This window comes from Bombyx mori, chromosome 28, assembly GCF_030269925.1.
Source record: "Bombyx mori chromosome 28, ASM3026992v2".
NCBI lineage: Eukaryota > Metazoa > Arthropoda > Insecta > Lepidoptera > Bombycidae > Bombyx > Bombyx mori.
Genome location: NC_085134.1, coordinates 6645887 through 6767782, shown reverse-complemented (window position 1 = coordinate 6767782; position 121896 = coordinate 6645887). Strand labels below are relative to the sequence as shown.

At 38.6% G+C, this 121896-nt stretch overlaps 5 protein-coding genes and 3 long non-coding RNA genes across 11 annotated transcripts; 4 read left to right on the top strand and 4 right to left on the bottom strand.

Moving 5' to 3' along the window:
* Window positions 1-15497: 15497 nt before the first annotated feature.
* Jheh-lp4 (juvenile hormone epoxide hydrolase-like protein 4) lies at window positions 15498-28425 on the bottom strand. Its single transcript, NM_001166148.1, is given in 7 exon segments — window positions 15498-15726; window positions 16440-16671; window positions 17105-17453; window positions 18789-18935; window positions 25089-25343; window positions 26213-26404; window positions 28204-28425. Coding segments are annotated over 7 exon segments (1485 nt in total). The 5' UTR covers window positions 28309-28425; the 3' UTR covers window positions 15498-15521.
* Window positions 28426-28506: 81 nt separating this feature from the next.
* On the top strand, window positions 28507-29150 carry LOC134201609 (uncharacterized). The gene is made up of 2 exons (XR_009976973.1): window positions 28507-28925; window positions 29007-29150. It is a non-coding gene; the product is annotated as an uncharacterized LOC134201609 (long non-coding RNA).
* A 1281-nt stretch (window positions 29151-30431) lies between these two features.
* RpS11 (ribosomal protein S11) lies at window positions 30432-35393 on the bottom strand. Of its 2 annotated transcripts, none has more exon segments than NM_001043646.1 (4): window positions 30432-30576; window positions 31313-31518; window positions 33922-34038; window positions 35360-35393. In NM_001043646.1, coding segments are annotated over 4 exon segments (459 nt in total). In that variant the 5' UTR covers window positions 35372-35393; the 3' UTR covers window positions 30432-30452.
* A 2733-nt stretch (window positions 35394-38126) lies between these two features.
* Window positions 38127-48561, bottom strand: LOC101736306 (nuclear pore glycoprotein p62). The gene is made up of 13 exons (XM_004923403.5): window positions 48318-48561; window positions 48074-48130; window positions 47691-47792; window positions 47076-47203; window positions 46409-46487; window positions 45910-46034; window positions 45111-45243; window positions 43506-44339; window positions 42548-42632; window positions 41798-41969; window positions 41260-41435; window positions 40301-40412; window positions 38127-39407 (listed from the first exon to the last, which is right to left on the bottom strand). Exons 1-13 carry the CDS (start codon window positions 48382-48384, stop codon window positions 39249-39251), a joined length of 2229 nt encoding a protein of 742 aa, XP_004923460.1. The 5' UTR covers window positions 48385-48561; the 3' UTR covers window positions 38127-39248.
* Window positions 48562-51566: 3005 nt separating this feature from the next.
* LOC134201612 (uncharacterized) lies at window positions 51567-53556 on the top strand. Its single transcript, XR_009976976.1, has 2 exons — window positions 51567-53247; window positions 53331-53556. It is a non-coding gene; the product is annotated as an uncharacterized LOC134201612 (long non-coding RNA).
* Window positions 53557-53848: 292 nt separating this feature from the next.
* On the top strand, window positions 53849-60203 carry LOC101736169 (uncharacterized). Of its 3 annotated transcripts, none has more exons than XM_012697728.4 (4): window positions 53876-54105; window positions 54961-55053; window positions 55493-55582; window positions 56225-60203. In XM_012697728.4, exons 1-4 carry the CDS (start codon window positions 54084-54086, stop codon window positions 56809-56811), a joined length of 792 nt encoding a protein of 263 aa, XP_012553182.2. In that variant the 5' UTR covers window positions 53876-54083; the 3' UTR covers window positions 56812-60203. The 3 variants fall into 3 exon arrangements, with proteins under 3 accessions (XP_004923459.2, XP_012553182.2, XP_062532821.1); XM_062676837.1 differs by having other exon boundaries at window positions 53879-54255; window positions 54930-55053; XM_004923402.5 differs by lacking the exon at window positions 54961-55053 and having other exon boundaries at window positions 53849-54105.
* Window positions 60204-61880: 1677 nt separating this feature from the next.
* Window positions 61881-90652, bottom strand: LOC101736032 (E3 ubiquitin-protein ligase MARCHF8). The gene is made up of 5 exons (XM_004923401.4): window positions 89915-90652; window positions 89051-89161; window positions 76742-76829; window positions 62880-63012; window positions 61881-62143 (listed from the first exon to the last, which is right to left on the bottom strand). Exons 1-5 carry the CDS (start codon window positions 90556-90558, stop codon window positions 61938-61940), a joined length of 1182 nt encoding a protein of 393 aa, XP_004923458.1. The 5' UTR covers window positions 90559-90652; the 3' UTR covers window positions 61881-61937.
* On the top strand, window positions 66892-68051 carry LOC110386940 (uncharacterized). Its single transcript, XR_002431943.3, has 2 exons — window positions 66892-66957; window positions 67203-68051. It is a non-coding gene; the product is annotated as an uncharacterized LOC110386940 (long non-coding RNA).
* Window positions 90653-121896: the final 31244 nt, after the last annotated feature.

Here is a 121896-nt window from a genome sequence, read left to right as displayed (position 1 = left end):
CGTGTAGATGATCTCATGGGGCTCAAACCGGGAGTGTTGCTAACACTGACCCTACGAAGAGCAGTGCTTCACCAACTGAGAAGATCCGGTGAGAAACTCAGTGGGCTGCGTCTATAGGTTGATTTCTTCTTCGAGTTCTTCATCGCAAGCGACGGGTTCGGCGAGGATGGTAACCGGTTCTTGAGGTACCTAAAAGCACCGTTAATGGATCGGGAAGATCCGTAATGACGTGCTTAGGGCGACGTCGACTGTTTACCATTCGGTCCACAAGATCGGGTAGGCCTTCGCATCGCTGCCGACCGTTGCCACCGATGTCTGAATTGAGCCGAAAACTTCACTTACCTTAAGTTTACCATTAAGTTTAAGTTTAAAAAACCTTAGTTACTCCTTATATCATCAGCTATCTATTAGTGAAAGTCTCGTCAAAATCGGTCCAGTCGTTCCAGAGATTAGCCGGAACAAACAGACAGACAGACAATCAGACAGACAATTTTTACAATTGACAACAATTGTAAAAAATGTTATTTTGGTGTATGTACAGTATATATATTTATATGCATGTGGTAAAAAGCGGTTATTTCAATAATACAAACAGACACTCCAATTTTATTTATGTGTATACATTCGAAATTCCCTAGAATTCTCATGTTAAAATACAATCCAAATCACTTTTAAACGCGGTAAAAATGTACTCTTCTTTCCGAGCAGACCTGTGTGAATGCACGGTTATACTACATTTGTATTATAAATTTCATTAAAAGTGGTCAATTAATGCAAAACTTACAATTTAAGTTCTTCACATTTATATTATTTACTTAATAAATATTATATGTTCGGAACTTAATAAATATAATTTCTGACCCTCTGTATTAGGAACCGTCTACCGCAGTAATAGGCTCTGACCTCAATCATACCTCCGTATTAGGGAAAATCGACCCAGCTATTTAAAACATTTTTTAAAATAAGTAATTTCTAGAAAAGAAACATAGACTCAACAGTAATACGAAATTTAAATTCCATTTTTGACGATTAAAAATTTTTCCACCTTTAAAAATACTTACAAATGCCTATTTTTCTTTCTTACTTTCAAATTTTGCGAAATACCTCCGTAATAGGTGCTTTTACCTTAGTTAGTACGAATCCACGCCGAATCCTGGTCACAGTACACTCCCAGTGGAGTGAATACACGTCATTAATTAGTCGGTTTATTTGCTACTCAAGTGTGCGTCGCGGCAACAAATACGTTCGTATTATTTTTTTCAGACCTAACATTTTAGTTTTGTTTTGTTTTCGTTTTGAGAATGCTTCCAGACAAATGACAGTTTGACTAAAACATACTTAAGATGATAGACGAAAATATATCTACATTGAATACTGGTCATTGTCAACGAGACATTTGAAGAAGGCCGCTAGTTATCGTCATAGTCCTAATTTACTGTTTAATATTAAATAAATAAATAACTGGGAACAAATTACGCATGGTCTCTGTGGCGGTAGCCATCACACAATGCAAGATATTAGACAGATGCCTGAATCTCGCTTACGACATTTTCAAGATAAGCTTGCATATATACAAGTTCCGAACAACAACATTTGGACCGTCGGTCTACCGAGCAATGTCACTCGCTCGGTGGAAGATCCATTCTCATTGTCGTTTAAGTCTCCCAAAGTCTCAATGTAGGATTTCCTATGTTATGGGTACAAGAGAATAATAAACATACTCATATATATTTAAATATATAATGTAACACTAACGCCATCTGTCGCCAAATAGTCGAACGAATATTGAAGGATCTAGTAGCATCTAGAACGCTCGAGAAAAACAACGCCATCTATTGTCACATAGCGGAAACACACAATACTCGACTTTTGTGGAATATTCTCGACGATTCTAGCGATTTCATCTCGACTATAAAAGCGTTGCAGAGATGGCACGCAGTCAGTCAGTAATCGGAACTACTCGAAGCGAAACAGCGAACGGATCACCTGAAGCGAAGCGGAAGAAGCGAATTGAGAATTTTAGAACTGAGTGTTTGTAAACTGTTTTAAGTGTTCTAAGTGTTAATACAGATTTTAATTTGTACTTCTGTAGAATTTTATTTATCCCGAACCCCAACGCGTAACAATAATACATATATATATATAGATAAAATGGAAATTCTATTTCGCAAACTATGGAAAACATCTGTCAAGGCTTTAACAAGCAAGAATTCCACATGACCACGACTGCTCTGCCAAGAGCAACCGATTATGATGATGATGATATAGATAATAAGTACCCAGACACACAATAAGCAAACCTGTTCATCACACAATGTTTTCCCGATGTGGGAATCGAACCCACGATTCTCAGTACAACAGTCGGGGCCGCTAACTACTGCACCACTGAGTCAGCTTAATATGGTTGATTGATAGTAGAACGTATGATCAACCCGCACTGGAATCACCACTCTGCCTATTTCTACAGCAAAACAGTAATGCGTCCTGGTTCGAAGAATGGAATAGGGTGGGTTTTATAATCCAATTGACAGTTCGACTTGGATCGTAAGTTTGGGTGGCGACTTATAGAAATGTTTTAGGTATTAATTTATTTTATTTATTTCATTTACATCAGATTTTGCATCCATATTACACTCATTAACGTTTCATTTATACTAGAATTAAATAAAAATAATAACTACAATCTCGAACTAAAACAAAATCAACAATAATAATGACAAAAAAAACAAATAATAATAATAATAAAACAAAAACTCAAATTAACATCAAAACAACCTTAACCTAAAGGCTGGTTTGGATCTAGAGTGCTCAACATGCACACGTGTCCAGTGTTGCATTATTGGGCTGTCCAGATCCATTCGTGAGTCCATCGGGCTTTTTACCTTATATCAACAAGATGAAAAGCTTTACCGTGATATTACCTACAAATCTTCGATGGATCTAGCCGGATCCAATCTAAAGTTTTGAATGTTTGAACTTCACTTGCCAGTTCGGAATAAGCTTCGGAATCCAAACTAGGAATCGAACGCAAATTGCTTTCAGTCCATATTGAGTGTAATTATTGAATTTAGTTTGGCTTTTGGAACAAGCGTACTAGTGGATAGGTATATTGTCGATTAACGATTTTCTCTTCGAACCGGGCACCTGGCTTCATAGTCATTATTTTGTGAATAGATAATCGAATACCAACAACAAAGCAATGTAGAAAAGTTTACAAGGAGTTTTAACTTTTATTGAAAACTAGTTGATCCGGCAGACTTCGAAAAACTTCAATCGATCAATAAAAGACCTAAACTTTTGTATAAAATAAACTTAAAACAAACAAAAGGAATCCGTCCGAGACACAAAAAGGAAAAACAAAGTTGTTATTTTTATTTAATTCCGAGCATTTTCATATTTATCTACCTTTTAAACCTCTTCTGGACCTCCACAAATAATTTAAAACTAAAATTAACCAAATCGGTCCAGCCGTTCTCGAGTTTTAGCGAGACTAACGTACAGCAATTCACTTGTGGTAGGACTTCTTTTGAGTCCGCACGGGTAGGAACCACCATCCCGCCTATTACTGCCGTGAAGCAGTAATGCGTTTCGGTTTGAAGGGTGGGGCAGCCGTTGTAACTATACTTGAGACGCTGTGAGTCCACCCATAGAAGCAATAATTTTTTTTTACATCTAAGCATTTACCTAAATACAATTTACTTAAGACACCAAAATAGTAATATTATGCAGAGAGTTCTCCGAAAAATGTCTCGCCTATATTCTATGAAGCCATATACGAACCGATGCTCAGATTCGAAACCTTTTATCTGGATTGAACGACCATGTGTTCTGCGAGTCGTGCACGTTTTTTGACTATCATTGCATTGTCGAAATTGGGTATTCGTTTTACACAACCGTCTTTTGTAAAGGACAGTATGCCGTTCTAGTATTTCATTTGGTTTTCACGAGTCCTCGTCGATGTCGCCTGAAACACGTCATTAAGGATCTTCCCGCTCCATTAACGGCGCTTTTAGGTACCTCGTCGAACCCGTCGCTTGCGACGAAGGGCTCGATGAGAACGACGTCCACTGCTTTCCATTCTGTCCGCAGGATCGGGAATAAGTCGTCTGGTTCGTGTCCGTCTTTTAGGAAGTCAAAAAAAGTACTGCCTGCCGCTAGTCAAGTCGTAGATCTTATGTCCGGTCAAAGAGGTTGCACGCCACGACACCCTTCGGGACCACCCCTTACTACCTTTCCGGAACGAAATGCTCGGGACAGACATCGCATCAACCGCCCATAGTACAATCACCATTATGACCGCACCCAAACGTAATAGTATATTTCTTCTTCTTATCAGCCCACAGACGTCCGTCCACTGCTGGACATAGGTCTCCCTCAAGCCTCGTCACAAATAGCGGTCTTGCACTGCCTGCATCCAGCGGTTTCCCCGCGAACCTTGATGGATCGTCGGTCCATTTTGTGGGAGGCCTACCCACGCTACGTCTTCCGGTACGCGGTGGCCACTCAAGAACTTTCTGGCCCCAACGGCCATCCGTTCTATGACCAATGTGTCCTGCCCACTGCCACTCCAACGTTGCAATCCTTTGGGCTATATCGGCTACCATGGTTTTCCTGCGAAACTCCTCATTTCTGATTTGATCGTATATTTACGCTATTCAAATTATTCCAATTGTGTCGGACAATGCAAAGTTTCAGTTGTGTTTTAATCAATTCACTTGCCGCAACAATAACATTAATATTGAACGCTTTCGAATGCGTAATGTAACTTTCGCGGTAATTAACAAAGCTTTTACAGCGCGACAAATTAACTGGTGCTTTGTTGAAATTAATAAAAAATTCATTCTTTAGGTAGATTTTGCATGAATTTTCTGACATTTTCTGTATGAACTAAAACTTTCTACGTGTTACAAGTACAGGCATAGCTAAGTTTTTCTCGAAATTCTAAATAAGCACTAAAGCTATCATCTTTTTTTTTTCCTACCTTAGCTGATAGCCTCTCAAGGCTATATCAGCGTAAACTAACAAGTAAGTGAGCTCACCGGGTTCAAACCTGACGACGTTTGTAGCGGTAGGACCTCTTGTTAGTCCGCATGGGTAGATACCGCCACTCTGCCTATTTCTGCCGTAAAACAGTTATGCGTTTCGGTTTGAAGGGTGGGGCAGTCGTTGTAAATATAATGAGACCTTCGAACTCGTATCTCAAGGTGGGTGGTGGTATTTACGTTATAGATGTCTATGGGCTCCGATAACCACTTTACACCAGGTAGGCTGTAAGCTCGTCCACACATCTACTCAAAAAAATCGTGATCAAATATATTTAAGGCGTGTAGTCTTTGGCCGATTGTGGCTTATCTCAATTAAATCACTGGAAGACCTATCTTCCCAATAAATGCCGATTGGTCCATTAAAAAGCAATGTCTGATACAAACCCAAGCGAAATTCTTTTAAGCCGAATTCCGAATTTCCGTGAAACTGTAATAGGGGTAGACTTTCGCAAGAGACGTACTTCGTAGCATCTGCGTTCTCAACTTCCGAGATGAAATATAGATAAAAAGTCACATTAATTACAAAGACAGGAACGTCAAAGAATAAATCCCTGAAAGGAGCGGTCTGTTAAAGAATTTTAATTTTCCCGAATTAATTCGTTTTCATTTTTCAGTAAACCGTCTTTGAGCGATGATGAGACTGTAACACGGATTGCAGTTTTTTAGATGTGGTAAGTTTATAATCTCTTTTTTTTTACTATTCAATTTCTACCGTCTTGTGAAAGTGAACAGATGGATAGAGAGAGAAAGAGAGTATTCTTGGTGTACAATAACCAAAAAAAAAAAAACAATGCAAAACATTAAATACAAAAAAGTGCAATTTGCGGTTTTATCACTAAGAGCGACCTCTTCCAGACAATCATCATTTGGACAAGAATCATTTGGATACCAACTCTGTAAGTATTTGTGTCTTAGAGCTGTCATAAGTTCCAGTTTGGAAGTAATTTTATTTCACATTCTCAAGAACAGTTCTCTTCGGTCCATTCATTAAATTGTTGAGTTGTTACCGGGGTCAACGAAGACCATAGCGTGAATTCTGATGTCCAATATGAGGCTTGAAAGAAACTAGAAACCAGAGCTATTTAAAAAGAAACAGTGTTTTTTTGCGGACAAAAAAATTTTGTAATAGTTTTTAAACATGTTGTCAGTTTGCCGACCCTTGTCTAAATGTACTTGACATATAAACTGATCGCCTTTAGTTTTATTTTTATAGGCATTTATCTTTTTAGCAATATAGTAGGTGTGCTCGAAGGAGCAAGTTTACAAGCAAAGTGTTTTTTTATGGCCAGGTCCCTATTTTTTTTCTCATTTGGAAAGGCATCACTGATCAGAGATTCAACACACTCTGTTATTTTGTTTCTGAGTTATGGCGTATGTCAAAAATACGTGCACCATCTGTCGTTGTTCATTGATGATGCTACGCTGGAAATTTTCCTTGATCTGATCTGTAATAACGGTACAGAATTTCAATTCAATCGGAAGCACCATTCCAAAAAACGCGGTAAGCCTATATCTCTCTCTCTCTCTCTCTCTCTCTCTCTCACACACTTTCTCTCTGTCTGTCTCTCTCTCTCGCGCTCTCTCGCGCTCTCTCTCTCTCTCTACTCATGAATTGAAACAAAAATGTCATATCAAATACATTTCTGAATCTTTTACAAATTAGAAGTGTAACGAAACGCCGCCGGTAGATGGATTATGGTCATAATTTATGTACCGGACTTACTTACTGAATAACTGCTGTTCCAAGAAATTTACTGAGATTATATTTTTTTAATATTCTCCTTTTTGGGTCTTCTCAAACTAAATTCTGGAGTCGATCTTATTCAATTTTAATCCCTACATTCACCTGATAATCGAAATTCGATCATAATCATTGACTCTTCAAGATTTAGAATCGTCTTTATTGTATTAGACTTTCTCTTTTCATATGGGCCTTGTGAAAACTTCATTTTATTGATAAATTTCATTTATATCTAATTAACTTTAATAGTAATAATAACTAAGACTAAATCACGCACGTTCAGCTGGCCTCAATTTAGGATTCCCTGTGTTATGGGTACCAAAGACTGATAAACACATTAAATATATATGCTTATATAGAAAAAACACCCAGACAAAGAGCAAACAAACCTGTACAACACACAATGTTTGCCCTATGAGGGGAATCGAACCTGCGACCCTCGATACAATAGTCAGAGGTGCTAACTACAGCACCACAGAGAGGGCAAAATTTAAAAAAATATCCGTCGACAAACAAAAGAGAAACTGGTACTGAATTTTCAAACTATTGCACAGCTTTTATCGCGGGCTTTGAGCGCGGCGACCGAATCAAGAAATTCCGTAACGAAAATAAAACCTAAAACCCCCCACTCCGCCTACCATGTAGCTCGCGTTCAACACATTTACACGTTGCGCTTGTGTAGTGTTTGCCCATCTCTCTCTCGCGCGGTCTAGCTTATGAGTGTGAAGGGGACAGTTAATGTTTTGCTTTTATTAATTTTTTTTTTGGTCTTTGCCAATTTGAAACGTCTGCCTAAGCAAAATTTAATAGACTTTACTGGTGGTGGTACTCTTGTGAGTCCGCACGCGTGGTTACCACCACCCTGCCTATTTTCTGCCGTGAAGCAGTAGGTAATGCGTTTCGGTTTGAAGGGTAGGGCGGCCGTTGTAACTATACTGAGGCCCTAGAACTCATACCTCAAGGTGAGTGGCGGCATTTTCGTTTGTAGATGTCTACGGGATCCAGTAACCACTTAACACCAGGTGGGCTGTGAGCTCCTCCACCCATCTAAGCAACCAAAAAAAAGTTCTTATAACATAAGGAGCACACAGTAAGAGTTCTTTTGATAAAAACAAAATTTAATTTCGATAAAAGTAAAATCCCCGGTACACGAACAGACTGGAGTTTAGAATATTGAGAGGATCGACTAGGAAACTTCTTTCTGAGTCCTTCCGTTCTCTTGCCGAGGAATTTGTTACGCAAATGAGCCGTACAACTGTTTCGCCGGTTCGCATTTGCAAGCGAAGTCGCGCAGAGCCGGACTTCGGTGCTTCAATTTTATTACCACCTACTTCGACGAGGCGCAGAAGCAGAACTTGTGTCTTCACTAGATGATACGGTACAATGTAAGTTACGCAAATCGTAATCAAATCGGCCAATTGTAAAACTATCTATATATTATATACGTGAAGCAAAAACTTTGTACCTCTTTTTACGTAAATTGCGCGGACGGAGGAGTACGAAATTTCCCACACTTACAGAGAATATAGAAAAGGAGTGCAGAATACTAATATTTGTTTTAAAATTATGCATTAAAAATACATTAAATCAATAAAGAAAACATTTTTTTTTTGCTTAGATGTATGGACGAGCTCACAGCCCACCTGGTGCTAAGTGGTTACTGGAGCCCATAGACATCTACAACGTAAATGCGCCACCCACCTCGAGATATAAGTTCTAAGGTCTCAGTATAGTTACAACGGCTACCCCACCCTTCGAACCGAAACGCATTACTGCTTCACGGCGGAAATAGGCGGGGTGGTGGTACCTACCCGTGCGGATTCCCAAGAGGTCCTATCACCAGTGATTACGCAAATTATAATTTTGCGGGTTTGGTTTTTATTACACGATGTTATTCCTTCACCGTGGAAGTCAATCGTGAACATTTGTTGAGTACGTATTTCATTAGAAAAATTGGTACCCGCCTTACACACATTACACACACTACCATGTATTTAACACACACACACATAGTCTTTGTTTATTGTCAAACTTTTGTTATTGCCTATAGTCTGTAGTCAAATTGAGAATAAGTTAATATTGTTTATCTTCCTTGGCGAAATCTGTCACTATAGAAATATAATTGTCTTTGACAATAGAACTATAATAATGTTCAAACTTATGATTTCAATTAATTGTAGTCGAACTTCGTCTACTGCGGGACCACTAGTTTTTATAAACTGATCACTGGCAATAATGGCAGAATGCAATGCTGGAAATAAAGAAGAACCATAATCGGTTTTTTACTTACAAGTTTTTTGGCAATATGTTAAACTTGAGATCAGCCTGCTTGGGAGTTTTATCCTTTGGATCAACATTTCAGAACATATAGTAATACCATAAATGATGATATTGCAATAATTAACCTATTCTGAAATTAACAATTTTTTTTTTCGCCGTTCTTTTCTGAAAATACGAGATGTCTGATCCATTAGTTTTTGGATTCTAACTTCGCTAAATTCGAAAAATTAACATCATCCAAATTTGAATTTCCGAACGTAGTAAAATATAAAAACTTTAATATTTTTTCCGGATTCTGAGTACGATCCTGTTGGAAGCATTTAAATTGCAAATTATTTTCCACGACGAGAATCTGATGTGCCCAGATTTGTCGTAATGCAATTTCTCTCCTGTTTTCAATACAAATTATTATTGAACCGCCACATTTACATGTACTTTGTGGAGAATACAAGAATTAATTCAAGGCCGGCTAGTCTTAAATATTGTGAAGTCTCTCCAGTTCTTACCGCGTCCGTCTCTCGCTGCTTTCGATTCGACTATAGTCGTATTATTAATGGCATCCAGACTCAATTTAGCTACTTAAGGTAGTTCTACTTAGGTAACTATTAGCTACTTCCTATTTTTCTATTCCCCCTATTTTGAACACCGTGCCGGTCGAAAGCACCATTTCCTTTTCTCTTTCTGGCCACCCAACGCACTGTGTTTAAAAGGACTAATTTTCTATAATTCACAAAAAAAAGGCGTATGGTGCCGTGGGACACCGGATAGGAACGAAGATCCCTATTGTAAAAATATTAATTTTAAGTTCTATTCGAGGTATAAAGAAAATAATTATTCGGGTATAAAAATTTTTTTATTTTTTTTTTATTGCTTAGATGGATGGACAAGCTCACAGGCCACCTGGTATTAAGTGGTTACTGGAGCCCATAGACATCTACAACGTAGATGCGCCACCCACCTCGAGATATAAGTTCTAAGATCTCAGTATAGTTACAACGGCTGCCCCACCCTTCGAACCGAAACGCATTACTGCTTCACGGCAGAAATAGGGAGGGTGGTGGTACCTACCCGTGCGGACTCCCAAGAGGTCCTACCACCAGTAAACATACATTTTTTATTATGATTTCTTTATTGATAAAAAAAACTACTTTACTAAGTTACCAACTTTATTTTATTCACAATGATTTATAAAAAAAAATATAATAATAATATACAAAGAAACAGCTATTTATATAAATAATAATAATCGTCATCACGTAGACTATACATTAGACACTGTATAGTCATCATACTAAGACTATACCTAAATAATAAAAATCTTACGTTACAGACGTTTTTTCCCGGTTAGGGTACCCCTCCGCATCGTCCCATAAGGAACTTCGTTCCAAAAATACGGTGATTATTCAGAAACATATTTTCATAAGGATCGAAATTGTTTCAAAATACATCAATATATCAAATAAACAGGGCAATTTACCAATTAGGCTACAAGTTAATTCTTTGTATTTCGTGGAAAGAGCAACTTCAGAATTCTACTAAATTATAATACCAAAAGCTTCCATTAATTCTCAGAACTTTATTATACAGAATTATTTTAGAGGCATCAAATTATTTCTTTGATACCGATAGCTTCCAAAATGGTGGCGTTACTGGTGAAAACTTATTTTGCACTTTTGTCCATATATGCAAATAAATGAAGATTTTCAATTCTTAAATGCATTCGATGTTCCCACATGCAACATGAATGGCTACCAAATATGTCATATTGTACAGTAAGGAACGAAATATGTCTGAAGACTTACCGGTTCACCTTCCTTCCACTGCCTCGCGCTCCCTGGGCTCAGCGTCGTTTCCGGAGGTGGGACCGTCTGTCCCTTGACTGGGACACGATGAACAATTGTCGCTGGTTCTAATGGTTACGCGTGACTTGCGTTGGATAATTTTTGTTGTTTGTAATAAAGAATGTCTGCCGCGGAACGCGTGTGCTAAGTTACTATCCGACGGCGATCTCTCCCGTAGGCTTGGAGGGGTTACTCGGCAAGCTTCTGGTTGGCTAGTCGGCCGTCTACAGGCGAGATCGAACCTTACTGCACCTAGGTTAAGACTTGTGTTGTCTTGAAGATGTATTGCCTAATACTCGATATTACTAAAAATATAGAAACACAAAAAAATCTGTTTCAGTACGAAACACATATAAATAATCATTATCATTCTCCTGCCCTTCTCCCAGTTACCTGGGGTCGGCGCAACATGTTTTCTCCTTCCATACTCTTCTATCATATACCATTTCTTCGCTCACTCCCCTCTTACCCATATCGTCTTTCACGCAATCAATCCATTTCTTCTTAGGTCTACCTCTACCTCTATATCCTTCTTCTCTATAAATCTTCTATAAATAATATGAGTTAAAAAATGTTCGGCTTCTTTTTTCAAGGAAATAATTATGTTATTTTAGACAAGAAAATAGCAGTTAAGATCTTCATTAGACATTTTCCATCTATCCAATATCCAACTTAGGGTATTATTGTAAATTAAACAAATAAGTTTCAGCTCTAAATGAGTTTTAATGAGTGTTCTATAAATTCCGTGTAAATACTTCGCAAAAAGATTTCTAGATCCAAAGAAGAACTAAGCTCAGTTGAGGAAACTGAACACGTGCTCCTAATCATAGTTGAACAAACTGAGCCTTTATGAGCGACATGATTTGTTCAGCAGTGTCACCCTCCGATCCTGTAGACCGAATGGTAAATGGTCGACGTCGCCCAAAACACGTCATTACGGATCCTCCCGATCCATTAACGGTGCTTTTAGGTACCACCGGACCACTTTAGGTCACCGTCCTCGTCGAACCCGTCACTTGCGACGAAGGGCTCGACGAGCGAATTAACCCGCAGACACAGCCCACTGAGTTTCTCGCCGGATCTTCTCAGTGGGTCACGTTTCCGATCCGGTAGTAAATTCTGCGAAGCACTGCTCTTGCTAGGGCCAGTGTTAGCATCACTCCGGTTTCAGCTCCGTTAGCTCACCTACATGTTAGGGCGAAGCTGATATAGCCTCTCAAGGCTATCAGCACAGGTAGGAAAAAAAAGTGTCACCCGCTTTCAATGGAGGCGACGATAATTTACAGAATAGTATTTCTTTTAATTTTAAAGTTTACCTATTTTGTAGTGGCGGAAATACCCAACGAAAATTTCCTGCAAATTTCACGTTTCTTTAAGGCTATCGAATGATCTAAATGATGACCGTTAATCATTCATTTTAATGATAATGACACAGCCGGTGCCTACCAGTGGCGCATGTTACGGCGCTCAAGTAACACAAGTCATAATAATCTATTTTAGAGGCAGATGATAAGACTCCAGTGTTTTTAATACGCTTTTATTAGCTTCAAACGTATGTATACTAGTATGTAACGGAATCTTTGAACATAATTTTGACCCCCTTCAAAATGTCAAAAACTTCAAAAAAAAATTAAAAATAAATAATAATAGTTTTAAAAAACAAAAAAAATACGCTTTTTTAGAAAATCCAACTAAAAAATTGTAAATTTATTTTAATAATTTTTTTCCCTTGTATGCAGACGTGCATACGGCCCACCATCAGGTGTGTGCAGGCTGTGCATAGTATCGGTAATTATAATTTTTTATGAACAGATATGAGTAGAAAGGTTATTTTTTTTTAATATCCTGAAAAGCACCCCACGCTTTTTTACATTCAAATCATTTTTTCTTACACTATTTTAATTCAAATTTATTTCCTATTTATTAGTTACATTTTCTAGAAAAGCGTATTTTGTTAGTTTTTTAAACTATCTTATACCTTTAAACGAGCAATTCTTGCATATAATCTGAATCTCGAAAACGGCTCCAACGATTTTCATAAAATTTTGTGTACAAGGGATTTCGGGGGCGATTAATCGATCTAGCTACGATTTATTTTCAGAAAATGTTGTTTTATTCGTGTTTTCAATAATCAACTCTTCCCGACATCTATTGGCGAATAATAATACTATTTTTCTTAATTGAGGGCAACTAACCGCTTTCAAGACATAACAAGATGGCGTTATCAAAAAAAAACGAGCGAAGCTCGGTCATCATCTAGTAATTTATTATCTATATATTAATACGTGAAGCAAAAACTTTGTATCCCTTTTTACAAAAATTGCGCGGACGGAGGAGTATGAAATTTTCCACATTTATAGAGAATATAGAGAAGAAGTGCACAATGCTAATATTTTTTTAAAATAATGCATCAAAGATACAGTAAATCAATAAAGAAAACATTACACACACTACATACCATGTATTTGATGCACACACGCATGCATACTATTTATTGTCAAACTCTTGTTCTTGACGTCTGTTGTCAAATTGAGATTAAATATTGTTTGTATTTGTTAATATTTTATTTGTGATTATAGAAGTATAAAATACAATCATAATAGTGTACAAACTTACAATTTCAATTAATTATAGTCGAATTTCGACTACTACGGGACCTCTAGTTTATATAAACATTCCTCAATTAACACCGCCAAACTGAGAATGCCTAGTGTGTTGTGTAAACCAGAATTATATGTTGTTTGCAAGGATAATTACGCGCAGAGATTTAAAACGATTATATTTAAACAGAACGCAGAACTCGACGAAAGCAAAATCGAATAAAAACGGTTACAAAGTTAAGTCGATCGGGTATTCTGCAATCGAGTCAACGCCGACAGATTGAATTATCTCCAGTCTCCTCCGATAATCGAATGTTTTGTAAGTTGCTCTCTTGTGTCTGTATTCGTAGGAAATTCTTAGGGTCTTAGCGAATCGAAGACATAATTAAAACCACATTAACGTTGTAGATGCGGTTGTAGTAGTGCTGCATCTAACTGTATTGGGAAGGCGCTGACATGATGGATGGTTTACGCAGTGAGTATGAATATGTATTGCTTTGAATAGTTTATTGAAGATAAAAATATACCCAATCAAACTATAACACAAATGGTATGAAAAAGAACGAACATGTAGGAGTAGTAAAGGCACTGACACGAACGATGAGTAACACAGCGAATATCAATATGTGCTGCCTTCAGTTTTTCGAGATTGCCGAAATGTTGAACAACAATAATGGATGATTGCCTAAATTTATAAGCGACAGCGATTTTGTCGAATTATAAGGCGGTTGCCCAAATAGTGGCGGGTAAGTGAGTCGCCACAACGTGTTTGTTTTTTGTGTGTGTTCAGCTTCAGACACGAACATGAAAGACTTAAAACGCATTGGAACCTTTACAACAACAACTTATAGACATCACATTGGTATCAAAGAACTACGCTTCTACTTTCCAAATTAGACCATTGCGCTTACAAAATATCTAATTCATAGTTTCCATACGCAGTTTGTAAGCTAAATTATATCAATCGACAGACTACTTTATGACAAAATATAGACTATTTAAATTCTATCAAACACAGAATACTTCGTGTACCTACTGGACAGTATCTAATAACTTGTATTGAAATGAATCAATTTGACATCAGCGGGATAAAGTCGCTTAATCCAATTCCTACCACTTCGATAAAGCGGCACGACACGAGAACCCTCTCATCGTGGCCGCCGGTAACTACATTCCCGATCCTGCGGACCGAATGGAAAGCAGTCGACGTCGCCCAAAACACGTCATCTCGGATCCTGCCGATCCACTAACGGTGCTTTTAGGTACTTCAAGCACCGGTCACCGTTCTCGTCGAACCCGTCGCTGGCGACGAAGGGCTCGACGAGTAAATTAACTCTCAGACACAGCCCACTGAGTTTCTCGCCGGATCTTCTCAGTGGGTCGCGTTTCCGATCCGGTGGTAGATTCTGCGAAGCACGGCTCTTGCTAGGGTTCGTGTTAGCAACGTCATCAGGTTTGAGCCCCGTGAGCTCACCTACTAAAGTTAGGGTTACGCTGAAATAGCCAAGAGGGCTATCAGCTTAGGTAGGATAAAAAAAAAAAAAAACCAATTCCTAGCCACATCGATTTGTAATTCGGAATAAAGGAAAGACGTTGATTTAATTTTAAATATTGTTCTTATGTCTCTCTCGGCCCATGAATTACTAGTACATTCAAAGATCCGTTGGAACGGAATATCAGGATCAAGTATATTATTATAGCAGATATATATTGGGTATTACTAATCTCTTGTCATTTTATAGGGATTTATATGTGTATACTGAATTACCCCTAAGCGAAATTGCATCCAAATCTGCTTAGTCAGTTCTGTGTGACCGAAAAACAAAAATAAATAATTTGACATAATATAGATACATTCATTAGAGATTACCACTTTCCTGATACTTCCTCTTATTATCTGTATCGGTATATTAAATGGGCTAATCAATACTAAAATAGACAAGTAGAAAAGCGGGTAAGAAAAAAAAAAGATTACAATGAAAAATGCATACCAAATTAATAATTTATTTACCGATCACTTAAAATTTCTAAAAGCTTTTACAGCTTTAAACACGTCATCGCTGAAGTCCTTCGGTCGTTCGAAAGCGGCAAAATGACCTCCGTAGTCCAAATTGGTAGAGCCCAAGAGGTTAGTGTACTTCCAACGAAGCATATAGTCTGGGTGTTGGAAAAGCTCGTATTTCAAACGAAGCGCCCATGTTGGAACTGAAGTTGGGACCCTGAAAACACCGTGAATAGAAAATACATGTCTGAAGTGAGAATTCAATGGTAAGAATGCAATCTGCTTTATATGAATCAGCAGATTAAGGCGCTCTTACCAGTCATTCGGGAAATTGGTACTTACAATCAACACTTTTGTACAAATTGTTCAAAAATCCATTCAGAAACAGTAAATTTTTTTTTTTTTTATTTTTCTGATGTATTTCACAAAAAATAGTGTACAAAATAATATAGCTCATAACGTCACCGCCATTAGAGCCTAACTTTACAACAAATTTTGATTCCACTTAATTCAACATTAAACTTGTAATCTAATGACTAATACGACGTAACTACTGAGATTCTCCATATTCAACATCCCGCCTCGAAAGACAATTCGGTATTTTCGCAATCAAAATCAGAGGTAACTTCGCCTTATATAGAGCCGTGGGGTCATTGACTCGGCGCATCATTTCAAATTTATGGGTGTTACATTGCGTGCGATATTTATTTTTCGTTTGATATTTTAAGAACCGATGTTAGGAGTATCAGAATAGTCTTCGTTTTAGTTAACTTTATTTTATTACGAAGCAGCGGTTTATCTATGCCAGTAACAGAGCTAAACCGCTGCTTACCGCTAACGGAGACCATATCGTAGCACCCAAGCTGATTGATACGTGTGTATAGATATGATATTTATAAATACCTGTTACTCTTTCAACTAGTTACTTACTGAGCCAGATTATTCAACCTCGAACCTGCGAAGGTCTCCTTGTAAATCCTCAGTGACGTGGTTATACTCCCGGAGGCCCAATATAACATTATGTTGTCCAGTAACTTGTCAAAATCGTAATACTTGTCAATGCCGCCTTCATCTTCAAACTTATTGGTATGGTTCGTAAAGATCATGAACCTATCCAAGATATATGATCCTAAGGCTACCGGTGAATCAGTTAGGACAATACCTGAAGACGTAATTCAATATTTACATTATTTATTATTAGACAGTCAATACGAGCATATAAACAAACGGCTTAGCTTATTGTGAACGATTAATTGAGTCTATATACGCCACAATGTGAATCCAATTGTGCACTTTAAACAAGATAGAAGTTACAATCGCTTCTGATTTGAGCCCATATAGGTTGATATATCGCGAAGAATGGCAACGTCTTGTGAAGGGCCCACCCGAAATGATGACCACGACCACTCTACCAAGAATGCAAACGCCTCACAAGAAGGTTGACCTATGCAAGATGTATTTATCTCCGCGACAATGCAACCGGTTTCACTTGAATATTCGACTGCAAGTCTCAAAGTAGTGGTACTTAGAGCTTAAACAAGGTAGTCCCGGATTTCCAAATTGTTTTAAACAAAAATTAGACGATACCAACTCACCAATTGTATCTGGTTTCGTTGATTGCAGATGCGAATACCCGGTCTCCTCCAAATAAAACTCCAATTTGTCTTTCAGAGGATACATTCTGTCCTCAATGCCGTTACCGAAATACGAAGGCCACAACAATCCGCCCAGGAGCCAAGTCAATAAAGACAATTTGGATGTGTTAGCTGGGAAATTCGTGTGGAAGCCAAGTACTTCTGAGGGGAAGATCGTGGCGATATGGGATCCGATCATGTGCCCGAAATCGCCGCCTTGAATGTAGTATTGGGTGTAGCCGAGTCTACGCATCAAGTTTCGCATTATTATGGCCATTTCGTACGTGTCTAATCCGGGTCGTGTTGGCGCCTTAAAAATGATACACCATCAAAAGAAATAATTCAAAATGACTACCTATATCACTGTTTTATGTTCACTGTCGTCAATAGGTTGATGATGTATGTTATAAAACTTAATGATCTGGTCCAAAGATGATATTCGTAGCCTGGAATTATTTCAGCCACTATTTCCCTGTAACTCCCTAATTGCGGCAGGGCTTATTGAAAACCTATACCAGTACCACCAACCTGATTATGTTTGCCACGAAGCAGCTATGCGTTTCTGTTTCAATGGTACGACTCTCGTTGTATACAATTGAGAATTAGACCTCACTTATCAAGTATGGTGGCGTCCACGTTTTGTTGTCTATGGACTCCGGAAACCACTTAATATTAGATGAGTCGTGAGCTTGACCATTCTAGAAGGCGATTTAAAAAAAATTTTAGAAATTTCAAGTGTTTCGCATCGATTTCAATTATATATTTACCGGAAAGATTTGTATGTTTTCAGGACAGTTTTATTAATAACTCTCATCACCAACACACATCGCTGTGACTATCACTCATTATAAAGTAAAGTCAGAAAATGAGTTCAGTTTAATTTGTATAAAAATAAATATAAAGTTATTTTAAATTTCAAATAAATACTTAATATAAATTATATAGGATTAAAATTATTAAAATTTATTATAACATTAAAAGGGGCGCGATAAACAGGCCCTAAGGTGGCATCAAACCTAAATCCATCACTGATGATATATGGAAATCGATCTGAAGTTATACTAAATTTAATAGGTACTACATTCGGATTAGCAACTCCCGAGCTCTTAAAAGATGAATACACAAAAGCTCTTGATCATATTCTAGAAACATTGCTAATTCCAAATCGATCGTTCAAGAAGGTTTCACAACACACAAGGCTGTTGGCTAAGTTTTGATACGATTTGCTTAAACGCACACTGAATTAAAATGACATGGAAACATTTTTTGTTAAATAATAATTTAATAATAATAATTTATTTATTTCTCTCTTTAAGGTACATATATAGTACAAATACAAATGGAAATTAACCTTTTAATTTATTTTATAAGCCTTTGAAAGAGCCGAAGTCTGTACTAGGTTCAAAGACCTGTATTACTGATCTCCAGGCTCCCTCCTTCTTAAGATAGATTAGGTTAGGTTAAGTCGTGAATATATGCTGCGGACTAGTGTTGAGAAATAATTAGGTGTTATCATTTAAGGTCATTATGCGCGTGTGTGTGTGTGTGTGTGTTCATGTGAATATGTGTATATGTGGGCGTGTGCGCGCATATAGATATAAATAGGAGAGTAGTTTTAAAAAACCTTTCGAACTGGGTCACTCACCTCAGAAAACACGAAGCCCGGTAAACTTGGAGCTATTACTTCGAACACAAAATCGTAATCTGGTCTCGGAGTAGTTAGAAGTGGAATTGCTTCGTAAAATTCTCTAACAGAACCTGGCCAGCCGTGCAGAAGTAGAAGGGGTACCACCTGAAATCGTTTCATGCTAAAAGTATTCGCCTCAATATTATAATTAGTTTTTTTTTTTAAACTGCTTGTTTAACCCAAGCGATATATTTACACCAAATCCTAAATCGATTTTCACCTTTGTTATTTATAAATGAAAACTTTATTATGAAAACTTTTAACGGCCGTCTGGTGTAGTGGTAAGTGACATGGTCACTACACAAGGGGGTCGCGGGTTCGAATCCCACCAAGGGAAGATATTTGTATGATAAATATAAATTTCTTTTCCAGGGTTATGGATGTATATTAAATATATGTATATGTATAATAAAAATCTTACATTTATTTCCGTTATCTGGTACCTGTAACACAAGTTCTTTACGAACTTATCACGGGACCAGTTTTTTTTTTTTTTTTTTTTTATGATTGAAAGTTTACTGGTGGCCCGAAGGCCTTTCCAGTTTCACCAGGACAGGTGGGCGAGCAAAGGCTCAGCCAAGAGGGGTGGGATTTGCTAACAACTGCCCGAGCGCCTCCGAAGGAGACCTAACAACTCAAGAGCAATTGTTTCGCGAATGAATCTACTACCGGATCGGAATCGCGACCCGCTGAGAAGATCCGGCGAGAAACTCAGCGGGCTGATGCATGGGTTAGGTTGCACGTCGACCTCTTTGTCGAGTTCGACGAGTACGGTTACCGGGGTCCCTAAGCCTGCCCCTAGTATTAGAGCTGAAGGCATCTAATGCAAAGGTTATTGGATCTGATGGATCCGTAAGGACGTGTCTAGGGCGTCGACGGTGACTGGCTCCTGCATGATCAGGATTCGGGGAGTAGTCAGCGGCGGCAACGATAAGGCGATTATCATGACGCATAGCCTTATCGAAGTATCGTTCCGACGCTGACTTCATGTATTTCCGAATTGATTCGAGGCCCAGGTCGTCGTGTAGGTCAACGTTCCTCACGAACCACGGAGCCCCGACAGCTAACCTGCAAAAGCGGGATTGTAGGGATTGGAGGGTGTCTATGTGTGTGCGGGCCGCGTGAGCGAACACCACACTCGCGTAAGTCATGACGGGCCTTATGCAAGTTTTGTAAAGTGTCACCTTGTTCCGAAGGGACATTTTACTCCGCTTACAGATCATGGGGTAGAGTCTACCGAGAATAAACGCGGCACGGTCACGGACTGATTTTATATGCGGGCGGAATGTCATCGATGCATCCAGGGTAACGCCCAGGTACTTGACCTTCCTGGCCCAGGGTATGGGTTGTCTAAAGAGAGTAATCGGGGGTGTGAGATTCCTCCTCCTAATCCGGGAGGAAATCCGTGTGGAGCTTCCCCTCTGAAATAGCACCGCAGTACTTTTCGCTGGGTTGATGTCTATGCGCCATTTTCGGAACCACTGTCCTAGGGCTAGGGCTGCGCTCTGAAGCTTCTTCGCGATTAGGGACTTATTTCTACTAGAATAGTAAACAGTCGTGTCGTCGGCGAATAAAGCTAAATGGGTCGGCGGCGACCGGGGAATATCGTTGACGAATAAGCTAAATAGGAGGGGTGAGAGGACAGAGCCTTGCGGGACTCCAGCTGTGAGAGGTCGTGGGGAGGAGCGGGTTCCCTCGACTCGATATCGAAAAGAGCGGTTCGACAAGAAGTCCCGTATGATGAGCACGAGACTATCCGGCACGCCCATGTTGAATAGTTTGAAAATCAAACCATTGTGCCAGACTTTGTCGAACGCTTTTGCAACGTCGAAGAAGAGAGCTCCCGTGTATAACGGTTTTGGTCGATTAAGCCCCACAAGAATGTGCTCCGTGAGGCGGTGCACCTGTTGAACGCATGAGTGATTTGTACGGAATCCGAATTGTTCATCGATAAGAATGCCCTTGGATGAGACGAAGTCTCTGAGGCGTTTGTAGAGCAGACGCTCATACAGTTTGCCTAGAGACATGAGGAGGCTAATCGGGCGGTAGCTCGTCGGATGATTTTTTGGTTTACCGGGTTTATGTATGCCGATAACGTCCGCTTGTTTCCACACCGCAGGAAAGATACAGTTCGCCATAGCGGCATTGAAAATAGATGCCAACATCACGATGAGTTGGACGGGTAGAAGTTTAATAACGCGGTTGGATATACCGTCGGAACCGGGAGCCTTGCGAGGACGTAGGTCTTTGATCAAGTCTTTAACTTCCATCGGGGTGACGGGTGGTAACGCATCAGAGGGTGGCAAGGAGGCTCTGCGTTCTACCTCACTGTCTACTAATTCTACATGAACAGGGTCCACGGATTGAGTGCTGGGCGTGCACTGGGTTTGCAATGTATCGGCCAGCAGCTCTGCTTTTTCGTCATCATCGAACGCCGCGAGTCGGCCTGAGGGGCCTACGAGGGGGGGCATAGTTACTACCGTATCCGATTTGAGAGTACGAGCTAAGCGGTAGTAAGACCTTTGGGAGGGCGCGAGTCCTTCTAAGAAATCAGACCATCTGGCATCTCGGACTTCGGCGATGCGAGACTTTACGTCGCGTTGTAGGGCACGCATTCGAATACGATTTTCCGCGGTAGGATACCTGTCGTAGGCGCGTATCGAGGCGTTCTTAGCTCTAAGGAGTTCCCTAATATCGTCGGACAATTTGAAGCGGTGAAGGAAGTCCTCCGCTACAACTTGTTTCGATGACCTATCTAATGTCGAGGTGATGTGTGACGTTAAGATGTCTATGGCTTCAGCGGTATCCTGAGGAGACGGGATAGAGTCCGGGTTAAACGGGAGCGATGGTGGATCAGATTCAGCCAGGCTGATGCCCAGCGTGTGCCAATCCACCACAGTCCTCGTGACGGGAACGGAATCGGGAGCGCAACCGAGCTTCATAACGACGGGACGGTGGTCTGAATCTAACTCTGAAACTACTTCGATCGAGTGTAAGCGCAGAGTTACGTTTTTTAATAACGCTATGTCGAGTATATCCGGGCGATGCGCGATATTTAGCGGGTAGTGAGTCGGGGTTAGCGGAGCGACGATATCGAAGGCGAGATCATCGACTAACGCGTCAAGCCGCCTGCCATTCGGGGTTGTGGTGTGTGAGTTCCACCTGATGTGTTTACAATTTAGGTCACCCGCCAGAATGACAGAGCTCCCCATACCGAGCAGCGCCTCGATATCACTGCTTAGAACGATCTTATCCGGTGGAAGATAAACGGACGCGATAACGATCGGCGCGTGTCCCGTCAGTGAGATTCGGCACACTGATGCTTCGATATTAGCGAGCGCGGGAGGATCGAGCGGGACGCAATGCAGGGCTCTTCTATAGTAAATGACGGTACCACCACCACGGGCAGAGAGCCTGTCGTTCCTGACCATGTTATAGTTCGCGATTTTAGGGTCACGGCGCGCGGGCTTAAGTAGGGTCTCCTGCACTAAAAAGATATCAATTTGGTGGTCACGCAAAAAGTCAGAAACCTGATCACGTTGATTTGCGAGACCGTAAGCGTTAAAAAATCCTATCGTTACGGATAGGGGCTTTATTCTACTTATATACGCCATTGATTACCGGCGGAGTGAGGGGAGGACGTACGTATTTAATGACGCGTATACGTCGGCGTATTCCTGCACAACGGCGATAAAGTGTTGTGCAGTGGAGGCAGCGCGAATGGCGTCGCCCAAAGCGTTAACGCGCTCAAAGTTGATCGACTGAAAGAAGTCGATCGCTAAAGCGAGATTGTCGGACGCGGTCGGAGGGCAAGTCGCGGGAGAGGGACGAGTCGCGGGGGCGGGACGAATCGCGGAGGAGGGAGTTGTAGCCGTGTTCGTGTACGGCAGCGGTTTTGCCCAGGCCGAGACACTGGGCACCGCCGCCGGAACGAACGCTGGCTTAGCCTGCGACGCAGAGGGTGCCGAGGCTTTGATGTCTGGGCCGGAAGCTCGGAGGCGGTTTTGGCGGGCGACGCGGCGATTTATTTTAGGGGCTCGGGGGCAACCACGGTAATTCGCGGGGTGACCCTGTGTTCGACACAGGACGCAGCTAGGCGGTTCCGTCGCGGTTTTTTGGTCGCGAGCGCAGAGGGCCGTGGCGTGATCGCCCAAACACTTAACACATCGGGGGCGCGCGTGACAGTTACGGGAAGAGTGCCCGTACAATTGACAGTTATGGCACTGGCTAGGAGTGCCTTTTTTATGGGGGGCTTCGACAGCGATACCAGAGAGCCTACAGACGGTCTGTGTGTTAAAGATTTTCTTACACTCGGGGGTAGGCTGGAGAGCGACTAGAACCATATTATATGGCTCCCTACCGCGACCGGTGTGCATACGGTGCACAGAATTCACTGGTAGGCCTTGTTCTAACAGGTCGGCTTTTACGAGCTCTACATCTAACTCTTTAGGGATTCCGCGTATTACAACGCGGAGTTCGCGCTCCTCCTGGAGCGTATACGTATGGAAACTTATACGCTCCTTACGGAGGTAAGAAGAGAGGGCCCTATGGTCGTCGGGTGTTTGAACCTTAATTTGAATGCCGTTCGCGAGGTTACGGGCATTCGTGAAATTTATATTTTTGGCCTTAAGGGCCAGGCAAACTCGATCCCAAGCTGCCTTCTCCTGAAGGATAACCGGGGGAGGGGTCTGGGTTTTATTTTGTGCCACCGGAGGCGGCGACGGAGTGGCACGGGCGGGGGGCGCAACGGGAGTCTGAGGGCGGGGGCGCGACGCGTTCACGGCTTTGCTAATTTTAGCGGCCGCGGGAGCTCGAGACTCCGCGGCACGCTTCTTACCCTTCTGTACCAGGGTGAATCCATCCGTCGATGAGGCGGGGGCGAGGTCGACCTCCATGTCCGAGTCAGAGTCGGAGCACGAGGAGGCGGGTGCAGGCGACCTACGAGCAAGTGTAGGTGTTTTAGAGGGCGCGACGGAGGCCGCGGATGATCGCTCAGCTGAAACGATGGTCACGGCGGACGACGCAGCAGCTTTTCTCGCCAGTATAGGCGACACGGGAGCGGCAGGCACGACAGAGGCTGCGGTGCTCAATGCAGAAGCTCTGCACGCAGGTACAGGCGACGCAGGAGCAGCGAGCGCGGCGGAGTCCTCGAGAGGGCTCGCAGTGTGATTGGCCTTGAAGGCCAAAAACTCCGAGGCGAGCTGTGGGTGGCGAAGTCGGAGGAATTCCGCGAATACAGCGTCCATGATCGCTGAGTACCCAGGTGGGGCGGCCCCGGGTCTTGAAAACACTCGCCTTGCGGCGAGGCCCCAACTTCTCGGACCTGAGCGGTTCTATTGAACACAGGTGGCAATGCGGCGCGATTACTACAGGACAAAGAAAAAGCACAACAAAACAGAAATTACGAAAAGAAACAAAACAAATAAATACTTGCAGGAAACCACTTTGTCGGCAGATGTACCACGAACACAGAAACAACAAAAGGAAACAAAACAAATAAAAACTTCCAGAAAGAGCACTTAGTCGGCAGATGTACCACAAACACAGGCCGCGCGAACAATGGCCGGGCTAACAAAAGCCGGGCGAACAAAGACCGGGCGATCGAGTGGACGATGAGCACGTCCGCACGTGACGGGTGCCTCTATCGGAATGGGGACCAGTTAAGGTGGCGTGATTGTTAGTAAATATTTATTTATTTATTTATTTTATGAAAGATTAGGATTTAAAGTATCGTGATTCATATCCACGACAAAAAAAAAAAATACCGATTTTTTTTGCTTTCACTAAACACGCAATGTAACCCAAACTAAGGGGCGGGGTCAAAGTATCTTTGTATTACTAGTTCACTGAATTTAAAATCACTAAAGCAAGTGTTTATGCTTAGTCTTATGTTAGTCTATGTTTATGTTTTTTACTGGACGTAGGACCTCTTGTGAGTCAGCGCGGGTGGGTTCCACCACCCTGCCTATTTCTGTCGTGAAGCAATACCCAATGCATTTTGGTTTGAAGGGTGGGGCAGCCGTTGTAACTGTACTTGAGACCTTAGAACTTATATCTCAAGGTGGGTGGCGCATTTACGTTGTGGATGTCTATGGGCTCCAGTAACCACTTAAGGCCAGGTGGGCTGTGAGTTCGGCCATCCATCTAAGCATCAAAAAAAAAAGTCTAGCAAATACTTTTAACGGTACCGACAAATAATGAAGAAATTCAGTTTTGAGAGCTTACGAACCCCAGAATCCTGCTCCCAACACATCTTACCTTAACATTTTTATCAGCTTTCGGCTTAACACGAACAAAATGTATATCCAAACCCTGAATATTAGTCAAGAAATGATCGTATTTATTTAAAAACTTCACACGTTCCCTGAACTTGTATTTGAATATCCAATGTGAGAAGAACTGTGCAAACGCATCTGAATGAACGCCATAGGTCCAAGCCGTGTTTTTGAAGCTCTTTATCTTCCTCTCCATGAGACGGTAGTCTTCAAAAAGCGCCCTGATTTCAGATTCCATCTGTAATCATGTTTATAATAGACTAGCGACCCGCCCTCGCTTCGCTTCGGAAACATTAAATTTTATTATTTATAGCTGAGTCTCGCGATGTTACCCGCAGTTATTGTCGTACCGCGGCGACGCCGCGGGGCGAATCTAGTCTAAAGATACTAGCCTAAGTTACTCCTTATATCATCGGCTAACTATCAGGGAAAATCTCGTCAAAATCGGTCCAGCCGTTCCAGAGATTAGCCGGAACAAACAGACAGACAGACAGACCGACAAAAATTTTAAAAAATGTTATTATGGTGTATGTACCGTATATATATTCATATGCGTGTAGTAAAAAGCGGTTATTTCAATATTACAAACAGACACTCCAATTTTATTTATATTTATAGATAGAGGAGTGCAGAATGCTTATATTTTTTTAAAATTATGCATTAATAATACATTAAATCAATAAAAAAAAACGTGCTCTTGTATGCAGACGAGCATACGGCCCGCCTGATGGTGAGTGGTTAGCATCGCTCAAGGACGTCAGCAATGTCAGGGGCAGAGCTAAGCCGCTGCCTAAATTAAAACTTAGAATTAAGTTTAATTACTGATGGTAGGACTTCTTGTGAGTCCACATGGGTAGGTATCACCACCCCGCCTATTTCTGCCGTGAAGCAGTAATGCGTTTCGGTTTGAAGGGTGGGGCAGCTGTTGTAACTGTACTTGAGACCTTAGAACTTATATCTCAAGGTGGGTGGCGCATTTACGTTGTATATATCTGTGGGCTCCGGTAACCACTTAACACCAGGTGGGCTGTGAGCTCGTCCACCCATTTAAGCAATAAATAAATAAACTAGAATTAAAACTTCTAGATATTTCATGATAATACTTACCGCGTCACTAAATATCACCCTGTAGGGCCTTATTCTGGTGTCGTGCGTGTTATTATCGACGCCCCATCGTAGATTGACGTCGACTTTGGGCAAATCAGGAACGTTCGTCAGCGACACGTACACCAGATAAATACCGTAAATCGTAAATAATGCTTTAACCACAAATAAATACGAGATTATTTTTGAAAATACCTAAAAAATTAAAAAAATAATTTAATATTCTATATTCTTTAGTTTCCGGGAGGCGTAGACTCAGTGGCGGATTTGCAGTCTCGGCCGCCCTATGCCCCAAGCCATCAGCCGCCCCTTTCTTAGCATCCACCATATAGAATACATAATGAAAATTGCCAACTTTTATCTGAATAGATTTAGAAATTTAGGAAAAAAAAATTGTTTTATGCGGTATAGATTGCACCATGCACTGCAGTCCGCCCGCCATTAATAAGTTTTTTGACAAGACTTTTAAGGTTTAATCCTGCCTTTTGAACTGTAATTATTCCTTTATTAAATGTAGGTAATTATTATTTTATTATTGCTTAGATGGGTGGATGAGCTCACAGCCCACTGGTGTTAAGTGGTTACTGGAGCCCATAGACATCTACAACGTAAATAAGCCACCCACCTTGAGATATAAGTTCTAAGGTCTCAGTATAGTTTATGTTACACAATTTACACATTACATTCAATTTATTTATCATATTATTTCAGATGTTTCGAATATTTTACAGTTTTACAGTATGATTAACAGTTACAGAGTCGTGATAATAATAATAATAACCGGGAATAAATAACGCACGGTCATCCGGTTCCAGTTTAGAATTAGAATGTTCCCTGTTTTATGGGTACCAGAGGGGACAAACATACTTATATATGTTAAAATACCCAGAAATAGAGCAAACAGATCTGTTCATCACACAAAGTTTTGCCCGACGTGGGAATCGAACCCACGAGCCTTGGCGCAACAGTCACGAGCGCTATCTACACCACCACCGAGTCAGTCAGAGATTAAACGGTAAAATGATTTTATTGTAAAAAAAAACGTGGGTTGCTTTTCAGGATATTATCAAAATAACCCTTCTACTCATATCTGTTCACAAAATATTTATAACTACTGATACCATGCACCCCACGCTTTTTTTATTTTAAATTTAATTTCTAATTTTTTAGTTGGATTTAAATTTTTTCAATTTTTTTTTAATATTGAATTGTCATCGCTCCTTAATAAGTATACCAAATTTTGAGTTAATCCAACGTTTTGAAGGGGGTCAAAATCATGTTCAAAGATTCCGTTACATACTAACCTACTGAAGCTAATAAAAGCGCATTAAAAAGTAGTTTAACTAATTAAATTAAACTTTGTAATTAAATGAACGGTTTGATTCAAGCGCTCGGGATATTTTGAGATCTATCCAAGAAGTTGTGGACACGAAACAAGTTTGTTTAGAGATCGACGTGTTTATTTAGGCAGTACGTTAGCCATTTACCATAACTGGTGGTACAACCTCTTGTGAGTCCGCACGGGTAGGTACCACCGCCCTAGCTATTTCAGCCGTGAAGCAGTAATGTGTTTCGGTTTGAAGGGTTGGGCAGCCGTTGTAATTATACTGAGACCTTAGAACTTATATCTCAAGGTGGGTGTCGCATTTACATTATAGATGTCTATGGGCTCCGGTAAACACTTAACATCAGGGGGGATGTGAGATCGTCCAAACATGTAAAGAATAAGAAAAAAAAACGAGTTTTTTAACTGCAATCTGTTAGCATTGGATTTAAAAAATATAATTATTAATAGCCTAGTTTATACATATGTGTGCACATATTCCAAACCTACACAGGTGAGTATCCATGGCGTCGTCTACATACCCAGCTAGCTAAGTAAGGAGTGCAGTACCATTTTGTAATCTGTTTAATACATAAATCAAGCATTTTCCCAATTTTTAGGAAGAAGCAAATCTCTTATTCGAACCATATTAATAAAATTTAGAACTTACCCCGAATACGAGCTTGAATTTCGAAGAATCTTTAGTTGTTTTAGATTTTTCATTTTTATCTAAATTATTAACATTAACACTTTTATTTTTAGTTTTTTTACTCATTTTTACGTAAACCTAACCGGATAACAGAGTAAATAATTAAAAAAATGCTGAAGTTAGATAAATTTATCTTATCCCCCCGTTCATTAGTGTTAATCTTATCATATTATTTAAACCAATAAAAAACATCAACGTAGTGTAAATATAGGCACTTATGCAATGGGATTAGCACGCGTACCGACCTAAGCAAGTAGCTAAAATGCATTTTCGTCTTTATAAATTCCATTGCAGGAGCACACTTATCGCATGGCATATATGGGCCCTTAACGTCTATGACGGACGGCGTATCAGATGAAATTCTAAGCGTAATTTCATAACAGATAATTTTTTTGTCAGGAGGAGATCGCCGAACTTCCGGCCCTCCACTGGGAATGGCAGGCGGAGCATGTCAGAGTCGAACCAACTAAAACCTCCTGTTGGCTCAACAACCAACGTCCAAGCCTCGCATGAGACAGAACTCATGAAAAGGCAAAGGGGGGAAAGTGATGCGTTTAGTGCGGAGCACATCTCTCTCATCACACTCCCCCTCGGGACGCCGGACCGGCTGTCGTCGGCGCCACGACCACCAGCCCTTTCGGTCGGCAGGCCATCCGAAGCCCGCCTAGATGGCGCCGGTTAGAGTGAGTGTAAGATACCTAACGACAATCTTGTTATTTATTTTCTATACTTTAAACGATTCTGATTTTTTGTTCGGGTTTCAGGAGTCTCAAACGTGAACTAAAATTACTCTTAGGCCGGTCATTCGCCTGACAACGAAAACTGTGCCTCGGAAACAATGTAAGGACAATAGAAAAGAAGAGATTAAACAGTAAAAGTAGATTTTATTAAACAATTTTTGCTCCAAATAGCATTTTTTAAATCCTTAAAATATATTTCTTTAGTTCCTTTAGACGTTCATTCGACGTCCGTAATAATATAATTAGACAAAGTAAATCGGTTCTTCCCAATAAGCATCGGTTCTTCCCGACATAAGCAAGCCTACGGGCGACGGATCGTGGAGGCGATCCACCCGGTTCCCTCGGACTGGGTGAATCGCGACCGTGGACGTCTCACCTTAAGAGCGACGCAGGTGCTCACGGGACACGACTGTTTCGGTCGCTACCTGCACCTCGTCGCCCGGAGGGAGCCGACACCGAAGTGCCACCACTGCAGTGGCTGCAATGAGGACACGGCGGAGCACACGCTCGCGTACTGCCACGCTTTCGCGGAACAGCGCCGCGTCCTCATTGCAAAAATAAGAACGGACTTGTCGCTTCCGAGTGTCGTGGCTACGATACTCGGCAGCGACGAGACCTGACAGGCAATGCTCGACTTCTGCGAGTCCACCATCTCGCAGGAGGCGGTGGAACGGGAAAGGAAGAGCTCTTCTTCCCTCTGTGACAAGAGTCCTCCTGGTGATGGTCACGGGCGACCTGAGGGGTATGAGGCTGCGCCGCACGCTACCACGCCTCTAGCGCGCTAGCACCGTCGGCAGACGCGGACTGCGATGCGGTTCGCATTTTCGAAAAGAACATAAACACGTTTACTTACTAAATCAATAGAAATGGTAGCCTACAAAGGGTTAAACTGTTTTCGAAACAGAAATTACTACCCAATATCAAATTATGTACATTTATTGAGCTGAGCATAAACATTTGTAGACATAGAACGCCAATTTGAAATGGCGGCCGCCTCCGTTTTCTAGGGATCGTTGAACTTGCGCAGACGCATTCAGCTCTAACACTAGGAGCAGGCTTAGGGACCCCGGTAACCGTACTCATCGAACTCGACAGAGGTCGACGTGCAACCTAATCCATGCATCAGCCCGCAGTTTCTCGCCGGATCTTCTCAACGGGTCGCGATTTCGATCCGGTAGTAGGTTCATTCGCGAAGCAATTGCTCTTAAGTTGTTAGGCCTCCTTCGGAGGCGCTCGGGAAGCTGTTAGCAAATCCCACCCCTCCTGTCTCCTATCCTAGTGAAATCCGGTCCACTAGTAAATCCTCCAATCATAAAAAAAAACCTAGCGCATTTAAATAATAATTCCTATGGTACAATTATATTTTTTTCTGCAGTAACTACGTATTTTCCTTCTTTAGAGTCGATTTTATTACAACCTTTATTTTAATGGGAAAACTAAAACAAGCCGTTTACTTAAGACATAAGTTTATTAAAATTTTTTGAAAGACTTCTTCGAGCCCTTGCCCTTTGAAACTTTCAAAACATTGAATCTAACTGTTTTGGACAAAGGTCTGCATTCGCCGATCGTTACAATATCACCAATCTCCACGTCCCTGAAAAAAATATAGAAAACTTTCATTTTAGTTGTGTAATGATATGTCACAAAAGGATCTTTTGTAAAATTATTTAATCAGTTTTTGGGTTTGAAACACGATTTTCGTCAAATTGTCTTCGGAAGACCGTCGTGTGAGTTTCATCATATTAATATATTTGCCGTATAATTTATTATTCTTGCAAGTAGAAACTACTCCGATTTTAAAAAGACCACTCCCCACGTTTTACTTGTGGATTTCGCTCATGCTGCAAATCACCGCATTCCAGATCAGAGGATAGTCATGACTATTTTAAACGCACTTATTATGGTTAATTACTAACAATGAACAAGAAAGGCAATCCGATGTTCGTGGATTTTCTATAAATTTCGCAAGTTTCTGAGAAAACGGGCCAAAGTGGTACTACAAAATTTGTTTAATCTTTTTGCATACTAACAAACTTTACATATTAGTTTTAGCTAAATATTAATTTTAATAATGTAAGCTTGATATTTTAAAGTTTACTTTACACAGAACAGATGCTTTCACTTAGCATCTTATTGTTACTATGTCCGTTACATTAGGTCCATGATATTTACAATATCTAACCGTCATGTTTCATTTAAAAATTATATTTAATACATGCCAATATAGTCTCTTGGATAAAATTGGCCCCACATTCTAAATTAAGCTTTATGAATTAGTTGATCCTACGTTCATATTGTGAAAAATGTTTGACATCAAAAGTTTGTCTCACCTGAAGCAAGGCGACAAATGTACGGACATGTTCCTGTGCCGTTTCTCGAACCTATTGTATTTGGGTAGGTAGTGAAGGTAATCGCGGCGGATCACGATAGTTCTCTGCATCTTCATCTTCTGAACGACGCCGGTGAGGATGCGGCCGCGGATCGAAACGTTGCCAGTGAAGGGACACTTCTTGTCAATGTAGGTACCCTCAATCGCCTGGAATGAGTAGCGAAGTACATGTCATTATGAGGTCGAGGATTGAGGGGCAATTTCGATGCCTCCAATGAACACTACTCTAACTCAAAATTTTCGTTTTTCACGCAAATCCCTTTACTATTTTAAAAGTATTCCAAATCATTATTGATGGGGTTCGAAGCAAGAGTAAATCAGATAGTTACACAAGAAAAAAGCATAAATATATCTGCAATAATAAAAAATTTATCAACTTTTTTTCGTTTAAACGCTCCTCCTGTAAACCTACGAATTTGGAGTTAGCGTAGTGTTCATTGGAGGCATCGATTTGGTATAAGCGACATTTTTACATGAGAGCCATTCAAAGTCTCAAATTTTGGAAAAAATATATGGAACAGAATCAACTTAAATTAAGTTCAATTAGAAACATCGAAATGTTGATGCTAATGCCAAATAAAACGAACCTTTAATTACAAATATAAATGGTCTTCTCTTGCATTAAAACTGTATAATCTCAAAACTTACTAATTTTACTGGAGAATGTTTTAAAGGTTTAACATATTGTGATATTTTTAATATTAATCATCTTTGCAACGTTTATTTTTTACAGTTTACCAGTTACATTATCTGTCTTTTAAAGTAAGATAAAATTATGTATTAATTTTGTTAATAGTAGACAAAACATAGCTAAACTAAAAAAAAAAAAACTAAACTACGTTCTTTTGTGAGTATGTATTTATGAGAAAAATACTGGTGATACCAAATGATTCCGCATATTAACTCAATTTCGAATATTTTTGGAAATTATACAATTTTAATGCGAAAAAACGAAATGTCGCGTATTAATAGAAATGTCGCTTAAACCAAATAGCCTTTACCTCACGACGTATGAACCTTTCTTTGGTTTAATATTTCAATGCATGAAGACATATGTAATATATAATATGTTACAATGAATAAACGTATCTAGGATCAATTACTACCAATCTCAGCTGATTATTATAACAGGATCAATCATTCTTCAAGCTTACAATTTCCTGGATCTAGCACCAGAGTGTATGGGCAAACTGCCATGTTGAACAATTCGAACCTAAGCTAATATATAGGGAGACTACAGATAGACAATGTTGAACAATTCGAACCTAAGCTAATAGAGGACGACTGTGATCTACTCATTAATTATATTAGATTTACAATATATGTATAAAGAAAAATCAAAGAAGATATAGGTGTGTGAATAAACTTTTGCATTAATGGTATGGAATGAAGATTTTGCTTTAGCTTAGATACAGAGATGGGTTTTAGGAAACCGATTACATTTCACTCTCCTAAAACTGACGTAACAACGATATTTTCTCTTGGACATTGGGATTCCACGAAAAAACTGCAAGCCAATCACTAGGAAACTATTTTTTGGGTAATAATCTCTAATGATTTCGGGAGAATTTTTCTACATTCTTGAGTGTACTGCATCAGATAGTTTGAAACACAGCTTTTCGTCAATTGGTCATTCAGAAGACCGTCGTGTGGTTATCATCATATACAGTCACTCAATTATTATTTTTCTCTACAGACTCTTAGTAATCAACAGGTTAATTATATTACTTTCAGTCTCTCAAGTTATTCAATGGTGAATTGCTTTAATTAATAGCATATTTAACTGCAGTGTCTATCGATCTTCTGGATAAAACAACAAAATTTTCCATGAATTGAGTTGATTTTCAAAAAACTAATATTTAATCAGGGCCTATTTTCACATTATTTTTTTTAAATCAGTTTTATAGTTACATTAGTATGTTAGTATTATTTGAATGAAATTAAAGATTAGAAAAAATGTTGCAATTCTTTCATTTGAATTATAAAAATATTTTATTGTACTGGTTTAGTATCCCATTATTTCTCCCCTCTATTATTAGATTAATTATGAAATTGCAATTGCAGTTAGAAATGTTAGGTGAGCATTAATTAGTAGAAATGAATAAAATGAAATTTAAAAAGCGACATATTTGCATGATTATATTGTACAATATGATTGTAATGAAATGCATCATAATGTTGTTTGAATGTCTTTTTTATTAATTACAAAATTATGAGTTTTATTAAAAGAACATTCAACAAACATTTTGAGGGAACATATTGTAGTTATAGAAACTTGTCAGTAACAATATTTACCACTAAAATATTTACATTACTTTAGTAGTCAAGTTTACTACAATAATTACAATTTCCTGTATCTGACACATCGAATATCAATGAAAACAGACATTTGGCAAACTATGGTCATTTTGTTTCTCAATAACTGTACTAGACATTGTAGCAAGACAAATGCACATAAAAATGAACCCAGATGAATATTTGAAGCCGACACCAAAAGCCACCGATGACCAACTCCGGACCACCACTGGAAATAAACCAAAAACTACAGACCTCTCTGGGAGTTTTGAAGCCTAAACCAACATTCTTATGGTGACGCATGTCCTTCCTCTTCATGCCACCTTTCCTGTTCAGGAAAACGGTGGCCTGTTTCTGAAACGCTTTCTCTGTCTACGGAAAGATAAAAACACACGTTAGTGGGCACACTGCATGCGTTACCTCACGGGGAGTCTTGAAACCGAGGCCCACATCCTTGTGGTATCTCAACGGTTTTCTGCTCCGCTTCACACCAATACCTTTCTTGCGGTTCAGAAAGACTGTAGGTTGTTTTTGGAATGAGCGTTCCGTCTGCAAGTTTTAACATGTTTAGTGTTACATGTAACTACTACTCTACTATCAAAGCTACACACTGAAATTAAATACATTTATTCAATATCAGTCTAATTTGTCTCATTTATGGTAAACAAAGGGCATCAGCAGCTATTATTTATTCAAATTCTGAAACAAAATGCATTAGTAGCATAATCGATGCATGTATTGTAATTGAAGACATGAGCGGATGAAGGGGATATGATACAGTTTGTCAATTTTGAAAAACGGGCAACAAACTATTTTTACTTGTATTTTTCTTCGTACATAACTGCTTCATCACATACAATTTCTAAAAATAGCCTTTCAACCCGAAGCTTTAAGGTCTAATATGGTTTATAGGCAATTAACCCTTTTATCCACTCACGTCTTCAATTATTAAAGACATTTCAGTTTTTATCATTAATGTCTCCATTCATATTGAGTTTCAACTAAAGCGATCCCGAAATATGTAGAGGACATAATAGAAAATGTATTTTTTATAATGGCACATGGCTCAACAAATCTCAATTCAATGTAAATTTAACGGAAGGTAGGGTGTTTCTAATTCAAAAAGTTAAGGCACACCGCCTGTGATTTATTGAAACGACTATTGAGTTTGATGTTGGGCCACTTCAAAACTATGGAGAATAGGTAAATTGGGATTTGATTGACCAGCAAAAGTTCATCGATTTTTTATTTTTATGTGAGATATTGAGTGAGCTGAAAATTAATAATTTTATGTATTTTCAACACATTTTCATCAAACCTTTTCTGTAACTGATTGTACTAGGTTATTTAGTTTACTTAGCAAAAACTAACCTAACAACATTGTGACGGCCACTGTTTAGAAGTGAAATTTGAAATCTGCGCTCAAAATCTAAATCTATACAGCATTAACAAAGGGTTCACTGTTGAAATTTATCTTTTCAAACACGATTTGTATTCTATTTAAATACGAAACACATTTCCACGTGCCCGACGCAAAATTTGTTTTCGATCACATTTTTTACAGATTTCACACGAGGAACACTTAACACTTTTGTTACACCACACATATATGCTTTTAATCTACATTTTATAAGCAAAAGCCAGTTAATTTTAATTATTTTAAGACATATTTTCATTTAAATTCAGCACATACCTGATCCGCCATTTTGCTTGACAATGAAAAGAAGTTGGTGTAGGGATGAAGGCCTAAAATCGAAAAATCAGTGACCCACTTTTTTATTCGGTAGAAAATATCGATTTCACTCACTGAATCGATCTGAGACTAAAAAATCAAGATTCGCTTTTTTTGTTTTTTTTTTATTGCTTAGGTCAGTGGACGAGCTCACGACCAACCTGGTGTTAAGTTATTACCATTTAGGACCAGATTCGCGTCGCGGTTTAGAGAACCTGATCGAAAGATAGCCTGTAATTCGCCGCACGCCGCCGCTAGTGATGAACAGTTTAGTAACTAGGGATGCCGCCACATGTTTTATGAAGGTGTGGCGTTCAAGAACGCACCTTTTTATGATGCGTAAGCCGGAACGCACGAGATGTGGGAAAAAGAATGTAGTCTGTGACACGGGACCTTTTTACCGCCAAATATTTTAAATATAAAAATAATTTATAATGTGTTTAATAACTAATGTAATATAATTACTTAGAATTGTTTATGCCGCTACAACAATAAAATTTATATTGTTTCAACTGTGGTGTTAATTATATAAAACACGACTTTACGGCGAAATAAAGCAGGGACTCTATATGAACTCCCTCAAAAGGTATCGTAACATGAATCGTAGTAAAAAAGGAGGCTGCTATTTTAACAATAGTTGAATTTTTTTGTCGGGAATAAACATAATTTAACTATTGGTTGTATGGATTGAATGTAAAAACTAAATATGTATGCAAATGGGCACTATCTCTGTTTCTGCTGCACCTGATGAACAATGTATCTTGTACGTAAGTGCTCACTTGAACCACTTTCATTTCACAAAAGATTTATGTACCACGTCCTTGCGGATCCATCAGATCCGTTAACCTTTGCATTAGACGCCTTCATCTCTAACACTAGGATTAGGCATAGGGAAATGCAACCTAACCCATGCATCAGCCCGCTGAGTTTCTCGCCGGATCTTCTCAGCGGGTCGCGATACCGATCCGGTAGTAGATTTGTTCGGGACGCAGCTGCTCTTGAGTTGTGAGGTCTCCTTCGGAGGCGTTCGGACAGCTATTAGCAAATCCCATCAATCACTCCTCGCTGAGCATTTGCTCGCCCACCTATCCTGGTGAAAGTAATCATTAAAAAAAATATATATATCGACGCTTGAAAGGCAAAAGTGACTAAGCGACAATGCGTGAACTTTACAGTAGACTAACTAACTAACTTAGTCACGTTTGCCTTTCAAGCGTCGATATGTATCTGTAAACTAAGTACTGAAATAGGTTTTCGTGTCGGGTTTTAAATAAAACAAATCTATAACGAGTGAACATCACAAATTTTTCTTTGGCGATGGGATTCGACTGTAGCTCTATGTGTCGTAATCAGTTATTTATAGAATTAGACGCAGTCATAAAGGACAATGCCCATTTTCTATGGGCGTTTGGGCCCCTAAAAAAAGTTGTCCTGTCATGATGGTTTTAACTTAATTTGATAGACAAAGAAATATCGTTTCATATTCAGAAAACGATTTTATATTCTCACCCAGGCTGAGAAATCTGTTTTTTTCTGCAGCTAAAATTAAGTTGTTAATTGTTTTCTTCGAAATCAATAATCGCTCTCATAATTATTTACAGTATTAAATAAGTTAATTGTGGTTAATGTTGCTAGAAATAAGCCCTTACGTACATTTTATTTATATCCTCATAATAATGATAAAATGAAATGAAAATCCGGAAGCCGGCAACGATATTGTTGTTTTGTTTTAAAATTCACCAATAAGCAGGCAAAGAGCGTAGCCTATACAGCCTAGTCTGTCGAAGTTATATATTTTTTATGTCAATAAAAAGCCGGTGTATCCATAGATTATACACTTAATATGGTGTATCTCTTTTTATTGCTTTTTGGGAGTTTTGACGTCAACTCGACGAATATCACATTGACTGAGCATGAGTTTACGCAGACCTTTTATACACAATATTACAAATACAAATAATACAAATTACACAATAAACTATTAAAAAACATTAAAATAAAAATTCAAGTGACGCTTCACTCGGGTTGCTGCCAACACTCTCTGATCATATATAATAAGAATAGAGTAATGGTAGGCCATTGATATTTTTACTAATGGAATCATTAATATCTAAAAATATTAAATAATTCATGGTTTTAAGTAATAATTATTATTACAATAAATATTGAATTGAACAAAAATAAACTAAGAAGCCTGTGAATTATAAGCATTAGCTAATTTTTTTTAATTTGTTGTCCAAGTTACAAACAACTCTTTCGTTTGACAGCATATAGGTTTGCTATAAGGCTGTATGGGCTAAGCCCTTTGCCTATTGGCGAATTTAAAAACTATGGCATGGATAGCTTTGAGATGTTATCAATTAAGTAATTAATTTTTTTGGAAAACAATGCCAGGTTGAAAGAAATGTTGATACATAAACTAAACAACGTGAAAAAATAAGGCATAGTTTTTCAAGTACAAATAGTTTTGACATAAAGTTGGCCCACTTTTGGGCATTGTCCTTTGTATTTCACGTTCTCTCGCAGTCATCAAAGATGCTTGGAAAATAGCTTCGGGCTTCGAGAGCGGTCCACTTCAATCGGATTTAATATTTATTTGAATCCAATCAACATTCCTAAGTCTTTGGTTTATTTGTGAGACGATAGTCAGTCTGTCAAAATGGGCCAGCAAAAATAGAGTAGAGGGAAATAAATCGATGGACTTGATAACAACAACAAAAAAACTATATAGGTACTTAATATTTTTTATTTTTATTTATTGAATCATTTTGTTGCCATAACAAAAACATTTTAACGTCTTTAATAAATGACACATTCATTTTTAAATACTATTTGAGTGTTTCATTTCTGGCCTCGTCACTGGCCAGTGTGTTGAGTGCGAGTTTTTAACATTCTCGATAGCGTAAAAGTTAACTCGAATTTGTATGCAATTGGAACAGCGCCCTTAGCGGCAAACGTAGGCAAACGTTCCAGCTCCATACAGATTTGAGCTAACTTTTACGCGATCGAGAACGTTAAAAAACTCACATTAAGCACACTAATCATCTATATAATCAAATTATGTTCGTTTGTTTGCTTGGGTAACAACATATTACGTGATTTGAATTAAAATTCTTTGAACCCATGTTACTCAATTTTCTAAAATATAATGTATAGTAATAATGCAGTTTGATCGCGAACTTGCATTTGATAGTACGAAAGACAAGGGATTCATGAAAATATTTGATTCACATTTTCATCCTCATAGTACATTTAGGTACCGTCGTAATGTGAAGTGTTTTTGGACACATAGACATGCATCATAAATAGTATAATGAGGAATGTAAATAAATTATACGTGCATTTAAATTATAATTGAATTCTACTCTAAGCATTTAAAAGTCCAACATTGTACTGTATTCGTTAGTTAATCATACATTATTCACAACTTTAAGTACTGCAACAGTAAAACTAATTTTGTATTACAAATATTCTTCTATTACAGTTTACAAACATTCTGAGTACTCGTAGGCGTGTTTAACACGTTAATTGCCTTGTAGGTCACCGGTGTCCTACGCGGCGCACTAAAGAAATTATGTCGATTTGCCTTCTTTTGTTTTTTAATGTTTTAGTATTTTTTATGAATAGGTTAATTCTCAGTATCTTCGGATTGGTCTTTCCCAGAATCTACTAGATATTCTGGCGCCTTAAGAAGATCTAAGAGAGAAATCGCCATAATTACTTCAGTGCGTCGCGTAGGGCACCGGTGACCTACATATCAGTCAACGTGTTAATTATTAACAATGACATCCAGAAACAATCGACAAAAATCACAAAACTGAACCAACCGTATACATATTATAAAAACAGATTAATTGTAAGTCAATTGAAATGATCTCTCGTTATCCTTCCTGAGCGTGTCGTGAACGCTCTTCAATTGATCCAGCTTATTGGATATCTGAGCTATGGAGTTGTCTATCCAATGCATCGACGACATGTGAGCGTTTAGTATGCGACCGATTTGGACAATCTGAAAAAGAAAAAGTTTGAGTTATTCGAGTAATTTTAATATGCATAAGTTCAATACGCATAAGTAGAGATTCAACTTCTTTTCGATATTCAAAATACCGGGTACTATTCAATCTAAAAGCTCAAAAATGTATTAACTTTTATAGTGGAATGTATTAATTTTTTTATACGCTTTTATTAGCTTCAGACGTATCTATGTAAGTATGTAACGGAATCTTTGAACATGATTTTGACCCCCTTCAAAACGTCGGATTAACTCGAATTTTGCGATACTTATTAAGGACCGATGACAACACAATATTTAAAAAAAAAGTTGAAATAATTGAAATTCCAACTTAAAAATGAAAAATAAAAATAATAGTAGTTTAAAAAAACGAAAAAATACGCTTTTATAGAAAATTCAACAAGCGTATTTTTTAGTTTTTTAAACTACTGTTTATTCTTTTACTTAGAGCAAATTTTTATGAATAACTATCTGACCCGGCAGACTTCATAGTGCCTCAATCGAGAAATAAAAGACCTAAACTTTTGTATAAAATAAACTTAAAACAAACAAAAGGAATCCGTCGGGGACACATCAAAGGAAAAACAAAATTATTCCGAGCATTTTCATATTTATCCAACCTTTTAAACCTTTTAAGCCTTCTCTGGGCTTTCACAAGGAATTCAAGACCAAAAATTAGCCAAATAGGTCCAGCTGTTCTCGAGTTTTAGCGAGACTAACGACAGCAATTCATTTTTATATATATAGATAAGTGGCCCTAAGCTACCAGCAATAAGACAGTAGCGGCTCGTAACATTTAACGTAGAAATAATAAGAAGCTTTCATAAAAAGTTCTTGAAAATCTGTTTTAAGGAAGCATAATTTCATTTTTAATCAAAACAATCACTTACTGGATCGTTGCCATCTTGACTTCTGTTTGTCTCATTGAGATGCTCTATAACTTCCTTCAAATCTTCGGACATCTGATGTAGTTGAGAATCCAAATTTTCGGCTAGTGAATACCTAGTAACGAAATGAAATAAAATTATTATTGAAGTGAAAACTTCTTTAGAATCGTTGTGATTTCAAACCGGATGCAACGGAAAAAACGACAGGTAAGAGACACAAATACAAAAATGTGTAGGATGAAGCCAGGAAAGAATGAGACAGAAATATACATACTATTTAATACAACGCCATCTGTGAGATTTCTTAATACTAATGTGTGTATGAAAGCTCTTGTAGTGAATTTTAATTTAGGATTATACGTGAAATTAAAATATCAATTCACAGAGGGCGCTACCTTACAATTATTTACTAATGACAAAATTTTACATATACTTAAGACGTTTAGGATAATTGTATTTTAATTTTGGAAGGTTTCACTTCTACCACGTGTGAATTGCACACATTTTAATTATTTTTTTTGTAGTGTGAATGCCTCAGTATACAGCTGATTTTTAAAATCTGCATCATTAGGTGTGACGTCATTTGAGGACATGATAATTTTTTTATGGCTTAGATGGGTGGACGAGCTCACGGCCCACCTGGTGTTTAGTGATTACCGGAGCCCATAGACATCTACAACGTAAATGCCGCCACCCACCTTGAGATAAGAGTTGTAAGGTCTCAGTATAGTTACAACGGCTGCCCCACCCTTCAAACCGAAACGCATTACTGCTTCACGGCAGAAATAGGCGGGGTGGTGGTACCATCCCGTGCGGACTCACAAGAGGTCCTATCACCAGTAAAACCTGATAGACGATTATTTCATTATACATAATTGTTGTTTATAATCATGATTATATAATAATATCTTTCTTCTGTAATTGAGATTCATATTTATATGCAAAAAAAAAAAAACACTAACATATGTTCTCTTTCCGGATCTTTGATACGGTCATTGTTCTCTTGCAGTAACTGTTTCTCCATCGGTCCTAATAGATCTTCCAATTCTTTTTGTTGTGCCAGTACAAAGTCTAATTCATGTTCCAGTGATTGCTGTTCGTTTTTAACGGTCTCGACTGCTTCGTTTAGTTCTACGATCTGTGGAAAAAGCATTACTTGTAAAAGAGTCATAATCCTGAATATTTTAAAGTAAAAGCAGAATATTCTCGGTTGCTTCTCTCTTATATTTGAACTAGCTGACCCAGCAGACTTCGTAGTGCCTCAATCGATAAATAAAATACTTAAACTAGTATAAAATAAACTTAAACAAAAGGAATCCATCCGACGGGGGACACATCAAAGGGAAAACAAAATTATTATCTGTGGACTTCAATAAATAATTCAAGACCAAAATTAGCCAAATCGGTCCAGCCGTTCTCGAGTTTTAGCGAGACTAACGAACAGCAATTCAATTTTATATATAATAGTATAGTATAAATATTAAAAAAATGTGATCATACCTTCTCTCCGTTCGCTATTAGTAATGTGTCCCAAGCATTAATCTGGGTAGCTTGGTTGATGAACGTCCGTTCCTGCTCTTCCAATTCTAAGGTCCATTTGTTGATATTCTCCTCTAATTGTGCAAATGTTATCGAAGTTATCGGTTGAGGTGGAACTGGTGCAGCTGCAGTACTAAAAATTTAAAATGATGCCATCATATACCCAGACAAAACTGATATTTGATACATTCCAAATTTTTTCGTTGTCTAATATGGTATGAATTCCATCTATGCTTTGCAGCAAATCTACTTAATTATCAGATGTTTTTATGTCTCAATATTGTAGCATAAGGAATCATTAGATTCATTTAAGACCAAGTCCGTTCCATTCCAAAGTGGATGTAAATAGCAGTGCCATTTTTTTTATTGCATTGAACATTGGAATGAGCTCAAGCTTCGCAGCAGAACTAAGCAGGTTGAAGGTCCTTGCCTATACAAGCTTACAATATAATCTAACACAAAATATTACTTTTGTATAAGCGCAATATGATCTGACACAAAACAGTGTGCTTAGTTCGAGGTTTTTAACTTTCTCGATAGTGTAAAAGTTAGGTCATGTTTGTATGGAGTGGGATCGTTTGCATACGTTTGTGGCTAGGGGCGCTGTTCCGACTGCATACAAAACTGGCTTAACTTTTACGCTATCGAGAACGTTAAGAAACTCTCACTAAGCACACTGTACTTTTTATAAGCTAGTGTTAATCGACTCACGTTGTTGCAGTCAAAGTGGGCATTATTGAAGTCGAAGCTGTGGTTTTTCCCAGTGCCGTTATGCCAGACGGGGTGGTAGTGGATGCTGAAATTTAACGAAATTTACAAACTTTAATAATGACATTGACAGCGATATCTGACACTGATTACAATGACATTTTAAAACGCACAAAGGTTAATAACACTTTCTTGTCAAATCTCACGCCCTAACGCCGTGCTAGCGCCATCAAAGTATCCTTGGACAATGTTTGGTGAATAAACTAGAGATTTTATGGTATTTAACTATATCATCATAGCAAAAGTGTATATACTTATATAAGTACCATATAATTAAAACGAATCTGATTTCGAAAGAACATAACTAATATTTTCAGATTATTCAGTGCAAGTAAGGTAATAATTGATCAGAACCCGATAAGAAATGAGAATATCGACATATTCTTAGCAAACGGGCAGGTACCACCACCCTGCTTATTTCTGCTGTGAAGCAGTAATGCGTTTCGGTTTGAAGGGTGGGGCAGCCGTTGTAACTGTACTGAGACTTTAGAACTCATATCTCAAGGTAGCGGCATTTACGTTGTAGATATCTATGGGGTCCAGTAACCACTTAAAAGCAGGTGGGCTGTGAGCTCGTCCACCAAACTAAGCAATAAAAAAAATAAGAAGGGGAAAATGTTATCAATTGGCTAAAAGAGTTAGGGAAGACCATGGCATCCACTGGTATTGTATTGGTAGCACGCAATATATTAGAAAAAAATGACGATTTGAAAGGTTATTGTAATTTCTACCTCCATTTATACGTTTCCTTTAAATAAAAATAATTTATCAAGAAACTGAAATCTCCGAAAAAAGATCTTCACAAAAGTTACCCAAGAACTTGTGGAAGTCCGAAAATCGCACTAATCAATACAATAAATAAAAAAATACTTTTAATTAGTTTATCATCTGCATGACTTACGTGCGGAAGAAACAGCGGTCGTGGTAACAGTTTTCGTTCCGAAGGTTAATCCGGCTGATGTACCAGTTCCAAAATTGATTCCGGTGCTCGGTGGCTGAGTAGTGGCCGAGCTTACCCCGAAACTAAGCGCGGTAGCTTGGGTACTTGGCGCGGAGCTGACACCAAAACTAAGCCCAGTCGCTTGCGTACTTGGCGCGGAACTGACACCAAATCCCAGACCAGAGGTTTGCGTACTTGGCGTTGAACTCACACCAAAACTAAGCCCTGTCGTTTGTGTACTCGGCGTGGAACTGACGCCAAAACTAAGCCCTGTTGTTTGTGTACTTGGTGTGGAGCTGACACCAAAACTAAGCCCGGCTGCCTGAGTACTAGGTGCTGAGCTTACACCGAAACTAAGCCCCGAAGTCGTTGCGGCCGCTGCCGTACTCGTTCCAAAGCTTAACCCGGTTGTAGCAGCCGTGCCAAAACCAAGCCCGGTCGCTGAGCCCTGAGAAGTCTGCCCCCCGAAACTAAGCCCAGTGGAAGGTTGAGTTACGGTGGTCTGTGTTGTCGGTGCGCCGAAACTTAGTGTTGCACTCTGTGTAGTTGTGCCGAATCCAACGCCGGTGCCAAAATTAAGACCACTGGTCGCACTGGTGGATGGTGTACTGAAACTAAGCCCGGTCGTGGTTTGACCTGGAGACGTGCCAAAAGCTACACCAGGTGCGGCTGTAGTAGTACCGAAGCTTGGTATGCTACTTTGAGCTGTGGTAGTGAAATTCGTTCCACCCAAATTAAGCCCAGATGCTGGCTGAGATGTGTTGCCACCGAAACTGTAACTTGGTGCGGGTGTTACTGCAACAAAAAAATAATAATTTAAATTGTAAGTGACCTGTATATAAATAAGCTTTGCAATATATTGAGAAGTACCCAAGAAAAGTGATACAAGATTATCACTGAATCGTAGGTACCCTAGACACAGTACAAAGAATAAAGGAAAGAAAGTGTATGGATGGGAAGATGAGATAAAGTGGACAGCCAGGCCCAACTGAAGGAGTGTTGCTAAAGATAGACAGCAGTGGAACACGTAAGAGAAGGCCTATACCTAGAAGCAAACTGAACTTAGATTTATTCTGTAAAACAAACCAAAATGAAATCAACAGCCCTAAAAGTTCAGGATTAAGGGGGTCATTGATTGATTGATATAAATAGTTTAAGACAAAATAGGATTATTTTCTACGGTGTCGAGTTGTATATACTAAATGCCATCAAGTTTTTAAATTTTAAATTTACAATTTCATCCATTACCATAACAAAAGTAAGGAAATAAAATTAATGGATAGAATAAACCTTGATGTCAGTGGATACAAGTGAATTTTGATTATTGATTGAATAATATTTCAAGAATATTTTATTTGGTTGCAATAAGAAGTAAAGATAATCTCAGAAACAAAAATGTTTCCACATGTTTTTTTTTGTTTTTGTTCAACCACATATTTCCTTGCTGGTGCAATAAAGAAACTTCCTCATGTTCTAAGAGAATCATTGATTAAATTTTTTTATTTTATTATTATTAAATTTTGTAATAGATTATCACTTATTATAATACAAAACTAAAATACGAACCGGTACTGGTTGTAGTTATAGCGGTTTTACTGCCAAAACTGAAGCCCGTTGATCCAAATGAACTCTGTCCTAAGGCCGGTGCTGCGGTTGTTTGACCAAACGTTGGCAGAGTCGGTTGTACTATTGTCGTTGCCTGGAAATATTTCAACATGAAGAAATCCATCAATAAATATGGTAGAAGAAAACATTGAGGATAATCTCTGTTCTTATCATATTTTTTTATATTGTTTGATGGGAGAATGAGTTTCCAATCCAACTGGTATTAGGCGTTGACCAGAGCCCATAAACATTAACAATGTAAATTTCACCACACACTTTGAAGCATCAGCTGTAAGTCTCAGTTCTGTAGTATAGTAGCTGCCCCACTCTCCAAACAGGATAATTAGCAGGGTAGTACCTATCCTTGTGGGCTCGGAAGATGCCCTAATACCAACACAACCTGGCTACGTTTGAGCTGTTGCTAATGTTAGCTAATCCTAAATGTTTCCTGGAGCACACTTTGAGCTATAAGGCTTTCAATTACCTTTGTAAAATAGTTTTTATAACTATTTAATTTTAATCAGAGTGCATGATTACTTTGCAGCAGAAACAGTGTAGTGTTAATGCTTACAACTAGGTAACTACTATATACAGACTGACATTGTCTCCTGGTTTCAACAAATTATTGTAATCAGAAGTTGGATTTAGAATAGTTACCTTTGTACCTTAAACTTAACAACAAAAATAACAGACAAACAAAGGAATTAACTGGAGATGATCTAAAAACGATTTCTTTTTTGGGATTGTAACAAAAACTTACAGTACTAGCTTGCGGTGCTGAGAAACCAGATGTAGGTGTTGAAAAACTAAAGCCAGCTGTCGTTGATGCCGGCTTCCCGAAGCTAAAACCTGTATTTGCACTGGAACCGAATGCTGGGGCAGCAGCTAAAACAACATGTTCATACATTTCCTTTTCTTAAAATTTCTGTTCACTTTATTACTGATGCAAGCAAGACGTACTGGTGAAGTAATTATAAATTTCGTTTGTAAGGAACAATGACTTAAAACTTTTCTGAACTTTAAGTCCAATTTTCATAATAGCAAAAGCTGAGCGCTAGTGCATTTACAAAAGCAATATTATTATCCTTTTTTTTAATTTTAAATTTATAATTATCCATGTCATCTGCCATGTCAAAATAATTATATTTGTCAATCCAGGTCTTAAGCTGTGTTACCATTATAATCGTCATTTTAGTATAATATCATTTATATATTCATTATAATAATAAATTTATAATATTATTATATTTATAACCAACCTTGTGTGGCAGGTGTACCGAATGCCGGTGGTGCTGTGGTGGTTGCACCAAACGACAGATTCTGGGCCTGTCCTGCATTCTGTGAAATATTCACTAGCATTACAAGGCATTAACACATGCAAAGGAGCACAGTGAACGACATATAAGAGTTATGTAGAATGTAAGCATTCTCGAACTAAGAAAGAAAAGATAAGTAGAATGTAAGCATTCTCAAACTAAGAAAGAAAAGATATCATTTTTTTCACAACAATTTAACAATGGCAGAACATTGTTTTTTTTTTTTTTTATGTCTTAGATGGGTGGAAGAGCTCACAGCCCACCTGGTGTTAAGTGGTTACTGGAGCCCATGGACATCTACAACGTAAATGCGCCACCCACCATGAGATATAAGTTCTAAGATCTCAGTATAGTTACAACGGCTGCCCCACCCTTCAAACCGAAACGCATTACTGCTTCACGGCAGAAATAGGTAGGGCGGTGGTACCTATTCGCGCGGACTCACAAGAGGTCCTACCACCAGTAAAATTTACAAATATAACTGATTTTTTTTCCACTTAATTTGGTGAAATGCAAAATACAGTATTGATCGATAAACGCAGCTGGAGACATCACACCAAACTGACGAATAGTTTGTTTAACAGGCTCCCAACAAAATTACTGTACACACCTGATTTGTTGCTTGCCCAAAGGCAGAACTGCCAACTGTCTGATTAGGAGGTGAAGTGAAACCTCCAAAGGGTGTTGGCTTATTCGCTCCAAAGCCTGCAGTTGTAGTCGTTGTCGATGGAGATGAAACTGCCATACAATACATAAGTGTGAGAGGCATTTGTTATGAGTAGAATGTTTTTCGTAATGTTTGATGTAAGCCTCTTTTTGAGCAGGTAGGTTCTCATTGTCTATAAAGAGTAGGGCAGGAAAGGTTCAAGGCTCTTACATTTTGTGATTCAGTAGTGTGGTGATAATTTTGATTAAGCACTATGTTATTTTGTTATTTGTAGGTCAATTCTATTTTAGTGTTAGATTCATTCCTGGAGTTTAATTTAACTTTAACTTGTATGAAAATTGTATTTAGAACATAGGATCTGAGTGTAAATAAATATTTATGAAATATTGATCATTTAAGAACCCCTTTGAGGGATAATTATAATTTTTTAAATAATTTTTCACATGTCAGCTAGGAGTGTTAATAGTTGTTTAAATATCTTTTGCATGTCTTTTGGCTATGGTTTAATTACAACCATACAGTATATTCAGCGTTAAGTAAACAAAGGCCATTACTTACATGGTGAAGGTGCTGCATTTGTTGTTTTAGCACCAAATGCAAAACTGCCAAATACTGGTGCACTTGTTGTGGGACTAGTGAAGCTGAATGTTGCTTTGTTTTCTGAGAGATTAAAAATATTATTTGCATTTTCTATATGCTTTTGGGATTCGATTCATGTTTGGATATCTAATGAGTGTACTTCATCTTTTCTGAAAATATCCATGTCTCTTGGTTTAAGAAACCAGCACCACTGTTAATAAATCTTGATTTATTAACAGTGGTGCCTTAAATTCCCTTAGTCCCTTAAATTTTTACTGTCTATTTTTGTTACTTGTAACAGAAAAATTCAGATTTAAAATATCGCTTGTATTTGTTACCGGAAGTTTTTGTACGCATCGTACCTGTGTTGGATCCACCAAATAACGGCTTTGAAGCGTCACCGCTGCCAAATGAAAATCCTGTAATTACATCCAATTAATTAATTTTTTGATCTTAACGTGAAAAAAGTGTGGTTATATTGTTTACATTGACAATTTAATTATTGTTTAAAAAAACATATATATCGTAGTTCGAATCGTATTGTAGAGTATTTCAATTTATAAAGCTTCAAATTGGAACATGATAATCAAACCAAAAAGAATTTACCTGTTGATGGTGTTGGTGTACCAAAAGTATTAGACGACGTTGTAGTAGTTCCAAAAGAAAAACTCATTTTGTAAACTATAGATAAACTTATGTAAAAGTAAAATAGTTTAAATGATGGAAGTATGTATATTTAGATATTTCAATAAATGTTTAGTAAGCACTACTGTTTGCCGCCGTTAGAAAATTTACCAACAGTAAGATTTATCGAGATATTAATCATTCGTTCAAACTTCAATGTGTCAAAAGTCACTTTTTGTTATGTCCGATCAGACTGGCAAAAGAAACGTAGCCAATTGATTTAAACTGGAATTGAAAACCTTGTGTGAGATCTCAAGCCAGGCAGATTGCAAGCATATTTTTTCCCGTGTTCTCATCGCAACCAATTCTAGAAAATGAGTGTCGGAAAGGAAAAATATATGAAAGATAATCGTGGCAAAAGAAGAAAGATAAGGCATTTAAAAGCTAAAACTATATTCTTATAGTACATAGTATAAAAAATACCTAACAATGTTTAATTACCCCATTTTTTCTCGTCACCTAATATGAATCCTAACGATAAATGTGAAACCGTAAATTATCTTTCCAATCCAACTCTCTATACTCTGTTCAATTCAAATCAATTTACTGTATGTGATTTTTAAAGGCAATCTCTTCCATACCTTTAAATCGCTTTTGATAACATCAGTTGGATGATAACAATAACAATTTTAGATGAAATCATCCATATCTTTTGCCACATCCTGAATTAAGCAAGTTTGTTCCAAAGTCGAGTTTGATGGTGTGTTCCAAAGGAAAGGAAAAAACGAGCCATCGCGGTAAAGCTTGTAGATTTGAAACATTGATATTACTTTGTACAAGTATAGATGTTTATATGGATAGCTTAGAATAGAAAATTGGTGTGGAATATGAAAAATACAATAATAAAATGAGACAGTCGCTTGTGCATGGCGATGCGTTGCCACGTCAGCAATCAAAAAAAGAGCTTAAGTAGCTTAGCATTTTTAAAGTATTTGTATATTTCATATTATTTTTATTTCATAAAACCTAATCCGCTTACATAGTAGTGGGGCCCCATTTTTTTATTTGCCCTGGGGCCCTTGGTTACCTTGTTAGCCACTGTTTATCTCGGCAGGTAGATTCGTGTTTCATGCTCGCATTACTATATCAGAACACTATTTTAATTATTTATATTTATTTTATTAAGCCACTGCTACTATTTTCGCATGAGAGTTATGGAAATGTCTAAATAAGACGTACATAACCACGACCACTCCGCTAGGAGTGTACGACTGAGAAGAAAAGAAAAAACTATCTCAGACGTGGTGTGTGTGGTTTTAAACTTTTTGAATAACAATCCATTGTATACAAGTGCACAAATATGAGGCGTAAAGTTTTCAAAGTAAGTTGACTACCTGCATACCTACCTACTTAATATTTTATCTGCCGTACTTATTCTCGTAGGTTCCATAGTGACCAATGAAGTAGGAAACCTATGGAAATGAAACGTCAACCAAAATTTCGTGCCACTGTGACGTCATCTGGCCACAAAACATGGCGGCTTTAGTGCTGTACAAAAGATTTCAATGTTATCAGGTTTTATCGATAAACGTTCTTGGCTCATTTTATTTTAAATATTGTTGAGTATTATTTATTTGTAGAATTTATACTTTAATGGGAAGTAAGTAGGTATATTGTTATGTGCAAATATGATATGATTTAGATGGGTGAAATCTAAGACAAGTTCGTCCTTCGAATTTGCCAAGTAAACGATATGATGATTTTTAAAAGTTGCTACACTGATTTTATAAAGTTGTCGTTTGTCGCAAAACATAAAGATATGGCGTAGTTCAAAGCCATCAGCCCATTTCTAGCATGCTAAATGTTATCGTATTTTGAGTACGTGTTTTTCTTAGACTATAACAATCTATTTTAATTGTTTTGCTGACTCTAAAGTCCGTAACATACTACCGCAGCGCACCCCAAGGAAGGTGCGCCGCACCATTTGAATCACTTTCGCTTGAGAGTGATTCAAATTTTAAACTTATCAAGGGACCGCGTGAAAAAAAAAACACCTACAGAACATTTGTTCATTAATTACAAACGTCATTCCTTGTGACTTCCTCTCTAAAATCACTTAATTATTAAATATTTAACAAATTTACAATAGTGTTTTCCTCACTGCGGAATAAAACTATTTTATTTAAATAGTTCCGAAGAGATTTTGTCGGTAGCCTTTTTCCCGAAATATCTAAACAGAATGTCTAAATATGTATATATAAATTTTGATGACATATTTTAAAGTGGTATTTATGATTAGTGTCATGATCAATAGATTCCGACCGAAAAATGGATTTTTCGGATGAGGGCTCCATAATGAATTTAAATACATATAGATAATAGTTTTAGGGCATCGACTTTCTTGAGATCCTATAAAATACGTTTTAATTATTATTTTTGTATGTTTTAAGCATGATAAATTATGAAATTTTATATAATCAATCATATTAAATCGATATCAAAGTCAATAAATAATGTACAACCCAAAACAGACGGCCGAACTGACGTGACAATGACATTTGGCGCGCTAAACATGGCGGATTTTCGGCCTCATTAGACGGAGACGGAGATATTTACGTATATTCATGTTTCATTTTATGTACGCACTGAAATACTGTTATATTGTTTTCCTGCGAGTTAAAGTGCTGAGTAAGAACGAGATAGATATATGTTTATGTATGTGCCTTCAAAATGGGTGCTATTTATATAAGCAATTGTACGTATAGAACAATATGTCGTGTCCCTACTATATAGGTCTATGATAGTGACACAATTTTTACGTCTATCACTTTTTGGCGGGACCGCGAGGTGTGAAGTTGTGTGATTTGTTTTATTTTGTCTATTTAGTGTTTCTTCTGATTTATTAACTGTTTAGTATCTGTGAAAGTGCACAAATGTGGGGAAAGTAAACAAAGCCGTTGGACGTAACTTCTCGGGATCCTCCAAAAAGTCCACTGAAAAAATCTCAGTAAGCGCAAACCATTTTACTGAGATTATATTTCATCCCATATCATCTCATCTCATTTCATTTAATTTCATCCCAGTTGATTAATGTCTCTAATTCTTCATGTAATTTCACTCCATATTATTATTTTTCATAAAAATATCCCATATCCATGGAGTTAATAAGTACCTACAACAGTAACTCTATGCCCATATCATATCATCTCATCCATAGACCTATATAGTAGGGACACGACATATTGTTCTATACGTACAATTGCATAAATAAATAGCACCCATTTTGAAGGCACACACATAAACATATATCTATCTCGTTCTTACTCAGCACTTTAACTCGCAGGAAAACAATATAACAGTATTTCAGTGCGTACATAAAATGAAACATGAATATACGTAAATGTCTCCGTCTCCGTCTAATGAGGCCGAAAATCCGCCATGTTTAGCGCGCCAAATGTCATTGTCACGTCAGTTCGGCCGTCTGTTTTGGGTTGTACATTATTTATTGACTTTGATATCGATTTAATATGATTGCTTATATAAAATTTCTAATTTTATCATGCTTAAAACATACAAAAATAATAATTAAAACATATTTGATAGGATCTCAAGAAAGTCGATGCCCCAAAACTATTATCTATATATATTTAAATTCATTATGGAGCCCTAATCCGAAACATAGATTATACACTTAATATATTTGAATCCGAAATATCGGACACCATTTTTCGGTCGGAATCTATTCATCATGACACTAATCATAAATACCTCTTTAAAATATGTCATCAAAACATATTTAGACATTCTGTTTAGATATTTCGGGGAAAAGGCTACCGACAAAATCTCTTCGGAACTATTTAAATAAAATAGTTTTATTCCGCAGTGAGTAAAACACTATTGTAAATTCGTTAAATATTTATTAATTAAGTGATTTTAGAGAGGAAGTCACAAGGAATGACGTTTGTAATTTCATTAACGAATAAATATTCTGTAGGTGTTTTTTTTTTATCAGGCGGTCCCTTGATAAGTTTAAAATTTGCGTGCGGTGCGGTAGTGCGGTGCACCTTCCTTGAGGTGCGCTGCGGTAGTGTGTTACGGACTTTAGAGTCAGCAAAACAATTAAAATAGATTGTAATAGTCTAAGAAAAACACGTACTCAAAATACGATAACATTCAGCATGCTAGAAATGGGCTGATGGCACTGTACTATGCCGTATCTTTATGTTTTGCGGCAAACGACAACTTTATAAAATCAGTGTAGCAAATTTTAAAAATCGTCATATCGTTTTTACTTGGAAAATTTGAAGCACGAACTCGTGTTAGATTTCACATAATATCTAAATCACATTATCTTTGCACATAACAATATACTTACTTCCTATTAAAGTATAAATTCTACAAATACATTCATACTCAACAATATTTAAAATAAAATAAGCCAAGAACGTTTATCGATAAAACCTACTAACATTAAAATCTTCTGGGCAGCACTAAAACTGCCATGTTTTGTGGCCAGATGACGTCACAGTGGCACGAATTTTTGTTGACATTTAATTTCCATAGGTTTCCTACTTCAGTGTTTCATTTCCATAGGTTTCCTACTTCAGTGCACGAATTTTTTGTTGACGTTTCATTTCCATAGGTTTCCTACTTCAGTGATCTCATCTCAAAAAAAGCTATAAAAGTGATTTTCATATGGCAACAAAAAAATTTCATTTTTCAAAACTGAAATTTCATGGAATTGTTTTTGGTTTGGCTTCAAATTTCCTTTAAAAAGTGGTGAAAATGTCAAAGACACCTCTTCGATGGCAAGCAAAAAATATTGTTTTCAATGTTTAACAAAGAATACTTGATGAACAAGGCGCAGAACGAACACAATCATCGATAATGAGGCATGTGCAAGCGTTGACTGGTTAGTAGGAATGGCACGTCTTGATTTCTTGCTTTATTGCATTTTCGTGTGTATTATGTTTACTAAAATTTTGTTTATTTCAGGTGTTTCTAATACTACCATAAGACGAATTGTTGCTGAAGGCAGATCTAACAGAGGCGTATTTAGTACGCCCGGTAAAAAGAGGAAAGGTGGCAAAAATACTGCGTCTTCCTCGTCTTCCTCTTCGGATGAAGACTTTTTTATGGATGTGCAGTATTTGGAACCATTTTCAAGTCCTGATAGCCTATAATTAATTAATAAGAGCGCATAAATTCATGAACAGAGAGAGTAATTGGAGTTTTCATCTAAATTTCGCACCCCACATTCACCACAGTAAGATTTTCAAACAATATCCTTGATCATTGCATATTTTTTTATATCTGCATGTATCACACACAGAATCCAGCCGCTATAAGAAAAAAAAGTATCAAAACGTTTTACTCAAATTTCCCTAGTATTGCTAGCGTCAATTTTTTTTTCCTTTTTGCTATCAGATCCTGGTAGACCTTTAATCAGCTTCATTTCATTTCCTAATATCATCTAATAATATAATAAAAACAATTTAAAAGATTAGGCTGTATGGTGTGGTACTTTTGCTTTTCCATTTGGAAAAATAAAACTACTAGGTACTATTATGTACCTACCTACTTTACGTCAATCAAATTCATTTGATAAACATTTTCCTAAATCACGCGAAGACCAACCAAGTGAGTGTAACAATAAAAACCATAAATAATATTTATGATCGTGTGCGGTCTCGAATACTACGGAAGAATAAAAGCAAGAATATTGACGATACAAATACTAGAAATAAAATGGAAAATCAAAACTCTTCAGGTACATATTAATACGCAATAACAATAAATTTGATCTTCCTATCTGTTTTCACAGTAGTGCGTAGTCGGTAATATATGAAAAGTATAACATAGACCCTGAGTCTCTTGCTCATATTTACTTGGTGGAATGGTGAAACTGCGTTCGGAATCGGTGGTAAAGTCATGACGATACAAACGATTGACCTTGGGTAGCCTTATCGCAAAGCAATATCAAGTAATCAAGGTAACAACTAGGTAGGTACCACTACCCTGCCAATTTCTGCCGTGAAGCAGTACTTAATGCGTTTCGCTTAAAAGGGTGGGGCAGCCGTTGTAACTATACTGAGACCTTAGAACTTATATCTCACGGTGGGTGGTGCATTTACGTTGTAGATGTCTATGGGCTCCAGTATCCACTGAACACCACGTGGGCTGTGAGCTCGTCCACTCATCAATAAAAAAAAAAGATCAAACCAGACGTAAACCAACCATAGCCCCATACACATCAACACATCACACCCATGCACATCTCAATGATTGCTGCCACTGTGAAGTCTCAATATTTTTCTATAATAGCTGTCCTACTATTCAAAGTGTCCTACTATTTATAACTATAATAACTGGTAACATATCATGTATCTGGTCATCCTGCCCCAATTTAGGATTCCCTGTGTACCAGAGACAGACACACATCATTCTATACATTTAAATAATAATGGATAATAAACACCCAGGCCAAAAGCAAACAAACCTGTTCATCATACAATATTAGCCCAACATGGGACTCGAACCCATGACCTTCAGTGCAAATAGCCAGTGGAACTAATTACTGCACGTCCGGGTCAGTTGAATAATGAATATTATAAATGCTTTGCAGCTACAACTGGGAATATACAGGGATCTTTAGGAAATGTGGCCCCTACCGAGAATACTGACATAACAGTAACTTCTGTACCCAAAACATTTGAGGGTATAATTTTATTTATTTATTTGGAAAACATTTAAATTTTGTAATCTTACTAGACATTTTCAAGTTTCCATTGTCTATACTAAAAATGGTACATGTTTTTGAGAGCAGACTGAATAATTATTGTTTCACATAATCATGACAATGGTCATTAAGTCTGTAGGTCCATGCACTACAGTTTCTCATAGCTACAAGACTAAGGGCTAGTCTAGGTAATAAGAAGGCATAAAATGGACTTTACAGTGAGATTCTATTTCTCACATCCGACCTCTATCCTACTAGAGTACCAATTGCATTGAAAAAAAAAGAAGATAGAGTTATGGGACTTAGCAAATCAAACCCAAACACATGACTCCTGTGCGTTGCATCATATTTTTTTAATCATATTTTGGTGAATCAGTGTTTGGACTTTGACGATTATATTATTTTTGTTTTATTCCAGAAAAATCTGAAGATACAGAGGAAAATCGAAAAACTAATGACGAAGCCGATACCATTAATACAGATGTACAAAATACCTTAACACCTCAAGGTATTGTAAGATTTTCTTTTATAAAGAAATCCGTATATTACAGAACCAATAAAAAAGAGACGGGAGTTCCAGAAATATATTTTGTGTAAAAAAAATTTAAACACTATTGTTGTTCCTAGCCCTCCCATAATATTGTACACCTTAGGCTGATAGCATGTTAAAAAGCAAATGACACCTATCATATTAAACAGTTCCTCACAGCATCCAAAATATACCATAATACAAATGTTAAAAATCGGAGAGCAAAAAAATTTATCTTCAGTGGATGTTAATGATTCCATTGTACTTAGTTTTTTTTGCTTGCCTACTGCTAGGAAAATCAATCAATCATTATACTATCCTCATAGTAAGTGTCAGCGAGCTCACAGGGCACATCCTGGGATATTTTGCAAACATCTGTTTTAGCAAGAGCAGTGCTCCGCTGAATCTATCACCGGATTGGAATGGCGACTCTGAGAAGATCCGGCGAGAAACTAAGTAGGCTCGTTCTTTGCGAAGACTAAGACGCTGCTGTGGATTTTATCTGAAACTGATGTCAGATTATGTGGGTTTTGTGGTCACTAACTACACAGTCCATCTTAAAGACCTTATTGCATATTCAATGTGCTCTTACTGAAGTTTTTTATTATTGTTTCTTTCCAGTTAAATCTGGAGACAAAGAGGAGAACCAAAAAACTGATGAGGGCTCAACAGTAGCAACGGATGAAGAAAAAATTTTAGCACCAGAAATACCTGAAGATTCTGAAGGATATTTTGGAATGAAACCCTCTCCGTGTAGATGGGACATTCCTAAAACCATCGACGAGCTTAATGGGAGAGAAGGTAAGAACTTGGCGAGATATGGCATTACGTACGTTTTTGAGGACAAAAAAGGTCAGCTTATGCCCGGAATAATCGGCGAACCTGAAAAACCGAGTGGGAACTTTAAATTCGGTATTCAAAATTCATCAGAAGACAATACTGATGTAAGTGAAACAAAGACGAAACTGCGCGATTTCAAGTTTGGCGAAACACCCCCTGAAATCGAAAGACCTGGTACAATGTCAGAGGAAAACGAGAATTCAAACTTAGAATTCAATTTTGGCATACCAGCCGGTGCTGCCAGTAAAAATAAAGATTCGTTGGAAGGTTTTAAATTCGGCCAGTTGTCTGCATACGAATCTATGATGGAGGCCATCAAGAAAGTATCGGGTAAGAAAATAAAAAACGAAAAACAATATTTGTGTTAAGACTAAACAATGTTTTATGATACACAAAAAAACATGACAGTTAAAAATTTGATGTAATTCAAGTAAGTTCTGTGTGAGATTTATAGCGATATTTTCTAGATTTTAATATTGTGTTAGAAATGACATAAACAAAAAAAAGCGGCCCGCTTGCAACTTTGTGCACGTGAATGAAGTGAAACTTCTTTTTCGATGTGTAGCATTTAGTAGTTTTCTTCATTTTTCATCCTTAAATCAGATTGCTCTTGTATATAATAGGGAATGCTGTGTATAAGAGTTGCGATATCTTCAACATTTATACTATACATAGAAAAATAAATAAATATATATTTCTAAATACTTCATTAAAATATTGTATTGGACGCTACTCGTTGCTAACGCTCGCGCTGGCCTGTAACAGGTATACTACGCGCGTGCGTTCGAGTGCCACGCATTCACTCTCGCTGTGTCTCTTTCTGTTTCATGGTAGCGTTAAATGTTTAACGCAACCTTGTTGGAAGTCACATTAGAAGTTTCACTTCAAAAAAAGCAACAATTAATGGTGGCAGTTTTATAGTCTAAGAATGTACCAGTGAATACTTTAGTTGTTTTCTACAAGTACCACTGTCACTTAAATGGGAGAGTTGTCGCTACGATTGGCTGTCACCACACAACCGAATGATATTAGATTATGAGAGGCACAACTAGATAGGTACACTTTTGAGGTGTATAAATAAATTATTGTATCGATAATCTACAGTCCTTGTATCTTTGTTTTGCGAATTCAAATAGACTTTGTACTATATGTACAGTCAGTTACAGTCCTTTGTAGTTTGATATTTGTATGAAAAATAAGTTGTAGTCCTTCGTAGTTGGATGTACAGTCAGTTACAGTCTGCTGCAGTTTTTCATATTTTTATGAACAATAAGTTGCAGGTCCTTGGTAGTTGGATGTACATCCAATTGCAGTCCTCTTTAATTGTATGTAGTTAGTTGTAATCTTTTTAGTTATATGTACAGTCAGCAGTAAAATTTAGGTTCTACGATCCTATGAATGTTTGATAATAAGTTAATAATACTAGATGGCGTTTGTGGTGTTATTAATTACACGTCTATTAAATTTATTTATTTATTAAAGTTTAATTTTAAGTGGGTAGTGATATTGTTTATCTGTATCGTTGCCTAGATGGCGTTAGTTGTTCATACGAGTTTTACTGTACTACCCACGCACTTTTGCAGTTTACTGTATTTTGTACGTAATTGTTTTTTTAAATCTTCTTCAAATTTGTTTCATATGAAGAGAATCAAGGGAAGCTCTTTGAATAATGTATGTTTTATATCGCCAGTAAACTTTTCGTTTTTTTAATGGAATTGAAAACTTACATGTTATATAAGTTATTGCATTTATTCATTTATATTGTGGATAATATAACTTTAGACATAAGTACTATTGTACTCAGAAAATAATGTCGATTTCTTTTTATTGTATAAAATACACTAAAAGTATTTTTAGGTTAGGATTTATATATACTACTAGCTGAGTCCGATGCTACCCGTGGTTATTGCCGTATCGCGGGTGACGCCGGGGGCGAAGGTAGTCTAAAAAAGTAGCCTAAGCTACTCCTTATATCATCAGCTACCTATCAGTGAAAGTACTGTCAAAATCGGTCCAGCCGTTCTAGAGTTTAGCCGGAACAAACAGACAGACAAAATAAAAAATAAAAAAGGTAATTTGGTATATATACTGTGTATACATACTTACGCATTTAGTACCTATAAAATGTGGTTATTTTATTAATACAAACAGTCACTCCAATTTAATTTTTTTCTATATATGTACGGCTACAAAAAAAAAAACTAGCGTTCCTAAAGTCTTCGTCAGTTTATGAAACTTTGTACAGTTGTTGTTATCCCAGGGAAGGGTCCAGGACTTATAAGCACGCACAGGCATTGTGCGCCTATTACTGCTTCGAAGTATTCGTGGGTTTCGAACAGTGTGCTTAGTGCGAGTTTTTTTAACGTTTTTGCTAACGTAAAAGTTAGCTCATATAATTTGCATGGAGTGGGATCGTTTGAGTACGTTTGCCGCTAGGGGCGCTGTTCCAATTGCATACAAAATTGGCTTAACTTTTACGCTATCGAGAACTTTAAGAAACTCGCACTAAGCGAACTGAAGTATAAGAAACCTCTATTACAATACTATTTAGATTTTCACATCGCTTCGTTTATCAATGGGAGTGGGAATTAAAGTTATGATGTCTATGAACTCCAGAGACCGTTTTATACCAGTTTGAACATTAGTGTGTAAACATATGAATTACTGTGATTATAATAACAAAGTATTTACCAAATGTTTTAAAGTTATTGTATATTTAAAAAATTTAATGAAGTTATTTATATCTTTAAATGTTGTTGAGTAAATATTGTATTATATTAATTATCAGTATTGTTATTTTTGTTAATTTAATTTCTGTTAAATGTTATAGTTATAGTGAGAACGTGGCTTATCGGCCGTAGACAATTTTTTTTTCGTAGTTTGTCTACGGCTTTTGGTTACTCGACCTTTTAGTTAATATTGCCATGCTACACTTACAGATTATTATCGACTTTAATTACGTGACGAGTTGTCATAAAAAAATGTTATATTTAATACTAGCGATCCGCCCTCGCTTCGCTTCGGGAATATTTAATTTATTATTGATTATGCAAATAAGATGGCAGATTTTTTTACTACTTACCGTTATATTTTGAGTAATGAACACTATATTTTTATAAATTGTAGCCTATGTGTTATTGTGATGTGTCAGCTATATTATTGTAAAGTTTCACCAATATTCAGCTACATTATAGTAGTCGTCGTGGCCTAAAGGAATATACGTCCGGTGTATTCGTATGTAGCGATGCACCGGTGTTCGAATCCCACCGGCGGGTACCAATTTTTCTAATGAAATACGTACTCAACAATTAATGTTCACGATTGACTTCCACGGTGAAGGAATAACATCGAGTAATAAAAATCAAACCCGTAAAATTATAATTTGCGTAATTACTGGTGGTAGGACCTCTTGTGAGTCCGCACGGGTAGGTACCACCACCTATTTCTGCCGTGAAGCAGTAATGCGTTTCGGTTTAAAGGGTGGGGCACCCGTTGTAATTATATTGTGATCTTAGAACTTATATCTCAAGGTGGGTGGCGGTATTTACGTTGTAGCTGTCTATGGGCTCCAGTAAACACTTAACACTAGGTGGGCTCTGAACTCGCCCATCCATCTATGCAATAAATAAATAAATCAATGAACAACACAATGGGCGGTCTTATCTTAAACTTTTAGTTTCTAATTAAAGAAGAACGCCTTGATATTTTTATAGTTTTTTTACCTTTTTTATATTAATTGCTAATAAATGGTTCGATTAAAGTATTTGTTTTTTTTTTATAACGGCAGTCCTTATCCGCATTGCTCATGTACATTTGTGCACGAGAATCACGCAGCAATAAGAATAATACTAGGTAATATTAATACTCTCCAAATGATTCTTCTCCACCTGATGGTTGTCTGGAAGAGATCGCTCTTAGCGATAAGACCGCCAATTGTACTTTTATGTTATTAATGTATGGCACTGTTTATTTGTTTTTTGGTGTACAATAAAGAATACTCTCTCTCTCTCTCTCTCTCTCCTGCGGCCAAGGTGACCGCTTCAGCTCTGTTTCTACTGGTCACGGTGTGCTCTTGTGTGAGTAGACAATGTATCCTCCTTCCTAATCGTTCGCTTATTGTTGAGCAATCTGATGCGCCCGCCCGAGATCTTTTCTTCTGTGTGCTTAGTGCGAGTTTTTTAACGTTCTCGATAGCGTAAAAGTTAACTCATATTTGTGTGGAGTGAAATCGTTTGCCTACGTTAGCCGCTAGGGGCGCTGTTCCAACTGCACACAAAATTGGCTTAAATTTTACGCTATCGAGACCGTTAAAAAACTCGCACTAAGCACACTGATCTGCAGACACATGTAGGTCAGTGACACAGCGAATATCATCATCATATTGGTAAAAATTAAGTTGCAAGACTTCATTATATAAACAGATTATAATAAAAGCGTGGCAAAAACTATATGTACATACTTGCAACGTTCGATCCTGGTCTAGCACGTGTTCTTACCGTCGCGCTGACAATTTTTTTACCGCCTTTGTAGGCAAACGAATCCACTGTACTGTGGTGCGTCATAATACGCCCATCGACATCCGAAGCTTTTTTTTCCTGCCTAAGCTGATAGCCTTGAGAAGCTCTATTAGCGTAAACTAACAAGTAGGTGAGCTCACGGGGCTCAAGCCTGACGACGTTGCTAACACAGGCCCTAGCAAGAGCAATGCTTCGCAGAATCTACCACCGGATCGGAAACGTGACCCACTGAGAAGATCCGGCGAGAAACTTAGCGGGCTTTGTCTGTGGGTTAATTTACTCGTCGAGGCCCTCATCGCAAGCGACGGGTTCGACGAGAACGATGACCGGTGCTTGAGGTACCTTAAAGCACCGTTAGTGAATCGGGAGGATCCGAAATGACTTGTACATTCGCAGTACCAGAGCAGCTACGTACTACTACAGTACTTCCTGCACTTGTTTTTCTACTCAACGCACAAGAAATGACTCCTTTGCTTTGGTCTATACTAATATCTAATTTTTGTAATTATGGACGTCTAAATAATTTGTAGTTTACGTATATTCATTTCTTTGATTTGGCGTTCAATACGGTATACATAATACTTTATGATTATTTTTAAATTAAGCACTAACTGCTACATAATTTTAAAACTAATTTTAATGCTCTGTTCACCCCAAAAATTTTTCTTTTAAACGATTGATTTTACCTATTTGAATAATGTAGAAATTAACATACAAAAAACGTCCATATTACATTGGAATTAAGGCCATCTCATAGATCTAGCGTATCCAATTGTAAAACAAAGGTGAAATTGTCTTCAGTAGATTCCAGTAATCGTCCAAAACTAGTTAACTGGTACAATCATCTACACCGATATTGTCATTAAATTGTTTCGGCAGATTTTCTCCGCTACCCGATATCAATCACAACGAAATAAAACTTTAATTAAAATACAAATTATACATTCAAATACAACAATAAATTAATACCAAAACGTTCAAACGATATATCTATTTCTAGGTACGAAAGGCACAGGGTTCGAATCCGGGGTCAGTAGTAATCTGACATTGACATTGGCTCTCCTCCATCTGTTCCACATGATGTAATGATCTTTCCACAGAAGATAAACGGTCACAGAGTATCCACACAACACAATTGCCATAAAAAAGTCCATTGCGGTCTCTGTGATGCGATGTGAAATACCTAACAAAAAAAACAAAGAATTATTAGGTTACATTTGTCTTTAAATGACACAAGAATATCTACAGACTTCAAATATCAAGTATTATTTTTTTCAATTATTTTTATTGCCGTTGTAAACAGACGAGCATATGGCCTACCTAATGTCAAGTGGTCGCTGTCGCTCAAGAGCAACAGCATTGCCGGTGCCAAAGTTTAAAGTTATCGTGGCCTCAAAGATGTGACGCCCTATGAATTCGTATCGAGCAATGAGACTGCCGGTGTTCTAATCCCGGAAAAAGGTACCAATTTTTGTAAGCAAATATATTTTTAATATAAATTCAAGAATGGTCTCCATGATTATAATTTGCCTAATTGGACCGGTGGTAGGGTGTACTGTAAACTCGCCCTGGTAGTTACCACAAGTCCGCCTATTTCTGTCGCGAAGCAGTAATGCGTTCTGGTTCAAAAGATGGGGAGAGGGAGGGGGTAGTCATTGTACTATTGAACTGCGATTTAGAACTCATCTCTCAAGAGGATTTATGCTGTTGGAATTCTTAGCCACTTAACACCAAATAAGTCCAATTTCGTTGGCTTGGCGAACACTAGTAATTCAAAAAGTTCAGAATTAAAAAAAACCAAGTCCCATAGTATTCTTCACACAATTTCAATTTCTTATCGCTTAGAACCGGTTCCGAATTTAAAATAGAACAATTCTTGAAATAACAAAAACAAAAAAAACAAAAAAAAATAGACGAACCTTCCTGCTTCCTACCAGCGTCGAGCTTACCAAATTTGTTACCCTCGATAACAAAATACTGAGTTCCCACGATGCACACGGCCAGCAGACCGGCCGTAACAGTCGACAGGAGCCAAAAGATGAGGCAGTCAGACTGAAAAAACAAAACAATGCTTCCAAAGATTGATTGTTTATTGCCTAAACAATCTAAATGGATAGACAAGCTTACAGACCACTTGGCTTAGGTGGATACTGGAGCCCATAGACATCTACGACGTAAATGCGCAACCCACCTTGAGATATAAGTTCTAAGATCTCAAGTATAGTTACAACGGCTGCTCTGTCCTTCAAACCGAAACGCATTCATGATTCACGGCACAAATAGGCAGGGTACTTACCCGCGCGGCTCACAAGAGGTCCTACCACCAATAATAATGTCGTGCCTCGTTAGCCGTGCTTCAAGGACCATGGATTGCGATATTTAGCACCAGGTACGCGTTTTATTTATTTATTTGATAACTATTAAAAGCCGCCAAGAAAGAATTTTAACATTTTAGATCCTCAAGCCGCTGCTACTATTTGGTTATCATAAGTCAATAGTACCAAAATTGTACGTTCTGTTAACCATAATAGTAACTGACAGAGCGAGATAGAAATAGGACTCTGTAATATTATTATCTATTAGCTAAGCGAAGATCCACTTCGGATCAATGTGCGACAATTAAGTCGTAAACCCTGATTTGCTAATCGCCTTAAAGTTTACACAAAACTGTGACGACTTTTTGAGTACATGTACGTGCTATGTATGAGATGAAATATATATATTATTGTATTTTGCAAATGACAATCAACGTGATCGATTAAAAATTAAACTTATTAACAAAAAAGGCGTTAATTATACTTAGAAATTTATTCAGCACCACAGCTACTCTTAAGGGCGCTTACAAACTAGTTACCTATTCTCGGATGAAATATGACAGCGATTTAGCAATGTCGTCTCGAGACCTAGGAAAATTCCGGGAATCAGGGTTGCCATGATCTAAGAAATTTTCACGCATCTATAGATTTTTTATTGATTTTATTAAAGATTTAGGTCTTTTGATTGAATTAGCCAAACTATTTATATAGGGTCGTCTCCTTTACTTACGGGCAAAAATAGACAGACTAAATACGTTATTAATATAAATATAAATACGTTACTAGTATTACGTACCGTATCTCATAGACAAGGCAAAGTGAACTCAGATCACAAGTTAGTCAGATACACAGCATGTTCCACCACTAATAGGAATAAAGTGAGAAAATTATGGAAAAAAGGTGAATAATAGATTATTATTTCTGCTGATACTATTAACAGATGCAAACAACAGAGGCAGTTCTAAGTGACTGAGGTCATACACCTTCATATTACGCAGATTAAGAGCCATATTATATAAGTATATTTAAGTATAATATTATATAAATTTATAATTATATAAGTATAATATATATACCATATTATATAAGTATATTTAAGACTAGCTGACCCGGCAGACTTCGTAGTGCCTCAATCGATAAATAAAAGACTTAAATTTTTGTATAAAATAAACTTAAAACAAACAAAAGGAGTCCGACGAAGGACACATCGAAGGAAAAGCAAAATTGTAATTTTTATTTAATTCCGAGCATTTTCATATTTATCTACCTTTTAAACCTTCCCTGGACTTCCACAAATAATTCAAGACCAAAATTAGCCAAATTGGTCCAGCCGTTCTTGAGTTTTAGCGAGACTAACGAACAGCAATTCATTTTTATATATATAGATAGATAGATCTTATGTAACATCGCAAGGCTGAGATACAAATCAAAAGTATTTATTCAAAGAAGCGCTAAATTGTGCAGCGCTAATACCTTTGCCGTCCGTGTGTACGGACAACGTATGCAGATCTTTCCGACATATAGGGGACCGTAAAGTGAACGGTTGGATTAAGTCAGATTAAGTTGTAAGCTCGATGGTACATCGGCTGCATTCGGTAAACCTTAGCTAAGTCGAATTTAGGTTCGTTTGTGTACTACTAACTTACACTTTTACGTACTGGAACTTCAAGCATAAAATCTCATGTTTAGTTTGTAAGTCAATTTTTTGTGCACGCGTGTGTCTTGAGTTCATTCATTCAGTCATCCACAGTGCGTTTTCAGAAATCCTTTTTGCCACGTACCATCCGGCTTTGGAATGAGCTCCCCTCCACGGTGTTTCCCGAGCGCTTTGACATATCCTTCTTCAAACGAGGCTTGTGGAGAGTATTAAGCGGTAAGCAGCGGCTTAGCTCTGCCCCTGGCATTGCTGAAGTCCACGGGCAACAGTAACCACTCACCATCAGGTGGGCCGTATGCTCGTCTGCCTAAAAAGACAATAAAAAAAAGATTAATGTACTAGCACAGAAAGTGGTAAGAAGATAAAGAGCAGAATTCACGTCGTATGTCTATGGACATTAGCAATTAACTCCCAGGCTACATAATTGCGTTTTATTAAAGTTTGCACTTATAAAAACATATCTGGCTAATTAGTAGGGGTTTGAAAAAGAAAAAACAACACACAACAACGTTTAAATTAATTAAGTTCTATGTTTTTGGTGAGTAATGTATAACGCGTATTCCAAATGTAAAATGTAGTATTTTAATAAAAAAATCTTCAAATCATTTACCGTTCCCTTAAGTATTATATACAAGAGCTAGCATATAATTTATTTTACTTAATAATTAGATCTATTTAATAAAAACGTAAAATATTCTTTACCGATTAAGCGCTAAGAATGAATGCGCTATCACAGTTTTAGTAAGTTCATATTTCGAAATCCGAATATTGTTCGTTTTAGTTTCCCGAAACCAGTTTCATTCATATCAATTAAATGCAACCAATGTAACTACCACTATAGAAGCATTATCACATGCAACGTGAATAGGGCCGCAAAATCAACAAATAGGTAACACGAATGAGTTTCAAAAATACAGAAAAAAAACGTTGTACAAGTTGCTTTTTTTTTTTAATTTAAACTCGGTAGCCCTGCGAAGGATCCCGGTATCACAGACTGACAAATGCCGTTTGACGGGTTCTTCCTTTCGTGACGTAACGCGATATTTCGCATTGCCTCCAAAGCGTTTAGTTGGTTGTAAATCGTATTTATTTTACCTATAAATCTCACGTTACATTAATGTGAATGATGGATTTTAATGCGTTCAGAGTAATGTGCTTAGGGTAATATGGAGGTAGTTAAAGAACGCGGGCCACAGACAACGCAATGAACCGAATTTGCGCAAGGAAGCTCAGACCACGAACGTGGTATATTGACGTAAATAGTACAGCCACTGATTAATTCTACACCAAAACATTCAATAATATATGAGAGCCGTTATATGAAGGCAATGGAAACATAGACTGCATGGGTCATCGGTTACCGGACATTGGGTTTATAGTGTGCCAACACTATTTCCCTATATGTATCACCAAGTAATACGTACCGATTCTAGGACTTAAGCAGCTGTTTACTATAATTGAGACATCGATATCATATCACAAGGTCGATGGTATTGGTGGCATTTATGTTGTGATGTCGATGGACTTAAGCAATCATTTAGAACCAGATCAGATGTGAATAGGTTTATTGATCTAGGGTAATTAGAAAAACATTTTTTTCGGTTAATAAAAGAAAAAAAAATCTTACAATTACCTATGCTAATTTAATTACTTTTTATCCTTGTTTTGAGGGAGAAATTAACAGGCTGGCAACACCAAATCGTATCGTAATACGAGCTCATATTAAACAAATAGAGCACGGTAGTTAATTATCTTTGTTATGATAATTTAACTTTCTTCTTTAAAAAAATCGAATTACTAGCAAGAAGAACGACAGCTCACAACGAAACGCGCTTATAATTCAAGCATTAAGCTCGGCTAACACAAACGATATTTCTCACAGCTCCTTCTCGGTGACCACAAACTGCTCACGTTTGACAGGACACGCACATATTGAATTCTGTCAACGTCATTTATTAAAATATGGCGCGCGTCTCGTAGCTGTCACTCTGCTTATTTGTTATTTAGTTAATTGGATTTAATAATGTAATTATTAAATTTAGCTTTAGATATTGATGGCGATCAAGCCTTCAAGGGCTTGAAGAATAAAATACATACGATTAGTTTAAATTCCTTTTTTTGATCATAACGTGAACTCTAGCCTTGTGGCAGTACAAGCATTAAAGATGCAAGTATTGCATTGACCTGTTTTCATTGCTACATGGAACTTTCTCAACAACTTCGTAGCGTAGTGAATTCTGCAAGCTTAAATAATAATCATTTATTTACAGAAACACCACAGAGATTCGGTACTTACTCATACAGCGACTTGAATCAGAAAACCGTCAAATATAAAAACGATAAACGAGTGTGAAGATCGGTACTGTTTGGTTAATTCACACTGGCACACGAGTTTTATTGTTAAAAGAAGAAAATATAAATAACAGATGGACATAACAATATTACGAATGTGTATGTAGTATTTTTTTTGGAAAGAATAAAAGATTTTGTTGTTAAACTAAATATCCACTAAATTTCGCATCACCATCGCACATCTCGAACCTTAAAAAATTACCCTAATCTTAAAAAAATATTTGCTTCTAGAGCACGGAAAAATAATTTTCCAAAATGGCGGTTCACACTCCACGTTTGCCCTCATTAATTAAATCGTAAATCAATTAACGACAAGTCTCGCTTAATTAGAAGCCGCGATGTCAGGCGAACTTCGTCGTGGAACATTAAACTGAATCCATGCTTTAACACCTATAAAATATGTTTTGAAGGATCGTTTGTTATCGCGTATCTTTTGGCTACAACTTTTCGAGGAAGTTGGAACGGAAATTATATACATTTTTAGGTGCCTATACTAAAAAAAAGATTTATTAAAAAAAATGCTGTGACGTAGTAAGTAAGCATTTATATAAACATGTATCGTTTAATTACGGGAATTATGGGGAGAGTAATCATACATAATCATACTACGAAGGTTAAAAAAAAAAATTGTATTTCAATATAAAAAAGAACCTTTAATGGCTTCTTTTTTATTTTATTTTGTGTAGGGCATGTGAGGTAGTAAGTAAGCATTTATATAAACATGTATCGTTTAATTATGGGGAGAGTAATAAATCATATTTCGATGTGATCAGTTGTTTGAATTCCTTACTCCCGACTCCCGTCCTTATAATGCTCCCTTTAAGAATCATGTTCGTGTTTGTTGCGTGTTGTATAATTAGTGTGTTATCTATAAATTAATACGCAAAGCAAAAACTTTGAACCCCTTTTTACGAAAATTGCGCGGACAGAGGTGTATGAAATTTCCCACACTTATAGAGAATATAAAGGAGTGCAGAATGCTATGTTTTTTTTTAAATTATGCATTAATAATACATTTAATCGACAATAAAAATATTACACACACTACCATGTATTTGACAAACACGCGCATGCATACTATATGTTTATTGTCAAACTTTTTGCATAAAATCTGTGGTCAAATTGAGAATAGATTAATATTGTTATGAAATGAAATGGAAATGAAACGTCAACAAAAAATGCGTGCCGGTACTTAATAACTCCATGTGCGTGCCACTGTGACGTCATCTGGCCGCTAAACATGGCGGTTTTAGTGCTGCCCAGAAGATTTTAATGTTATTAGGTTTTATCGATAAACGTTCTTGGCTCATTTTATTTTAAATATTGTTGAGTATTAATTATTTGTAGAATTTATACTTTAATAGGAAGCAAGTATATTGTTATGTGCAAAGATGATGTGATTTAGATGTGTAAAATCTAAGACAAGTAAACGATATGACGATTTTTAAAATTTGCTATACTGATTTTATAAAGTTGTCGTTTGACAACTCAATGACCGCAAAACATATGTAGTACAGTGCCACCTGCCTATTTCTAGCATGCTAAATGTTATCGTCGTTTCGATGTTGCCATCTCGCTCGCACTTGCATATATTTGCCGGAAAGGGATGAAACCTTTATGTCGGTGACAAAACGTTAGCATGCTAGCTATGCTGTTTTGGATATCAAAATAAGAGTACGTGTTTTTCTTACACTACCTACCTCTTACCTACTTAATGTTTAAATTTATAATTTCAATTAATTATAGTCCAATTTCGACCAATGGGGGACCATTAGTACTCAGACGGCTAATTCCACACACAGAAAGTATTGAGAAATACCCCTTCAAACGTATTAAATAACTTTGAATATATCGCGAACGACAGGACCAAACTTATCAGCGTACATTCATTTCTGTCCAAAGTGAAATCGTAAACGTATAGTGGCGTTAAATCATGGATTCGTCCGTGTTCGAGCACTATAGAAGCGGATGTTGACGATCGATAACAACAGACAGACAGACCGAGAGGAATGTAATCTACAACACTCGTGTCGGATCAGTTCACTCGGTGACAAATGTTTCATAACATACAGGGTGTTAGGAAATCGTTAATCAAGCTCTCTTCTTCAATCCCCTCATCTCCTTTTTATCATCGCACCTCCCGCCATCGGAGCAGAGTTCATCCGTATTATATGGAACCGCTGCGCTCATCGACAGTGCGTTTCTAGAGGTCCATTTTTGCCACGTACCATCCGGCTATGGAATGAGCTCCCCTCCACGGTATTTCCTGAGCGCTGTGACATGTCCTTCTTAAAAAGAGCTCCTGGCATTGCTGAGGTCCATGGGCGACGGTAACCACTCACCACCAGGTGGGCCGTATGCTCGTCTGCCTACAAAGGCAATAAAAAAAATCCGTGTCACCAAATGCTTTTCAAATTCACTACATTCTTTAACACCGCCATTGCCGGTCCAAAATCCGGATGTGAAAGGAGGAAGGTTGGTTAAAGGTGACCTTTCCAACCGTAAAAAGTTAATGCCAAGCATCGGGCGGCGATGAAATGTCCCAAACTCTGCAAAGAATGCAGATAGGGTTACCACCAGCCCCAACGACTTAAATGCCCTTGAAATAATTAGACTCGCCAATCCGCAATGGCCAGCGTAGCGTTCTAAGGCCAATGACCTTCATGCACAAACAACAATCAAGCTAAAACAGCCTTAAATTAATTGGTGGCGTAAACTCAGACTCGTGGGTAGGATGAACTTTCGTATTTCATCCGCGAAGCAATAACGCGTTACGATTCGAAGGAAAACTTCGATCTCATATCTCAAACGGTTCGTAAACTTACATAGGACAAGGCTGGACTCGTCTATTTATCTGCAAAAAATGGTAGCAACGGATACATAATCGTGCGAGCCTCAAAATATCCCTCGCTGCCGATTAATGACGATCTCATTTTGCTATTAGTATACATTAAAAGTCGTCGTGGCCTAAAGGATAAGACGTCCGGTGCATTCGTGTTTAAGCGATGCACCGGTGTTCGAATCTCAAGCGGGTACCAATTTTTCTAATGAAATACGTACTCAACAAATGTTCACGATTGACTTCCACGGTGAAGGAATAACATTGTGTTATAAAAATCAAACCCGCAAAATTATAATTTGCGTAATTACTGGTGGTAGGAACTCTTGTGAGTCCGCGCGGGTAGGTACCACCACCCTGCCTATTTCTGCCGTGAAGCAGTAATGCGTTTCGGTTTGAAGGGTGGGGCAGCCGTTTTAACTATACATGAGACTTTAGAACTTATATCTCAAGGTGGGTGGCGCATTTACGTTGTGGATGTCTATGGGCTCCAGTAACCACTTAACTCCAGGTGGGCTGTGAGCTCGTCCGCCCATCTAAGAAATAAATAAAAAACATTAATTTTCAAAATGACAGTATTGTTTGCATCGAATTCTAAGTTGCATTGGATACGTTGCGGATAGTTCTCTAAAGGTAAACATGAGTGAACGTACTTCGGCTGGCCTCCCGAAAATCATGTACATATTGTGTACACACTCACTTAGCTTCTCCACGCTGCTAATCGATCCTAACCACGATGTAACTATCATAATGTAATCCCATTATTTCTCTCTCCAACGACATAATAACAACCGGTACTTTCATGGATCGGCACACGGATCGGATTCTGTTTGGTTATTCAATCACGACCAGAAACCCTAAAAAAATTAATGTCGTGTGTAAAATGAGGGGTAAAACAAGCGGTCGATCGCCCACGCGCTGGCCAGACTAAAAATAATCTTCCACAGGTCCGCAGCCACATGGAACCTTGAAGACGATTGAGAACAGAGAGATATAGGATGCCTTTATGGTTGAATCAATTTAGGAAAATACATTTCAGAGACGATCTTCAACAATGAAGAATATGTGCTCTGACCAACATTTTTTTGTCTGTCAGTATTCTTGGGTCAAAAAAAAGTGCCATGTTATACGAAATTGTAATTTGTATTGAAATTGTAAATTGTATCGTTCCGCTGCGAATGTTTATTTGTCTTTATGCTTCGAAATCGATACCAATAAAGGCTTAAATTAATACTTTATAATATTTATTGAAGTGAAAACTTCTTTAGAATCGTTGTGATTTCAAACCGGATGCAACGGAAAAAACGACAGGTAAGAGACACAAATACAAAAATGTGTAGGATGAAGCCAGCAAAGAATGAGACAGAAATATACATACTATTTAATACAGCGCCATCTGTGAGATTTTTTAATACTAACGTGTGTATGAAAGCTCTTGTAGTGAATTTTAATTTAGGATTATACGTGAAATTAAAATATCAATTCACAGAAGGCGCTACCTTACAATTATTTACTAATGACAAAATTTTACATACTTAAGACGTTTAGGATAATTGTATTTTAATTTTGGAAGGTTTCACTTCTACCACGTGTGAATTGCACACATGTTTTTTTTTTATTGCGAAGATGGGTGAATGAGCTAATGGTACTGATGTACATGTACACTGTTTTGGTACACTGTGTTGTCAGTTTTTGATGAAATAAAAATAGCGTTAAGACAAAGTGAATGATTGAAAAAACTCCTGAATTCATGAAATTGCCTCGATTGTCTAGTGAATAGTTAGTGTGCCGAACTGCCGATATCGGGTACGGGGTTCGAATTTTAGTGGTGCTTTGTATATACCAACGAGTTTTCGACTATTATGTTCCTATAGTATCTACCTATACTGAATACCGATGGTTTTGTACATTAAGGCAAACATTGCGAGGAAACTTGTAAGACTGCCCTATCTTCAATACATCATATAGTTGAAACTATAGATGTATAAAATACAACAATTATAGGTAGATAATGAAAATAAATAATAAAAAAAAACTGATTGTCGCTACATACTACTAGTAACGTATAATAGAGTACTTTAATACAATTTTATTGTAAAATAGAAATAATATTATTTTATAGTTTGAAATGATTAACTATTCACACTTCATTCATTTCATTCATTTGATTGAACGAGAACTGAACGCATCACTATTACTTTAAATATGGCAACATTATTTTACAGTGACATTAGCTGTCAGTTGGCTTCGTCTAATTATTATTTTTTAAGAGATTTTATGACCTGGTAACTGAAACCTTTAAGTCATGTCTTATTTTAATTTATATGATTCATATTTTTATAAAAAATGACACTGCTGAAGTTTATAAGCACTGGTGACCACTTATCATGAGCCGGGTTGTGTGCTCGTCTGCTGTTGAGTGCAATAAAAATTTTCGAGACCCTTTCTATTATTTAGATGTAATATTAATGTACATTTAATTTGGATTAAAAGATAAATTTACATTTTATGTTTGCATGTGTATGTTTATAATTCATTTGCATGTAACGAACATCAGTTTCTTTTGTAACAAAATGCAAACTAATGGTTTGTAATGAATGTAATTAACTTTAAGATGATTTTCTTTCAATCTGCTGTTTGTTTCATCTAGTATTACCAAAGCTAAAGCATCAGAAACGTCAGAATAGAAATAATTTAGATAAAGAATAAAAGTATAACTATTGTAATCATGTCTAAGATTACTATAAGTGTCATTAAGTACAAACTATCAATATTTAAGAGTACTTTAAATCATCATTACATTTTTTAAACATTTTTTGTTTTTTTTTTTATTTTTCAAATCATGTAACAAAATGTTTGTGCAGAACAAAATGTCACATGTTATGAACATGATTGTGGGTTAATCGTTTCTTAAATTTCTAAATGTTTATAAGAATGCTAAGAATAATTTAGTATTCACTTTAGTGTGTGTATTATCTCTACAATGCTAGTTTAAATGACAATTATTGTATGACGAAGCATAGGTAAGTATTTATAGATGTAATATTTTCATACAAGGTCATGATCTGTCACGATCAACTTTAAGCAAGAACTGCTATCATTAAGAAACAAATTTATTAAATTTAATTCAAATTGTCTACTATGTTTATAATGGAAAGCTGACATGTTTATATTTCGCACAAATGACTTAATTGACATTGAATGATTTGATTATCTAGACTTAATTAACTTTTAGATAACTTTCGATTTAATGTTAATAAGTACGCTAGTAGGATTAATCTAGAGGAGTTATTGTTATTCGAAGTTTTATACAATTGTACGTTCATACAATCTTTTAACCGAAAATTGTTTGTAATATAGGGAAATTAAATAGCTTACAGAGAATTACAGCTTTTTATTTAAAAAAACTGTTTTCTCTCTGTATGAAAAGATCTTATCGATTAGAATGCTGAACACAATCAAACATTCCTTAATATCTCATAAGTACTACCGGGAATTCCAGCGATTCTAAACGATAAGATTTTTTCATAAAGAGAGTTATTAAAAATATTAAAATTACTAAAAAAGCCACCTGGTGGGGGGTAGGGAGACTAATAATCGACCGTAGCGACGCCTGCTGGACCGGGCTTTAACTAAAGCAAAAATAAAAATGAGAGTTGCGCATCTATCTCTAATATATTAAGTGTATAATCTATGATTAAGCCTGTCATCGAAGCTCCGAAAACAACGTGACGTTATTAAATCACATCCAACGGGCGGGATTTGCTTGAGATTATTAAGCATCAAAGGATTTCCATATTTAAAATTAATCTATCAACAGATTTAGAATTGGAGTTACTTCCTCGAGGAAAACGTCAGTTTTTACTTCTTGAAGACGTTATTTATTTGACTTACGTCTTCGATCGGGGATCGAGATGTGAATTTTTGAATTTGTCGACTACCGCATTTCATTGGTTGTTCCATTTTATTGGCAGAATTGATCGTGTTTCCAGGATTTCTGCCACTAAGAAATAGCGATTCGATTTTAAGGACAGTGTGTCCTGTTACACAAAAACAATCCTTGTTACCATCGTCCTCAAATATTTACGTTATACCATGGCTTAATTATCGAAGAGGTAAAACATGTCAAAAAGTGATTATTATTTTTCTTCACCTATTCATTGGTAGACTAAGAGGCTATTCTAGATATGCCCGGACGGGTAGGTGAGCTTACGGGCTCAATTTGAGACAATTTGCTAACACTAGCCCTAACAGGAGCAGTGCTTCGCAGAATCTACCACCGGATCAGAAACGCGACCCACTGAGAAGATCCGGCGAGAAACTCAGTGGGCTGTGTCTGTGGGTTAGTTTACTCACCGAACCCTTCGTCGCAAGCGACTCGAGTTCTAGGAGAACTGGTGGCTTTCAAGTAGTATTTATGGGCTTGTTCATCCCGACAAAAAGTAAAAAAAATATTATGACATCTCGCAAAATGCGCTAAAACGAAAAAAAAAACAACAAAAAAGAAACGAATAAAATCAACCCATTGTCCCGATGCTCGAGTTCTCTCGTCGGTATAAACAAACGCTTACCGCCTTTGCACGAATGTCGTTTTAAAAGCCCACATGGTTTCGATCGAAAATAAGTGGAAAAAATATACTCACATATGAAAAAGCGACAAAAAACGCAAAAGATATTTATTATAGGGACGGACGTGTTGTTGCAAATGGTGCACAGTTAGAATTGAACATTTTGCTTGGGGTATACCGCTATAAAACCGATATCACACAGCCTTATCGATTACCGACATAACCCATAGACATAGCCCACTGCGTTTCTCGCTGGATCTTCTCAGTGGGTCGCGTTTCCGATTCGATGGTAGATTCTGCGAAGCACTGCTCTTGCTAGGAGGCCAGTGTTAGCAACACTACCGGTTTGAGCCCCGTGAGCTCACCTGCACGCTAGGGTGAAGCTGAAATAGCCTCTCAAGGCTATCATCAGCATACGTAGAAAAAAAAAAAGATTACCAAACATTGTGCATAAAGTTTTCATTTTGTTAAATAAAAACTGTGATCTACATGCACATTCGAGCGTCTAATATATATATTTTATAGCCCTTGTAGGCAGACGAGCATACGGCCGACCTAATGGTGAGTGGTTACCGTCGCTTATGGACTTCAGGAATGCCAGAGGCAGAGCCAAGCCGCTGCATACCGCTTAATACTCTCCACAAGCCTTGTTTGAAGAAGGAGGTCATAGCGCTCGGGAAAGATCGTAGAGGGGAGCTCATTTCAAAGTCGGAAACGGCACATAATATGCGTACGATATTATTGGCACTTTATTACTCACTAACAAAGTTAATCAGCTTGACTAGAGTCTTCTATTTTTAGTACCTACATGGCGTGTTTATGAAGTTGTCAGGTACATTTTTTTCGAATGAAATACGACCTTAATCCATATCACGAGTGAGTTCCGCGATGAAGTAAGAATAGCACCGTGTAACACCAAACCAGTGTCAACATGGGTGGTGATATTCACGCTTTCTTTTTTGCGAATGAGGGATCACTGGTCGCCCAGAGGCCTTTCCAATTTCACCAGGACAGGTGGGCGAGTAAAGACTCAGCCAGGAGGGGATTATTCACGTCTGTGGGCTACAATAACCGTTACATACAAGGAGCCTTCAGCTCGTTCATCGATTTACGAAATAAATAAACAAAGTTTTAGGGAGAACGCTCTTTAAGCCATGTTAAAAAATCTCTTGTAAATTTTTTTCTTCCAGTATTTCCATAGCGCTACATCCAGTTTTTCTAATGAAATTAAAGTTACGTCGGGCGGTGTGTACTTTCCAACAGACGTATGTCAGATAAGTCTGCTTTTTAAAATTGTGATATAATAATTTAAACATAAAAAGTAATTTTTGGTAAATATACGATAACGAACGATACGTAATCGAATCTACAAAACCCGTGACAAGCAGTTTTTTTTACTGGTTATATGAATGGACGAGCTCACAGTCCACGTGGCGTTAGGTGGTTACCGGAGCCCATAGACATCTACAACGTAAATGCCACCATTCTTCTTAAAACAAGAGTTATAAGGTCTCACTTTATAAAGCACAATAGCTGTCCCACCCTTCAAACCGAAACGCATTATTGCTCCACGGCAGAAATAGGCAGGGCGGTGATACCTACCCGTGCGGACTCACAAGAGGTCCTGCCACCAGTAAAATAAACGAAAAGCAAAATTTGCGAATGTTCCTCTATATCTTTCTATTCTAACTAGATGATGACCAAGCTTTGCTCGTTTTTTTTTTTTGATAACGCCATCTTGTTGTGTCTTTAAAGCGGTTAGTTGCCCTCAATTAAAAAAAATAGTATTATTATTCGCCATTAGATGTCGGGAAGAGTTGATTATTGAAAACACGAATAAAACAACATTTTCTGAAAATAAATCGTAGCTAGATCGATTTATCGCCCCCGAAATCCTGCGCATACTAAATTTTATGAAAATCGTTGGAGCCGTTTCCGAGATTCAGATTATATATATACAAGAATTGCTCGTTTAAAGGTATAAAATTGAAGGGAAGATATAGGCGGCATCTAATAGCCACATAAATGTTTTCGAAACACGGAACCTCACCTGCAAATGGCTTCGATTGCGCGGATTGCCGAACCACAGCCTGAGCGCTTGTAGCACCGTGTAACGGGGGGTCCGAATTGCCGGATAGCTGTGAACATTTGAAACGTATCGATTGAATCATTTTACAACAATACAAAGCTTTTTATGATTGAGTGATTACTGGTGGCCCGAAGACCTTTCCAGTTTCACCAGGACAGGTGGGCGAGCAAAGGCTCAGCCAGGAGGGGTGGGATTTGCTAACAGCTACCCGAGCGCCTCCGAAGGAGACCTAACAACTCAAGAGCAATTGCTTCGCGAATGAATCTACTACCGGATCGGAATCGCGACCCGCTGAGAAGATCCGGCGAGAAACTCAGCGGGCTGATGTATGGGCTAGGTTGCACGTTGACCTCTTTGTCGAGTTCGACGAGTACGGTTACTGAGGACAATACAAAGCTCTATCACAACTATATATCGTTTACTATTTAACCCAGCTGTATATCTTATTGTGAGTCGGCATATCGTTTTTTCGCATTAAAAGGGTACAATTTCCAAAAATATTCGAAATTGAGTTAATATGCGGAATCATTTGGTAACACCAGTATTTTACTCATAAATACTGTCAAAAGAGCGTAGTTTAGTTTTAGTTTTTTTGTTTTTAGTTTACCTATATTTTGACTACTATTAACAAAATTAATACATAATTTTATCTTACTTTAAAAGACAGATAATGTAACTGGTAAAAACTAAAAAATAAATGTTGCCAAGATGATTATTATTAAAAATATCATATGTTTAAACTTTTAAAACACTCTTCTGTAAAATTTAGTAAGTTTTGAAATTATACAGTTTTAATGCGAGAAGACGATATATTGATACATTATATGGCCTGCAGACCGTGCTCAGTGGTGTAGATTGGGAGAGGCCTATGTCCAGCAGTGGACGACTGTGGGCTGTTGATGATGATGATGATGATGATGGCCTATTTCTGCCGCTAAGCAAGGCGGGAAAAACAGTGTATTGACATTTGAGGCCGTCAGCGCAAAAAAAAATTTACCATTACAATATTTCGTAGGCAAAAAAAAACGCGATAAAATGATGTTTACAAAGTCATCTGTTATCTATGGATTGAAACTAGGGATAGGTCGAATTTGCATCAAAATTTATTATGTTTTATATAAATTGCAATACATAAGCATGGATATGAATTGTGGGTTAGACTACTTTTGCGCTGACGGCCTCATTTGAGAGAAGCATAACCTCAAGATAATTTTAGATCGTTATGTGTTTCGAAGTCGTTGTGGCCTAAAGGATAAGACGTCCGGTGCATTCGTATGTAGCGATGCACCGGTGTTCGAATCCCACAGGCGGGTACCAATTTTTCCAATGAAATACGTACTCAACAAATGTTCACGATTGACTTCCACGGTGAAGGAATAACATCGTGTAATATAAATCAAACCCGCAAAATTATAAGTTGCGTAATCACTGGTGGTAGGACCTCTTGGGAGTCCGCACGGGTAGGTACCACCACCCCGCCTATTTCCGCCGTGAAGCAGTAATGCGTTTCGGTTCGAAGGGTGGAGTAGCCGTTGTAACTATACTGAGATCTTAGAACTTATATCTCGAGGTGGGTGGCGCCTTTACGTTGTAGATGTCTATGGGCTCCAGTAACCACTTAACACTAGGTGGGCTGTGAGCTCGTCCATCCATCTAAGCAATAAAAAAAAATTCATTTAAAATGAAACGTAAAAGTCTAGAATTTTTTTATAGAAAAATAGACGACAGCACAAAATTCAAGTGTGGACGAATAAGCATTAGTCGTCCGTGACCTCGCGAAAACTGTAGAGGTTTTCGTAACGTCAAAACCAATGACAGTAAAAAACGCGGGAGCTCAAAGCGTAAAAGAAGTTTAAATATGACTAAGATTCGTGAAAACCGAAGAATATACTAGAACAATGAAGTTTAAACTTGAAATTCAGATCTCGAGTTGGATAGAACTTTACAAAGAAGCGTATTATCGTGAGATAATTTATATTGAAAAAAAAAAACTTGTAATATAATTTCACTCATCAGTATGTAATAAAATTTCTTTATCAATCAAATTCGATCAATACACGCTTCATTAGTTCGATTCTCAATTCGTATGGAAAATCGAATTCAATTCTTCATAACCACAAATCCGTGAATTCTCTATTGAATCGAAAATTGTTAAGATCCTGGGTGAGAATTTTCGATCGCAGCTTATTTTATATGATTATCATTTTCTTTCCTAGACTGAGGTATAGAGACCATCTGGAGGTGTTGTTTTTTGCTCACATGTGAATTAGGAGAACTAACATTTTTTTATTATTTAGATAGGTGAACGAGCTCACAGTCCAACTGATGTTAAGTGGATGATGTTAACGCGTCCGTTTATCTTCCACCGGATAAGATCGTTCTAAGCAGTGATATCGAGGCGCTGCTCGGCATGGGGAGCTCTGTCATTCTGGCGGGCGACCTAAATTGTAAACACATTAGGTGGAACTCACACACCACAACCCCGAATGGCAGGCGGCTTGACGCGTTAGTCGATAATCTCGCCTTCGATATCGTCGCTCCGCTAATCCCGACTCACTACCCGCTAAATATCGCGCATCGCCCGGATATACTCGACATAGCGTTATTAAAAAACGTAACTCTGCGCTTACACTCGATCGAAGTAGCTTCAGAGTTAGATTCAGACCACCGTCCCGTCGTTATGAAGCTCGGTCGCGCTCCCGATTCCGTTCCCGTCACGAGGACTGTGGTGGATTGGCACACGCTGGGCATCAGCCTGGCTGAATCTGATCGCTACCGTTTAGCCCGGACTCTACCCCGTCTCCTCAGGATACCGCTGAAGCCATAGACATCTTAACGTCACACATCACCTCGACATTAGATAGGTCATCGAAACAAGTTGTAGCGGAGGACTTCCTTCACCGCTTCAAATTGTCCGACGATATTAGGGAACTCCTTAGAGCTAAGAACGCCTCGATACGCGCCTACGACAGGTATCCTACCGCGGAAAATCGTATTCGAATGCGTGCCCTACAACGCGACGTAAAGTCTCGCATCGCCAAAGTCCGAGATGCCAGATGGTCTGATTTCTTAGAAGGACTCGCGCCCTCCCAAAGGTCTTACTACCGCTTAGCTCGTACTCTCAAATCGGATACGGTAGTAACTATGCCCCCCCTCGTAGGCCCCTCAGGCCGACTCACGGCGTTCGATGATGACGAAAAAGCAGAGCTGTTGGCCGATACATTGCAAACCCAGTGCCATTCCGATAGAGGCACCCGTCACGTGCGGACGTGCTCATCGTCCACTCGATCGCCCGGTCTTTGTTCGCCCGGCTTTTGTTAGCCCGGCCATTGTTCGCGCGGCCTGTGTTCGTGATACATCTGCCGACCAAGTGTGTTTCCTGGAAGCTTTTATTTGTTTTGTTTTAGTTATTTTTGTGTTCGTGGAACATTTGCCGACAAAGTGGTTTCCTGCAAGTATTTATTTGTTTTGTTTCTTTTTGTAATTTCTGTTTTGTTGTGCTTTTTCTTTGTCCTGTAGTAATCGCGCCGCATTGCCACCTGTGTTCAATAGAACCGCTCAGGTCCGAGAAGTTGGGGCCTCGCCGCAAGGCGAGTGTTTTCAAGACCCGGGGCCGCCCCACCTGGGTACTCAGCGATCATGGACGCTGTATTCGCGGAATTCCTCCGACTTCGCCACCCACAGCTCGCCTCGGAGTTTCTGGCCTTCAAGGCCAATCACACTGCGAGCCCTCTCGAGGACTCCGCCGCGCTCGCTGCTCCTGCGTCGCCTGTACCTGCGTGCAGAGCTTCTGCATTGAGCACCGCAGCCTCTGTCGTGCCTGCCGCTCCCGTGTCGCCTATACTGGCGAGAAAAGCTGCTGCGTCGTCCGCCGTGACCATCGTTTCAGCTGAGCGATCATCCGCGGCCTCCGTCGCGCCCTCTAAAACACCTACACTTGCTCGTAGGTCGCCTGCACCCGCCTCCTCGTGCTCCGACTCTGACTCGGACATGGAGGTCGACCTCGCCCCCGCCTCATCGACGGATGGATTCACCCTGGTACAGAAGGGTAAGAAGCGTGCCGCGGAGTCTCGAGCTCCCGCGGCCGCTAAAATTAGCAAAGCCGTGAACGCGTCGCGCCCCCGCCCTCAGACTCCCGTTGCGCCCCCAGCCCGTGCCACTCCGTCGCCGCGTCCGGTGGCACAAAATAAAACCCAGACCCCTCCCCCGGTTATCCTTCAGGAGAAGGCAGCTTGGGATCGAGTTTGCCTGGCCCTTAAGGCCAAAAATATAAATTTCACGAATGCCCGTAACCTCGCGAACGGCATTCAAATTAAGGTTCAAACACCCGACGACCATAGGGCCCTCTCTTCTTACCTCCGTAAGGAACGTATAAGTTTCCATACTTATACGCTCCAGGAGGAGCGCGAACTCCGCGTTGTAATACGCGGAATCCCTAAAGAGTTAGATGTAGAGCTCGTCAAGGCCGATCTGTTAGAACAGGGCTTTCCAGTGAATTCTGTGCACCGTATGCACACCGGTCGCGGTAGGGAGCCATATAATATGGTTCTAGTCACCCTCCAGCCTACCCCCGAGGGTAAGAAAATCTTCAACACACAGACCGTCTGTAGGCTCTCCGGTATCGCCGTCGAAGCCCCCCATAAAAAAGGCACTCCTAGCCAGTGCCATAACTGTCAATTGTACGGGCACTCTTCCCGTAACTGTCACGCGCGCCCCCGATGTGTTAAGTGTTTGGGCGATCACGCCACGACCCTCTGCGCTCGCGACCAAAAAACCGCGACGGAACCGCCTAGCTGCGTCCTGTGTCGAACACAGGGTCACCCCGCGAATTACCGTGGTTGCCCCCGAGCTCCTAAAATAAATCGCCGCGTCGCCCGCCAAAACCGCCTCCGAGCTTCCGGCCCAGACATCAAAGCCTCGGCACCCTCTGCGTCGCAGGCTAAGCCAGCGTTCGTTCCGGCGGCGGTGCCCAGTGTCTCGGCCTGGGCAAAACCGCTGCCGTACACGAACACGGCTACAACTCCCTCCTCCGCGATTCGTCCCGCCCCCGCGACTCGTCCCTCTCCCGCGACTTGCCCTCCGACCGCGTCCGAAAATCTCGCTTTAGCGATCGACTTCTTTCAGTCGATCAACTTTGAGCGCGTTAACGCTTTGGGCGACGCCATTCGCGCTGCCTCCACTGCACAACACTTTATCGCCGTTGTGCAGGAATACGCCGACGTATACGCGTCATTAAATACGTACGTCCTCCCCTCACTCCGCCGGTAATCAATGGCGTATATAAGTAGAATAAAGCCCCTATCCGTAACGATAGGATTTTTTAACGCTTACGGTCTCGCAAATCAACGTGATCAGGTTTCTGACTTTTTGCGTGACCATCAAATTGATATCTTTTTAGTGCAGGAGACCCTACTTAAGCCCGCGCGCCGTGACCCTAAAATCGCGAACTATAACATGGTCAGGAACGACAGGCTCTCTGCCCGTGGTGGTGGTACCGTCATTTACTATAGAAGAGCCCTGCATTGCGTCCCGCTCGATCCTCCCGCGCTCGCTAATATCGAAGCATCAGTGTGCCGAATCTCACTGACGGGACACGCGCCGATCGTTATCGCGTCCGTTTATCTTCCACCGGATAAGATCGTTCTAAGCAGTGATATCGAGGCGCTGCTCGGTATGGGGAGCTCTGTCATTCTGGCGGGCGACCTAAATTGTAAACACATCAGGTGGAACTCACACACCACAACCCCGAATGGCAGGCGGCTTGACGCGTTAGTCGATGATCTCGCCTTCGATATCGTCGCTCCGCTAACCCCGACTCACTACCCGCTAAATATCGCGCATCGCCCGGATATACTCGACATAGCGTTATTAAAAAACGTAACTCTGCGCTTACACTCGATCGAAGTAGTTTCAGAGTTAGATTCAGACCACCGTCCCGTCGTTATGAAGCTCGGTCGCGCTCCCGATTCCGTTCCCGTCACGAGGACTGTGGTGGATTGGCACACGCTGGGCATCAGCCTGGCTGAATCTGATCCACCATCGCTCCCGTTTAACCCGGACTCTACCCCGTCTCCTCAGGATACCGCTGAAGCCATAGACATCTTAACGTCACACATCACCTCGACATTAGATAGGTCATCGAAACAAGTTGTAGCGGAGGACTTCCTTCACCGCTTCAAATTGTCCGACGATATTAGGGAACTCCTTAGAGCTAAGAACGCCTCGATACGCGCCTACGACAGGTATCCTACCGCGGAAAATCGTATTCGAATGCGTGCCCTACAACGCGACGTAAAGTCTCGCATCGCCGAAGTCCGAGATGCCAGATGGTCTGATTTCTTAGAAGGACTCGCGCCCTCCCAAAGGTCTTACTACCGCTTAGCTCGTACTCTCAAATCGGATACGGTAGTAACTATGCCCCCCCTCGTAGGCCCCTCAGGCCGACTCGCGGCGTTCGATGATGACGAAAAAGCAGAGCTGCTGGCCGATACATTGCAAACCCAGTGCACGCCCAGCACTCAATCCGTGGACCCTGTTCATGTAGAATTAGTAGACAGTGAGGTAGAACGCAGAGCCTCCTTGCCACCATCGGATGCGTTACCACCCGTCACCCCGATAGAAGTTAAAGACTTGATCAAAGACCTACGTCCTCGCAAGGCTCCCGGTTCCGACGGTATATCTAACCGCGTTATTAAACTTCTACCCGTCCAACTCATCGTGATGTTGGCATCTATTTTCAATGCCGCTATGGCGAACTGTATCTTTCCCGCGGTGTGGAAAGAAGCGGACGTTATCGGCATACATAAACCCGGTAAACCAAAAAATCATCCGACGAGCTACCGCCCGATTAGCCTCCTCATGTCTCTAGGCAAACTGTATGAGCGTCTGCTCTACAAACGCCTCAGAGACTTCGTCTCATCCAAGGGCATTCTCATCGATGAACAATTCGGATTCCGTACAAATCACTCATGCGTTCAACAGGTGCACCGCCTCACGGAGCACATTCTTGTGGGGCTTAATCGACCAAAACCGTTATATACGGGAGCTCTCTTCTTCGACGTCGCAAAAGCGTTCGACAAAGTCTGGCACAATGGTTTGATTTTCAAACTATTTAACATGGGCGTGCCGGATAGTCTCGTGCTCATCATACGGGACTTCTTGTCGAACCGCTCTTTTCGATATCGAGTCGAGGGAACCCGCTCCTCCCCACGACCTCTCACAGCTGGAGTCCCGCAAGGCTCTGTCCTCTCACCCCTCCTATTTAGCTTATTCGTCAACGATATTCCCCGGTCGCCGCCGACCCATTTAGCTTTATTCGCCGACGACACGACTGTTTACTATTCTAGTAGAAATAAGTCCCTAATCGCGAAGAAGCTTCAGAGCGCAGCCCTAGCCCTAGGACAGTGGTTCCGAAAATGGCGCATAGACATCAACCCAGCGAAAAGTACTGCGGTGCTATTTCAGAGGGGAAGCTCCACACGGATTTCCTCCCGGATTAGGAGAAGGAATCTCACACCCCCGATTACTCTCTTTAGACAACCCATACCCTGGGCCAGGAAGGTCAAGTACCTGGGCGTTACCCTGGATGCATCGATGACATTCCGCCCGCATATAAAATCAGTCCGTGACCGTGCCGCGTTTATTCTCGGTAGACTCTACCCCATGATCTGTAAGCGGAGTAAAATGTCCCTTCGGAACAAGGTGACACTTTACAAAACTTGCATAAGGCCCGTCATGACTTACGCGAGTGTGGTGTTCGCTCACGCGGCCCGCACACACATAGACACCCTCCAATCCCTACAATCCCGCTTTTGCAGGTTAGCTGTCGGGGCTCCGTGGTTCGTGAGGAACGTTGACCTACACGACGACCTGGGCCTCGAATCAATTCGGAAATACATGAAGTCAGCGTCGGAACGATACTTCGATAAGGCTATGCGTCATGATAATCGCCTTATCGTTGCCGCCGCTGACTACTCCCCGAATCCTGATCATGCAGGAGCCAGTCACCGTCGACGCCCTAGACACGTCCTTACGGATCCATCAGATCCAATAACCTTTGCATTAGATGCCTTCAGCTCTAATACTAGGGGCAGGCTTAGGGACCCCGGTAACCGTACTCGTCGAACTCGACAAAGAGGTCGACGTGCAACCTAACCCATGCATCAGCCCGCTGAGTTTCTCGCCGGATCTTCTCAGCGGGTCGCGATTCCGATCCGGTAGTAGATTCATTCGCGAAACAATTGCTCTTGAGTTGTTAGGTCTCCTTCGGAGGCGCTCGGGCAGTTGTTAGCAAATCCCACCCCTCTTGGCTGAGCCTTTGCTCGCCCACCTGTCCTGGTGAAGCTGGAAAGGCCTTCGGGCCACCAGTAAACTTTCAATCATAAAAAAAAAAAAAAAAAAAAAAACCCAGTGCACGCCCAGCACTCAATCCGTGGACCCTGTGCATGTAGAATTAGTAGACAGTGAGGTAGAACGCAGAGCCTCCTTGCCACCCTCTGATGTGTTACCACCCGTCACCCCGATGGAAGTTAAAGACTTGATCAAAGACCTACGTCCTCGCAAGGCTCCCGGTTCCGACGGTATATCCAACCGCGTTATTAAACTTCTACCCGTCCAACTCATCGTGATGTTGGCATCTATTTTCAATGCCGCTATGGCGAACTGTATCTTTCCCGCGGTGTGGAAAGAAGCGGACGTTATCGGCATACATAAACCCGGTAAACCAAAAAATCATCCGACGAGCTACCGCCCGATTAGCCTCCTCATGTCTCTAGGCAAACTGTATGAGCGTCTGCTCTACAAACGCCTCAGAGACTTCGTCTCATCCAAGGGCATTCTCATCGATGAACAATTCGGATTCCGTACAAATCACTCATGCGTTCAACAGGTGCACCGCCTCACGGAGCACATTCTTGTGGGGCTTAATCGACCAAAACCGTTATACACGGGAGCTCTCTTCTTCGACGTCGCAAAAGCGTTCGACAAAGTCTGGCACAACGGTTTGATTTTCAAACTATTCAACATGGGCGTGCCGGATAGTCTCGTGCTCATCATACGGGACTTCTTGTCGAACCGCTCTTTTCGATATCGAGTCGAGGGAACCCGCTCCTCCCCACGACCTCTCACAGCTGGAGTCCCGCAAGGCTCTGTCCTCTCACCCCTCCTATTTAGCTTATTCGTTAACGATATTCCCCGGTCGCCGCCGACCCATTTAGCTTTATTCGCCGACGACACGACTGTTTACTATTCCAGTAGAAACAAGTCCCTAATCGCGAAGAAGCTTCAGAGCGCAGCCCTAGCCCTAGGACAGTGGTTCCGAAAATGGCGCATAGACATCAACCCAGCGAAAAGTACTGCGGTGCTCTTTCAGAGGGGAAGCTCCACACGGATTTCCTCCCGTATTAGGAGGAGGAATCTCACACCCCCGATTACTCTCTTTAGTCAATCCATACCCTGGGCCAGGAAGGTCAAGTACCTGGGCGTTACCCTGGATGCATCGATGACATTCCGCCCGCATATAAAATCAGTCCGTGACCGTGCCGCGTTTATTCTCGGTAGACTCTACCCCATGATTTGTAAGCGGAGTAAAATGTCCCTTCGGAACAAGGTGACACTTTACAAAACTTGCATAAGGCCCGTCATGACTTACGCGAGTGTGGTGTTCGCTCACGCGGCCCGCACGCACATAGACACCCTTCAATCTCTACAATCCCGCTTTTGCAGGTTAGCCGTCGGAGCTCCGTGGTTCGTGAGGAACGTTGACCTACACGACGACCTGGGCCTCGAATCTATACAGAAATACATGAAGTCAGCGTCGGAACGGTACTTCGATAAGGCTATGCGTCATGATAATCCCCTTATCGTAGCCGCCGCTGACTACTCCCCGAATCCTGATCATGCAGGAGCCAGTCACCGTCGACGCCCTAGACACGTCCTTACGGATCCATCAGATCCAATAACCTTCGCACTAGACGCCTTCAGCTCTAGGAGCAGGCTTAGGGACCTCGGTAACCGTACTCGTCGAACTCGACAAAGAGTTCGCCGTGCAACCTAACCCATGAATCAGCTCGCTGAGTTTCTCGCCGGATCTTCTCAGCGGGTCGCGATTCCGATCCGGTAGTAGATTCATTCGCGAAGCAGCTGCTCTTGAGCTGTTAGGTCTCCTTCGGAGGCGCTCGGGTAGCTGTTAGCAAATCCCACCCCTCCTGGCTGAGCCTTTGCTCGCCCACCTGTCCTGGTGAAACTGGAAAGGCCTCCGGGCCACCAGTAATTCTTCAATCATAAAAAAAAAAAAAAAAAAAGAAGGATGATGTTAAGTGGATGTAAAGATGACTTTGCATATATACAAGTTTGTTGCAACATTCTGACGGTCTATAGAGCATTAATTCGGTGAAAGACTTTCTCTATGATGTCTTCTTCAAAGAGAAATATAGATATAGAAATATTGTTTTGAGTTCGCTGTAACATGTGTAGTAATATCACCCTCAACATAATTAACTTCTTCCCAAATCCTTCCTGCTTTTGCCCCAAGTTTACTGCTTGTAGGGCGAGCTTGTTATTCAGCACAAATTGCTACCTACCTACGATTTTATCTTTTACTGCCACAAAGAATTTTCTTGGCTTTAAGGCTAGGATACCCGTATTACGATATTATTAGGCCTTTCAACTTCTCTGAGGATCGCGTGTTCGTCTGCGTATTCACCCTGGCTATTTCTGCCGTAAATCAGTCTTGGGTTTTGGTTTGAAGGGTGGGAGAAACTTTTTTAATTTTTTATTGCTTAGATGGGTGGACGAGCTCACAGCCCACCTGATGTTAAGTGGTTACTGGAGCCCATAGACATCTACAACGTAAATGCGCCACCCACCTCGAGATATAAGTTCTAAGGTCTCAGTATTACAACGGCTACCCCACCCTTCGAACCGAAACGCATTACTGCTTCACGGCGGAAATAGACGGGGTGGTGGTACCTACCCGTGCGGACTCCCAAGAGGTCCTACCACCAGTTATTACGCAAATTATAATTTTGCGGGTTTGATTTTTATTGCACGATGCTATTCCTTCACCGTGGAAGTCAATCGTGAACATTTGTTGAGTACGTATTTCATTAGAAAAATTGGTACCCGCCTGCGGGATTCGAACACCGGTGCATCGCTACATACGAATGCACCGGACGTCTTATCCTTTAAGCCACGACGACTTCACGTTGTACTATAAAGCTTATATCTATCGAGGTATGTGACGGCATTTATGTTGTTGCTATCTTTGGGCCCCGGTAACTGCTTAACTTACTTATCAGGCGGGAGGTGAGTTCGTCAATCGGGTATTAAGTGTCTAAGTATCTAAGCAATAATTAAAATAGTGTTATGAAAGGTCAAAGTCACTTCGTAGCACAAATAGGCAAGATCATCAAGCTATCTCGTGCTTAGCGTACACGTTTTGCCTTCAACTAAATTACCTCAATATTCAACAGCTTAATCAAATCTATTTATGAAATTATTGCAACGAATAATAAATAATAAGTCTCGTCCACTGCGCAACGAGAGTTAGTTGCAAACAACACTCAAGTACGCTAGGAAACTTTTTACAATCGAATATCCCGGCGGTACCAGTTCCGATATTAATTGTTTCGCTTGTTTGCCGGCTGGATTAAATTGAAATCTGCAATGCTTCGCAATGCTGGTCTGGTTGCCGTTCGTAAATCGAAATCCACTCAACGAATTTTACTATCGAATAATTTTCAACTACGCTTACTAAAACTGTTGAGTTTCTCGCTCGCAATATTTCTCTCTAAATAGATTCATCGATAATGATAGTTCTTATTGGTTAAATTTCATGCAGGTCTCGCTAAAGTAAAGCGCTAGGAACAATCAGAAGCGCTAACTATCGCATCACCGAGTTAGGTCAATGCTTCTTTTACTACTTTCACGGCTTAATCTCGTGTTTTTTATTGCCATTATATTATATCCATCGGCTATCACAAAAAGTGTAAAGTATTTAAAGCGTTTATAAAGAATATAATGACAATAAAAAACACAAGATTAAATCGTAAAAGTGGTTTAATTAAACCTATGCAGCAAGCAGCTCCGTTTGAAGTCACTGAACCGTCTGTTCCCGAAGAGATTAAAACAATTCTTTTTATATAAAGCTTAGAATTATTGATGAAGTAATGATCCAAACTATACTGATTACAATTAGTGCCACAAAAACCATTATATTACGGTACTCAGCTTATGCATCGTTCGATTATCGGTACTTGAAAATTACTTTACCTAAAACCGCACAGCTCACAATGATTTCTCCCCACTTGGTTCAGCCATCTTTCAAGACAAGTCAAATGTACGTTTGCCAGGGATCCTTTGCAGTTGCAAGGTGAGATTAGCCTAAAACATTAATAGTTCCAGTTATATTGGATGTTAAAGATGTAATCGAATGTAAGGCAAGTACCAAGTTATTTTGCGTTTTATTGTAAATACTTCTTAGGTTATTAGAAAATTTATTTGTTGTTTTGTTAACCTTTAGAACCTCGTCCTTAATAACAATCGAAATTTTGAAATAATCATTTAAATTTTCAGCCTTCAGTACAAAAATAACAACAATAATGTTTGGTAATTGACTGTTAGTATAGGTTGATTGTTAGATAATTCCATTTTCACAGATCGGTTGAAACCTCTGGATCTGCGAAGGGTTTTTGCTTCTCTCTGTGTTTTGTAACGTATGTTCCATGGGAAGTGCTCTGATAAATTGTACAAGATGATCTCTTCATATCCCTAGAGGTGTCAAAGAAGGTTCGCTGTGCCTTTGGCATTGCTTACGTCCATTAGCGACAGTGACTATTAACCATCAGATGCCCTATGCAACCTTAACCCAAAGCAATAAAAAATAGTACCCCTTAAAAGACAGAATGCATTAAATATGTATTTTTACTAACATTAACCATAAAAGTCTCCCAAAACACGAACGACACCGAAAAAATTAAACCAATTCCACTTATGTTAAGTCAATGGACAATAAAGGATAATAGGAATATGAAAAACTTCGTTCTGAACGCAAGTATTCTCGAAAAACATACAGATAACGATCTCAAACTAAAACTAATAACAAATACCGATTCTCCATTACCCCCTAATGCTAACCTTTCCCGTCCGCGAGTCATACAAATTCTGCAAACGTTTGAACCAATACTCGAAATGGAGTCTCTTTGTGCCAAAACCAAATCAGATCTTTCCGATAGGCCACCAGAAGTTTTCTTCTTATCGGTACCAAGTTTCGACAGCTTATTTTCGGTTTTTGCAGTTACTATGACTTCATTTGGTATGATTTCGTTGGTTCGAGCATCGTTGTTATTCAAGGGCGCTAAGACTTGGGTGTCGTTTTGGATTCTGGTAACAGCGTGTACATTTGGTATATCAGCAACGACTACATTCTCGCTTATTCCTTTAAAGCATGAAGCCATAAAATTCTTTAAATCAACAAAAGTCGCCGGATCGTCCTTTGATAAAATTTCATTATTTGCTCTAGAGTCTGCGTTTGGGTTGAAGCTAATCGATTTCAAAGCGTTCGATACATCTTTGACTGTTACTATTTGGCGGATGTTGTGCTCTGATTTGGAAACTCCAGTTTTGTGAACCGTTGGTACGGATCCCGGTAATTCATTCACCGATGACGGTCCAGCGTTATCATTCTCCGACACTTCGTTTGCACTTTCATTATTATTTACTATTATTGTTTTTGTTTCATCCGCGGTCGTGTCTGTAGCTTTCTGCGTTTGGTTATCCATCAATCGTTGATCATTTTAAATTGGAAATATTTTATGTATTTACACAAAATGCAGCGTCTGACATGAGAATTTTGAAGTTTAAAAAATGATTGTCATATTTGTAAGGTCAATGCGACAAAAAAGAGTATTAAGTGTGCCTTACAGGATATCGGACGATTGATTCCATTAAAATAGTTTGCCTTCAAGACGAGAATAATTTGATGTTCTTATTTCTCAATATTTTTAATATAACGTTCCTCTGAGACGCTTTTTGTTTTGATCAGTGAATTTTTGTTCACTAGCTAATCAAATCATTTTGGAACTAATACAAAACCTAATCGAAATCAGTTTTACGGCTTAATATCGGTCTTATTATTTTTAATACGCTTTTATTAGGTTCAGAAGGTAACATACAGCAGACGCAGCTAACATACATAGTTAGTATTTAACGGAATCTTTGAACATGATTTTGACCCCCTTCAAAACGTCGGATTAACTCGAAATTTGGCGTACTTATTAAGGACCGATGACGATTCAATATTAAAATTTTTTATTGAAATTCAACTGAAAAATGACAAATAAATAATAGTTTCAAAAAACTAAAAAAATACGCTATTATAGAAAATCCAAAAAAACGTGAGGCTGTTCATAATATATTTATGACTACTGATACCATGCACCCCACGCTTTTTTTTACAATAAAATTATTTTTTCTTACACTATTTTTAATTCAAATTTATTGAAATTTATTTTCTATTTTTTTTAGTTCGATTTTCTATAAAAGCGTATTTTGTTAGTTTTTTTAAACTATTATTTTTATTTTATTATTTCCGACATTTCAGATGGTTTACAGTTTTCGTGGTTTAGGTCAGCTGTTTACATTACCACGGAAAATACTATAATATTATATACCTAGAACTATTTTAGAGACACTTCGTATTGCTTAATACAACGTGTTGACAATTACGGGAAAGCTTTTTTTTAGTACTGGTGGTAGGACCTCTTGTGATTCTGCGCGGGCAGGTACCACCAACCTGCCTATTTCTGCCGTGAAGCAGTAATACGTTTCGGTTTGAAGGGTGGGGCCAGCCGTTGTAACTATACTTGAGACCTTAGAACTTATATCTCAAGGTGGGTGGCGCATTTACGTCGTAGATGTCTATGGGCTCCAGTAACCACTTAACACCAGGTGGGCTGTGAGCTTGACCACCCACCTAAGCAATAAAGAAAATTGCCCTTGTAAGCAGACGAGCATACGGCTCACCTGATGGTGAGTGGTTGCCGTAGCTCATGGACGCCAGTGCCGCCTCAAGCGCAATAGAGACATTAATTTAGTTTAAATGTACTAGAGACTTGTAACAGGAAAGCATTACGGGATTTTCCTAAATATAAGTAGGAAATAAATTTGAATAAATTCTATTCTGCAAAATATGCTTGGTCAGTCAAAAACTTTCACTGAACGCTGATTGCGGATATATTTTATAGATTCATAATTGCCAAAATTTGGTAGAGTAGTTCCTACCCAGGTAACCATACTCGTCGAACTCGACAAAAAGTTCAACCTGCAACCTAACCTAAACATCAGCCCGCTGAGTTTCTCGCCGGATCTTCTGAGCGGTTCTCGCGATTCCGACCCGGTAGTAGATTTATTCGCGAAGCAGCTACTCTCGAGTTGTTAGGTCTCCTTTGGAGGCGCTCGGGTAGCTGTTAGCAAATCCTACCCCTTCTGGTTGAGCTGTTGCTCGCCCACCTGTCCTGGTAAAACATGGAAAGGCCTCCGGGCTGCCAGTAATCTCTCAAAAAAGATTCGAATCCCGGGATAATCGCGTCACTCAGAGAACTGAAAGAGATCGTCGCACGTTGAGAACAAAAACTTTTAAGACCCACAAACGTGAGTGACAGAGATAGCGATAGGGTACAACAAGATTTATCTCTCTATTTTACAACATTGAATCAGCGATTTATATTTTATACGTACAATTTAATCAACTCACAGGTTCTCGTGTCGTACTTTTCGCTTAGGTTTTTCGTATTTGCGGGAAAAGCGCTGTAATCACAAATTGGAGTACAGCGCTTTCGTGCTCGATGTCAAACATGCGCTCGCGTGAGACTTTTGGACGGCTTTATGCGAAGGGGAAGAAAAAAAACTGTTATTTTTAAATTTAGTTTTTTTGATGATTTTTTTTGCAAACGTGCCTTTTCGATACCACAAAAGGTTAATCTTTGACGTAACAAGGATTACGGAATATTCGGTTGAATTTAATTGGATATTTTGTAATATTATGATACTAATATTTTAGATGCGGAAGTACTTTTGTAGGTTTATTCTTCTTTTACGCTTAGGTTGCTTTTTGGTTGGCAGAGGCAGACAGTTTATAGACCGTAGACTATGGTAGGGATTTTCAACTTTTACTAGCGGCACATTTTTAATTACTTCAACGTTCCACGGAAGATACGAAACAGATAACTATAAAGTTGTTTACTTACCTGTGAATACTGTATAAAATTTTATAGTTAGAAATAATATATATATGTATATGTTAAAATGGGCGGTAAACTTTAAGCCTCACATAAAAATGTTGTTACAGGTCGTTGAGAATCACTAGATTAAGGTAAAGTCATCCTGAGAAAATTCACGTTTCATTCATAAATGAAAACGAGGGTGTTGAAGCATTGATTTTTCAAAACTCTAACCAATATTTAGTGTCAATATTATAAATTTAAGTAATAACGCTATGATAATTATTATTACGAATAAATAGATAGCACATGTTCCGGCTTATAAAAATATTGTACGCCTTTTATGGACAAACGGATGCGTTCACGAAGCAATTCGCTGTAAGCAGAGCATTTATATTGTTATAAAGCAGATTCTAGAAAAATACTAACTAGTAGCTATAACTAGTAACATTAGTTGAAAATACTGGACTCGCTTCCTCTCTGAGATGTGTCATAAGTAAGAAGTTATTCAGAGACTGGTTCACTCTTGCATGAACTCCGCTACGTCTCGCATCGGCCGTGTGAGTTCGGACAGCCTAATTAAAATATTTCGCTTACTTCATAAAGGTGGGAAAACCGCTTTAATTATTGCTCGACCAAAAAGGAAAATTGGTTAAAGTTGGCGATTCCTTCCACGATTTATACGGAATTTCTATTTTTTTAAATATTTAGATTACGGATAGATAACTTAATTGTGATTACGTCCACATAATAGCGTATCGAACAGGCTAAACAAAGCAAATTACGAATTGGCCAAACATCGTAAAATCTAGCTGGTGATCTCCTTGAATAAAAAATAAATAATGAATATATAACTGGGAACAAATCACACACGATCATGAGGCCCCAAATTATGTTTTCCTGTGTTATGGGTACCAGAGATTGATATAAGCTTAAATATATACATCCAACAGAGAAAACAATCTATTTCGTCGCACGAGCCCACTGAGTTTCTCGCCGAATCTTCTCAGTGGGTCGCGATTCCGATCCGGTGGTAGATTCTGCGAAGCACTGCTCTTGCTAGGGCCAGTGTTAGCAACACTCTCGGTTTGAGCCCCGTGAGCTCACCTACACGTTAAGGAGAAGCTGAAATAGTCTCTCAAGGCTATCAGCATAGGTAGGAGAAAAAAAACGAATTGGCCAAACATCGTAAAATCTAGGTGGTGATGCTGCCTGAATAATTAATGAATAAATAACTGGGAACAAATCACTTAAAATTAGCTTTCCTTGTCTGGGTACCAGAGATTGACATACACGTTTAAATAACTTTATATAGATCCAACAGTGCAAGACTCGGTGTAGTGCCTTTGGGCTTTTCTATTGGCAATTTATAAAACTTATGTTGCCACAGAGTCATATGATTCTTCATCAGATTCTTAGACTAAATAAAACGCCCAGCATCAGCAGTACATGGAGAAAATTGGAATCTTTTGTGGATGTTATTAAAACATCCTATGATTAATAGTTGTTTTGGCTTACGCTCTTTGGATACTAATTACAATTCACATGTAAATATGTCCGCTAATACAATAAATAATGAATTGTTCTTAGTCGGTTTTGCTATTAAAAATTCTATTAATCTTTCTAGGGTCCTTCAAGGGTTCTTATTTTAACGAGTATAGTTGTAGAAATTTAATGGTAGTACAAGATAGAGGGGGAAGAGGTCGAACGAAGAAGATATGGATGGAGTGTGTGAATGACGATATGAGGGAGAAAGGAGTGAGTGTTGAGATGACGGCTGATAGAAGAGAATGGAATAAAAAAAATCGTTGTGCCGACCTAGACCTGTACCTAGTGGGATAAGGCCGAGACAAAGAAGAAGAATGAATTTTTCTTAGTCTGTTTTGTATAATCCTATTATTTTTTCAAGGTTTCTTATTTTTGTGACGTGGTAATACCTATATACAGTTGCGTGCATGTTCATGTTTTAAAGTGTATATTTTTAGAAATTGAATCACTTAGCCGGTCGGTTACTTAACAATTAAATCGATTTCAGTGTAATTTCAAGGATTGTTTTGCATTCAGTATCCGCATATAAAAGCTATGTGTGAACAGAAGGCCTTAAATGAAAATACGCGTTCAGTTGTTATTCTAAAATCGAGGACTGGAAGAAAATAATTAAAGGGATTAATAATTTAAATTTAATTAGTGGTCCGCCGTTGTTGTGCTTACAGCGTTGCTGTTTTAATGTCAGGTACGAAATTACTTATCAAGGGAAATTAAGGTTGCACAAGTACCTCAGCGTTGTTGAAGATGAGAAAAAATATTGAACTTTTTTATTGAAGTGAAAACTTCTTTAGAATCGTTGTGATTTCAAACCGGATGCAACGGAAAAACCGACAGGTAAGAGACACAAATACAAAAATGTGTAGGACGAAGCCAGCAAAGAATGAGACAGAAATATACATACTATTTAATACAGCCCCATCTGTGAGATTTTTTAATACTAACGTGTGTATGAATGGTCTTGTAGTGAATTTTAATTTAGGATTATACGTGAAATTAAAATATCAATTCACAGAGGGCGCCACCTTACAATTATAAGACGTTTAGGATAATTGTATTTTAATTTTGGAAGGTTTCACTTCTACCACGTGTGAATTGCACACATGTATTTTTTTTTTTTTATTGCTTATATGGGTGGACGAGCTCACAGCCCACCTGGTGTTAAGTGGTTACTGGAGCCCATAGACATCTACGACGTAAATGCGCCACCCACCTTGAGATGTAATTTCTAAGGTCTCAAGTATAGTTACAACGGCTGCCACACCCTTCAAACCGAAACGCATTACTGCTAAGCGGCAGAAATAAGCAGGGTGGTGGTGCCTACCCGTGCGGACTCATAAGTCCTACCACCAGTAAACATTTATCGACATGTACAACGGAAAATGTATATGCAAAGAAGAAAACGTTTTTCATAAAAACAAATAGTCGCAAACAAATTTAATGCGACCGGTAAGTTTAATGAGTGAGTATAAAAATGTTGATTGCAATTTTATTATGTTACTAACGAACTGCGTCTTTGGATCTAGTTGTGAAATGTCTGAGTTTTGAGGCTTTTAAATGTTGAGTTGTGAATTGATTTGCGGTTAATGCATTTGTTATTTTTGTTTTTTAAACGACTTATAGTTATAGTTATCGATAATAATATGTTAATATGTTTAATCTATGCGGAAAATAGTACATATTTATTTCTCAAATAATCAAAATTGCTTATGATATAACTACATGATATAAATTTAACTTCCTTAATGAGATTACTTGGCATTTGAAAAAAGTCGCAGATGAAACACTTTGTTGAAACACCACATTAATAAACAATAAATTTATGAAATCGAAATTTGAATTAGTGCAACAGTTGGCGGCCTTATCGCTTTAAGGAATTTGTTCGAGACAGCCTTGTGTTTTATCTCGGAATAAAATAATATAACGCGGCCAGTATTTTCGGAACCTTGCCTAAAGGGACTCTTTTAAATAATATATTTTAAGGTTTAGTTAGTTTTAGGTTCATTGTTAGAGTTGATTGTCGTTAATATAACTATATAATATATTAACTGAACATTTGAAATACCCAAACGGCCGTCTGGTGTAGTGGTAAGTGACATGGTCACTACACAAGAGGGTCGCGGGTTCGAATCCCGCCAAGGGAAGATATTTGTATGATAAATATAAATGTCTTTTTTTTTAATAATTTAAATTCAATTAAATAAAAAAAGGGGTTATGGATGTATATTAAATATATGTACATATGTGTATAATAAAAATCTTACATTTATATCCGTTATCCGGTACCTGTAATAGGAGTGGGTAATATCGGTTTTGCCGCGTATCGAATCGTATCTATATATCGAGTATCAATATCGGATATTGAATCTATATATTTTCTGAATCTATATATTGATGGATGCTAGTAGATTTTCTCGATTCATGATATTTGAGATTTGAAACGATACGCTGATATAATATCGTAGTAGATATATATTTAAGTCAACGTTATACGGTTGATTTTCTGATATCAATTTATAATATGATTTTAAAGTAATAAAAAGAACATGAAAATAAAAATATCAAAAAAACTTTCCTTCATGCTTTTATCAGGCTTAGGACTGGTTACATTATTTTCAGTTTTTAGTATTTTGTGTCTTAATTTAAAATTACAAAATATACCAAAAGAGTGTAGATTTCAAAAGTTTAATACAAACACAAGAAATAAACTCAATTATTTGGATTCAACTAAAAATAGAAAAATGTGTACTTTAAAAATCAAACACAAAAAACTTTTAAGTATTTATAAACACTTGTCCAAAAATTCTAGTTCAAGGTCAAAGCGCGTGAAATTAAATTCAACGATGCAAATAGGCTATACTGCATTCAAGTTAGGGTCGAAAGTTGAAACTTCTTTCCTAAATTGTATCCTGCTGATACGCTAAGAATAATCTACAGACATATGGACTTAAATATAAGGTTTACAATTGTATGGATAATGCCTGTTTCTGTTTCATTCATCACATGATATCCCTATCGTGCGCTCACTCACTCTGGTCGATTCGATACGAACCAAACGAATATTGCTGATATTCACGAATCGGTACGATATGCCGATGCGCATCACATCGAGCAATATCGTGTATCGGCTGATATCGATATATAGATTTCAATTCACGAATCGGTACGATATGCCGATGCGCATCACATCGAGCAATATCGTGTATCGGCTGATATCCATATATAGATTTCGTGCGGGGCGATATCGGATTCAACGATATTGCTGCGATATATAGATATTGAATCTAGATACGATTTATATCACCCACTCCTAACCTGTAACACAAGTTCTTTACGAACTTATCACGGGACCAGTTAACGAGGCGTGATTGTTAGAAAAAAAATATGTATGTAGTTTAAGAACAAAAAACACGCTTAAACACAATTCGAACTATCAATTCACCTTTAAAAAATTCCTCTTTCTTTTATCCTGTTGATAACAGTCAGCATATTGAAGCGAAATTATAAAGTCGTTGTATTGTCGTCTGTCTTAGATACGCGTGCTAACTTTGTATTTAATCAGACGTCTAGAAGTCAGTGAAAATGATATTCATAGATTCCGTTACATGCTAACATACAGACATACATACAAGACAAGCAAAAAAAGTGTGCTGGAAAGTAATACAAATTCGGATAATAGACACGGTAAAATTATATACAATTAGTTTTTTTAGCTTTTGAGTAATCAGATTTGAACTAGTTTATTGAAATACAGCGCTAGAAGTTTGTAACACGTTATACTAGGGGCATGTTTCTTTAAAAGTTTTTTTTCTAAAGTTTATATGTTTCATTATTTATTTATTTATTATACTTCATGTAAAAATTACATTGGCGGACTTAATGCCTAAGGCATTCTCTACCAGTCAACCAAATGTAGTGCAGAGTAAATAGTGGTAGGTGCAATGAAATTTATATTAAGTTACAAATACATACACAAAAAAGTATATATATATTCATATATACACAATCACTTATACATATACATCTATATATTAATACGTGAAGCAAAAACTTTGTATCCCTTTTTAAGAAAATTGCGCCGACGGAGGATGATGAAATTTTCCACACTTATAGAGAATATCGAGAAGAAGTGCACAATGCTAATATTTTTTTAAAATAATGCATAAAAGATACATTAAATCAATAAAGAAAACATTACACACACTATTTACCATGTATTTGACACACACACGCATGCATACTGCATATTTATAGTCAAACTTTTGTTCTTGACGTCTGTTGTCAAATTGAGAATAGAATATGGTTTGTCTCTGTTAATATTTTTTATAGTGTAAGTGTAGTCTTGGCGAAATTTGTGATTATAGAAGTATATACAATCATAATAGTGTACAAACTTACAATTTCAATTAATTATAGTCGAATTTCGACTACTGCGGGACCTCTAGTACATATAATACTACTAATAATAAAGTTTACTTTTGTGTAATATAATTTTATCATGCGAATGGGTGATCGTTGGCTTATTATTCTGGCACAAGGGAGAGGAGTAGTAGAACCTCCTGATTTTTGCCGAAATTAATTTATTGACTGCAGCGAGACTTAACTCACTTTTCTTACTTTTATTCCGGAAGAATGATGGGTTTCTTTATTTTAGAAGCACAATAAATGGCGCACGTAAAATTAACAGTCACTTAGTCTGGGCTACATATAATGTTATGGATGTGAAATTTTATTTGTTATATCTGTCTTAGATCTTAACAGCTAGCAATTACCCGACAATAATACCTTTGGAACCTTATTTGATTGGATGTTTATTACTCAATTACGTGAAAATTTCTACACGGATTTTGCTGAAATTCCGCACAAAGATGGATGAACCTAACCTATTTATATTAAACTAACGGCCCGCTCCGGCTCCGCTCGGGTCTGTAACAAAAATTTCAACGATATCTGACGTTGTTTTATTTTTTAAAATAAAAGAACACTTATTGCGGCATAACTATAATAGTTAGACATATTATGCTGTCGCGACACTTTTTGTAAATAATGTGTTCTACAAAGTCGTAGTACATTCTTTTATTCTATCATCAATAGTTTTCGCAGGACACGTGATGCAAATAATATTTTAGGTAATTTTTTTACACCTTCGGTTACATTATTGGAGTTTTATTAAGGATCCCTAATTTTTTTCAAAAAAGAGTATAGCCTATGACACTCAGAAATAGTGTAGCTTCCAAACAGTGAAAGAATTTTTCAAATCGGTTCAGTCGTTTCGGAGCCTATTCAATACAAACAAAAACAAATCTTTCCTCTTTATAATATTAGTATAGACGACAAAAACATTGGGTCGCTATAGTTTGTTTTTTACCTATTCGCTGGTATCTTGAGGGGCCATTCCTGTTTCGCGCGGACGGGTAGGTAAGCTCACGGGCTCGACCTGAGAGAATTAGCTAACCATAGCTAACACTAATTCTAATAAGAGCAGTGCTTCGCAAAATCTACCACCGGATTGAAATTGTGATCCATTGAGAAGATCCGGCGAGAAGCTGAGTGGGCCGTATCGCTTTAATAAATATGACAGTGTGAACGTCAATGATTTTACGTATAAATCGATCTAATCGTCTGGTAATTTATGAAACAGAGAGCTCTGATACAAGTGATGGCCCGCGAAAAGGCGTAAGTCAGCCTTTCCCAAAGTGGGCGATGACGGCCCCTCGTGGACGCTGCAGGCCTAAAGGGGGGCGGTAAGAGACTCAGATAAAAAAAATGGGGGCGTTGTATAGAGGCTTGGGAGGCGATTTGTAATTTCATCTAGGAGGACTCTGAGACACCGACTGAGCTCTCGCTGTAGTAGGTGAAAAAATGGGGGCACCAAAAAATAATGTATCCTCAAAGTGGGCAGTAGACAAAATAAGTTTGGGAGCCCCTGGCGTAAGTGAAACGGCGTGGCAAGTCGTGTATTTAATAATACTAGAGGTCCCGTAGTAGTCGAAATTCGACTATAATTAATTGGAATTGTAAGCTTGTACACTATTATGATTGTATTTTATACTTCTATAATCACAAATTTCGCCAAGACTACACTATAAAAAATATTAACAAAGAAAAACAATATTTAATCTATTCTCAATTTGACAACAGACGTCAAGAACAAAAGTTTGACAATAAATAGTATGCATGCGTGTGTGCGTCAAATACATGGTGTGTAGTGTGTGTAATGTTTTCTTTATGGATTTAATGTATCTTTTAAGCATTACTTTAAAAACATATTAGCATTGTGCACTTCTTCTCTATATTCTCTATAAGTGTGGAAAATTTCATACTCCTCCGTCCGCGCAATTTTCGTAAAAAGGGATACAAAGTTTTTGCTTCACGTATTAATATATAGATGATATTCAAACTGTTCAATAGGTTTATTTAGAGTATGCAATATATTCAAACTGACCGGCGACATCGTCCACAATGAAAATATGCGTTTTAAAACAACATTGTTAATTCAAATTGTGCTCTAAAATAAACGGGAAACGTAATAAAGTGTAGTTTATGTTTGTTTTTATAACTGCAACGTTTTAATTGTGTTTTCGTTGTAGTTTTTCCGGGGCATTTAAGCAACATTCTATGTCCGATGCAGTATTCGAATATAGACAGGCTTCCGTCTTAAAGATCGTAGGGCTAACTTCGGGAAGTGGTATTCTTTTTAATACGCTTTTATTAGCTTCAGACGTATGTATGTTAGTATGTAACGGAATCTTTGAGCATGATTTTGAATGAAATGAAATGAAAATGAAAAATGAATCATAGTTTAAAATAACTAACAAAATATACTTTTATAGAAAATCCAACTAAAAATAGAAAATAAATTTTAATAATTTTGAATTAAAAATAGTGTAAGAAAAAATGATTATATTGTAAAAAAATTGTGGGGTGTGGGGTATAAATATTTTATGAACAGATATGAGTAGAAGGGTTACTTTTATAATATTCTGAAAAGCATCCCATGCTTTTTTACAATAAAAATCATTTTTTTTTACACTATTTTTAATTCAAATTTATTAAAATTTATTTTCTATTTTTTAGTTGGATTTTCTATAAAAACGTATTTTGATAGTTTTTTTAAACTATTATTTATTTATTGCCTTTTACTGTTGTTAGGACCTCTTATGAGTCCGCGCGGGTAGGTAACACCTATTTGTGCCGTGAAGCAGTAATGCGTTTCGGTTTGAAGGGCGGGGCAGCCGTTGTAACTATACTGAGACCTTAGAACTTATATCTCAAGGTGGGTGGCGCATTTACCTCGTAGATGTCTATGGGCTCCAGTAACCACTTAACACCAGGTGGGCTGTGAGCTTGTACACTAATCAAAGCAATAAAAAAAAAGATGTGCATGCAGCCCTTCCGATAGTAAGTGGTCAACGTCGCTCATGGACGTCGCTGCCTACCATTGAGTACTCTCCAGGTTTGCGGAGAGTACCTCAGCAATGCCAGGAGCTCTTTTTAAGAAGGACATGTCATAGCGCTCGGGAAACAACGTGGAGGGGAGCTCATTCCAAAGCCGGATGGTACGTGGCAGAAAATATCTTTGGAAACGCACTGTCGATAAACAAAGCGCTTCCAGACAATATGGATGAACGCGTAAAGCCTTGTAAAGCGAATAAAATATTTGAAACGACGAAAGTAATATGTAATGGAAATTTCTGAGAGATTAAACCATTAAAGTAATTTTATTTTTTTCCTTTGAGTAACATTTTCGTAGTCACGATTAAATACGCAATCGTAAATAATAATTTTATTGAAAAATATGGTTTGGATTTAGACAGCGGGCGCTCTACAAAGGGAATGTCATTTATTAAAAAAAATCTGGTTTTGTTTTCTTCTTTCAACGATAGAGAAGTAACATTTTTAAGCTATTGCATAGCTTTTATCGCGGTCTTTGAGCGCGGCGACCGAATCAAGAAATTCCGTAATGAAAATAAAACCTAACACCCACTCCGCCTACCATGTAGCTCGCATTCAACACATTCACACGTTGCGCTTGTGTAGTGTTTGTGAATAAGCGCGCGGCGTGACGTCGCACTGCATGCGCATCATGAAAAGTCTGCCCATCTCTCTCTCGCGCGATCTAGCTTGTGAGTGTAAAGGGGACATTTAATGTTTTGCTTTTGTTAATGCTTATAAATATAGCGTGGTCTTATTTTATTGTTGTTTTAATATTAAATAATTATTATTGTCTAATTATAATTGCGTAAGTTGATAAAAAATGCTATGTAATAGCTTTACCGCGGCAGTCCCCGACTGCCACACGTGCTTTTTTACTTTAGGAACGCCAGCTCTTTATAATTTTATTTAAAGTCATCGATGGTATATTTTATATGACCTCTCTCGTGGTGTGCGGTCACCGTCGTTCTTAAACGCTGCCAGTGTCGAGGGCCAATTATTGACCCAATAAAATACTCGCTACGAATACATTGATATTGTGGAAGGCTTAAACGACCAAAAGAAAAGATCTTCCACCGAGCGGGTGGTATTGGTCGGTAGACCGACAGTCCGAATGTTGTTGTTCGGAATTTGTTTAATTATATGCATGCTTATCTTGAAAATGTCGTAAGCGAGATTCAGGCATCTGTCAATTATCTTGTATTGTATGATTGCTACCCCCAACGACAATATCATTTATAAAATTTATCTAGGATACTCCACGTCCATGAACACTCGGATTTGTATATCACACAGTAACATTTAAGAAGGCATAAGTAAGGCACAATCGCTTCAATGTTTCTGAATCTCGATAAAATCACGGCACGCTTATTACCGAGACAGCACAAAAAATATTTTTCGTCTCATCTGTTTCTAGGGCTAGTGTTGGCAAATTCTCTTAGGCTGAATCTGTGACCAGGTGTAGTTGGAATAGTCCCTTATTCTACCAGCGAATGGGCAGTGCAATTAAATATGTCTTACAGTAAATTTCAAACGTAAAATGCAAACTGTAATAAGGTACACGAATAAGTTTGTTTGAGAAAGCTGCGTAGGCAACACTAGGGCCTGTATCGGCGCATTAAGATTCCGTAAGAGGGTTTAAATAATAAAATTTTATGTTACCAAGGAGACTGCGGTACTGCCAAAGTTAGTGGCCGTTTTAGGTTCAGTCATTTAAATGCGACGACGCCTTTCATTACGCTTCACAGCACGTCTTGGTCCACAAGCATATGTTTAGGGCATATTTTGTGGCTTTTCGGCTCATTTGTCTCAACTGTGGTCGGAAGTGCTTTTTTTTTCTTTTTTTTTATAGCTTATATGGGTGGACGATTTCACAGCCCACCAGTTGTTAAGTGGTTACTGGAGCCCGCAGACATCTAAGACGTAAATGCGCCACCCACCTTGAGATACAAGTTCTAAAGTCTCAGTATAGTTATAACGACCGTCCCACCCTTCAAATCGAAACCCATTACTGCTTCACGGCAGAAATAGGCAGGGCGGTGGTACCTACCCGCGCGGACTCACAAGAGGTCCTACCACCAGTTAAAATTACCTCCTTTTCGAAAAAGAGAAACGCTACGTTAAATATCTCAAATCACGAAAACATCTGAAGCAATCGCGTTTCCAACGAATCGATAACTGTAAAATCGATATTCGCAAAATTCGATTTAGACTCGTCTCCGAGCACACATCGATAACAATTAGATTGATTGACAATCGATTGTGATGAATCGGTTCCGGTGGGAGGTTGATTAATTGTCCCTAACTAATAGATTCTGGCGTCAAACCTCGACATTATCACGATGTAAAATTACGTTCGCAAACGATTATCGATTTACATTGTAATTGTTAATTAGATTATCGATTCGGTTTGTGTAATCAACTATGCAAAATAAGTAATTAAGTGTAACAGACGTTAGCTTAATTAAGACAATATTTCTTATTTAGAGATAAGATAAATTGCAGTAAAATCAATTCAAAAAAATGTAATGAAATACGTACTAAACAAATGTTCACGAATTACTTCCGGACTGTGAAGGTATATAATATCGTGTAATAAAAATAAAAAATAAAACGCAAAAGAATTACAATTTTTCCTAATTGATGGTGATAAGGTGTCTTGTGAATCTGCATAAAGAAATACCACCACTATGCCTATATCTGCCGTGAAGCGGTAATGCGATTCGCATTGAGTGGCAGGGCAGCCGTTGTATTGTAAAAACTGAGACTTAAAACTCATATCTCAAGTTGGGAAGCAACATTTACGTTGCTTCTGTCTATGGGCTCCAGTCACCAACCAGGTGAGCCGTAACCTCGTCCATAATCCATACCATCATAGTCCATACCACACCATCATAGCCCAAACCATCATAGCAATAAAAAAACAATGGTGCCCTACATCTCCGTCATTTTAATATATTGCAGTCACGCACATGATTTTCACTGATTACGTGTAATACACACGTTACAGTCATTATGCAAATTCAGGACAATTCGCTTAATGCCTAAAGGGTAATTTAATTTCTCGTGTTTTTTTATTGGGATGCGTGTGTGTAATTTTTTGTGGGATTCAACCGTGCGTTCAGGTATTAAGGGTGCGATAACCTTTTTGTCTCCGTGACGTGTAGGTAAGCTCACGAGGCTGAAACCGGGAGTGTTGCTAACACTGGCCCTAGCAAGAGCAGTGTTTCGCAGAATCTACCATCGGATCGAAAACGCGACCCACTGCGAAGATCCGGCGAGAAACTCAGTGGGTTCTGTCTATGGGTTAATTCACTCGTCGAGCCCTTCGTTGCAAGCGACGGGTTCGACGAGGGCGGTGACCGATTGCGATAGCCGTTATACTAGAGAGAAATAAAACACGAAGGCGAACTTTATATGTATGGCTCCGAATGCCTTATATGGGTGGGCGAGCTCACAGCCCACCTGGTGTTAATTGGGTACCGGAGCCCATAGACATCTACAACGTAAATGCCGCAAAAGGTGGGTACCTTGAAATACGAGTTCTAAGGTCTAAGTATAGTTACAACGGCTGCCCCATCCTTCAAACCGAAACGCATTACAGACAGAAATAGGCAGGGTGGTGACTGGTGGTACCTACACGTGCGGACTGACAAGACATCTTACCACCAGTAAGCATATTATCTTAACATCATACTCACATAATATCTCTGTCCAACAATCGCAAACAAACCGCCTAGTATATTAGTCAGAATCACAAAGTACTTTAGCAACGAGGTGATTTGTAGATGAGGAGAAATTATACTCTTCTAGACTTTTCTTCGACTTCACGCGCTCCGTGCAATTCTTTATTATAAGTCGTTGAATTTTCCAACTTATGAATTTTAAGTTTCCCTGCAATTCGTTGAACGACTTTCTGAGAAAAATCAGCACTTAGCTTAACAGTGATTCAAGACTCGTTTTCTTAAATGGAGTCGACCAAGGCTCCCTATGCGAAAAACTAACTGATTTAATAACACATAAAAAAAAAGATGTGTGGTGTCGTGGGACACCGGATAGGAATGAAGTTCCTTATTATAAAAATATTATAATAATTTTAAGTTCTATTCGAGGTATAAAGAAAATAAAACTGGAGGTTTCGCAACAACTCACGGTCATTCGGTAACGTGCGAACTTATTGCGGTACACTTCATTCACGGTTGTTTGCATAAGAGTTAGTGTATTGCGCAAACGAACGCTCTGAGATCGTGGTCAATGAATGACAAAAAAATATGTTCTTTTTTGTACGTTATTACAAAGTGAAGTCGTACACTGTGTGCATTACTAATTTGTACGTTATTACAAAGTTAAAACATACACTGTGTGCATTACTAATAAAAATTCTCAGGCTCAGGATAAATACTAATTAAAACTCAATTTAATTAAGGGTAAATTTCATTATTTCACTTCTTCGTTTTCTTGAGCTGGTCATCGCTTCGCTTCGAATAGAGCTCCCCTCATGCATCAGGTCCTCGTATCTTCTTACGGGGCACGGATCGAGGCAACCCGCTCTCCCTGGGCTAGATCACACTGCGTGCTCGACAAAGGTAATGAAACTGGCTCTTATTTATATATTATCAATGCCATCACAATGGTACTCAGAAGAAGCCGGTACTGAGAGGAGGTCGGTCTTCCATCGCATACTCCGGTCCTTTTTTATTCTGAAACAAACAACTAAGCAATAACATGAATGACAATGTGCAGTAAGTCATTTTAAGCATTTGATTGTAGTACACTCCACATGTCATCTATGCCAAGCTTTTGCAGTCGTTTCGACTATGTCTCCGATCTTCCAGAACTTTTCTATTATTTTCCTACATAATAATATGCTGATAGCCTTGCGAGGCTATTTCAGCTTCCCTTTGACATGTAGGTGAGCTCACGGGGCTCAAACCGGAGTGTTGCTAACACTGGCCCTAGCAAGAGCAGTGCTTCGCAGACTCTACCACCGGATCGGAAACGCAACCCACTGAAAAGACCCGGCGAGAAACTCAGTAGGCTGTGTCTATGGGTTAATTTACTCGAGCCCTTCGTCGCAAGCGGCAAGTTTGGCAGAGACGGTAAACGGTACTTGAGGTTAATGTATCGGGAGTATCCGTAATGACGTGTAACGAAAATTCAAGAAATGTTCCAGTTGTTTCGATAACTTTTTCCCATTTAACGACAGATGGCGGCACGCGTACATAAAAATAATTTTCGATGTGGTGCCATTGGAGAATGACGCGAGATTGTACACCTCTCTGCATAAAAAAAAAAAAAACCGTTAGACCTCGCACAAGAAGGACGATATATTAACATAATTAATAGCAATGTAAAATTTACTCTGTAAATTACCAATAAAAATATATCCTTGTAAATGCTCGTGGTATTAAGAACAGTTGAAATCCCAACTAGATGGGTGTGTATTAATTTTAACATAATTTCTCACAATGACGAAACCACCATAGAATTACTGGTGGTAGGACCTTTTGTGAGTCCGCGCGGGTAGGTACCACCACCCTGCCTATTTCTGCCGTGAAGCAGTAATGCGTTTCGGTTTGAAGGGTGGGGCAGCCGTTGTAACTATACTGAGACCCTTAGAACTTATATCTCAAGGTGGGTGGCGCATTTACGTTGTGGATGTCTATGGGCTCCAGTATACACTTAACACCAGGTGGGCTGTGAGCTCGTCCACCCATCTAAGCAATAAAAAAAAAAGTTTAAAATTTGATTTAAAGATTCTAGAAAATTCATTAATACTTTTGCAGCCAGTGCGTATAAATAGGGTATTATCATCAAATCTACGGGCTATCTCCATATAAACATTCCTACACTACAATCAGTAAAGTAAACAAGTTACATATTCAGGCTGATACACTCGGCACCCAAGTTACACGTGCGGCTTATAACAAGATTACACTCGAGCACGTGTATTTTCACTTGTAGATAAAAGGGAATTTTCCGCAATCGGCACATTGAAGTGTCAGATGGAAGTCACTACTTTTCAACTCTACTTAAGTCGTCTTTGATTTCATTGAAAAAAGATTTAAAGTACGGCTTACCGTAATATCTCGATGGCTTACCTCAAAAAAAAGAAAAGTTATTGTTAGCGCTCTAGGGAGCGTTTCTAACTGTATTGTTGTAACTTATTAACTGATAATATTGTCATATTATGAAGAAATTGAAAAACTGCTCAAATATCCAGTTGTAAATCTTGCTTACATCTCGGACATATGAATCCTCATATCTGTGCCAGTTCTGTCCAATCATTAACTGCTTTGAGCCCACTGAAATTTTCGCCGGTGTGCTTAGTGCGAGTTTTTTAACGTTCTCGATAAGGTAAAAGTTAACTCAAATATGTATGTAGCTTTTTGGAGTTTACTCCTTTAGAATCGATTTACATATATAGGCCCGGGGTATGAAAATTATGGGGACCAAAATCGTACTAGCATGTCACACGAAATGCGTTATGCGCCTGATTGGCTCCTGATTGCGTGATGCGTGCGCGCGCCAATCAAAATCGTACTAGCATGTCACACGAAATGCGTTATGCGCCTGATTGGCTCCTGATTGCGTGATGCGTGCGCGCGCCAATCAGGAGCCAACGCGCGGCCGCGTTATTGCAGGTGACGCCGGGCTGCTGCGCCGGCAGTCCGCCACAAAGCCTCGTACTGATCGCGCGTTTCTCTCATTATTGTATTTTCATATATTTGTTAGTCGTTTGTTTTGTGTCTCGTTAATTTGTTAATAATCTGTAGTGTATCGTGTTGTCGTAATATAGAACTATTTCTCGTATTGTTTCGTTTAATTTTTGGAGTTTACTCCTTTAGAATCGATTTACATATATAGGCCCGGGGTATGAAAATTATGGGGACCAAAATCGTACTAGCATGTCACACGAAATGCGTTATGCGCCTGATTGGCTCCTGATTGCGTGATGCGTGCGCGCGCCAATCAAAATCGTACTAGCATGTCACACGAAATGCGTTATGCGCCTGATTGGCTCCTGATTGCGTGATGCGTGCGCGCGCCAATCAGGAGCCAACGCGCGGCCGCGTTATTGCAGGTGACGCCGGGCTGCTGCGCCGGCAGTCCGCCACAAAGCCTCGTACTGATCGCGCGTTTCTCTCATTATTGTATTTTCATATATTTGTTAGTCGTTTGTTTTGTGTCTCGTTAATTTGTTAATAATCTGTAGTGTATCGTGTTGTCGTAATATAGAACTATTTCTCGTATTGTTTCGTTTAATTTTTTATATCCAGTAAACTCCAGTCGTGCGTCGGAGCGGACACACACACTTTTTTTTTATTTATTTTTTATTGCTTATATGGGTGGACGAGCTCACAGCCCTCCTGGTGTTAAGTGGTTACTGGAGCCCATAGACATCTACAACGTAAATACGCCACCCACCTTGAGATATAAGTTCTAAGGTCTCAGTATAGTTACAACGGCTACCCCACCCTTCAAACCAAAACGCATTACTGCTTCACGGCAGAAATAGGCAGGGCGGTGGTACCTACCCGTGCGGACTCCCAAGAGGTCCTACCACCAGTAATTACGCAAATTATAATTTTGCGGGTTTGATTTTTATTACACGATGTTATTCCTTCACCGTGGAAGTCAATCGTGAACATTTGTTAAGTACGTATTTCATTAGAAAAATTGATACCCACCTGTGGGATTCGAACACCGGTGCATCGCTGCATACGAATGCACCTGACGTCTTGTCCTTTAGGCCACGACGACGTTCTCTTGCCTTCTGGACTTTTTCACACTATGACGCGCTCTGTCCTTCTTGATTACAATAAGAGGTAAATTAAGGACAGTTTTTAACTGTAGATAATACATCAAATGGTGGAACGAACCAACTATGTTGCATGCAATAAATTTTACAACCACATACGAAATCATAAGCTTTACAGGGAATTTGAGAACCTCTTGTATATCAAAAATATTCAGCGGCTATGCGGTATTCCTATGGGACTCCAATATCCTAGAACTGCCACTCACATTAAACCAACCTCACCCTTCCTCTTTACTAATACCAACATCATCTTAACCACTAAATTCCCCCTACTAAACTCATACCCTATCTACTGCTGATGTGACCAATTCTAAGCCCGCGTGGATTGGTCTATTACTGTCTATTTCTATCGTGAAGAAATTCACTCTGTTTGAATTATAAATGTACCTAAAATTTTGGGCTCATGAATCAGTGATATGACTACGCAGGCATCTTAGTTTCAAAAGGCCGTAAGACGCTTGTTTCTCGTAAAAGGCACGCTCCAAAATAATCTTTATTCACTTCACGGACGGATCCACGTCTAGTTATGAGTACTTTCATAAATTACTACATCTCACTTGGATTAACCCTTCATACACGAAAAGGTTTTATATGTGACGTTACACGAACTTGACTCATATACCGCGACTGTTTGGTTTTCTTTGTGCTTCAAAATATTATTTTATAGCTGTGTGTGTGTGTAGATACTCTTCAAATATGTATTAATTCGATCTGAGTGATAATAGGCACAAAATTAATAACTAATGTAGGGCGACGAGACCACAATTATGATTTATAAAAAAAAAATGAGATGTGATATTTTTATCCTATTTGTATTTTAAAATATATTTTAAAATATGGCTTTTTACTTAATAGTTACGAGCGAACAGATTATCATCACAAACAATTAAGAAAGAAAATACATTACATTTTATTCTTAACTAGCTGACCCGGCAGACTTCGTAGTGCGTCAATCGATAAATAAAAGACACATCAAGGGGACACATCAAAGGAAAAACAAAATTGTTTGTTTTTATATAATTCCGAGCTTTTTTTATAGTTTCTCACCTTTTAAACCTTCCCTGGACTTCCACGAATAATTCAAGACCAAAATTAGCCAAATCGGTCCAGCCGTTCTCGAGTTTTAGCGAGACTAACGAACAGCAATTCATTTTTATATATAACTAGACAGACAGGTCATAAGTATTGTCACACAGTAAAAACTTTTCTTTTAGAATGCTGGCCACAAAAAAGTTTATTGAATTCGAATTTCGAATTGTTCATGAAAATAAAAATGTATACTTTTAGAATTTTACTCATTTTTAAATATGGAGTTGGACGCTTAAAGAAGACCGTGTTGCAGTTATTGCGTTGCATCGTTGCGGTTACGCGCCAATTCAAATTTTTAATATACTGAAAATTTTGAATATAACCAAAAGATTCGTTTATCGTACCATCAAACGGTACATTGAAGACTCTAGTGTAGATGACAGGTCAAGAAGTGGTCGCCCTCGGTCTGTTAGGACTCCAGCAGTGATAAAAGCTGTGAAGGCGCGAATTCAAAGAAATCCCAAACGTAAGCAGAAACTGTTGGCCCTTCAGATGGGGTTAAGCAGAACCACGGTGAAAAGGGTGTTAAATGAAGACTTAGGGCTTCGGGCATATCGAAGAAAAACAGGACATCGTTTGAATGCTCGTCTAATGGACCTGAGACTAAAGAGATGCCGCGCTTTGTTGAAGCGGTACGCGGGAAAAAATATCGGGAAATTCTTTTTTTGGATGAAAACATTTTTACCGTAGAAGAGAGCTACAACAAACAAAATGATAAGGTGTACGCACACAGTAGGGAAGAAGCGAGCAGCCGTATTCCGCGTGTCCAAAGTGGTCATTTTCCATCCTCGCTCATGGTACGGTTGAGAGTTTCTTATTGGGGCTTAACAGAGGTACATTTTTGTGAGAAAGGTGTAAAAACGAATGCAGTTGTGTATCAAAATACAGTCCTGACGAACCTTGTGGAACCTGTTTCTCATACCATGTTCAATAACAGGCACTGGGTATTCCAACAAGATTCGGCGCCAGCTCATAGAGCGAAGAGCACACAAGACTGGCTGGCGGCGCGTGAAATCGACTTCATCCGGCACGAAGACTGGCCCTCCTGCAGTCCAGATTTGAATCCGTTAGATTACAAGATATGGCAACACTTGGAGGAAAAGGCGTGCTCAAAGCCTCATCCCAATTTGGAGTCACTCAAGACATCTTTGATTAAGGCAGCCGCCGATATTGACATGGACCTCGTTCGTGCTGCGATAGACGACTGGCCGCGCAGATTGAAGGCCTGTATTCAAAATCACGGAGGTCATTTTGAATAAACTTTAGTGTCATAAGAATCTATGTTTTGTTAAGTTCATTTTGGTATATGAATGGTTACATAATGAATAAACTTGTTTCAATTATTTTACATTAAACATGTGACAGAATTTATGACCTGACTAGGTATAGAAGATTACAGATCTCTACATTGAACTTACCACGCATATGTGGCATCTTATTTAAATATCTCTTTTGTTAAAACAACATCGTTTTAACATACAGACGTTTCAACTGTAAAATCTAACTTAAATTAAGACAAATGAACCAAAACAAAGAAGAGTTCAAATTTTCGAGTACATCATACAAAGATATTAAGCTACGATGTTCTTACATAAATATTTATTGGGGTCCTTCACCGTTAGTGGACGATATTATGTAGAATGACCATGTTTTAGGTGAATAATGGATATTTCAATAAACTAACACTGAGCACTTCTGATTATTCTTCAAAAAAAGTATTTTGTATTTTTCTTACTGGTAGTAGGACCTCTGGTGAGTCCGCCCGGGTAGGTACCACTACCCCGCCTATTTCTGCCGTGAAACATTTTCGGTTTGAAGGATGAGGCAGCCGTTGTAACTATACTGAGACCTTATAACTTATACCTCAAGGCGGGTGGCGCATTTACGTTGTAGATGTCTATGGGCTCCAGTAACCACTTGATACCAGGTGGGCTGTGAGCTCATCCACCCATTTAAGCAATAAAAAAAAACAAAAATATGAGTTTCTTGGATCTTCTCAGTGAGTCGCGCTTCCGGTCAGGTGGTAGGTAGATTTTGTGAAGCACTACTCTTGCTAGGGTTAGTGTTAGCAACGTTTTAAGATTTGAGCTCCGTGAGTTCACCTACTTGTTAGGGTCACGTTGAAATGGCCTCTCAAGGCCATCAGCTTAGGTAGGAAAAAAAACAGTATCTATACGCGCGTGTACCATACTACAGTCAACATTCAGAGCTAATAATATTATTATAAATCAGTGCTCAGATTATAATGGAAGCTATTTAAGTACTGCCTCTATGTTGTGACGACTAATACATTTGCTTATATTCGATTTTTTTTAACCATTAATAACAAGTGACTTTATGGTTAATTTTCAAACTATTTTATTCTTCAGCCGAGACTACGAACAGAAAATAATATAGATAGCTTTATACATACATATTAACACCGGTATATGTGCTTACCCGCGACTTCACTCCCTTTAATGTAGAAAAAACTAAATCACTTGAATTAGTACTATTTTCTGAATGAAAATACCTTATATCCTTTATTACCTTTAGTTTAGTTAGTACCTTTGACAACGTTTATACAAAATTTCATTATAATCGATTAAGCTGTTCCGAAATTACAGACTTCCTTTCGCATTTATGATATTATTTTATCCCTATATTTTTTTTCCGATTGGCCTTCCCAATAAATAAACGTGTGGTTTCCGCAATCGATGGATATGTAATTTTCGGAAATGTCCACTCAAAACATGAAAGCGTTGTCAACAAACCAAGGCCTATATTCACAGGGGGAGCATAAAATCGTACGACGCGAATTGGCGTCATCTGAACGCGCGTAGCTTTCGGATCACATGCGCAAAATGTCTTCGTTCCGCGCTTTTAAATTGACTAGTTGCCTCTACATGCCGAACGTATTGTTGTGGGTGCGACAAGAAATATCTTACGGCATTGCTATCGCGATGCAAGCACGTTTCGAACCAAATTTCATTGCATTATATACTTTTATAGGACTTTAAGAGGAGACGTGGAATGCATCACAGAAATACTTAAGTTTTGAATACAATACTTTACACTTTGTTTTTTATTTATTAACTAGCGGCCCACTCCGACTCCGCTCGGGTCAACAAACATTTCAATGATATTTGACGTTGTTTTATTGGAACGAAGTTCCTTATCGCGCGTTGTGAAAGGGGGCTAGACGGAAAAAATTCTTACGAAAAGTTGTCACGACACTTTTTTGATCCGTCATTCTGGCCAATCAACGTGTAGGCGCTTATCGCGTGACATTGCTCGTATCCGATTGGTCCGGGTAATGAGTACAGTTTCTCGAGATAGCGTTTCAACAATAGTCATTTAGTTCATAGTATTGTTTTTTTTCTTCTTCATAATGCCGTAATTTATTATTATAACTTAAAAAAAAATCACAATTCCTTCACTAATTAATCGAAAGGAACTTCGTTCCATCCGGGTGTCCCTTGACTGACACCTCTCGCGTTTCGGCTTGAAGGGTGGGGCAGCCGTTGTAACTATACTGAGACCTTAGAACTTATATCTCAGGGTGTGTGGCGCATTCACGTTGTAGATGTCTATGGGTTCCAGTAACCACTTAACACCAGGTGGGCTGTGAGACCGTCCACCCAACTAAGCAATAAAAAAAAAAAAAACTATAATAGTTAGACATATGCTGTCGCGACACTTTTTGTAAATAATAATGTGTTCTACAAAGTCGTAGTACATTACTTTATTCTATCATCAATAGTTTTCGCAGGGCACGCGATGTAAAGAATATTTTAGGTAATTTTTTTACACTTTGGATTACATTATTGTAATTTTTTCAAAAAAGATTATAGCCTATGTCAGTCGGGAATAGTGTAGCTTCCAAACAGTGAAAGAATTTTTCAAATCGGTTCAGTAGTTTCGAAGCCTATTCAATACAAACAAACAAACAAATCTTTCCTCTTTATAATATTAGTACCGATATAGACTAGCTAAATACGATACATTTTAATGACCGATTTTAAGGTTGATCCAGTCGCTACTTCACAATGCCAGCCCTAAGTCAATCCGAAAATTTCATACGAATCGCTCTAACTGTTTTGTAGTATATAGAGAAAATACCCACATCGACTTTTGTTTATAACAAATCATTGAATCCATTATTGTTAACTGAGCGTATTAGCCTACCTGTTGCCATGGGACTATCGCAGTCCGTTGACAAGACAATAGGGGTCGTCATACCCCTTTAAGGGGGTACGTGGCGAACCCTACCTGCCCGGGAATGCTGGACCCACCTTAAGAAGATACTAAGTCAGAGTCTGAGTAACATTGAAATTCGTTATTGCTTCAAATCAAAAACCTTAATTCTCTGCACTCGAGTGGACTCACAAGATGCCCCGTTACCAATGACAGTGGGCGATAGCTAAGGCTTAGGCCTAAAATGATGACTTCTATACCAAGTTGAAATCGTCGTGGTCTAAAGGACGTCCGGTGCATTCGTATCTAGCGATGCAACAGTGTTCGAATCTCGCAGGCGGGTATCAATTTTTCTAATGAAATAGATACTTATTAAGTGTTCACGCTTGACTTCCACGATGAAGGGATAACATCGTTTAATAAAAATCAAATCCGCAAAATTATAATTAGCGTAATTACTGGTGGTAAGACCTCTTGTGAGTCCGCACGGGTAGATACCACCGCCCTGCCTATTTCTGCCATAAAGCAGTAATGCGTTTCGGTATGAAGGGTGGGGCAGCCGTTGTATCTATACTGAGACCTTATAACTCTTATCTCATGGTGGTTGGCGGCATTTACATTGTAGATGTCTATTTACTCCAGTAACCACTTAACAAGAGGTGGGCTGTGAGCTCGTCCATTCATCTAAGCAATTAAAAAAAAGTATATATATATATACAAAACCATTTATGTTTCCTCTTTACATTTGTTATAACCATTTGCTTATTCTCTCGGAATAAAAAGACAGTTATTATGTTTATTTTTTCATACATATAATTGAACGTATTTCACTGTGCGCCCCCAGTCAGACTCCTATCAGAACCAAATGCCAATACTATACAATTGGAATACAGTCAAGCACGATTAGATTGCAAACACATACATAGATGTAGACTTATATTTATTACGTACAAGTCGTTACAAAGAGTATAATTTGCTAGCGATTGCAAGATGTCCCCCGCCTGATCATACAATATCCCTGATACATATAATATCCTTGCATTATTTCCGAAGTTTCTAATATTTAAAAGCGTGCCTAGTCCTGAGCGTTGGTCAATAAAAAAAAATGAAAATCAATCTTAAAAGTAATTTTAAGAATGACTATGAAACGCCGAAGCTGACTTATAGTATTTTCATACTATACGTCTATCGCTAACAACACAAATAGCCCTTACTCCGAAATTGTCTGCCCTATATAGATATATGTATATTTATTTTTTAATGCAAAGATGGGTGGACGAGCTCACAGCCCACCTGGTGTTAAGTGGTTACCGGAGTCCATAGACATCTACAACTTAAATGCCACCTTGAGATATGAGTTCTAACGTCTCAGTATAGTTACAACGACTACCCCACCCTTCAATTCGAAACGGATTATTGCTTCACGGTAGAAATAGGTAGGGTGGTGGTACCTACCCGTGCAAACTCCCAAGAGGTCCTACCACCAGTACAAATAGAGGAAACAGCTCACAAGCTATCCGGTTCTAACTGGTTAACAGAGCCCATAGACATGATCCCTCCCCCCGGAACCCCCCCATAATTACTTCGCCGAAGATATAAATAAGATGACGGTACTTACTAATGCACGCCTTATCATCACGTAAAAACTTTTTGATTCTAGCATTACCGATATTTAAGGTTAAACCAAAATGTCTGCTGACACTGAAAATGAATTGATTATTGAAGCACTTTTCTTTGCGTCTGTACCGCGCTCGGGGCGTTCACCTATCCCTGTTAAGTTGGAACATTTCCAATTACTTATGGTTCGTTTCATGACATGATGTTTAGGATCCTCGAACGTTTACCGAACTTCTTCGCGATCTGATAGACGAAAATAATGCCAAAACGTATGTAACGTATTTAATGTTATTATTTTTATTCATAAAAATAGGGGTGATAGCGAACGAGGAATGTATACGGTGGATGCGCTACAGTTTTCTTTATTAATAATGATGTTTAGAATCCGGGATCACTTACCGAACTTCTTCGCGATCTGATAGACGAAAATCTCTATCTATATATATATATAAAAATGAATTGCTGTTCGTTAGTCTCGCTAAAACTCGAGAACAGCTGGACCGATTTGGCTAATTTTGGTCTTGAATTATTTGTGGAAGTCCAGAGAAGGCTTAAAAGGTAGATAAACATGAAAACGCTCGAAATTAAATAAAAATAACAATTTTGTTTTCACTTTGATGTGTCCCCCGTCGGACGGATTCCTTTTGTTTGTTTTAAGTTTATTTTATACAAAAATTTAAGCCTGTATTTATCGATTGAGACATAACGAAATCTGCCGGGTCAGCTAGTATTCACATAAAAATAAAATTTAGCCTAGTAAAACTATAGCACAAGCTGAGTTACTCTATAAAGAGAAACAGCATTTAAAGCTATTGCTTCACCAGTTTTTATGTTTTTAATACGCTTTTATTAGCTTCAGACGTGTATATGTTAGTATGTAAAGGAATCTTTGAACATGATTTTAACCCCCTTCAAAACGTCGGATTAACTCCGAATTTGGTATAGTTATTAAGGACCGATGACAATTCAATATTTAAAAAAAATATGAAAATATTGAAATTCAACTAAAAAATGAAAAATAAATAATAGTTTAAAAAAAACTAAAAAAATGCGCTTTTATAGAAAATCCAACTAAAAAATAGAAAATAAATTTTAATAAATTTGAATTAAAAATAGTGTAAGAAAAATGATTTTATTGTAAAAAAAAGCGTGGGGTGCATGGTATCAGCAGCTATAAATATTTTATTCCTTTAGAAAAAACAATACTGTACTAAGAAGCGATTAGTTTTAAAAAAAACACTTTAATGTTTACAAAAAAATATTATTAAGCTGTGTTTTCATTACAAGATTTTATTCTTCATAGTGGAAGTCATTTGGGTGTGTTTAATTTTACAAATATGACATGAATTTTCTAGCCTATATTAATAGAATAATGTTTTATCTAAGTCACAGTTCTAATGGCTTGGGCAATTATCGGCAAGCCACAGCTGGCGAGCCGCATTCTCTTTGACTCTTCGGCTATGGTTCTACCGCGAAATGTTTAGTTCAGGCACGAAATATTTTAATGTTTATAAATATAGCGTGGTCTTATTTTATTTTATTGTTGTTTTAATATTGAATTATTATTGTCGATTTATAATTGCATAAGTTGATAAAAATGCTATGCAATAGCTTTACTGCGGTAGTCTCCGAGTGCCACACGTGTTTTTTTTTATTACAAATTAATTTATTAGCACGGTTATTAAGGGAGTTAATAACATTTTGAGTGTGCTGGTGATCTGTAGGAGAACCTATATTTGGAATACAAGCCTCATAATCATCGTTCAGGCATAATCTGTTATTCTGTACGGTGTTGTGTCTCGTGTAAGAATTTGTATTGGCTCCGTGTTGGTATCGATTTGAGCCTTCAACGCTATTAGGGTCCCGTTCTGAATTCGAACGAGTTGCAATTCATGGATTCGAACGGAAACGGAGCGAATTCACGAGCGTTGCACGTTTATATTTTGTTATGACGATTTTAATGTTTAGAGAATTCTCGAATTTTGTTGTAACAAATATATTTTTTTAACTATTTCATAGCTTTTATCGCGGACATTGAGCGCCACGACTGAATCAAGAAATTCCGTAACGAAAATAAAACCTAACACTCCCACTCCGCCTACCATGTAGCTCGCGTTCAACACATTTCACACGTTGAGCTTGTGTGGTGTTTGTGAATAAACGCGGGGAGTGACATCGCACTGCATGCGCATCATGAAAAGTCTGCCCATCTCTCTCTCGCGCGGTCTAGCATAAGAGTGTGAAGGGGACAGTTAATGTTTTGGTTTTTGTTAATGTTTATAAATATAGCGTGGCCTTATTTTATTAATACTTTATTGTTAAATTATTATTGTCTAATTATAATTGCAAAGTTGATAAAAAATGCTATGCAATAGCTTTACCGCAGCGTTCCCCGGGTACCACACGTGTTTTTTTTTATTTAATTGATGAATTAAAATTTCTTGTTTGATTGGTTTTGAAGATTTAAATTGTACGGGTATGGTGAAATTTCGTAATGATTTTTTTTTCTTTAAGCGAGTAGATGACTTTTTGGGATTGCCTTATACGAACAACTGCAGTGAACAGTGTTCTTAGTGCGAGTTTTTTAACGTTATCGATAGCGTAAAAGTTAACTCAAATTTGTATAGAGTTGGAATGTTTGCCTACGTTTGCCGCTAGGGGCGCTGTTGCAACTGCATACTTTGAGCTAACTTTTACGCTATCGAGATCGTTAAGAAACTCGCACTAAGTACACAGGTACATACCCTGGTTTTTTTCCATTGTGAATTATGAGGAAATCGCCGCATTTGTTCCTGTGCGTTGGAAGAAATAAACAGGATATGGGGGAGTTGAGCGCATCTGCTTCCAAATTAAGGGTAGCGTCTTCCTAAAACTTATGCCCGGTCAAAGAATATGCAGGCTGTTATCGGGGTCAGTCCCCTTCAGGTACTCTGTATAGAGCTATCCACCGTATCGGCCCGAAGTATAGGCGAATCTTTTTTTTTTTGTTTATACATAAGCTAATAGCCTTGAAAGGCTATATCAGCGTCGCCTTAACTAGTAGGTGAGCAAACGAGGCTCAAACCTGATGACGTTGCTAACACGAACCCTAGCAACAGCCGTGCTTCGCAGAATCTACCGCCGGATCGGAAGCGCGACCCACTGAGAAGATCCAGCGAGAAACTCATTGGGCTGTGTCTGAGAGTTAAGGGCGAAGCATCAAGTGGCCGCAATAATAACTTTTGCGTCTACTATTCTATTAACTTCTCTAACTACTCTTATCTTAACTACTACTAAATTCAAAACTGGCGGCTGGAATAGAAAAACATTTAAAAAACAGTTTCGACTATTTAGATAAAAAAAAAACATACAGAACCGTTTAATGTATCAAAATAAAGCATCGAACAATTCTTATTTTTTCCTTCCACGCAGTTCGGGTTCGGAATCGTGCAAACTTTTATGAATTCACCTCAACCTGTATCGATTTATACGTTTTTTTTCTTTCTTTGTGCTTTCTACTGCCTTGCTCCAGTCGCAGCCGAAATCAGTTTAGCTCGCCGTCTTCTACACGACAGTGTTTTTTCGTTAGAAATTCGGTAAGTATGTCTTCTTATTCATTGACGGGTTGATTTTATTAAAAACATTTGTTCGTGTCGCGAATGTGCCCTATTTTTTTCAAATGAATCTTTATGAGTTTGAGTTTGTATTACGTCAGGGGATCTTATCTTATACCTTTAAACGAGCAATTCTTGTATATATATATAATCTAAATCTCGGAAACGACTTCAACGATTTTCATAAAATTTAGTATACAGGGGATTTCGGGGGCGATAAATCGATCTAGCTACGATTTATTTTCAGAAAATGTTGTTTTATTCGTGTTTTCAATAATCAACTCTTCCCGACATCTATTGGCGAATAATAGTACTATTTCTCTTAATTGAGGGCAACTAACCGCTTTGAAGATACGACAAGATGGCGTTATCAAGAGCAAAGCTCGGTCATCATCTAGTCTTAGTTATAAGGGGCTGCGTCAAATGTCATTATCCTGTTCTATACTTCGAACTTTCAGCCGCAGTCCACATTAATACTCCAATAGCTTCTTAATTTTTCTCTTTGCCATGTCATCATACTCAAATGTATGTGATGCATAATTTTCCACCATGCAGAATTACTCGTTGGACAGTTTATCATGCGAAATGAAATTGGGAGAGGATAATGCGACATCTTCAGATGGAATACTTCAAATTGGATATACCACTTATGCGACCACGACGGGGTAACCCAAAGCCGTCGTCGCCCGAAATATGTCTTGTCGGATACCCCGGATTCACTCTCGGTGCTTTTAGGTTCCTCAAGCACCGGTCACCGGCCTCGTCGAACTTATCAGTTACGACAAAGAGATCGATGAGCGAATTAACCCATAGACACAGCCTACTGAGTTTCTCGCCGGATCTTCTCAGTGGGTCGCGATTCCGATCCGGTGGTAGACTCTACGAAGCACTGTTCTAGCTAGGGCTAGTGTTAGCAAATTCTCTCAGTTTAAGAGCTCACCTACCAGCGTAGCGGAAATAGCCCCTTAGGTTACCAGTGAATAGGTAGGGGAAAAAAAGCAATACTTCAAAAATATATAGGATAATAAAAGCAAGTGTTGGACTCCCTAATAATAATGACCATAAATAATAATGTTAATTTTAAATGCCCAGCAAAGCGGGCGAGTACGGCTAGTCATAACAAAAAACAAAACATATTACGGTATACGCAAAACACACAGACAAAACATCATATCGTTATAGTACACTCGAGTCGTGGAACAAGTAAACAAATTTATTTACAAGAACCGGCCCGAACAGTTAAGCCCCTATTTAACCAGAACGAACGCACCTGCTTCGCTCTAACTCCGCAAAATACGGTGACAATGATTATTAGAATAACAGGAATTTATTAATATACAAAAACAAAAAAAAATAATTCAATCTATTAAAATTAATACAGAAACGACTCTGTAGCCTGGGGGTAGGACGTTTTGTGAGTCCACACGGGTAGGTACCACCGCCCTGCCTATTTCTGCCGTGAAGCAGTAATGCGTTTCGGTTTGAAGGGTGGGGCAGCCGTTGCAACTATACTGAGACCTTAGAACTTATATCTCAAGGTGGGTGGCGCATTTACGTTGTGGATGTCTATGGGCTCCAGTAACCACTTAGCATCAAGTGCGCAAATTTTTTCCACGATTACCC

Excerpts from the sequence above, each read along its gene's own strand:
- RpS11 (NM_001113237.1), bottom strand. Across the intron at positions 31,519-34,086 it reads GTTTCAAGACTCCCCGTGAG|GCGATTGAGGGTACCTACAT; the intron begins GTAACGCATGCA and ends TACTCATTCCAG. Across the intron at positions 30,577-31,312 it reads CATTTGTCGCCTTGCTTCAG|GGACGTGGAGATTGGTGATA; the intron begins GTGAGACAAACT and ends TATTTTTTTCAG.
- LOC101736306 (XM_004923403.5), bottom strand. The coding sequence starts at position 48,384 with ATGAGTTTTTCTTTTGGAACTACTACAACGTCGTCTAATACTTTTGGT. Across the intron at positions 46,488-47,075 it reads TTGGGCAAGCAACAAATCAG|AATGCAGGACAGGCCCAGAA; the intron begins GTGTGTACAGTA and ends AATATTTCACAG. Across the intron at positions 41,970-42,547 it reads CCCACTTTGACTGCAACAAC|TACTGCAGCTGCACCAGTTC; the intron begins GTGAGTCGATTA and ends TTAAATTTTTAG.
- LOC101736169 (XM_062676837.1), top strand. The coding sequence starts at position 54,232 with ATGGTGAAACTGCGTTCGGAATCG. Across the intron at positions 54,256-54,929 it reads TGAAACTGCGTTCGGAATCG|TTGAATAATGAATATTATAA; the intron begins GTGGTAAAGTCA and ends CGTCCGGGTCAG. Across the intron at positions 55,054-55,492 it reads TGTACCCAAAACATTTGAGG|AAAAATCTGAAGATACAGAG; the intron begins GTATAATTTTAT and ends GTTTTATTCCAG.
- LOC101736032 (XM_004923401.4), bottom strand. The coding sequence starts at position 90,558 with ATGGATAACCAAACGCAGAAAGCTACAGACACGACCGCGGATGAAACA. Across the intron at positions 89,162-89,914 it reads ATGACTCGCGGACGGGAAAG|GCTAATCTCACCTTGCAACT; the intron begins GTTAGCATTAGG and ends TTAATGTTTTAG. Across the intron at positions 76,830-89,050 it reads TGTGAGCTGTGCGGTTTTAG|CTATCCGGCAATTCGGACCC; the intron begins GTAAAGTAATTT and ends AAATGTTCACAG.